Source organism: Oryctolagus cuniculus, chromosome 3, assembly GCF_051225735.1.
Source record: "Oryctolagus cuniculus isolate XC-2025 breed Fujian yellow rabbit chromosome 3, ASM5122573v1, whole genome shotgun sequence".
Classification (NCBI taxonomy): domain Eukaryota; kingdom Metazoa; phylum Chordata; class Mammalia; order Lagomorpha; family Leporidae; genus Oryctolagus; species Oryctolagus cuniculus.
Genome location: NC_142869.1, coordinates 77,257,522 through 77,401,700, shown reverse-complemented (window position 1 = coordinate 77,401,700; position 144,179 = coordinate 77,257,522).

The window sequence follows — 144,179 nt, the reverse complement described above, 5'->3', positions numbered from 1 at the left end:
TGATGTGTGACCTTCAATCTAGATATTATGTCCATGAATCAGTAATTTTGGAACTGGCAAAATTTTGTGTTAGCAAATACATAAACATTAAAATCAGAGGACTCAGGCTTATTTCTATTCTCTACACTTTACTAATTTTATGATGTGATATTATGCAAGCCAATGATTCTCTGTGAATTTGTTTCTGTTTATTATATGTGGGGGTAAATAGCATTCCCTAAGTACTTTGCTGAGCTGGTATAAGAATCAATCTGGAAAATGCATGTGAATATATTTTATAGATTACAGGATATTAAACAAATGTTAATTAAAATTTCATTATTTCAAAAAAAGACTCACAACTTCTTTATGCAGAGTTGTAACTATGTCTCATCCTTGGAATAGTAAGCAGCAAAGTCTTTCTGTAAGTATACTGCTAATTACTTAGTCTCCAAAAATCAAATCGATTATAAAGTAGCAAGCAAATTTACACAAAGGTTATATTTCACTGTATGGGAATATTATATTACTTTATTTACAAATCATACACCTTTCCTGTAAATTGTTTATATTCATCTTCTATAATGAAAAGTCACAAAAGATATGTCTGGAAATGTTTTATTTGTGATGTAACAAGATGCTAGATTCAGCGCAATTCATCCAACAGAGAATAAGTGCTGACATTTTAAAGCCAGGCTATGAATGATTATGAACCTCACATTACTTTTGTAATCAGTTAAAAATAATGATAGAAGTATCCTTGAATGTTTCTGGAATGTACCTGAAAAATACAATATTTGTGTAAAATTTCATAGGATCAGCTGTCTAAATAACAGCCTATTAAATATCAATACATATTTTGCAAGCACTGTAAATTTTTCAGTTTTAGTATCCCATAATATAATTTTCAATTTTTAGACAGATTTTTCTGAGAATAACCACGTTACAGTGTGCTGTGCCTTTCTCCCCAAAAGTAAGAGTGTTCTACCAACACATACCAGGGAAAATAGCAACTCTTTATGCTGCCTTGTCTGGTTCACCAAAGATCATAAAGGTCACCTGGATGATTTTAAAATAACTTCATTGAGATCATGCAAGATAATTTTGCTTTTCCTAGTCTTACTCTTTATAAAACCCAAATTCTGTGTAGCATGCACTATTGAAAACAACATATTAATGCAAGAAGATACAAACTCAGAAAGATCTTTATATAAAAAATTTTCTTGTTCATGTTGAAATAATTTCTTACTCTGAAATCCTGGATTTCTCAAATGGTTATAAATATCAAATCTATTTTTTTTCACTTTGACTATTAGAATTGTGGTTATTCACTGTTACTTAGAAAAGAATACATTATTAAATTGTAATCATTTTGATTTAGAACATCTTCTGGTGTACTTCTTTAATTAATTTTAATATTTATTTTAAAATATTATATTATACCTTTTTTATTTCCAAACATGCTTTATTTCTTTATTTTCATCTTCAAATGCAGAATGACAGAGTGGAAGGTAGGAATGGAGGAAGGAAATAGAGAGTAGAGAGTAGAGAGTAGAGAGTAGAGAGTAGAGAGTAGAGAGTAGAGAGTAGAGAGAGAGGAGTTTTCCATACTCTGGTTCACTTTTCAAACAACGGAAACAGCCAGGGCCTGACCAAGCTGAAGCCAGGAACCCTGAACTCCCATCCAGGTCACCCACATGAATGGCTTGGGCCAAACACTTGACCATCATCTATTGTCCTCCAGGAAGCATTAGTAGGAAGCTGGATCAAAAGTAGAATAGCAGGAGTCCAACTTGCACTCTGATATGGGATACTGGCATCCCAAATTGTGGCTTAACTCACTGCTCTATGATGCCTGCCCTTCAAAATTTATTATTATTATTGTTTTTTTTTTTTTTGACAGGCAGAGTGGACAGTGAGAGAGAGAGACAGAGAGAAAGGTCTTCCTTTGCCGTTGGTTCACCCTCCAATGGCCGCTGCGGCCAGCGCACCGCGCTGATCCGATGGCAGGAGCCAGGTACTTATCCTGGTCTCCCATCGGGTGCAGGGCCCAAGCACTTGGGCCATCCTACACTGCACTCCCTGGCCACAGCAGAGAGCTGGCCTGGAAGAGGGGCGACCGGAAAAGAACCCGGCGCCCCGACTGGGACTAGAACCCGGTGTGCTGGTGCCACAAGGCGGAGGATTAGCCTAGTGAGCCACAGCGCCGGCAAAATTTATTATTTTAATCTATAAATTTAAGAATTAAATAAATAGCAATTAGAACATTTTAAAAATGGTCAGCTCCTCAGCTGGCGCCGCAGCTCACTAGGTTAATCCTCCGCCTTGTGGCGCCGGCACACCGGGTTCTTGTCCTGGTCGGGGCACCGGATTCTGTCCCGCAGCGCACCGGCCGCGGCGGCCATTGGAGGGTGAACCAACGGCAAAGGAAGACCTTCCTCTCTTTCTCTCTCTCTCACTGTCCACTCTGCCTGTCAAAAAAAAAAAAAAAAAAAAAAGTCAGCTCCTTCAAGATAACAATTGCATCTATACCTCTTTCATAACTTCCCTGTAGCATGCAAATACCAGTCTGACAACTTGCAGTGAGTCAATAATTGTTTGTGTTGTTTATCAACATCACTCAAAAATCACTAGAGTGCATCTTAAATGAAAATGACTACTAAAGAGGTAAGAATTTGCAACTGAAATTTTTTTGTTAATTCTACTCTTTAATCTTCAGGGACCTCTGAGAGATATCTTTTTATAAATATCTGTTAGTAGTTTAATCTCTGAAATTCCATTCACTCAACACTGATTGATATCAATAGATAAGTAAATCAGTAAATAGGCTTTATGGGGCAACAATAAAGGTTGGACAATGAATTTTCTTCATTATTGACACTAAATTGAAAATCAATAGTATTTTTGTGCAGACAGAAACCAAATTAAATCAATTTCAAGCCTAAATTGTTGTTTATCTGTCTTCATCTCCAAAGAACTGATTTTATTTTTATTCATCAGAGAAATTTCTTTTATTATTAAATTGTCTTCCAATGTGCATCCCTCTCCCATCCTTCAGTCATCTTAACAATATTGGAAGATACAAATGTAAATCAAACATTTCTGTACTAGTTGGATTTTATATATATATATATAATATTAGAATTCTAGGAATTCTAACAATCTATGAACATTAAAACATATAAAGAAATATATCTTATAAAGTATATATTTTACATTTGATTTAGTGTTTATATATCATTCTGATGTGCTCTTTTATGTGTTCTTTTAAAAAGAACAAAAAAAAAAAAAACAAGAAAATGAGAAAAAGATAGTGGATTCATCCAACTGCCAAGAATCCTCCTTGTAGATACATGGAATGCTTCTAATTTCTAATGGTTTGCTTTTACAGATTTTGGAGTGTTGCCATTGAATTTTCCCTTAATTTATTGTCAGACAGTTTGTACTGGATTTATCTCAGTGGTTTGCTGAACTTCCCCTAGCAACCTGCTCTGAAGTCACCTGAGACCTAGCCAACAGGCTACTCATTTGACCCATGTCTGTGGGCTCTTGAGCTCAACTCAGGGAATTGCTCCATCCTGACTGCCAGAGCTCTTCCAGGTAAAGCCATTCTACTTACAAAGAGTTGCTGGACCTCTCCCAACACATTGGCAAACTCTGACTACTGGACTGGTCCCAATGAATTGGCGGAGATAATCAGTTGGCTGCTGCCAGTGGAAATGTGGCCCACAATACTCAAAAGATGATACCTTCTTTCATAAGGCAATTTGGTGTTGCAGAGAAAAAAACGTAGTCATGGTAATAACAAACTGGAGTGTAGTCTGGGGAAAACAACTATTCACCACAAACCCTAACGCAACCAACCAACAAATGTAGAAATTAAAATTGAGTTACAGATTTCACACCACATATTCCTTCTACCCAATTTTTTTTCCTCCAGGGCATCTATATCAAATTTTATTCTATCATTCTGTCCCCAAAGCATATTTTGCTCATTAAAAGATTTTTATTTGCAAACATAGAGTTCTAGTTGAAATGAATGCTTTTACTATTACCCTTCTATATTTCTTTGGACTCATTAATTATGATGCTAGAATGTCTACAATTTTATTTTAGTTTGATTAAAATAGCTTTAAATGAGCTTTTAATAGGCCTAAGAGGGACATTTTTTAAAAATCTTACACTGAAACAATCCATTATTCCCTGGAGTTACCTCATAAGTTCCCTGAACAATTTAATTAAAGAGAATATTTAATTGACAGGTCAAACACCTAAACCCTCTTTATGTCTATTTTCAGGAGCAAGAATGAAGATATTGCCCAACAACTCTATTTTCTCTGGGTTGCTCTGTGGTTTTATTTGAGAATTAGGGATGAATAAGATGATAACTTCTAAGGAAATCTAAGAAACTATTACTATCATCTATAATTTGATACCTTATCTTTGAAGTTTATAATATATTTTTTGTTTTCCACTCATAAATATCCTCAAAGAAATATATTATTAGCTTAAATTGTTATTTTATAAACTTTTTATTTTACAGAATTTTAGACTTGGAAAAGTTTTAAGAATAGTATAGGGACTTCCAATAGATTCTTAACTACATTTTCCAAATTTTAGCATCTCATTTTTTAAATAACGCTGTATCTAAAATATATGCATATTATTTCCTCTTAACATTTAGATGTTAAATTGCAGATGGGTTCTGTTACCATAAATACTCCAGTTTGTTTTCTTTAAAACAGGAACTGTCATCATTTGGCAGACATCATAGTAACAATTATTACAGATCAAGTTATAAATGGTTGCCAAATTAATGGGTAAAAATATGAGGACAAATATGTTACTTGCATTTGAGACTATTAGATCTCAAAATAACTCACTACAAGATAGTTCTTATTAAAAGTAGGAGATTAAGTAGTCACAATTTTGTGCAATCCAAAGAGAAATTTGGCCTTTTTCCTTGGTTCCCTGGAGATAATCTATTTGAGCAAGGAGTGCCTTGCTCAAGCTGAGCCCTTCACTCTACCCCACGTAATTGTTTACACCTACAGTGTGGCTCAGCGTGAGCTCCCAGATGGTTTTTGTTAAGGTGATGACTCAGGGTGCAGTCTGCCCACTAACCAGATGATTCAGGGTGGGGGCTGACCACTCAGAAAGACCAACCATGTGACTAGCAGGGAGAGCAAGGGACTTAAGATTGAGCTCAATCATGCGGGCAATGATTCAATCAATTGTACCTTTGTAATGAAACACCAGAAAAAATTCTGGACAGTGTGGAGCTACAGAGAGCTTCCTTGGTTGTCAGTACCCTATAACAATTGTTGAGTTTGATGTTGGGCTGGTAATGTATCCCTACAGATGAGATGTGACTTTGGAACCTTCTCAGATTTCACTCTATGCTTCTCTACTTTTGGCTGGTTCTGACACACGATTAGGCTATAATAAATTGTGAGTTCATTGATTTTCATTGTGCCAATGAATACTGTGAATATTTCTAGCAAGGTATTTAAACTCAAAGGGTTTTAGGAACCCTGAGTTTGTAGCCCATTGGTCTGAAGTGAGTGTAGTGTTATGACTCCATAAATTGTGGCTGGTGTCTGCAATGAAGTCAATCTTGTATGAACTATTTCCTTTATACTTTGGTAAACTCATTGCAGTGGATGTTAGAAGTCTTGGGAAGACTTAGCAATCTGGAAAGCAGTGCCTTTAACCTTGAATTTGACTGAAGTATAGGTAAAAATAAAGAAAGCTGATGGAGATCGCTTTGATCAAGGGATCAAAAAAATATCTCCTACAATGACTGATGTTGACATTGTGTATCTCTTCATCTGTTGCACCTGAAGAGGGTACAATGTCACCTCCATGTCATTCTAACTAAAAATTATTGAATTAATCATGAAAAAATGTCTGATAACCCAGAATTAAGTAATAATTGACAGATAGCCAGTTAGAGAACTTCAACCTCATGAGAAACTAGAGGGGATTAGAGATATGGAAACACCACTATTAAATGCATGTGGGATCTTCAGCTGTATCCTAGACCAGAAGAAAGATTTAAATGGGTAAGGTGTGCAGATTACTAAATAGTATTGTACTTATGTTAATTTTCTGGTTTAAAAAGTTTTGTTTTAAGATTTATTTATTTATTTACTTGAAGAAATTACAGCGAGAGGGAGAGAGAAAGAGAAGGACAGAAAGAGAGAGAGAGAGAGACCTTCCATCTGCTGATTTATTCTCTAGTCGTCAGCAAAGGCCAGCACTGGGTCAGGAAAAAGCCAGGAGCCAGGATCTTCTTCCAGGTCTCCCACATGGGTTGTAGGGGCCCAAACACTTAGACTATCTTCCACTGCTTTTCTCATTAGCAGAGAGCTGGATCAGAAGTGGAGCATCTGGGTCATAAACTTGCATCCATATGGGATGCTGGCATTGCAGGAGGGGGCTTTATCTGCTATGCCACAATGCTGGTCACTAGAAAGCTTTATAGTTTATAGTTAGGTAAAATATTATCAATAGTAAAAGTTGTTTAAAGTATTTATAGGACTTCTATAAGCTATTTTTTGAAGTTTCTCCCTAAATCGAGACTACTTCAAAATAAAAAGTAGAAAGAAATAATAATTTCTTGCCTAGCTATAGTAAATTATAAAAATCAGGAAATTAACACTTATATAATATTATTTATTTATAGACTATTCAATTATCATAAATTGTTCCCATAATATCCTTTAGACTTAAGTCCATTTTAGAAATAGGAAATGAAATAAAGGATGATTTTTCTACAATTATAAAACAAGAGACAGAGAGATTGAACCATGCAGTTTTTAAAAAAAATTCTTAATTTTTTAGGTACTTAAAAGGCATAGATAGAAAGAATAAGACAGACAGATGGAGCATGATATTCCATCCTCTCCTTCACTCCCCAAATGCTCATAACAGCCAGAACTGGGCCATGCTAAAGCCAGGAGCCTGACTTTCAATCCTGGTATCCCGTGTGAGTGGCAATGACTCAAGTACCTGAGCCATTACTTGCTGCCTCCCAGTGTATGCAATAGCAGAGGCTGGGTTCAAAGAAAAGTAGTTGGGACTTAAACCCATGTGCTCTGATAAGGGGTATTGGTGACCCAAGTGGTGTCTTACTTAACTGCTGGTCCAAATACTCATCCCTCACAACAGCGAACATTTTGAAGTTCAAGGAATCTCCATAACTAGGTACATCAAATAATATTTGATCCAGAAATATATATGATATGATTATTTTTGTTAGTAACATCAAAAAATTTTCTTTGGAATACACTTCTTCCTGTTGCTTTCTATTCTGGTTTACCTCCAATGTTGAAGAATTTTAGCTTTCTATTGTCTTTATAGTCATCTCTTATGATTCAAATTGTTGATTCTTATGACTTACTCATTTGTTTTCTGGTTTCTAATTCTCTTTTAAAATATTTTTATTTACTTAATTGAAAGGCAAAGTTACAGATGGGGAGTGGGGAGAGAAACAGAGAGTGAGCTTCCGTCCTTTGGTTCATTCCTCAAATGGCTGCAATAGCTAGAGTTGGCCCATGCTGAAGCCTGGAGTCTGGAACTCCATCTGAGTCGCCCATGTAGGTGACAGGAGCCCAAGCAGCTGCACCATCTTCCACTATGTTCCCAGGCACTTTAGCTGGATTGGACGTGGAGCAACCAGGACTCAAACCAGCCATTTAGGAAGTGAACCAGTGGATAAACGATATTTCTCTGTCTCTCTTTCTCTGTAGCTCTGCCTTTCAAATAAATAAATAAATCTTAAAAAAGAAAAAACCTCCCCACTTTAACACCAACCACCAGCAAAGTAGAGTAAAATCAGTACCTCATACTCTACCCAGGGTTTTAAAAGCACGATCCAAAATGCAAAAGCAAATATGGTTAGTTTAATTTTTTGTTCACCATTGGCGATTGGTTAGAAACCTGCTTTTCCATGCTGGATTAACCCAAGCCCCATCCTGGTGTGCCTGGGCTTTCACACTTCTCCGCAGGGCCCACATGGAGCCTCAGAGCCTTGGGAGCAGCAGGAAAGCTTTGCCACCTGAGCCGGGGCACAACATCCTGCACAGCAGACTTGATCTCACCTTCCTCCTCTGAGCAGCACTGTGGTAATTCAGAGGTGAAGAGGCAGATAACTGAACAGTGGAATTGGTTCCTGTGGATATAAAGTTAAAAAAAAAAAAAAAAGAAATTCCTTCGGTATGAACTGGGAACATAAAGAAAACCAAACAAACAAAACCTTGTACGTACAGCAACTGAAACCAAAGGGTGGTTTGAGAACAGCCTAGTTTTCCAGAGACCTGAGGAGAGCGTGAGGCAGGAAGCTCCGAGGCAGCTCCGGTGCAATGTTGCTGTAGAGGACCAAGTTAATGAAGCAAATACGATCTATTATTCCTTCCACCAGCTTACTCACTGTATTGTACACTTACATATGGAGTGACTTGAGCACAGTGTTTGGGTTTAGATTCTAGTAGTAGTATTTTTCTTTCTTAAATGATTACAGAAAATGTTCAGGAAAGACAAAATATTTCCTAAATTCTTTGAGATAATGATATAGGAGTCGCTAAATTACCAGACTCTTGACTTCCTATACCCGTTCATTTGTGCTACATTACAAGCAATACGTAAGGCACCTGAAGTCAGGCAAACACAAACAGAAGCCTTAAACACCGAATAATAATTTATTTTAAGTGGATAAATACTTTATGGGAAAAGGGACTTGATTTTTAAGCCATATTGACAGAGTTTACCATTCAAATCACACAATAATTAACATAATTACACAGTGAACAAAGTATTGGTGCTGGGCACCATGGAATATATGAGAAAGAAAAGATGCAACTTCACAGTCTCTCACTCAATTTTGCTAATGTAGTCACTAAATATCTTTTGTTATTTAAAAAATCTAAGTAGTGAAGTGCAAAAATAGGTTGCAAAGTCAATCAAACTATATCTTGGCCAATAATGAAAACTACCAATAGTCCAATATTAATTTCATTATTGGAGAAGTCATATCAGTAGGTTACTAAATTTGATACAAAATCTAATTTATTATATGAACTTTAATAATGAATTATTTTCTCCCTAGAATTTGGGGCTATAGTTTAGATAGACGTCTTTGATATGGGCTTCCTAAGTGGCAGGTAAACACCCTGATGGACTAATAAGCTGTGGTATGCCCAAACAACACTCAAAAAGATGTATTTGTTTCCTATCACTTGCCTTAACAAATGAACACAAATTTAGTGGCTTAAAACAACACACTTTTATTTTCTTATGGTTTTCCAGGTCAGAAGTCTGACCTGGGTCACATACAGCTAAAATGAAGGTGTTGTCAGGGCTACATTGCTTCTTGAAGGTTCTACAGGGATAGTCAGTTTCTGCCTTTTCGTACTTCTGTAGGGCTTGCATTCTTGGCTTCCTTCATCTTCAAAGCCAGCAATGTCACATCTGTCTAGTGAGTTACACATCCCTCTCATCACAGTTTGGAAGTATTTTTATTTTTGAGAATACTCATTTTCTTAGATTAGACCCAACTGGCTAACCCAGGATACTCTCCATATCTCAAGGTCCCCACCTTTAATTACATCAGCAACACCCCTTCAATTACATGCACATACATAGGCTCTAGAGATTAGGAAATGCAAGGGGCCTTATTCAGCTGACCACAGATCTTTTTATTTTTAAGATTATTTTGTTTGTTTGAAAGAATTACAAAGAGAGGTAGAGACAGAGAGGTCCTTCATCCGCTGGTTTACTCTCCAAATGGCTACAATGACCTGAGCTGAGCTGATCTGAAGCCAGGAGCCAGGAGCCCTCCCCACCCCGCCTGGATCTCCCATATGGGTGCAGGGGCCCAAGCAGTTGAGCCATTCCCCATCACCCTCCCAGGAGCATCAGCAGGTAGCTGGATCAGAAGTGGAGCAGCCAGGACTCGAACTGGCACCCACTTGGGATGCTGGCACTGTAGGCCAGGGCCCCAAGCCACTGTACTCCCAACCTGTTATGCCATAGCACTGGCCCTAGATCGTTTTGATATTTAGTATGGAATTTTATTTTTAATGATGGAATATGTCTATGATAAAATTGTAACTCATCCAAAAAACACTTTGCTATTTTAACTTATTTTTCACTTGTTCATTCATTCATTCGTTCATTTAGGAAACACTGACAAAACACTTATTATCATAATGCATAATGATACATACAGGCAAATTAATCTACTATCAATTGTCTTCTCTGACCTTTCGTTTTTCACCTGCAAGCCTATCTTGGAACTGTTTCTTCTGCCTGAGATATCACTTTAATTCAACATAAAATAAGTTTTGAACTTAATTTGTCAAGATTCATTTCAAACTTATCTCCTCTTAAAATATCTGGGACATTTCCAGCTGGAAGCAATCCCATCCCAAATTTTATTGCACCTTGCTTCTACAATTAAAACACATTTCAGCTTATTTGTAGCTATCTGTGTATATTCTTTTTTTCTTCTCCGAAGAGCCATAAATACCTAGCCCATTCACATCTGAATGCAGGAGGAACCAAGCAAGGCACTAGGCATACATTGGCATATTTTAAGTACCTGTGGAAATGTCTTCATAAATGTAAATTTGTTTATGTCATGAAACAATAGATAACACATCAAGAAATTTAGTTTTATTTTAATAGTTTACCATATTTCTACAGGAATAAGAATTGTAGGAAAAGTAGAATAAATTAATTGGAGTTTAAAGCCTTAATAGTTAAGAAAAACCATGTGATGTGCCAATTTATAAAGCCAAAATGGAGAATTATGGAGAAATTTCCCTGAAGATCTCTTGTTGCTGCCAAAGCAGACAGCCAAAATGAGGTTTATAGTCACTCATATTTTTCAACAATGTGTTGCATATTGCCAATATGAGATGCCTCTTCTGTGACCTTGGGCCATTATCTCTTTATCAGGTTCCCATATGATACAATTAGATTCTATACTTTTACAGTAAGTTGTCACTCAAATATGTAAAATACAATTTCCACTGGTTTAAAAAAACCTGTCTCCTTTTTTCTTTTTTGAAATCAGAAAAATGAAGCGATAAAGACCTAGAGTGTCTCTGAGATACATGCGTATATCTAAACTGTATTTGAAGGATCTCTGTGAACACTCACCCCTACTAATATTCATTCTAATGCTTGCTACTGCTTGGTTTGCCTGTTGAAGATCGTTCATGCTACATGTTCTGTTTTCTTGGCTATCATTTTTGAGTAAATTATGCACTTTTATTCGCTTAATACTATTTTTGTGGGTGTCTATTAAATTTTTTTGCAAGTTGTCTCTGGAGGGGCCAGTGTTGTGGTGCAGCAGGTTAAGCCTCCCCCTGCAGTGCCAGCAGCCTATATGGGTACCAGTTTCTGTCCCAGCTGCTCCACTTCCAATTCCGTCCCCTGGTCCCCTGCTAATGTTCCTGGGAAAGCAGCAGAAGGTAGCCCTAGTCCTTGGGCCCCTGCACCCGCGTGGGAGACCTGGAAGAAGCTCCTGGCTCCTGACTTCAGCCTGGCCTTGTTCCAGCCATTGCTGCCGTTTGAAGAGTGAACCAGAAGAAGGAAGATCTCTTTCTCTTTGTCTTTCCCTCTCTCTCTCTCCCACTCTGACTTTCAAATAAATAAAATGATTTTTAAAAAGTTGACCCTGAACAATCAAGCTACTTTTATTTTTATTTACTTATTTTTAAAGATTTATCTATTTATTTGGAAGTCAGAGTTACAGAGAGAGAGAGAGACAGAGACAGATAGACAGAGAGATAGGGAGATCTTCCATCCACTTGTTCACTCTGCAAATGGCCACAACGGCTAGGGCTGAGCCAACCTGAGACCAGGAGCTATGATCTTTTCCCACATCTCCCACATGGGTTCAGGGGCCTAAAGACTTGTGCCATCTTCCACTGCTTTCCCAGCTGTTTTAGCAGTGAACTGGATTAGACTTGAACTGGCACCCCTATAGGATGATGGCATCTCAGACAGTGGCTTTACCTGCTATGCCACAACACCTGCCCTATTTTTTAACATTTTTAAAATAAATTTGTTATTACTCTTATGTCAGGACAGAGTTGACATTCATTTAATTGTGTGTGTCTGTGTGTGTGTGTGTGAGAGAGAGAGAGAGAGAGAGAGTGTTTTCATCTACCAGTTCACTCCACACATGCCTGCAATGGCTAGGGCTAGGACAGACCAAAGCCAGCAGTCAAGAATTTAATCTAGCTCTCCTGCATGGGTGATAGGAACCCAGTCTCTTTAGCTATCATCACTGCTTCCTAGGGTCTACATTAACAGGAAGCTGGAGTCAATAGTTGGATATGGGTATGGAATTTAGGGACTCAGATGGGCATTTTAATCATGAGACTAACAATCAGGATTTTTGTTTGGTTTTTGTAGTGATAAATCAGTTCTTTTCTTTTAAGATTTATTTATTTATTTGAAAGGCAGAGTTACAGAGAGAGAGGGAGTTAGAGAGAGAGAGGGAGATCTTCCATCTGGTGTTTCACCCCTAAATGGCTGCAATGGCCAGGCCTGAGCCAGGCTGAAGCCAGGAACCAGGAGCTTCTTCCACTAATCAGGAATGCAAATTTGACCATTCATGGGGGCCGCCATCTTGGGGATAGAGTCTGTTGCCTATCTTCTGGTAAGGACCAAACTCTTCATGGTGTCTGCACCTTTGGCAACCAAGTCTTTCTAGCAGAAACTGCCATTTTGGGGTGGAAGTCAAAATCCTCACCACAGGAATTGGACCCTCCGTCATATTTGGATTCTCACTTCCTGTGTCTATGTGGTTAGTAGCCACAGAACTGTTTTTTTTTTTTTTTTTCTAGTTTGTAACACAAAAAACTGATCAATGAAAATTGCTTGAGCACTCCTGATTTTTTAAAACAAAAATCCTAAGCAATCCCATTTCACATCTCCCACATGGGTGCGGGGGCTCAAGTACTTGGGCCATCCTCCACTGCTTTCTCAAGCACTTTAGCAGGGAACTTGGCTGGCAGTTAAGCAGCCAGGACTTGAGTTGGTGCCTATAGGGGATGTTAACACTGCAGGCCTCAGCTAACCCACTGTACCACAGTGTCAGCCCCCAAAAATGTTTTTTTTTTTTTAATTTAAATTCTATTCTTAATTTGAAAAGAAATACAGCCAATTGTTTAATTTTAACTCATGTTATTCTTCTTGCTGAATTTAAAAACTCATTACAGTTTTGCCAAAGCATAACAATTTCACCTTCATAGCAAAGTAAATATTTAACAAAAGTGTTGGGATAAGGGGCAGTGATGGCTGTTTAGAATCATATTTGAAAATCATTTTTGGAAACTGACCAAACTGGAAATTAACCTGTGAACATTAGTGTTATCAAATCCTAGCTTTGACACTTATGTTACGTGTGTGTCCTTTAACTCTTTATTCTTCAGTTGCTGGATCTGGAAAATGGGAATAATAAGAGTTTTGTTTCATAAGGATGTGAAGAGTAAATGAATGAATAAGTAAAGTTTATTACCTGACCCAGAAGGACTAATTAACCATGAGTGCTACTTCCTGCTTATAAAACAATCCCTTTCTTTTTTTAAAAATTTCAACAGCAGTGTGTTAAATGAAAATGTGATCCATACCAAACTTGAACTATCTTGGCATTGATTAGAATTATACATAATTTATAATGGGATTTTCTTTGGATTACTTTTTTATTTTAGCTAGGAACTAATTTTGTTTACTACAAAGAGTAAAAGAATAAAAAATTATACAGAATCAGAAAAATTAACTAATAAGAAAAAATTATACAGAATCAGAAAAAATATACAAATATCTTGAATCTTCAATACAGACCAAAATACTCTCCATGAAACTCCCAGATCTGCACAGACATTTTAACATGATAATCTTGAATGGATCATATTTTACTAAAACACCCTCAATGACAATAAGTTCCAGAAAGAAACCGAATTTTCCTTTATCAATATGAAGTTGACAAAGTGTCTTTGAAATTTTGTATATCTGTACACTTACTACTTTAACAAGTTAATACAATGCATCTCCTTTTACGAAGTGAAAAAAAAAAAAAAAAAAACTGCCTCTTGATAAGAAAAAAGAAAACCCCACCACACCAGTTTTTATGTTGTGCCCTATCCAGCTGACACTGTCCTTTTGGAAAGCCAATGACTTGTTAGTACCCCTAGCAGCAGTGTGAACAGATGCGTCCCTGACAGGCGATGGATGGTCAGGGTCCATCTGGCCAGTGCAGCTCGGACAGAAATGATGTATACAGCTTCATCAGCGAATGACTGTCATCAATCGTGGGCCACGGATAGCGTAAATGACAGCTATGCTGCAGCTGAGACCCCAGGTGTGATACCGAGGAGGACTGATTTAAGAATGCTGGGTAATCAGGAATGGATAGGCTCCAGGACTTTAATTTGTATCTTTAACCTCCTATAAATATCCTGCTATACCATAGCAGGTATATGTATTTTAATGTCTCATCATGAAATTAGCTTCAAGATGACGGTTGTTCTTTGCTCTCTTTTAACTACTGATGACTTTGGTTCCCTGTCTCTATGTCCAAACACATGGAGTGTCCTGGTGGCTGTATGGTGGGCCTATAATTTAATTATAACCTCATTAATGTTTCATGCATTTCAATTTTCTTTTCTTTTCTTTAAGACACAGTGGCTGTCCTGTCAGTGAGATATTTGTCTTTCCAGGATTTCCTTATGGAATCATTTGGAATCAAAGATGGTGTTGCCTTCTGTCCCCCTCAGGAATGCCTCCAGCCCTCCTCAAGAAAGTCAAAGTGCAGTGTCTCAGGTAGGTCTGTCCATGCAGGCCATCACGAAGGGAATCATCCCAGTTGGAACGAGAGCTTAAGAAGGAAGCAATTTTCACTGCTTACTCACCAACAAAATGTACCTGGTTTTTAAATGGTCTCTCTTTAGTATGCATTAAAGATCATGCATAATTTGCATCTATTAGCATTTTATTATACTACTGGCACTGGGGAAAGGAAAATGAAAACAATTATTGTATCCTCAGAGGACATTTCTTTACTTATAACTATTTTACAATAAATCATTTTTTGTTTATCAGTTTACTGGATGCCACAAATGCAGAAACACTGGAGACTGAGTGGGTTCTAAAAGCCTCAGAATTTATAGAGTGGCTCCACGTGTTTTCACTGAATGCTCTTCAAATACTTCTAACTCATTAAAATGAATTATGTCAATTACCACCAATAGATCTGGGAAACATTTAAATCTGATGGGAGAGGACTTCTCCCCACCTCCCCCACCCAAAAAAAAAAAAAAAAGGAAATAAAACACACACCCACACACAGAAGAATTCAGCTCTCCCTAGTACAGGCAAAGTTTTTGAGAAAATATCTGGGTAAAAAATCAACTTAAGGGGTTGGTGATGTGGCACAGCAGGTAAAGCTACCACCTGCGGCACTGACATCCCAGATGGGCACTGGTTTGAGTCCTGATTGCTCTGCTTGTGATCCAGCTCCCTGCTAATGCATCCGGGAAAGCAGTGGAAGACGGCCTAATACTAGGGCCCCTGAACCCACGTGAGAGATCCAGAAGGAGCTCCTGGTTCCTGGTTTCTGACCAGGCCAGCTCTGGCCATTGTGGCCATTTGGGGAGTGACCCAGTGGATGGAGAATCTCCATCTCTCCCTCTCTTTCTTTGTAATTCTACCTTTTAAATAAAAGAATAAACAAATCTTTTTTTTTTTTAAATAAAAGATCAACATTCTATAAGAACTCTCTCCTCAGTGTGTGAATAATGTTGGGTCTGATAGTCTGTCATGAATTAACGAGTAAGAGATTTGGAGGAGAATTCGAGAGACAAAAAGTAGTTTATTCTACTGCCTTCAGAAAAGATCCAATGTGAGAAAGGCATCCCAGACTCAAGAGAAGTGATTTTGCTTTTAATACACTCTGAAGGAGAATAGGACAAGAAGTATTGCTGCAAAGTCTCAGGCATCTTTAGCACTCCCCACCCCCATCCCTCCACTCCAATAGTTCTAACTTTTCCCATTGGCCTTGGTGATGACAAAAGCAAGCACCTCAGTGCAAGAAAAAAGGCAATCTATCCATCATTTTTTAATTTCTTTTCTTTTTAAATGTTTATTTACTTGATAGGCAGAGTTGCAAACAGAGAGAGGGAAATATAAAGAGAGACCTTCCATTCGCTGGTTCACTTCCCCAAATGGCTTCAACAGCCAGAACTGAGGTGATCCAAAGCCAGGAGCAAGTAGCTTCTTCCATGTCTCCCACGTGTGTGCAAGGGCCCAAGCACTTGAGAAATCTTCCACTGCTTTCCCAGGCCATCAGCAGGGATCTGGATCAGAAGGGGAGCAGCCAGGACTCAAACTGGAACCCAAACGGCGTGCCGGTGCTGCAGGCAGATGCATAACCTATTAAGTCACTGTGCCCCACCATTTTAATTTCTTATGAAGATAACTTAAGCATTATTTTAGTGACAAGTTGCAGAACTCACTGCATCTTCATTAAGAAATATAAGCAAAAATGTGTAGTTATGTACAGTCAGGAGAAAAATGTCAGAATGAGGTTGCTAAGTTTTGGAGATATATTTCAGTTTATTTGAAAGGCAGAAAGAGATCTTCCCACTGTTGGCTAACTCCCCAACAGCCAGGACTGGGCCACGATGAAGCCAGGAGCCTAGAACTCCATGTGGGTTCCCCACATGGGTGGTGAGGACCCGAGTTCTGGAACCATCATTTGCTGCCTTAGCATTAGCAGGAAGCTGGGTTGTAAGTGGAGGAGCCAGGACGCATACTACACACTCTGACATGGGACGCAGGCATTAACTGCTGGGCCAAGCACCCAGCTCTGGAGATCAATTTGAAGAATGTGAAGCTCCAAGCAGTTTGTAAATTATAGAAGAGCATTAGAGCAGAATACTCACATAAAACAGCACTCAAAATACATAGTGGGAGAGAGAGAGGAGAAACCCCATTGAAGTTTAAAAATAATTCTCTAGACATTTTGTTTTTAGGCCTGAAAAATATCTTGAACATAGCTTCAAGAATGGAATAGTAGATATGTCAGTTCTAAAGACAATGTATCCAGTTTTGAAGCAAAACTGAGCAATTTAGTAGAATTTGTTTAATGAGCACAAGCCCAGAAATCTGTATGTTAGGATGTCAATATTAAAACTGAAATGATTGAAAGAATTGTTTAATATAATTGATATTACTCTTTTCAATAGTGATCTATGTGGTTAAGAACTATTTCAAAGACAATACGTTTTTAAATTTATTACAATAAGAAATGGTGGCTATTGATAATAAAAGTTCTACATTTCATGAATTTGCTATTTGTTTACTTTCTACTTTCTACTTAGATCGAGCTCACATAATTTCAGTAGGACAAATGTACATTTTTGGGAAAAATGATTACTAGATATCTATGTAAAATGTAATACTTATACAGCTATTTCAACCTAATATATTCATAATTTTATACTAAAAATTCTCAGTTTGCATCTATCAGTAAGGATTAATATTTTAACTAAGACCCTAGATGTCACTCACGAACCTTAGGCCAGTGTCATCGCTGTGTCTCATCAGTAAATCAGAGACTAGCTTTCCACTTGTGGGACTCTCACACCTTCGTGAACAAGAGAGGTGTGCTAACACTACCTTGCCTTTGCCTTACTTTTAACCTCTGTTTTCCAGAAAACCAGTTCCAATAAATATCCAGTATAAACAATAGAATCTGATAGAGCCATGGTAGAAACAATCAACTTTCTTATTAGATCTGAAATCTTTTCCTTTTGGATTACTTCTTTTGTAATTTCATGAAATTATAGTTGAATTTCAGATTTGGTGATTTTTTAATTTTAATTTTAATTTTTTTTTATTTGACAGGTAGAGTTATAGACAGTGAGAGAGAGAGAGAGAGAGAGAGAAGTCTTCCTTCCATTGGTTCACTCCCCAAGTAGCCGCTACGGCCAGCACTGTGCCGTTCCAAAGCCAGGAGCCAGGTGCTTCCTCCTGGTCTCCCATGCGGGTGCAGGGCCCAAGCACCTGGGCCATCCTCCACTGCCTTCCTGGGCCACAGCAGAGAGCTGGACTGGAATAAGAGCAACCGGGACTAGAACCCAGCACCCATATGGGATGCTGGTGCTGCAGGTGGAGGATTAACCAAGTGAGCCACGGCACCAGCCCCAGATTTGGTGTTTTTTTTTTTTTTTTTTTGAAGGGTTTTCCTAATGTATAATGAACTAGTAGGATTAAGTAGGACCAGAGAAAGGTCAGGAGGAAGGATACACTAAGGTCATATAAGGTTAATTCCAGTACAGAGAGGTGGAGTCTTAGCAAAACCCTGGTCTACTGTAGGACACAAGGAGGAGGGACAATGTATAGGTTTGAGGTTAGAAGTTCTGGTAATAGTATGGCTATTTGCCTGAAGTGCCTCACTTAGGAATAAGAAGTGTCAGTAGGTGGTTAATGAAGGATTTCAAGTTCCTAAGAGTGCTAATCTTACGTTTCTCTTTTTTTTTTTTTTTTTTTTTTTTGACAGGCAGAGTGGACAGTGAGAGAGAGAGAAAGAGAGAAAGGTCTTCCTTTTGCTGTTGGTTCACCCTCCAGTGGCCACCGCGGCCGGCGCACCGTGCTCATCTGATTGCAGGAGCCAGGTACTTCTCCTGGTCTCCCATGGGTGCAGGGCCCAAGCACCTGGGCCATCCTCCACTGCACTCCCTGGCCACAGCAGAGAGCTGGCCTGGAAGAGGGGCAACTGGGACAGAATCCGGCGCCCCGACCGGGACTAGAACCCGGTGTGCCGGTGCCACAAGGCGGAGGATTAGCCCAGTGAGCCGCGGCGCTGGCCAAGTTTCTCCTTTTGAAAACAAAGATGCTACATCCATTTTTCAGAAGGCGTGCAGTATTATGGAAATCAGGAAAAGAATCAGGCCCTCCATTTCAATGGTACCAGGTAATTTCTTGGTTTGAGATAAGGTATGCTAAGGTCTTTTCCACCTATACTTAGATTCATATCAGTAGTTGATGACTTGAAATTATGGAAGAGTATTGTTTCTCTTTTCTTAGAAAATAGTCAGAAAAAGTCTATATGTCCATTCAAGCAGTCACTGACTTCTATGTCAGATACTTGAGAGAAATTAGTGGACATTTAAAGGAAATACACCAAAATACAATGCTTGATCACTTTCCTTTCAGGAAAATGCTGGATATATTGTGAAGATAGACTTTTTAACTTAGGCAGAGACAAAGAAATCAGCAAAAGGCACACAAGTTGATTATTGGTAATGCAACTTGCATCAATTTCAAATGAAGATAGCCATACAGATTTTTGAAATTTGTTTAATTCAGTGTTTTAAGAAAATAATAGAATTAGATGGGTCATGTATAGATCATCTGTAGATCACAGGAAGATAGATTTTTTTCTTTACCCTTAAATTCAAGTTGCTTACCATAGAATCAATGACAATACAGAATCCTAATCAATATTAATTAACTAATCAGTTTTTTAAAAATTTAAGTCACTCAATTTGGTATTCAAAAAGCTACACAAATTTTGTGTCATCAATAAGAGATTTACATTGTGATTTTGTTTCACTCTGCAAGTAGGAAAGATAAAACTGAAATACGTGTTGATTGCAAAGGAAGTTGTCGTACGATTGGTTCAAAGTAATTACCTTTAGGTCTTATTCTAATAGTGACCAACCTAAGAAATGAACAGAGCTGGCAAGTAGATGACACTGAGAACATTTTCCCAGAAGATGGTATCTATTATGTTAGAAAAACAAGAAGTGAGATATTTAAATTTTTTGGAAATCATAATTTCAGAATAACCTCAGAAAAAGTCTTTATCCTATCCATTATCAGATGAGTTTTTAAAACGTTGGAATTGGTTTTTATCTATCGAACTATTGAATACATATCATCCTCCCATTTCTGAAACTTAAGCAAATGGACCAAGAGAATTGGACAGACTTAGCCATTCTTTTTTATCAACCTGACACACTTTAGCCAAGCACCAGTGGAGCCCAACATCATGGCACATTTCCCCACAATATACTCACACTCAACCACCACCTAGGAAGGAAAAGAGTATGAGGGCTATTGAGCACTGAGAATTTTTCCAATGAATCACAATTATGTGAACACCTGTGCTAACTAAGTTTGTGCTGATCCACTGTGAAAATTTGCAAAGTGCTCAACAGCCCTGAGAATTTCTCATTTATTATCTCAGGTGGGGTGGCCTGCAACTGCACATTAGGTTGCAGTATGAAGCATGTAAGGACACGCATTCAAGACCTCATCTAGGACCTTTTTATTCTACCTGCAGGGTACAGCTGTGCCTCTTAACAGTCAAGAGTTCTGCTTCTGAATTACTTCCCAGAAAGTAAAGAATGTACAGGAATTCTTCATCCGCAAGTGAAATGATTACAGAACATGAAATATGCTTGCTTGCATTTCAAGATGAATCTACCACCTAAGATGGATCTGAAGAATCTGACGATCAATGATATGTTTATGAGTCTTTAGGCTTATCATTTATTGTATTGAAAAGGTGTCAAAACTCTAAAGATGAGAAAACATTTTATGTATAAACATGAATTTTGAAATGTCATTATTGTTGTTCTTAGGAAGTAAGGATATAGTAGAAACTGGTCTAGATTCCAAAGAATCCATAGGCTACTTTATTTTTGGAGTCAATGATTGATGAAATTTGGAAAAATAATCTATGAATGAAGTCATCAAAATAGCTGGTTAAAGGCTACATGTAAGCACTGAAGTTGAGATCATTGAATAAGCTGGATACAGGGTCAATTGTTGATTCCACAATAAAGGTTCTACAGAAGCCTGGGACAGTGGCTTTCATTGAAAGTATTCTCTGTCTCAAGAACTATAAACCACTGTGTGGTCTCTGAATGTTAATGCTATGTCAGGAATAGCACTTTCTGTGTAGCTCTGTAGACATAATAGATATATTTACCAAAGAGTTTTTAGTGAAATACATACATGCTACTTTGAATTACTTTAATGGAAAATAAATTCAACGACGTGGATATAAATATTAGAAACTACCTTACCATATAAAGTTTTTTTTCCAGCCATACATTTGACTCTGGAACTGGATTATATCAAGCAGCATCATGTTCTTATTAATAAAGTAAATAGAGTATTCAGTGGCTAGTGTAGTTATTATTAAAGACAACACTGGAGTATGAGAAACAGAGGAAATCCTGAGAAGCAGTCCTAGGATAAGATTGTCAGCATGTTGTCAGGTACTGACTGCTGATTTTGGAAACTGGGAAATCAGGGTAAGGAATCTTAGAGGTTTCTCATTTGGTTCTGGGATCTGGTTGGGAGACATGAGAACCCCAAATGAACAGGCTTTGATTGCCTTTCCTTAAAGTTTTTACTCATCTGAATTTTTAGACTCTCCATCTAGCATTAGATGACAAGATGCCCCTTTCCCCTGCTGCCGCCACTGTAATTAGATGAAAGGAGAAACAAGACACTGGAGAGAAGCATTACTGATGGGTATCTTGGATTAAGGCCAAAAACTCTCCTAATGAAGATTAACTTTTTGTACATCTGGGCACATGACACTCATTTTAAAGAGAGAAGTTTGTAATTTTAGGTGAGTGTATGAGGAGAGAAAATGGCCGGAGGGTCATACAATTGCCCAGGAATTTTACTAGGTTTTGTAAGCATCAGCATATGCTAAGGATTTGACAAATATTTCATTTAATCTTCACAATGATGTAAAATAGTAATTTTTGCTTTGCAAAATAAGGAAAATGATAGTTAGAGAGCCTAACTAGTCCATAATCACGTTATAGTCAGACTTGAACCCTTGCCTACCTGATGCCAAACTCAGCTTTAATTATAACAAAAATATTGCCTCCCAGTGGTTGGAATTTGGCATGCATTCAGCCAACATGAAATGGCAGTGTTTTCCTTAGGGAGTAATAAGTCAATTCTTTACGTTTTGTTCAATATCTCAAAGGCATGTAGAAAGTGGCTTTGTTCATCAGAATTATTGAGAGGTTGACTGTTACTTATATAAAAGTGGTTGATTATAGCCAACCTCAATGTCATTGCAAGCAGATAGTCCCCTGCATTGTTTATGAAGCAATATTTTGAATTAATTCCTACTCAAATATCTAACTGTTTACCTGCAGCATAATTCATATAAGTACAATTCCATCAAGGAAAGAGATTCTGTAGGATCAGAATTTTAAACTTGTATGAATTTCCTTCATTTGCTACAAAGCACACACACATATAAACACAAATCAAACACACAGAAGGAGTGAAAATTTAGCTTTGTAATTAAGATTCTTTACTCCCATACCAAAGTATTTGGGTTCAACAGTCATCTCTGGCTCCTAAATCCTGTTTCCTGATACTGCAGCAATTGGGAAGGTAGTAGTGAGGGCTCAAATAATTGCTGCCACTCACACGGTAAACCTAGATTAAATTCCTGGTTCCTGGCTCCAGGAACATTAAAACATTTAGGTAGTGAACCAGCAGATGGGGGATCTCTGTTTGTTTCTCTCTATATATATATCTACCAAATAAGTTGATAAAATAATTTTAAAAACATAAAGTAAAAACTTAAGAAAAATAACAAATATTTGTACAAGGCTAGGAAAATGACATAGTATATTGTGTACTGAATTAAGAAAATTTTTCTTTAGTTGTTAGAGTATATAGAAAAGATAATATGTTTATAAAAAGAGATAATAATGAACTGTTCACAGAAGGCTTAGCCTTAAAGTAGGTATTTTTCATGCTGTAGTTATTTTTCAATGCCCCATCTTGACTCTCAATATCTTCTTTCCTTAACGTGGAAAGCATGCACTATTGGCTCTTCCCCCTAGTCTCCTATTCTCACTCTTTGCTTCAGTATCCCACCACATAACTGTTTACAATATATACATTTCTTCTCTTTTCCCATCATAACATAACAGTAAACCAACCCATTTTTTTCAAGATTTTTTTTTTTAGTTGTTGGTTAACAACACTTATAAACATCCATACTATGGTCTTAATGAGAGGTGAAATTTATTGTGTTATTTAACTGAGTCATATTTATCTAATATTTAGACTTGTATATAAAATACCTCAAGTCAAATAAATTAATTCTAAATAATGGAAATTTCAGATCCTGGGGCAGTATAGTAGAAAGGAGATTTCTTGTACACTGCTATCTTTGCTCCCTGTTCTTAGAAGTACATTTGAAAGGTGAATGTTTTCTTATGTATAGGACTGACTCTTGTAAACAAATGTACTAAAATATCATGATCCCTTAGAAGTTTCTGCTAATGGCATTAATACTATGGGTCTTTACTTCCTATTAAATGATGCCTCAATGTGCAACATTTCACACTTGATCTCCAGTAAACAGAGAGCAGTGTCCTTGAGTCAACAATCTTTCCCTGCTTCAGACAGTGGGTAGCAATGTTACATTTTAAATTTATAATTGTGTTTACTTTTTAAATGGAGTTTAAAAGTCTCTACACTGGATAGGCGGAAAGATTGAGGTGAAGACACGGTGAACTTGTAAATGCTTGGGCTGATCGTACATATCACTTCAGCTATAACTCAGCAGGCAATACACCTCAATGGCAGAACCATCAGGGTATCTTACTTAATGTGCCATTTGGGCTTTTTAAGGACTTCTCAATTATTTGATACAATACACTGACAGCTCCTTCACCACCCACCTCGTCAATGCATTCTCTTTACAATAATTAAAAGTTTCTGGACCAGAGACTCATTAATTATGAAGCAAATACAGTTTCTGGTGGCTTTGGACACTCCTTTATGGACACTGAAGTCTCTCTTCCTTTCCTCAACTTTTATTCCAACCATAGCCAGCATCATCATATTCTCTCCAGCATTATCACAACTATCACAATTGCCAAAGGACAAATTCTTCCATGGAGAGGTGTGAGTTACTAGAAAAGTAAATGGCACTGTCCCTCACATTTTAAACATCCTAAAGCATGGTATTAAGAGAACAAAGAAAGGGCACACATTTGGCATCATGGTTAAGATGCTGCGGGGGTACTTGCAACCCATTTCAGCATACCCCGCTGTACTTCTGATTCCTGCCTCCTGAGAATGAACACCCTGGGACAGAGGGTGATGACTCCAGTGATTGGATTGTCGCCACTCATGTGGGAGATTCAAATTGAATCCTTGGCTCCTGGGCTTGAGCCCAACTCTACCTAGGCATTGTGGACATTTGGATAGTGAACCAGCAAATGGGAGATATCGCTCTCTGTCTCTCTCTTTCTCTCAGTCTCTCTGCCTTTCAAATAAGCAAAAATAAATAATTAAAATGAAAGAAAAACAAAAAATCTAGACATCAAAATTAAAACATTCTGAAACAGAAAGGAATGAGTTTTTCTCCCTCATTTACTAAATTACATGACATAGGCAGCCTTGTTCTCTATCGGACAACAGTCAATGAATTGTGCCATATTCTTATCACAATGGAAGCATATCTAGAGAATAAAATAAACGAACCAATTCTACATGCATGTACATTAATAAATCTTGAAAAATACAATGATGAGTGAGTAAGTAGCAGAATGATGGCATTTATGTAAATATATAATCATAGATATATAATCATAGAACAATGCAACATATCACTTACGGAAACAAATATAGAGTGTAAACATATACAAACTGGGTGTAAAAGCTACAAACCAATTTTAAGACAGTGGCTATTTTATCCTTGGCAGGAAGGGAAGACGATGATGAAAGAGGTTCATGACATCACTTTTGGGTACAAATGGTCTCCAACTCCTGTAATGTATGAAGCAAATATGTAAGACTTTTTTTTAATGCATAAAGAGTTTTTTTAAATCTTAGTGAATAGATGGGTATTTGTCATTCTCCATAGCTTTATGTGTTTGAAATATTTAAAAAGTTAATAATCGAGTTGACAAAGGAAATACCGAATTGAAAATGAGAGTTGACTAGTAATTCCAATATAGTTTCTTAAAGCTTTCCCCTGAAACTCCCAAGGAGGCATGAGAAAATATGAGAAGCCACAATTCAAAGTAGGGCAAGTCATCAGGCTGACTCTAGAATTTGGGAGGAACTGATTCATCGTGAAAGTCTAATGGGGCTTGAATGAGACCAAGCTGACTACTTTTCAGGGAATAGCATATATCTGCTTTACTTCCTTAGGGGCCACAAGGTTGCATGTATGATATTTGGAGGTATAGGTGGACATCTCCCAAACAAAGCTTTTTAAGAATAAAGTAAACTGTTCATATTGGAATATTTAGGAAAACTGAGAAGGAGAAAGCAGGAAAGCAGAACTCAAGATTGTACCTTGGAAAATCAGCCAGCCCCATTTCTCATCTCAGAGCTACTGTGGCTTTTGACTGTGGGGAGAGAAAGGAGGCGTTCAACGATACTTCTTTGATTGTACAATGAGGAGGTGCTCAGCCACGGGGGGACCCTTATTTCATGTCCCCCTTCAACCTTACAGCTCAAAAGCCACTTGGAAAAAATGTGTATATATATATATATATATGAGACAGGACATTTTCTTTTTCCACATAAAATGTTTTTCCTGAATCTCTTTATTGCCTATTCCTTTCTTAACTTTAGTTCCCTATAGAAACGTTCAGTGTCTGGAGAATAAAAAGGAGAGATGGAGGAAAAAAAGAAGCTTTTTTAAATTAAAAGAAAAAAACCTAAAGCTTGTCACAGCATTGTTGGAAAGAACTAAAGTTATATTTTGGCGCTCTCACTTTAAAGCAAATGACTTGATTTGCATAAAGTGACATTTATAGGGATAAACACAATACAAAAATGAATATCTGGATTTAGAACTTCTCCTACTTTTATTCTGAATTTTTTTTCTTATGATCAGGTCATATATTTCTCAAAAAAATAAAAAATAAAAAAGGTTTTAAAGGAAACTCTGGCCCACCTTTATCTCTAATGGCCCGGTAGGGAGTTGCTATAATAATCCTTTGCTTTTATGTGGCCATCTGGAGGGCTATTAAAAGGAGTATCTAAAACAGACTCCCCAAGTGTGCTGAGTTTCTACGTCTTCACCAAGTCACCAAAACAGGAGAATTTTGCTATTTCAGGGAGAAGTGACCCATTACAGAGAGGGGTTGAGGGAGGAGAGGGGGAGAGAGAGAGAGAGAGAGAGAGGGAGAGGGAGAGGGAGAGGGAGAGGGAGAGGGAGAGGGAGAGGGACAAATTGACCTTTCATCTTTGCTACTGTGGACAAGCAGTGAGACTAGTAGTTGATTCTGATGCTTGTGTTTTTAAAGGTACACACATCTACTGCAAGGTTTCTTTACATTTGGAGAACTGTGATGAGATGGAAGAGGTTAGGGAATGTGGAAATAGGCAACATTGAGAATTTAATGAAGCATCATGTTTCAACTGGATAATATTCCATTTTGATTTGTGTGTAGAGCAAACATGAAATACTGAAATGACATTTCAAGTGCCTAGTTTTGTGGAGCAAATAAATACACAGACTATTCGTGGTTTTCTGAAAACTACACCTTTGATCAAAAGTATAATCCAACAGTTTTGGATTTAAGAATATGTTGTGGAATGGAATTAGATGAAAGTTGGCATTTGTCTTTAGTACATTAATAAAATTGCCATGGTAGGAAATCTGCTCATAAAAACAGAATAAGTTAGCAGGGGCTGGATATCATTTGTTCAAAATAGAGTTTTTTCTCTACACTCATTAACCATCTCCCCCAGTAATGTGGTTGTAATCCTATTAAACCTGATACATCAAAAATTAAAAAAAATTTAGTTGCTGTCGCAAACTGCACTACAACTCAGATCTAGGACCAAATAAGATGCATTAATTGCTTTACTGCTTCACCGCAAAGCCACTCTTAAAACATAATTCCTTAATGAAGTCCGTTAATTTGTTCATGGCAGTACACAAGCTGTTCAAAATGACACAGAATTGCACTCTGTTTTCTAACCCCTGCAGTTTCTTCTGTTAGTCACTCTGTCTTGTGTTGTTATCCCATGGATAGTAATTATTTTATAGTGGCTGTAATTAGGAGAGAATTAGGCTTGGTAAACAAAACCTGCCTTCTCCTGTTAATAGCTAAGGATAATAAATTTGGCTCTGACATTCACTATATTTGGACAAGGCTTGGCCTACTTCCAGTTTTCCCAATAAGAACTTTATTATATAATTATGCCTTGGAGGGGCTCATATTACAAGATAATTTTTTTTGTAAAGACACATATTGCATGGCTTCCAGCCAGTAAATGATATACTGTAATATATGCCTCCAATAAATGTTTTAAACAAAATCTCTCTAAGCAATATCCTGCTAGAGCCACACACTGCTCTTCAGCATATATTATTTACAGGATTTGCTGTTAGTTTTTCATAATGTAAATTATTCCCTTTTGTTCACATTCCCCAATATTATGACATGTCTCTAAAAATAAAGATCTAAATTATTTCTATCAGCAAATACCATAGTAGGATCTCTAAGTTCCCATACCCCTCTTCCTAAAGCTGGTATCCATCAGAGGGTACAAAAAAGGGGGAACACTTAAACAGCCTTATATTCTTCTGTAATGATTAGCCATTATTTTCATGAGTTATGTTATCTCTACTTAAACTGATTTATTTTCTGTTATGATTTTAGCATAGGTGAAATAAAACTATTTTTACCACCGTGAGCCAAATCTCCGATGATTCATGTGCCTTTTCTTGACCCTTTACTGGGAGTGTCACTCAAGCTTGTAAAGATTACAAAATGCTAAAGAGAGGGAACAACATTAAAAATAGGTTCAACACCAAAACCATAAAAATATAAACTTGACTTGGAAAAATCATGAGAAAATAGAGCAAGAAATACAAGTATTAGATTCGAAGGAAATAAAAAGGCATAAAATATTGTTAGCTTCTTAGCTTAATTTGGAAAGCAGAGAGAGAGAGAGAGAGAGGGAGAGAGAGATTATCTCTCATCTACAGATTCACTCTCCAAATATTTGCAACAACCAGAGCTGGGCCAGGCCAAAGCCAGAAACTCTATCGCCATCTTCCATATCTCCCATGTGGGTGGCAGGGACCTAAGTAGTCGAGCCATTATCTGCTACCTCCAACAGTCTGCATTAGAAGGAAACAGGGATCTAGAGCTGAGCTGATACTTGAGCCCATGTACTTTAGTGTGGGAAGCAGGCATCCCAAGAGGCATCATAATTGCTCTACCAAACGCCTGACCCTACAGCAATTATATGATATTAAGCATAGAAAGTTTACAAAGGAAGGCAATAATAGTGAAAAAAGTACTTTGGAATTTTACCCCAGACTCTCACTCAGGTTATATTTAATATCTGAAGTAAAGTGGAAATTGAGGACAACATACACATGTAAGCAACTTCACCACTCTCTCCCAAAATGTGTCTTAGTCACTTATGAACTAAAGCTAAGAATTTTTTACTGGGTCACGTGGATATTTGTCTCAGTTATCTCAGTTTACTTTGCATGTGTGTTGGGCTTACAAGTCATTTAAAACAGGGCCAACTGGTTTCCTGGGTGATTCTAAACATTGACTAGGGATGCTATGAAAGTTGCTCTGGAAGTTCATATTAAATGTGCATATGGAAAAATTCTCCCTTGAAGTGAGAATGGACTCTCTGCCTTCCCATCCCCCTTTCTGGAGAAGACATTAAGTAACAGCATTTATTCCTCTATTAAAGCATAACCCTGCCTTTCAGCACAGGATGACAAATTGCATTTCATATACTCTGGAATAAGAAGGATCCTACCCTCTGTCCTCTTTCTAGCCTGGGGCTGATCAGAGCCTGGAAACCAGAGATCTCCATAATTGTGTTCTTGTTAATTGACACAAGGCTGTGCACATGAGGAATTAACATTTATTATATTTGTTTGTTAAGTATCATAGAGTTGATATCCAGACTTAGTGCTTTCTTCAGGAGAAATTAGAGCTACTGTTTCATTTCAAGAATACCATTCTTGAAAAGATTGGGTAAGGTTAAATTACCACAAATTGTGCGGTCTGAGATGATTGCTAAGAATTATTGACAACTCAGTTCAATTTAATACTTATTAAGTGCCTACTGTATGCACTGAAGCATTATAAAAACCAGGGAATTTTTTGAATAGGCAAACTTCTTCCCCATTTAAGTAGTTGAATGCACTTAATGCAGCCATCTTGTGGATCCTCAAGGAATGCCTGAAGGTGAGCCCTGTCTGCTGTACTGGCTTTGGGTGCTGCTGCCTTTCTTTGCTCTATTAAAGAAACAGAAGCTCGGTAAGATTAAGTTTCATGCTTATAATGCTGCAGTGAACCAAGGGGGAAGATCGCGTAAGAGTAGTGATTCAGGAGCCGATCCTCGGTCTATGGCTCCAGCATAATACTGCTGTTTTTTTATATTATGCTTACATTTTTTTATTGGTTTCCCTCTTTAAAAAATTATTGTGGAATAGTTTTAAATTTAAAAAAGAAAAATCATGAGCTAATAATAGACTCCCCTTATACACCTCATCCCAGTTTCCCTATTATCACCTCATATTAGAATCTTTGTTACAATGGATGAAATATATCCAGCTTCCCCTATTTTTTATCCAGACTTCTTTTATCTCTCCCACTTCTCTCAGTCTCTAGCAATCATTAATCTGTGTTTATATTGAAGATTTTTGTTTTGTTTTGTTTTTAATTTTAGCTCCCACACAGAAGGAAGAAAAAGTATTTGTCTTACTGTGTCTGGCTTATTTAACTCAACATGACATCTTCCGGTTGCACTTATTTTACTGCAAATTATATTATTTCATTATTTTTTGTAGCTGAACAATATTCCATTGTGTATATACACCACATTTTATTTATTCATTCATCAAATAATGGATATCTTGGTTAATTCTTAATTTTGGCTATTGTGAACAGTGCTGCTACAAACATGGTGGAGCAGGTATCTTTGATCCAGTGAGTTCATGTCTTTTGGGTATATACCCAGTAGTAGGAGTGCTGGGTCACAGGACAAATCTATTTCTATTTTTTTAAGAAATCCAAATTCTATTTTCCTAAGTGGCTGCATAATTTACATTTCCACTAACATTTTATATGTGTTTCCCGTTCTCCACATCCTCATTTGTTTTTCTCTGTCTTTTAGATGACAGCCATTCTGACGGGGTAAGGTGATATCTCATTGTGGTTTTGATTTGCATTTCCTTTTTTTCAACTTTTATTTAATAAATATAAATTTCCAAAGTACAACTTTTGGATTATAATGACTTTTCCCCCCATAATGTCCCTCCCACCTGCCACCATCTCATCTCCCACTCCCTCTCCCATCCCATTCTTCATCAAGATTCATTTTCAATTATCTTTATATACAGAAGATCAACTTAGTATATACTAAGTAAAGATTTCAATAGTTTGTACCCACACAGATACATAAAATACAAAGTACTGTTTGAGTAGTAGGTTTACCTTTAATTCGCATAATACAACACATTAAGGGCAGAGATCCTATATGGAGAGTAGTTGCACAGTGACTCCTGTTGCTGATTTAACAATTGGTACTCTTATGTATGATGTCATTAACCACTTGAGGCTCTTGTAATGGGCTGCCAAGGCTATGGAAACCTCTTAAGTTCACAAACTCGGATCTTATTTAGACAAGGCCATAGTCAAAGTGGAAGTTCTCTCCCCCCTTCAGAGAAAGGTACCTCCTTCTTTGATGGCCCCATTCTTTCTACTGGGATCTCACTCACAGAGATCTTTCATTTAGGTCATTTTTTTTTTTTTTTTTTTTTTTTTTTTTTGCCATAGTGTCTTGGCTTTCCATGCCTGAAATACTCTCATGGGCTTTTTGGCCAGATCCAAATGCCTTAAGGGCTGATTCTGAGGCCAGAGTGCTGTTTAGGACATCTGCCATTCCATGAGTCTGCTGTGTATCCCGCTTCCCATGTTGGGTCATTCTCTCCTTTTTAATTCTATCAGTTATTATCATCAGACACTAGTCTTGTTTATGTGATCTCTTTGACACTTAATCCTATCATTATGATCAATTATGAACTGAAACTGCTCACTTTGACTAGTAGGATGGCATTGGTACATGCCACCTTGATGGGACTGAATTGGAATCCTCTGACACATTTGTAGTTCTACCATTAGGAGTAAGGCCGATTGAGCATGTGTTGAACTGTACATTTCCTCCCTCTCTTATTCCCACTCATATTTAACAGGGATCACTTTTCAGTTATTATCTAGTGATATTGAGCATTTTTCACCTTGGACAATGTATTTCTTCTTTTAAGAGTTTTCTGTTCAGTCCCTTTATCCGTTTCATAACTAGATTGGTTGTTTTTTAATTGTTGAGTTTTTTGAGTTGCAGATATATTCTGAATATTAATATTTTGTTGCATAGGTAGCTTGCAACTATTTTTTTCCCATTCTGATGGATGTCTCTTCATTATATTGTTTCCTTTGCTGTAAAGAAACTTCTGAGTTTTATATAATCTCATTTGTCAAGTTTTGCTTTAGTTGTCTGTGCTTTGGGGCACTTATCAAAGAAGTCATCACTTCCATCAATATCTTGAAGTATTTCCCCTATCCTTTCTTCTAGTTCATAGTTTCTGGCTTTACATTTGGATCTTTGATCCATTTTGAGTTCAGTTAGAAGTAGGAATCTAACATCATATTTCTTTCTTTCTTTCTTTTTTTTTTTTTTTTTTTTTGACAGGCAGAGTGGACAGTGAGAGAGAGAGACAGAGAGGAAGGTCTTCCTTTTTCCATTGGTTCACCTCCCAATGGCCGCTGTGGCCAGCGCGCTGCGGCCGGCACACCGTGCTGATCCAAAGCCCGGAGCCAGGTGCTTCTCCTGGGTTCCCATGCGGGTGCAGAGCCCAAGGACTTAGGCCATCCTCCACTGCACTCCCAGGCCAGAGAAGAGAGCTGGACAGGAAGAGGAGCAACTGGGACAGAATCCAGCGCCCCGACCGGGACTAGAACCCAGTGTATGGGCACCGCAGGTGGAGGATTAGCCTACTGAGCCACGGTGCCGGCCTAACTTCATATTTCTACATTTCTACATTCAGTTTTGTGAGCACCACTTTTTGAAGAGGCTATTCTTTCTTCAATGTATGTTCTTAATGCCTTTGTCAAGGATCAGTTGGCTACATAAATATGTGGATTAATTTCTGGTCACTCTATTATGTTCCATTTGATTTATGTGTGATTTTTGTGCATAGCCATGCTATTTTAATTACTATAGCCTTCTAGTACACTCTGACGGCAGGTATTGCAATGCCTTGAGTTTGATTATTTTGCTTATGATTTCTTTGGCTATTAACTGGTCTTTGTGATTCCATATTTATTTCTGGATTGCTTTATATAATTCCATAAAGAAATTCATTGGCATTTTGAGTGGGATTGCATTTACCTTGTTGATTGCTTAGATAGTGTACACATTTTAACAATAATAGTTCTTCTGATCAATAAGCAAATAATATCTCCATTTTTTATATCCTTGGTAATTTCTTTCATGAGTGTTTTATTATTATAATTGTGCAATTCTTCGGCTTCTTTGGTTGGATCTATTCTTTTTTTTAAGTTTTATTTATTTATTTGAAAGGCAGAGTTACAGAGAGCAGAGGCACTGAGAAAGAGAGAGGTCTTCCATCCACTGGTTCACTGCCCACATGGCCACTACAGCCAGAGCTGCACTGATCTTAAGTCAGGAGCCAGGAGCTTCTTTCTGGTCTCTCATGTGGTTACAGGGACCCAAGGACTTGGGCCATCTTATACTGCTTTCCCAGGACATAGAAGAGAGCTGGATCAGAAGTGGAGCAGCCAGGACTCTAACAGGTACCCATATGGATGTCAGCACTGCAGGTGGTGATTTTACCCACTATGCAACAATGCCGGCCCCTGGATCTATTCTTAAGCATTGTATTTTTTTGAACTTATTGAGAATGAGTTTTCTTTTCTGATTTCTCTTTCAATGAGATCATTGTTGATGCATAAAAAGGGTAGGGTGTTTTTTGTATTTTGATTTTGAATCCTGAAATGTTACTGAACTTATTTATCAATTCTAAACAGATTTGTGCTGGAGTTTTTAGAGTTTTCTATGTACAACATGATGTCATCTGTATCAAGGATATTTTGACTTCCTTCTTTCCAATTTTGATTCCTTTCCTTTCTCCTCCCTATTTTTCTAATTCTTCCAATACTCTGTTGAATTCTTTTTTTTTAAGACCTTGACTCTATCATTCCACTCTTTTCTGGTGTGTAGAGGTTCTGCGGAGGAGCTTGCTGCTATGCTAATGACAGTAATGACAGGCTCTAGTAGGTTTTCCTTTATATGTAACTTAATGTTTTTCTCTTGCTGTCCTTAGGATTCTTTCCTTGTCCTTAACTTTTGACAATTTTTCTATGATCTACCTTGGAGAAGATCTATTTTAGTTGACTCTGGTTGGGGTTCTTTTCAGGTTCCTATGTCCAGATATTCATAGCTCATTGAAGATTTGGGAAGTTTTCAACTGTTATTTTATTCCATATGTTCTGAATGCCTTTTTTCCTACACTTCTTTATTTATCTGTATAATATGAATGTTTACTTGATTGTATTCCATATGTCATGTTGGCTTTCTTCGTTCTTTAATATCCTTTTATCTTTATTTTACCTGGTTGAATGATTTAAAAGTTTTGCCTTCCAGATCAAAAATTCTTTCCTTTGTTTAGTCTATTCTACTATTGAAGCTCTCAATTCTACTTTTATTTCATTGATTGAAGCTCCCAGCTTCAAAATTTCTCTGACTTTATTTCTATTTCTTTGATGAATATCCATTTGTTTAATCTGTTGTCTTCTTCATGTTTTCAAACTGCCTATCTGTATTCTGTTGCTTCTCATTGAGTTTCCTCAGGGTCATTATTTTGGATTCTTTTTCAGGAATTTCACAGATTTCCTTTATATCAAGATCTATTTCTGGAGAACTATTTTGTTCTTTTGGATGTGTCATGCTCCCTTGCTTCTTCTTCTTTTTTTTTTTTTTTTTTTTTTGTCTCTATGTTGACATCTGTGCTATTGGTCAATAGTTCCTTTGTTATGAAGGAGGTTTCATTGGAAAAAGTATTACTGTTTAGATGGAATGTGAGGTATCACTTGGGTTATTAATTTGACTTTGGTTCCAGATGAGCCCAGAAATTTAACTGCTATGTGACTCTTCAGTGGTAATTATTGTTAGCAATGCTTACAACAGCCATGGTTGTGTATGCTGCAGCAGATTGTTGCAGCCAAGTAGTAAGATTTTTAAGTGGACATGAGCTTCCAAAGGAGTGTGCCTTTAGTCCATAGAGAGATGGTGTCATTCACATTAGGGTTTTTGGTGGTTGTAGAAACATTTCTGGTGATGTAGGAGACAAGGGGAGCTATTCCCTTGGCCTGGCCTGCCAACTTAAGTGATGATGAGGCTTATGGAACCAGTAGCTATGACTCTCAGGCTGTATGATATGGATAAGACCATCCTTAGGGCCTGCTGTGTGGGTCTGACCAATACTGATCTTATAGCATTGAAAACCTAAGTTCCAGCACTGGGAGATGTTAAGAAAACCTTACCCCAGTCCCACAGGTTGAAAACAGTTTGTGCTGAGGATTGTGCACTGGCAGGCATGGATCTATAACAGGTGGATTCTTCCTTGGGCCCTGCAAGGTATGTTCTGATGACTATTCCTGATAAAATGTCCCCACACTCCACCCCAGACACGAGCTAGAGAAGGAGTGGTAGTTGGTGGCAGCAGACAATGTACTTTGTTCTTCTCTCTTCTGGCCTGTAGAATATCCACACTTTGCAGAACTCATCATTCCTTTACTGAAGTTTTTCCCTCAGCCAGTTTCCTCTGTTCTAATGGTCTGTAGGTAGAACCACTTTCTCAGCAAGATGACATCCCCCAGCCAGGGTGCCAGCACAGAAATAGTGGGTGGTGACATGCTTTGTTTTTCTCTCTCTGCTGCTTTTCAAAATCTCTATGCTGTTCACAGTTTTCACCACTTTTTCCTTGAAGTGTTCCTTCTGTTAGTCTCCTAAATTTTGGTGTCTCCTGGCAAGGATTTTGGCTAGGAGTGGTGGCAGCAGCAGTGGTAACATGGGTCTGCTTTGCTTCTCCTGCTCTGTAGTTTTTGGAGTCTCCATGTTGCTTGTAGTTGTCATCATCTCTTTATTGAGCTTTTTTATCAGACAGTCTTCTGGAAACCTGATTCCTCCTTCATTTTCTGAAACTTTTCATGGCTGAGGTGGATGCAGATCCTCTTTGTTCAGTGATCTTCTCTGCTTATATCCCCATTCTATCCTTTCCTTATTATGTTAGAATTATGCTGATACAGATTTAGTAAAAAATATTAATTATACTATTTGGAATCAGTAGGTTCCAAATATATTCATTCCTCATAGTAATCACAAAAATAGGACCAGAGAATAGTGGGCAGATTTGCATGTATAAAAATACATTTTCTCAATGAGAAAATTACATGCATGGATGTAACATTTTTTTAACTTTTATTTAATGAATATAAATTTCCAAAGTACAGCTTATGGATTACAATGGCCCCCCCATAACTTCCCTCCCATCTGCAACCCTCCTCTTTCCCACTCCCTCTCCCCTTCCATTCACATCAAGATTCATTTTCAATTCTCTTTATATACAGAAGATCAGTTTAGCATACATTAAGTAAAGATTTCAACAGTTTGCACCCACATAGAAACACAAAGTGAAAAATACTGTTTGAGTACTAGTTATAGCACTAAATCTCAATGTACAGCACACTAAGGCCAAAGATCCTACATGAGGAGTAGGTGCACAATGTAACATTTTTAAAAGAGTTTCAGATTTTAGACAGAAAAGTTATGTTTCAGGGGATTTTTCTTTTCTTTTCTCACTCAAATGAGAATACTAGGAAGGAAAAATTCCATTAGTGTATTTCTTAAGTAGCTGAAATAATCATTTTAATAAGTCTGTAAATAGATTGTCAGAGAGATATGTTTTGAGTTTTGAAGACACTGTTGTCATGAAAATTAAAGACCTTTTGTCTCCATGATTAATTTGAAAAAATAAAAATAATGACTCTGAAACAAGAGTCATAGACACTAGGGATGGAAAAACTTACTAAGTCATCTCATTTTCCCCTGCTCATGCAGTTCTCTGGAGGACATTTGTTCTTTTAAGTTCAATATCATTCTAGAATTGTGTCCTTCACTTCCGAGGCACTACTTCCACTGAATCACTTTGGGAAGAGCAATCTTAAACCTTGACTTGCTTACCTGCCCTCATCACAGTCCTGTTCATAATACACCAGCTTGCTGAAGATCTTCTCCCCATCTCCCTTTCCTCAACTATGTCCTTGAAATTTTCTGCTCACAAAATTCCCCCTCGAACTCCAAATTGTGTGGCAGTCCTATGGAACTGGGTCATGATTTGGCCACTCTATTAAGTTGTTTTAAACCATCCTCATAAATCAGTCTCTGTAGCTCCTTTATCATGGTGGTGGCTGTTTTGTGAAATCCCCCCTTTTTCACATGGTTCTCATCCTGGAATCCCTGAGTCCCAAACAGAATTTGAGATGAAGACTGTGTCTTTTTTTTTTTTTTTTTTGACAGGCAGAGTGGACAGTGAGAGAGAGAGAGACAGAGAGAAAGGTCTTCCCTTGCAATTGGTTCACCCTCCAATGGCCGCCGCGGCTGGCGTGCTGCCAGGTACTTATCCTGGTCTCCCATGGGGTGCAGGGCCCAAGCACCTGGGCCATCCTCCACTGCACTCCCTGGCCACAGCAGAGAGCTGACCTGGAAGAGGAGCAACCAGGACAGAATCTGGCGCCCCGACCAAGACTAGAACCCGGTGTGCCAGTGCTGCAAGGTGGAGGATTAGCCTAGTGAGCCGCGACGCCGGCCCAAGACTGTGTCTTGAGCAACATAAAGTAATCACAATCTTCCATAAGATGCAGGCAATAGTACACCGAAGTGTAGAAGGAGTCAGCGTCTGTTTTGAAAGGAGGTAAAGAACCTTCATACATAGTATTCGCTTACCCTTTATCCTAGCCTAAACAGGACATTACCTACAGAAAACATCCCTATTCCACACCATGTACTCTAACATATAGTGTGGCTGCAAAAGTCAGAGAAAGTCAGTTTGAATCACAACGGTTAACTCAGCTTCCACAATTCCTCCCCTGCTGCTCCCCTCATTCCACTCTAACTGTATTTCACTCCATTAACTACAACAATGGGTATTTGCTCTCAATAAATGTGTGTGGGTGTGTGTGTGTGTTTGTATTTTAGAAGAGTTTATGTAGCTCCAAATAGCTCCACAAGTGATTGTACAATTAAAGAAATGATTTCCCTGCTGTTGATAGTTATTTCTTAAAACATCATCTGTCAGCCTAGCTACTGAGATTGATGTTCTGGATATTATTTTTTCCTTTTAAAGCTTAAGGAAATATCCTCTTCATATCTGTGCCCTAACTCCATCACTCTTTTCCTCAATCTTTATTGTAGTGTGATTGTGAAATTAATTCCCAAAAGGCTATCAACTTCCACTGTGGATGTTAAAGGAATCAGTTCAGGTTCAGGTCTTGTAAGGTTTTGAACTCTCTGCAGACTGTTCCAAGCACTTTGAATTGAAGTTTTGAATTTTTCTATTAGCTAGTAGGAATGGTAAAATAAGCTCAAACACAATGACTTCCCACTGTGGCAAGCTTAGCACAAATCTCTTCTGCGTACATGGGGCAAATGACAATTTTGGGTACACCTGAGGGGGTTCCTATAGTCACAGCATGTTTAAGTATTTGCTGGAAAAGAGTATTCTGGACTCAGTCTTAATGTTAATCATCTGACACATGAGTTGTACTGGTTCTGCTTCAGACCGGCCAATATATGACATATGAGGGGGTTCAAACCTTTGCTTGAGAGTATCAGTTGTCACTGCTTAATAACTGAAGAAATAGTGAAGGAGTGATATCTTTTTAAAAAAGATTTATTTATTTATTTGAAAGGCAGAGAGAGGGAGGGAGGGAGGAAAGAAGGGAGAGAGAGAGAGAGAGAGAGAGAGAGAGAGAGAGATTCCATCTACTCCCCAAATGGCTACAAGAGCCTGAGCTGGACCTCCATCTTGGTAGTTGGCCCATCATCCACTGCCTTCCCAGACACACTAACAGGAAGCTGGACTAAAAGCAGAGCAACTGGGACTTACTTGAAACAGCCTTGTGATATGGGATGGAAGTGTCACAACTCACAGGTTAATCTGCTATGTCAAAATGTCACTCAGAATAATATCTTTATCAATTGAGATTTACTGGTAAATATTGAAAAAACCAGCACAAATTCTTAAACTGACAAACACATACAGGGAGAGGCAGGCGATTTATAAAATATGCCTGAAATGTTATCCTAATGTGCTCCATAGGGAAAGATGTGAACTGTATTGATGCCCAAGCTAAAGAATTTGGTGGTAAATTTCCTTATTCTATAAATACTTTTCCTCTAGTTATAAGTTTAAGGGTGGGCCGGTGCCGTAGCTCACTTGGTTAATCCTCTGCCTGTGGCGCCGGCATCCCATAATGGGTGCTGGGTTCTAGTCCCAGTTGCTCCTCTTCCAGTCCAGCTCTCTGTTGTGGCCCAGGAGGGCAGTGGATGATGGCCCAAGTGCTTGGGCCCTGCACCCCATGGGAGACCAGGAAGAGGCACCTGGCTCCTGGCTTCAGATCGGTGCAGCACCAGCCATGGCAGCCACTTGGGGAGTGAACCAACGGAAGGAAGACGTTTCTCTCTGTCTCTCTCTCTCACTGTCTAACTCTATCAAATAAAAAAAAAAAAAAGTTTAAGGGTGAAAAAAATTATGCCTAGTGTCCTTTAAATATGGTATGTACTACAAATACATTCAGCAACATTTCAGGTTATATGAAGGTGCAAATTTCTGATCACTTTTCCTGTACAGGTTTTAATGAGGAACTGTAAAGATCCCATAGTAGAAAGAGGCGTCATTAAGGCAGAAAGGAGATGTCTAACATTTTGAGACAAAACCTGGCATTTTTCGATTTTTAAATTTTTTTTAAAATTTTCAATTAGTTTTTTTTTAAATATTTATTTATTTATTTGTAAGGCAGAGTTACAGACAGAGAGAGAGACAGAGAGAAAGGTCTTCCACCTGCTTCACTCCCCAAATGGCCACAACAGCTGAGGCGGGGCCAATCCGAAGCCAGGAGCCAGAAGATTCCCCTGAGTCTCCCACATGAATGCAGGGGCCAAGAACTTGGGTCATCTTCCACTGCTTTCCCAGACCACAAGCTGAGAGCTGGATTAGAAGAGGAGCAGCTGGGACATGAACTGGTGCCCATATGGGATGCCAATGCCCCTGGTGGGGGCTTAGATAACTATACCACAGCACCAGGCTGACATTTTCTTCAGTATCTTAAATCAAATTAGGTGACTTTGGGCAAAAAATCACTTCCAGGCATTGAACCTCAATATATTTATCCGTAAAAAGTGAGGTTTAGAAATGATCTGTGTAGTAGTTTTGAAATTTTTAGCGTGGGGATGATGTGGTGTAGTAAATTAAATTGTTAACTACATTGCAGGCATCCCTGGTTCATGTCTCAGCTACTCTGATTCTGATCCAGTTCCCTTCAAATATTCCCAGGAAAGCAGTAGATGATGGCTGGAGTACTTGGGTCTCTGCCACTCATGTGGGAGATCAGGATGGAGTTTTGGGTTCCTGGCTTTGGCCTGGCCCAGTCTCAGCCATTGTAGCCATTTGGGAGAGTGAATCAGCTGATGGAAGATCTCTGTCTCCCTCTCCCTCTATGTTGCTCCGCTTTTCAAATAAATAAAATAAGTCTTTCAGATAAATAAATAAATAAATAAATAAATAAAATTTTTATCTCAAAATGAAAACCATACTTCCTTCAGGTACTTCTCTCTACCCTTTGGATTACAAGAATGAAAACCTAATACAAGCTGGCCTGATCCAAGTCTCTTCTTGGAGAAGTTTAATTTAAACAGAAATGCACAGGAGTAAATGAGAGTCAGCTGGGTCACCTTAAGAGACAATCCAGAGAGATAGTGCACAGGTCCACTCTGATGTGTCTATTCCTGTCTCTATACTCCCGAAACTTGTGGCTCAGCAATTCCTTCAATTTTGTGAGCTCTTTCAGTAGCTTTCCAGTAATCTCCCTTCTTCCTCTTTTAACTTAAACCCAGTAAGAATCCATTTCTGTTGCCTCCAGCCAAAGAACATTAATTGATGAAATTATCTTGCTGGACTATCTCCTGTCTGATGCAATGAAGGAGGCTTTTCCTCTATCCCAGTAGTTCTCAATTTGGGCTGCATAATGGACTTACATGGCGAAAGATGGACCAGAAGCAGACAATATTAGGGTCAAATCCCAGCTGAGTACTGTTAGGTCACTTATTGTTTCTGGAGTTTATTTACTTTCTTCATCTGGTAGAGATCCCTTGCAGTGCCAATAAGATTATACACTGAGGATAGCAACTCTGCATTGGGCACTTTTATCTGCCTTCAAACTCAGGGGCTAATTTACAGTACCTTAGTCTGAGTGAGTGAATTGGAGGGGGTGGTTTCAGCTGCGGCCCACTTTTTCCTTCTCTGTGGTCTTCAACAAGGTTTTAAACTCATTAATCCAAGTTTCCACATTCTTTAAAGTAGTAATAACAGCTACTCTCTTTCAGTGTTGCTGTGAATATGAAATAATATATCTATCAAACACAGAAACTGATATCATTACTACTAATACATGAAGCCGTCGCTGAAATAATTGGAATGTTCTATCTCCACGAATATTTGTGAAGTACTATTACATGTCAGGAACTATTGTAAATGCAAATTTCCATTTTGTAGGAAAGATCATCCTCTACTAATTTTCCCTCTGTCCTATACAGTAGAAATATTAACAACTTCAAGAAGACAAGTGCACACTCCAGGCTCTCTCTCCAACTACCTGCCATTTCAGCCTTCTGTCTCTTAAGCAATCTGAAGTCAAGCCTTCCCCTGGGCTTCCCTGCTTGCTGATCTCTGTACCACAGCTGTCCCCCAGCTTATCAAATAACCAACCTCTTTCCTTCATTCAGACTCAGCTCAGATGGCATCCCCTGGATGACCAATCTTTCTCTCTCACACCATTACTTTATTTCTCCACTGCAATGACCTCTAACAAAGCCATCTTTAATTACATTTTCATGTGTGTGTTGCCTGTGTTCCTTCACCAAATTAGAATCTCTGAAAAGACAGGATTTTATTTTGTTTGTTTTAACCAGGTCACAGCATAAAATAAGTGCTCAATAAATGTTTTTAAATGAATGAATTGAACGATGACTGTATATTTTTTAGAGTGCTTAGTGTTTCTGACAATTTGCAGAGGGCTTGGGACTGTGAAATAAGGTGTTTACATCATAGTCATCAAATCTGTTTCAGAGAAGAAATAGCACGGATGACTTCCCTTACTTGAAGGCTACCTAGCAGAACCCAGCAGATGAAGCAAGGTACAGACAGACCCTTAAAGAAAACAAATGTATGAGTGTGCTAATTAGTTACATCTGCACAGCAGAAGATGAGTGTGCTGAGGGTTTGAGGAGAAAATGGGGATCCCTGGCTTTCTAAAAGGCAATCTTGTCTTTCCTACAAGTCCCGTGGGGTTCACTCGGAAGAGTAACATCAATTGAAACCACCAGACTCAGTGAGATGAGCACAACACACAAGTTGCAACCACATGTTTCTTCTTCGTGATGGACCTGGCTGGTGACCAATTCCAGAGAAGTGTTATGCAGGCTGCAAACGTGAAAGGCTTGAACAGCAGCTATCTTTTTTATGTTTTTCATAACGAATAATAGACCATTGTGAAGAAGCACAAGGGAGAAGGATGCCAAGCAGGGCCCTTGCAAATAAAACCAGGAGTCCCCAAAGATGCTGAGGTTAACAAAGGAAAAACGCAGTTGTTGTGAATGTGGTTTGTGTCCAGATCTTCTGCCTGATACATGAGGGGATGCCTTTACTAAGCTCTTGCTGTCCCTGAGCAGAGGTGAGAGGGATGCTGTTAATAACAAAGACAGTCCCCGATGAAGGCAAGTCTAATTACAGGAGGTAAAAAAGCACAGGGAAAGAAAGGGTTTGGTTTCCCCAAGACGTCATTTTATTACCAGCCTGACACGGCAACTTTAAGGGTCATTTCTTTACAGTCACTAAAATACCAAAACAGTCAGAAAAACAGCACAGAGGCCAGAGCCAAAGCCCCTGGTGCTTCATTTCTGAAAACATTTTCCCACAATGGCAGCTTTTAAAAATTGTTTTTTCCCTTTTAATTAAAGAAACAATTTTGTTTCTCTGGGTATCTGTAAATAGTCAACAGGATAAAAAGAAAGGTGAGCTGGGAGAAGAGAGATGAAGAAATAAACACAGAGGGAGAGAGGATGGGAGGGAGAGAGGGTTGGGGGTGGCAGAGAGACAATGAGAGGGAATAATGCCAAGGTTTAAAACATCGGGAAAAAGAAGAAAAAATTTGGAAAGGGGGAATTCTTTTAAATTATGAAAATATTCCTCCACTACCTTAAATTATTTTTTCTTGAATGACCAATAATCTTTTAAGATGCCTATTTCTAATTTTTTGTAAGATAAAAAGAAAAAGAAAATGAATGTTATAAATCTAGAAAGATCTTTTAAAATATTACTATTTTTCCCACAGAATATTCTGGTTATAATTACCATATGGTTATAAATGAATAAAATGGCATTTTTTGGAATATGTGCTATAGTTCTCACTTTTTTTTAAATTCAGTTAGGACTTAACTTCCATTAATTTGAGTTTCTAAGGATTTACAATGTAGATAGTGCAGTGTTCAAAGGAAGAGGTAAATTATAGGTTAAGTGTATGTATTTGGCACCAAGATATCCTCAAGATGGTAAGCAACAACCACAGAGCTCCTTGTAACCCAGATATTTATCAAACCCTGCAATTGCATTTCTTCCTTTATAAAGTCCAACATGCTTCTTCTGAGAAAACTTGGCATTCACAGAGCTTCAAAATTACATTTAGTGGTACCACAATCTTTGTTATTTGAACACAGAATAACAAAACATTTTTTTCTGATTAATAACAAGTATTAGTATTCAAATGGCATGAGATATATATTTAACAGAAAATTGCTAAAACTGCATTTTAATTTTTCTTTCATGATCAAATGGTACTACAAAATGTGAGCATGGAAGTGGAAATCGTTGAAACCTTCACTGGAGCAGTACCTTGGGCAGCTGTCAAATCAGAGAGGCGCCAAATACCCAGAGGAGCAGAGTCTCCTTCCTCTAAGTATCTCAGTGAATCAAGTTCTCAGGTTTGCTTTCTTTTCTCCCTGATGCTGACATTTCATTTTCGTCCTATAAAATCAGGTTTGGTCCTGCTATCAAGGACTTCTTTGGAGAAAACATATATTTTGCTTTGCAGATTCTAGAAAGTTTTTGCATAAAAAAGCTGATTCCTAATTGATTGCCTTTCTCTTCTAAGCCTGCTCTGCTTCCGTTATTCTGTGCAGTAGAGACAGAATAAACTTTTTGAAATCAGAAATGAGATCCTGTTACTAGAACACTTTTAAGACCTTCCAGTGAGCTCCCACTGTGCTTCAAAACGATTCCAAATTCATCGCCAACACCCAACCAGCCCCTAACTGATCTGCCATAGTATGTTCTCCCACCCCAGCCCCAACCAGCTTCGCCACTTATTTGTTGTCATTTTTCACAGTCCCTTCTTTCCTCCAGACTGGAACCTCTGCTGCTCTGCCTAGAGATGCATCGCCTCTCCTTATATTTTGATTCTCACTTTAAATGTCACCTCCTCAGTGGGACCTGTCTTGATTAAACTTTGAAAGTACCTCTCTTCATTACTGGTTCCTTCCCCAGTGATTTCCTTCAAATACACTCTTCCCAGTCTGTAATTTTCTCAATTAGTAATGCATTTGCTTTATGTCATCTGCCTCTCCCACACAACCTCTACAGCAAAGCACCACAAGAGGAAGAAACTTACCCATTCTGTTCTTTTTTTTTTTTTTAAAGATTTATTTATTTATTTGAAAGGCAGAGTTGTATATAGAGAGAGGTAGAGGCAGAGAAAGAGGTCTTCCATCCACTGGTTCACTCCCCAGAAGGCCAGAACGGCTGGAGTTGCACTGATCTGAAGCCAGGAGACAAGAGATTTTTCCGGGTCTCCCATGTGGGTGCATTGGACCATCTTCTACTGCTTTCCCAGGACATAGCAGAGAGCTGGATCAGAAGTGGAGCAGCCAGGACTTGAACCAGCACCCATATGGGATGTCAGCACTGCAGGCAGCAGTTTTACCCACTACACCACAAGTCTGGCCCCTCTGTTCTATATCCTCAGAACCTGGCATTGTGCATGATATTGAGCAGATGCTCAAGGAGTGAATGAATGAATGAATGAATGATGAGAGCTCTGGTGTTTCTTTATGAAATCATTGAACTGTCAGGAGGTGGACGTGCTTAGTATTCGATTACCTAAATTCTGATTAGGTCCTATGGAGAGAAAGAGAACCTGGTAGGGAATTTTATATTTTCACCAAAATGATTTAAAAATATTTAACCTAGTTTTTTGGGGACTGAGATGGTAGGAAGGTCCCAGCTGAGGGTGCCAGATTTCATTGTCTTAGCAGACCTTGTCCAAGGCCATACTGCATCTTCAAGTTCCCCCGCCCCCTCAAACTTCTCAATAAAGTACTTTAACCTAAAAAAAATTAACATGAATCCTTTGCCTAATTTATGGAAGCTTTTTCTGTGCTCAAAGTTTTATTTAATAGCATAAATGTATATGTCTATGGATTTAAAAATGGCCATATTCTTGACTCCATAAGCACAAAGGACCTGCAGAATTATAATAAAGCTACTCCTTAATGTTATTGCTTTATGAATGTCTTACTTAACAGATTCAGGACCAAGCCTCTACAGAAAATATCACCAGTTACCATATTAAATAAAAATTCCAATGTTATGCAGATATTTATGATACAACATTTTCATAGATTTCAGGATGAGAAGAGACCTAACATATAATGCATTAATTGCAAATTTTTAAATGGTTTTAAGTGTTTTGTTGAGATTTTGATGTATTTTTCAGTGTTTATATTTGTGGGCAGGTTTACATGATAGGAGTGTCATTATAATGCCTCTGATAGGAATCAGTTTAAGTCCCTAGGTAGCTTCAGGATAGGGGCTGGTTACCAGAAGCACCAACCACCTGGTTAGAGGGCTAGAGCTGGGGCCAGTATGACCTCCTGAGAGGAAAGTGGATGGTCTGGAGGTTGAGTTGATACCCCCAAACCTCTCGACACTATTTCTTCACAGATTTTGATTCCTGTTTCTCTGCATATGGGTGATCTTTCTGGTTTATATTCTTTCCAATCCAGTAATCCTGTAATCATGGGTATAACTTTTTTTTTTTCTGTGAGTCATTCTAACAGATTATTAAGCCTAAGGATCAAGGGAACTCTTCATAGCCACCCAGAAGCATAGGTGACTTGGGGAGGCCCAAAGTAACAAGTAAGGACAGTCATGTGGAGGACTGAGCTTGAACGTGTGATGTTGCTCACTAATTCCAGGTGGCTAGCATCTGAACTCTGCTGCTAGATGCTCAGTTCAGGCAAAATATTGTGAACCTCATTCAAACGTCCCAGTTCCTTCATTTTTTTTGGTATTTGCAAGAAACTCTGTGCTTTCTTCAGTATTTCTGGTGTGTGAAGTGGTGCTTAGGGTTGCTAGTTTTTTTTTTTTTAAATCAGTCTGAAATCATGTTCTCCCACCAATTTTTATTTATCTTTTCATTGAACAAATTTTATTGAGCACTTAGAAAGAATCAGGTGCCATGCAAGAACTTGGGTATTAGGATGCATCAGGATATTTACAGAAACAATCCCTGTTTGTATGGAGCTCACAGCCTCTTGGCATAGAACCAGATAAGCCACGGGAAAATATGTGTGCACTAATAAATGTTGTCCTTTTATCTTTCCTGTGTGTTGCTTTCCTCTACTCAACCATTCACACTATCTACAGTTGCAGCTCTTTCTCCTTTGTTTATAAGATGCCACTAAGAGTGTTTCCATCTTTTACAGACTTTACTGTTGGTTTAGGGATAATGCAGGCGAAATACCACACAGGGTTATAAACAATTTAACAACTTAACTCAATGATCACACATCACAATTTTCTTTTCCTGTTTTCTCCCAAGATTTATTTATTTACTTCAAAGAGTCAGGTAGAGAGAGAGAGAGAAAGAGAGAGAGATACACAGAGAGTAGTCTTCCATACTCTGGCTCACTCCCTAAATGGCCACAATGGCCAGGGCTGGGCCATGCTGAAGCCAGGAACCAGGAGCTTCTTTGAGGTCTCCCACATGGGTGGCAAGGGCAAAAACACTTGGATTGTCCACTGCTGTTTCCCCAGGTGCACTGGCAGGTAGCTGGATAGGAAGTAGAGAAGCCAGGACTCAAACTGGTGATCCCCGGCACCACGGCTCAATAGCCTAATCCTACCCCTTGTGGCGACGGCACGCCAGGTTCTAGTCCCGGTCAGGGCACCGGATTCTGTCCCGGTTGCCCCTCTTCCAGGCCAGCTCTCTGCTGTGGCCTGGGAGATGGCCCAAGTTCTTGGGCCCTGCACCCATGGGAGATCAGGATAAGCACCTGGCTCCTGCCTTTGGATCAGTGCAGTGCACTGGCTGCAGCACGCTGGCCGCGACGGCCATTGGAGGGTGAACCAACGGCAAAAGGAAGACCTTTCTCTCTGTCTCTCTCTCTCTCACTGTCCACTCTGCCTGTCAAGAAAAAAAAAAAAAAAAACTGGTGCTCATATGGGATACTGGCATCCCAGGTGGCAGCTTAAACTCTGTGCCACAGTGCTGGCCTGAGATATCGCACTTTCTATAAGAGTGGGAATAAGAGAGGAAGGAGATGTACAATATGGGATATGCTTAATCGGACTTGTCCCAAATGGTGGAGTTAGAAACGTGCCAGGGGATTCCAATACAATCCCATCAAGGTGGCATGTACCAATGCAATCTCACTAGTCCAAGTGATCAATTTCAGTTCACAATTGATCACACTGATAGGTCTAAGAGTCAAAGGGATCACACAAACAAGACTAGGGTCTGATAATAACTGATAGAATCAAAAAGGGAGAGAACGATCCAACATGGGAAGTGGGATACACAGCAGACTCATAGAATGGCAGTTTTCCTAAATAGCATTCTGGTCTCAGAATCAGCCCTTAAGGCATTCGGATCTGGCTGAAGAGCCCATGAGAGTATTCCAGGCATGGAAAGCCAAGACACTCTGCAAAAACAAAAACAGAAACAAAAACAAACAAACAAAAAAGAAGATCTAAATGAAAGATCTCTGTGAGTGAGATCCCAGTGGAAAGAACAGGGCCATCAAAGAAGGAGGTACCTTTCTCTGAAGGGAGGAGAGAACTTCCACTTTGACTATGACCCTATTGGAATAAGATCAAAGTCAGTGAACTCAAAAGGCTTCCATAGCCTTGGCAACTCATGACTAGAGCCTAGGGAGATTACTGATGCCATAAACAAGAGTGTCAAATTGTTAAGTCAACAACAGGAGTCACTGTGTACTTACTCCTCATGTGGGATCTGTCCTTAATGTGTTGTCCAATGTGAAGTAATGCTATAACTAGTACTGAAACAGTATTTTACACTTTGTGTTTCTGTGTGGGTGCAAACTGATGAAATCTTTACTTAATATATACTAAATTGATCTTCTGTATATAAAGATAATTGAAAATGAATCTTGATGTGAATGGAATGGGAGAGGGAGCGGGAGATGGGAGGGGTGCGAGTGAGAGGGAAATTATGTGGGGGGAAGCCATTGTAATCCATAAACTGTACTTTGGAAATTTATATTTACTAAAAAAAACCTAAAACAAAAAAAGAAAGAAAAAAAAGAGATATCACACTTTCTGGAATTCCTATTCTATTGTCTTTACAGGGAATTCATTTGGACCATGTTTCTTAAATCCCCACAATGATACCTCTTTCCTGTTGTTCTTATCCAATTTTAAAATGCCTACTAATTTATTCTGAAGAGTCCTTTTTTTGTCCCAATGTCTTTCTTTCAGACTATGCCCAAAGAATGTGACTACTTATGGGCAACCAACAGTTTCATTAAATCTATGCCGAGAAAAAATAGCAACCTTCATCCTGTTACATGTCATTCTCTGCTGCCAAAAAAAGGGGGTTCAGTGCCAAAAAATAACATCATAGTTCCAGAAATGTGTTTCAATTATTAATGTGAAAGACTTCATTTTCTTAATATTTTTCCTTTTAATTACATTAGTCATTTCTAGTTTGGTTTGTCCTACCAAAGATGACTCAGAGTATGTGTAGTTTAATACTTTGGTTATAGAAATGTAACTAACCATGTGGGTAAATTACAGCTTTTATTGATCTTGTTTTGTCTTTTACTTTGTAACATTTCTATCTATCTATCTATCTATCTATCTATCTATATTTATATGGGAAGAATATGTATATATGTTTATGTATCTATGTCTCTCTGTGTATGTATGTGTGTATTATACATATTATATTATGCTATGGTAAACATGATATTGAAAAAGTAATAGGAAAATGCAGCATGTCTTCATTCTGTTTTTCCCTGTTCAGGCATGGCTTATGTCTATATGCAACATCAGTTAAACATATTTTTTTTCTCAAAAGGCCAGTCAAATAAATAGTCAGAATATTTATGTTTCAGGAGTAAACTATTGTTTGCTTTAGTTGACTAATTAATTTTGTGTAATGTGGACATGTCTATTCCCTTAATATTCCTTCTCCCAATGCACTTCCTATTGAGATGACGTCAAAGGACTTTGCAGTGTGGACAGACCCATAAATCTACTTAGTTTCAAACTGAGATGAAGATCTCCAAACTCAAATTCGGTATAGGTCATGAACAGTGCAATGAATCACATTCTCCAAAGGCATTTGACCCGACTGCAAATTATTTCCATGTTTTGTAGATGCAACAGACTATATAAAAAATGTTGTCCCTTTTGCTTATAATCCCTGGGAGATGATGTATGGTTATCCTGAGCATGTGCAGTATGTAGAACACTGGAACCTGACTTGGTCCTTGTCTCCTGCACTACAGTGAGCCCATCTTGATCTCAAATGTATTAACAACTATATGCTCAGCATTCAAGGAATATTTTTAAAGTGCTTATTATGTGTCAGGCCCTTCCATAGGAGAGCCTGGAGTATAACATCATCCTTGGCTTCTTAGTAGCCAGTGAAAAACAACAAGGGGAGCCTTCAACTTATATTTAGGAATCCTCTTCTTTTTTGTTGGAAATGGCTGAGTAGTCAACAGTCTTGTTGTACTTCCTCTCTAGTGTGATACTCTGACAAAATTCATTGCCAGACACGGGTGAGCTATCATCACACAACACAAACAACATTTTTTTAGGCTATTGGTTTCCTGCTTTAAAAAAGAAAACAGAGAGCATAGAAAGCGAGAAGGGGCAAGTTTGGTATCAATTAAGGTTTTAAAGCTAATAAGTGAAATACTCTAAGCAGTCCAAAATACACTGCTACAAAAGCTGCCTGTCAGAATAGGAGTTATGCTTGTGCTTTGGAGATACAGGATTAACTTTTCGAATTTTTTTCTGCATAGGCCCCCACAAAAGCTGCTAACAGCTGTGGAGGCAGTACCAAATGAATTTGATGTTGGAGTCAGACTGTCAAATCTTTCCCAAAGAGTTCTGATTTATTACAGTTAATTTTAGCTATATCTGATTTTCTTGTTAATGTACAAATAGGGACAAGATGTCGCTTTCCCACCACTTTCTTTCCATTTATGTACTTTAAATGCACTTAGTGGAAGAGAATCTTTAAGTGAAAGAGCGAGCTTTGCTGACTTTGGGATGTAATTTTTTTTTTTTATAAATCAGTTAAAAGAAATCATGAAATGAATGCACAAAAAATTAGTCCATTATTCCAGTTTCAGAAAATAAATTAGTATTTATTTTCACACTAATTAATTAATAGGAGATACAAATCTTAGAAAATACTTGACTTGGAAAAGATTTCTGAAGGCATTGCAACCTTAAGGCAAAACCCCATCCTGCTTTGGTTCCTGCCTCTGAGGTGAGGGCCCTCCAACAGTTCTACAACTTAAACACAGTGTGCAAAACTAAGGATAATTGAGTTCTAATTATGTGTGAGCCATTAGTTGGTTGCTTCACCTCAAGTAAGAACTTGAGCACTTCGGGGTTGCAGATTTCTACTTGAGAGAAAAGGGTTCAGAACAGTTTTCAAGTATGCTCCGCAGAGGTCCAACAAGCATTTTGATAAAGATTAGAGGATGTGGGCTAGAAAGCAGGGTTCCTCAATCCTTTCTCAGTCCATGTAGAATTGTTTGAGAACCACTTATCTAAAATTGCAAATAAGAATTTGCTTGGCCAATATTAATTTTGACACTAAAAAAAAAGAAAGAAAGAAAAGAAAAACCCAGTAAGAATAGCACTGGATTGGAATGATATCGTTCTCCAATTCTCCTTTTATGGTCTCCCACTCATTTATCCACTTTGAGCTTCCAGGTCCCAAGTAATTCATTTTCTTCTCTTTTTGATAAAGGACCAGAGCTGTGTAAAATTAAACTGAGTAGGTGGGTTTCCCTTCAAACATGATCCAGATTTCACTCACGCAGGAAGTTGTGAAAAGCTGCCCAACTCTTGGAATTTTTAAATGCAGTAAGATAGCTTTAGCGATTTTATAGTGGCTTATTTTAGTCTACATTAGCACATTTATTTATTTATTTTTTCTTGGCATATCAGCCCCTATGAATGTCAAGTTGTGCTCTGGGACTTTAGTGAAATAGATCACACTTAAGCATATTTTCCAGCTCTCATAGTGATGCAGAACATTTGTGTAGACTTTTGCGCAGCCATAACCACACTAAAAAGATAAATTTTTGCCTTCAGTTCTATTGACTATTTCTCTCTGCCAGATACAGGGCCCATTTTTCAGCTCCATCTTCTCCCAGCTTTCTACGACCCATGCCGCTGATGGCTCTCTGTCACTGAGCTAGTATTTTATGTGTCTGAAGTTTCCTGATTTTTTTTTTTTTTTTGCGTCCAGTATAGACATTAACTGATGTTTTAAATTATTTCTTGTATTTCCTCTTGGTATTGTCCGATCACAGATTACCCTTAATCTCTGTTGCTAGGCTTTTTATTACTCCTTTGCACGACTTCAACTCCATGCACATGACAGGTCCACACTCCATACCTATCTTCTTACCCAGGTTCTGCAAACCTGTTTCTAACAGACTCAAGGATCTCTTCCCATAGTTGTTAAACCGACACATGAAATTCGTCTACCTCAGGTTAAATTTGCTGTTCTCCACTTCATGGTCTTATAGTAGTTCTTTCTCTTTCCTTCCATCTGTTAAACTCCACCAGTGAGTCCACGGGTTCCCAAATGTCTTTGGTTCTCGGGAAAGCAGATTTTAGACATTTTCCTCCAAAAGCTATTATACCTCTTCTTCAAATTTAGTCGAATGAAGTAGTGAAGATGCTGCAGCAGCAGTTTCGGTTGAAGCAGTGTTTGGAGACTTCCTGTGAACATTTCCCCTTTCTCATATTCCTCTACATCCCTGGTGTTGGAGGACAGTTTGGAACTTCCTGCCTTAAAATTTAAATTTGACTGATGGTTCTGTACATGTTTTTCTACTTAGTCACCATGTTTCACTTTTTCCCTCGTGCAGCCTCTAGAGGGCCGTTCACTCTGTTTTCTGTATTACATTTTCCAGCCATCCCCTGGTCTCACTGGTAGCTCTATTCTCCAGAGCTTTGTAGAGCTTTATTTATACCACCCAGTTTAACAACTATTTGCTTTCAAATTATATTTTGAATGGATTTGTGTGTCTCCAAAATAAGATATATTTTAATAGATAATTTTTTCCACACATTCATCATTTCCTCCATCTATCCTTTTATCTAGAGTATTCATTTATTTATTTTCAATAAGATGTCCAGCATGTCATTTGAATCCTCAGGCGTTTTTGTTTGTTTGTTTTTGTTTTTATTTTCAGTTTATGTGAAAGACAGAAAAAGAGAGACAGGGAAACAGCTGGGAAAAGATCATCCATCTGCTGGTTTATTCCTCCAATTCCACAATATCCAAGAGTGGGCCAATCTGAAGTGAGGAGTCCTAAACTCAGTCATGTCTGTCGTGTGGGTGACTTGAGTCATCACCTGCTGCCTCCCAGTGTGCATATTAGCAGGAAGCTGGATTGAAAGCCGAGGATCAGGGACCCAGACTTAGACACACTTAGTGGGATACAGCTGTCCTGAGTGGTAATTTAACCAGTGCACCGAATTCCCACCCCTAGAGTATTTATTTGTTAATTACTGGAAATATAACTGCAGCTCAAGCAAATAGGTTTCCTGCCTCCATGATTATATTCTAGGTTCTCCAACTGTAACAAATCTTGCATGTGGACCATAGAAAACGTGCATTTAACACTTAATGAATTGACAAGAAACCAATTAAATATTTCTGTTTTTCTAAAATGAAAGCTTATATTTTCTTTCTATATGACTTTATGTTAGGTTCACTGAAGTCTAAGGCTGTGTTTCTTCTTTGTTTAAGATTTTAATTTATTTATTTTAGTTTTATTCGAGAGAGAGAACACGAGCTTCAATCTAACGGTTCACTCTCTAAATGCCCGCAACAACAAGGGCCCAGTGAGGTTAATGCCAGGAACCTGGGACTGCATTCAGGTGTTTCATGTGAGGGCATTAGCTACCTCTTAGGGTGTGTATCACCAGGAAGCTGGAATCAGGAGGGAAGCCAGAATTCAAATCCAGTTACTTCCATGTGGGATGCCAACATCCCAAGTGGTGACTTAAATGCTGCACGAAACGTCTGCCCCAAAGCAGTGATTCTTAACCAGAGTTTGCTTTGTTGGCTCCTGCTCTACCTCCACTCCCACCCCCAGTGACATCTGGCAGCGTTGAAGACATTCTTGTTACAACTGAAACTGGCAGTGGAGGAAGTGCTACTGTCATCTAGCCAGGATGCTGCTTAGCTTCCTCAGGCCGCGGGACTGCCCGCTGTAATAAAGCAACCATCTGGCTGTGAATGTCAGTGGTGCTCATACTGAGAAACTCTTGTCTAAGATACTGAGTCTTCATGATTTCATATTCTGAAACAAAGTTATTTTTTCCATTTTGTTTTAGATAAAAATTTTGGTATAGTTTCTTTCTTAACATCACACTATGAGTTTCTTTGCTCTTACATCTTGGTATATTTATATGATCTAAAATGATAGATTATTTTGAGTACAGGGTACTCCTGCTTAGAGTAACAAAAAAATCCCAGCAAAACTGTGTTAAACAATCGCAGGATTTTTTTCCCCTTACTTTAAGTGGTACAAGTATGTTGGCTCCACTGAAGGTCAATTTGGTGGCTTAACATTGAAATAAAAACTTTAGGATATTTTTACCTGCTACTCTGTAATACTCATTGTGTTGGTTTTGTTCTCAGATGGCTTTCCTCTTAAATGAAAATGCCTGTCTTGGTCTTCAGTGGAAAACATATGCCTTGGTTCCATGAATCCCATGAAGATTAAAAAAAAAAAAAAAATTAGCAGTAGAAGTGAGACTGTTTCCTCCTGTGCATATCTTCTGAAAAGTAAGAAAACATTTCCCAAAAGATATTTTTTGTCATATTGTCTAGAAATGAATCACACTCCAATTCTGAACTAACCTTGGACAAAGGGAATGAAATTCTATGATTATCTTAGACTGATCAGAATTTACCTATAAGTTATTTGGGAAATGCTTGGACACTTGAACAAAGTCCAGGCTTTGCCAGCCAAGGAGAAGAGATAAAGCTGTCAGGAAGGAAGATACAAATGGGTGCCCACTTTGCAGGTGATGTGCATAATTGAGGCACTGGCCATTTGTTGCTGTCTTGACTTCTATTGCACTTAGCACAAAGGTACAAATTTGAGCTGTTCGACTTCATTTCAAACTGTGTAATGGCCTTCTGTCTCTCTATAGTTTCTACAGTTGAGTAGGGAAATTGTTCCTGCTTCTTTTAAAAATGTGTAAGAACACAATGTTGTTCCACCTGGGAAGTGACTATCAGGGCACAACGGTGAGGCAAATGAAGTGCTCTCAGTACAGACTTCAAAGAGGCACTTCTCACGTTTTAAGAGTGGCCCCTTGAATTCTGTGCTTTTTGCTTCTCAGTTGCTCCACCATAGTGAAGGCCCTGGTGACTTTATTATAACAGAGGCCTTAGTTTATACCATAGGATACAGTTTTTAGCTATTTGGAACTAGTCTCAAGACGATTGTTACTCAACCTACAATACAACTTTTTTTTCCTATGAGACAAATTTAAAATAATTTTCAGCTCTTGGAAAGACAACCTGGCCATTGGGTATATAACAAAACATGGCAATAGCTATTTCAGCCAGTAAAACTTGGTTATAAAATGATTTAAAAAATATTTTTCTCTTGAAGTCTTGACATGATCAGCACTGGACGTGACCCAAAGATGGAATGAAGCACATGAATGGATGACTGTTTCCTTAGCAACAGGAACCATATGTTTCCTCTGAAACAAGAAACCAAAAGAAACAGTTCCCCTCCATTTCACTTTCCATAAGTTTGGTGGTTTAAAGAGTACAGGTATGCAATTTTAATGCTTACTCGACCAATACGTATTGAAGACCTACTACATGCTAAGCAACAATTAAGTGTATATTTTCAATATTTAGATTAGGGCTTCTTTTGCCTGTTATTCATTCAGCTACATTGTTAAGTATACAAGTCCTTTTATAATGAAGGTATCTACTAAAAATGAATCTCATCTCTGGTTGTATTTAAACACCACCTAAGCAACTTTTACAAAACAAAGAAGCTTGAGCTTCAATAGAATATGATTCAATTGTTCTTACGTAGCATCAGTATTTTTTTAAAAGTGTCCCCCCAGGTGATTCTAATGTGCAGCAAGGATTGAGAACCAAAACCTCAAGAAAATTTATGGCATTGATAAGTCAGCTGAACAATTTGAATTACATCAGTTGGAGATTAGAGTTTATAGAAAATTTCAGAGGGTGTAGTTCAAATTTTCCCTGATTTACTGTTTTCTAAGACAAGGTCTCAACAAACTAATAAATCAGGACCCCCAATTAGTCAATCTCTGAGTCTACCTTGACTTCTGGGTACAAAAGTGCTGAAGAGATGATTGCAGCTATAAGCAAACCAGCCTCCAGGAACTAAGAGAAATACAAATCCAGAAGCTTTGCCTCAGCTGTGTCCCACTGGAATGTCGCCCCCAGGCCTCAGAGATTAGTGGCCTGTGTCTCCCATCTGGTCCCTTCTTACCAGGGCTGAGGCTCACAGGGGCTGCCTGATCTGCTAGGGTCATGTTCTAGGAAGTGTGAGAATTTGAGGAAGATTTACTTGATCTTCTAGTCCCAATTCAGAGTTTGACCCACTCTTTAAATGGAAACAGACATTTTAATTCTCAACATATTTTTAAAAAGATAGTCTGGTGACAAAAACAAAAACTATTAACTCCTTCAGTTCAGTTGTCCAAATGTTAGGAAGCTGATCTTTTTTAGGAAGCTTTGTTAGAAACTTCATTAATCACTGTCCCTTTCAACTGGGTTTAATAGAAGGCCTACTATGTGTTAGGTTGTGTTAAGTGATGAATTTACCAATATGAATATTACATTGTTTTTACGGATAAGCACCACAAAAATCTAGGTAGGGAGACAGGCACACAGTTTAATACATGTCTGGTGGTGGTAAATCAAGGGTCATGAAAACACCAAGAAATAACATCGACCAGAACTGCAAGGTGGAATTAGAAACCAAGAATTCAGCTAAAGTTTTTAAAAAAAATCAAGAAAGCTAAGGCGGTAAGTCCCTTTAAAAAATCAGTAGGTGAACAAAATGAGTATTACAGGCAGATGGAGAGCACTTCATTAGGCAGATATTTGTTAGCATACAGTACTAACAGCAATGTGGACAAGGGGGTGAAATAGTAGACATGAGGATTTAGCTTTTTTTGTTGTTGTTTAACTGAGCTTGCAGTTAGTGGGAACTGCAGATACTGCTAATAACAAAAGTAACTATGATAATAAAATGATATTGATAAAAGTAACTTTCAGGTGCTCTAGAAACTTCCTACCCAATTGTGATTCTTAGAATAGCAATATTACCCTCATCTAGGAACATGTTAGAAATGTAAGTCCGGGAGTTGGCATTGTGGCATACTCATAATTGAAGGCCATTGCCTTCCATGTCAGCATCCCATATGCATGCAGGTTTGAGTCTCAGCTGCTCCATTTCTGATCTAGCTCTCTGTCAATATGCCTGGGAAAACAGTGGAAGTGACTCAAGTCCTTTGTCAACGGCACCCACGTTGCAGATCTGGATGTAGCTCCTGGCTCCTATCTTCGGCCTGGCCCAGCCTCAGCTGTTGTAACCATTTTGGGAGTGAACCAGCAGACCGAAGATCTTTCTTTCTGTCTCTCCCTCTCTCTGTAACTCTACCTCTCAAATACATAAATAAATCTTTAAAAAAGAAAGAAATGTAAGTCCCTTCCAGAGCTATTAAATCACAACCTTCAATTTAGCAACATTCCAGAAGATGTGTGTGTACACTCAAGTTTTAGAGGCAAGGGCAGACCTCTGGCCTAATGGTTAAGACACTGCTTAGGCTGCTGCACCCCACAGCAGAGTGCCTGAGTTTCTTTCCAACTTCTTGCTCCTGATTCCAGCTTCCTTTTAGAAGTGATGACTCAGGTGTTTGGATTCCTGCCACCGTCCAGGGAAACCTGAATGATGTTCCTAGCTCCCAGTTCTGCCTCACCCAGCCCTAGCTGTTGCAGGAACTTGGGGATCAAACCAGCATATGGGAGTACTTGCTTTCTTTATCTCCCCAAGTTAAATAAATGCTTTTTTTTTAAAGTTTGAGAGGCAATGATCTAAAATATGCTCAATAGTTTTCATGGACTGCCTCTTTAAAATTCCCAAACCTTACAATGGAGGAAACAATTTGTATCCATATCAGATCCTTGAAGATCTTGAAGTTTAACAAAATAAGTGGTTTTCTTAAGATTATGCAGATAGCCAAATGGTAGAGCTGTTTGAATCACATTAGGTTGATTTTCAACTCAATGTTCCATTTATCTTCAAATAAAACAATCCTTAAAATGATAACAAGAAACAAGGCTTAGTAGCTCAATATTTTGAAGACTGATTTGGATTCTTTCTGTGACTCAAAAATTAGAGGTAAGCCATCTTTATATTCAACAACCACAGAAATATATCTCCATGGTCTCAGTAGGAGTTAGTTTGGACATAAAAAACTGTGTAGACATATCAAAGACACCTGAGCCTGTGAGAGTCAGTGTGCTCAGGTGCTTCTGCACTGGAGCCACACCAGTGGTCCTGAGAAGACAAGACATTGCTAAATCCTCCACAATGATCAACATCCTATGTTGAATTTCCCTGGCTGTACGAATCTCTGGGCTCTTCTGGGCTTGCCTTACTTAATGCATGAAATGAGTTTATCTTCCTTCTACAGTTTGTTGAGTTTGTCCCAGATAGAATACACCTTCTGAAATGATCATTCCAAAGTTTATCAGCTGCCAAGACAGAGGTAGAAACTGAAGAAACCATCATGTGGCAAAGGGAAAAAACATCAAACAATTCCGCAGCTAGTTTCAATCAGCTAAGGAATAAATGCTTCTAGCTCAAATCAAAGCAAAAATAGTTTTCAAAAATGTCTTTTCAATCAATAGTACAACCTTAAAATTTAGTTTTCCTAAGGTCTTTTCAAATTCAAGCAGTGACATGCAGGAAAAATATGTCAAATTCATTTGTTTGCTTTTAAAAAGACAAGCCAGCCCTCACCCTCTTTGGATGACTGTTTTCAAGTTGGTTTGTAACAGCAGCTTAAAAGAAAGATGACTATAATCAAGGAAGAGACATGACAAAATTCCATAATCAAAACACACTTTTTACCCCTCTCAGGCTTTGAGGACATTAGGCTGGATAATCTAAACAATCTTTGGAGAGTACCTTGGCTAGTTCTACACTGAAACTGTGTAGAGGGCCTTTTCCCATTATAATCACAATCTGCTATAATTTATGTTTCTCTTTTACATATTTGTTTGCTGGTACTACTCATAAAGCTGTAGTTAATATTTTCCTTCAGATAGGATGGATTTGGGATGCCAGATCATATTAAAGTGTTTGATTTCTTTAGGGATGGAAGAGGCCACTTGCTTTTTTGTATGGTTGTAGTGGGAGTATTTTTCATATAGGTATTTGATGAGGCAAGAAGATGGAACTTTTTTTCATTTTTAAGATGAAACTAATACAAGAATGGCAAGGGGGTTATCAAGTCTTCAGAAAATCATCCGCTGGGAAAATTTTGAATAAGGGTGGATCTTTAGAACTTATACTTTTTTCTGCAGTAACACAGAATGACACCCTTCAAAAGGGGAATATGGAGTGCACAGAGCGAGTATGGCAAACTTGTGCCAATTTAAGTATGTTGTAAAGGCTGTGGTGAGTTGTACTGATGACTTCCAACTATTCCAGGACCCTGTGGCTAAGAGCTCAGGGATCGATTAGCTTTGCCCTAGGTAATTGCAGGTGGAGGTGGATTGGGAGTGGTTACCCACATAACAGGTTATTTGCTATATGTGATCTACGCTCTTGCTCCTCAGAATACCACTTATTACTGTATATGATTTCTCCTTTCCAAAAGACTTTCACATTGTTTCCCACAGTGTGTTCTTCTCATTCTCCATGTAAATACATCAGAAAATCATCAGTGGCTTAGCAGGGATAAGTTGATAAAATCAGTTTAGTGGACAAAGATTTAATTCTTTCACTTGCCTATGCCTATGAGAGTTTGAAATGTTTTCATGTACCTATCATTATACAAAACCTTAAATCTCTGTCAATTTTTATGGGAGAGAAATATGGATTTTTAATAAATTCTAATAAGTCATTTGGATGATCCGACTGGAATGAAACCCATCTCCTTCCTCATCTGCAGCGTCCCAGGCAGTTGCTAGGATAAGAACATTCAATTAATGTGGGACAGGTACACAGATTGCAGTAGCAGGGGAGTTTTAGATACATCCAGAGTAAATGGTATGTAAATGTTTTGAAAAAGAGCAACCAGAGTAAGCTCTGAACACCAGATGATTGATACCAGTGATGAGGTGTGGTAATGGAGAGAGTGTTGGCTAGTGGGTTAGAATTCAGGAGCCAGGAGTGTTCACCTAAATCCTATGGCTCTTCCAAACTTTGATTTCCACCTGTCTGATCTTATTGTCACTTTTCCTGTCGTTTTTGGCTAACCACTACAATAAATATTCTAAAGATGTTGTGTTCTGGTTATAGTTGCATCCTACTTCACCTATCTCTAATATGTATACATGTCTCTGATAATTAGAGTGCTACCTATGTAACAAATAAATCACAACCTCTCAATGAATTCATTTATTTTTTCTCACTCACTTGAAATGTAATTGACGTAGAGAGAAGCTACTAATACCTTTGCCTACATTCTGTTGTTCTGAGTTCTAACCCATGGCCACATCTCATCACAGGGAGGCTGAGATATTAGTCTAGCTTTGAGTCCAGAAGAAAAGGGGAGAAGTTGAACATCAAGACAATTTGTGTCACAAAGGTATGGATATTTTGCTGTAACAAGGTAACCATATACATCACTGCTTATACATATGTGAAGGGGTCTTAAAAATTTCACAGAAAATACAAATGATGAAAAACCTATGCATGAATTTAAATTTTTTGTGCACCCAAATAAACTTATTTAATTCCATTTACCCACAAACTTCTTGAGTACCATGTATTGTATGAATGCATTGTGTCTTGTCAAGGTAATTGCGTAGATTTTATTTAATTTTGTTTGTCAGTTTTTTTGTAATTCACATTGCAATACTACACCTCCAGCTGCTTGACTTGTGAAAAACTTGGCAATTTCTTGTATTTTTCCTTACAAACCACTTAATATGGCTCCATGACAAGGGAGATAAAAAACAATGTATAGCACCTGTGCAATTCTGCAAATGTCTCATAGAATCCCATTTTTCACTTGCAGCATTCTTTTATTGAGACACTTGAAAACTCTCTTACTATCTCAATATTGTGCCAAAAAATTGACAAGTGATGCTTGATTTCCAAAAACAACCCCAACAATGGTTTGCTTGAGTGATGTCAGCTCTAATTAGCAACAATACAAAGGTAGTACAAATGTTGATTAAAATTTAAATGCATTTCTGATCAATTACTCCTTTCCTTTTTCATTTATTACCCCTTAGCCTTCTATTTATCCTTCTCCTAAGTATCCTCCATCATATCTTAGATATAGTTCCCTCAGAAAAGCCCTGTGTGTTGATACATGGCATAACATTGGAATATCCTGAGATTGAAATGCAGAAAGACTGACACCGTGACCAAGACACTTCTTATTTTGATTGACTCATGTACATGGATGTGACTTGGAATGGATCCAGTATCTACCAAGGCAGATAGATTCATAATTCTCCATTTGATTCAGATCAGTCCCTCCAGCACGTTACATCTGTGCCATGTCCTGATGGAAACAAATAGATGGCATGGGGCATCCCAGAACTAGATTTGTATCATGCATAGCATTTGGAAGAATATGAGATATCTAAATGGTATGGTAAGTAAAGAACTGATTAATTACCCTTCTGACTGTATCAGTGATACAAATCAGTTTTTAATTGGCATTGCACTGCCATATGACTGGGCTAATAAAGGTATATAAGTATATAATATAATACTTTTGTGAACATATTATTGCTTTGGAACTTTCATAACATTTTCTACCAATTGATTTTATCATTCTTTGGGACATTTATTCGTTGGAAGATGAAAACTGAATTCTTTTTTACTTGAAGACTTGGCCTACATTCATCCTCTAGAGTTACTTTAAAAATGACCCTGCACTTTCTAATCCCTGACTAAAATCTAAGTGAGTGTACACTAGAGATTTACAACATATATCAGAAACTTACTTCATTTAAAAATCATTTTTATGATTTGATTCTGGAAAGTAAAACTTAAAACATCTTGTCAAGCACTTCTATGACGGGTATTAAAAATACATTTGTATTTCAGGGTAGATTCAAACCATATGTTCTTATTTGCTTCCATTTAGAACATTCAACTACTATTTTGCAAGAAGAATCAATATCCAGAAAACCACAAGAGCACCCTCCTTAAAACTGTTTTACATGTTTCTCCTTTTAGCGCGAAGTGGCACTTCCCAACCCCCAACCCCACCTGGCAGCGCTGAGAACACCTGGAAAGGTTTATATTTAACCAAAATTTAGGCTCATAAAACAGGAATCATTTCTCGACTTGGCAAGATTTGTTTGAATGAGAACTGAGTTAGAAGTTACAATGCTGCTTCAATTTCTTTTGGCCATTTTTCTTCTGGGTGTTTCCAGCGATTTAAACAATTAGGAGATTGGATATTAAGCATCATTTATCTAAGTATTTTAAAACTGTGCCAAAATAAAAGCTAATCATTTTGTAATCATTTTGTAATCAGTATGCATAGAAGAGAAGAAGCAGCAGTAAAGCAGTTGCTGCATGTTTGCTGACAAAATATTTAATCCAAACATTTAATTTCAATCTGCCACTGTTCTCAGTCAGTATAATTACTTTAAGCAAATACCATGTTGGAAAAAATGGTCCAGCCACTGAAATGTAAATAATACAATATAATCAGCACCACACTCAAATTTATATACTATAATTTATTTGGATAAATTTCATAATCATGGGTGTAATAAATGTTTAAATTATTGTAAACATGCAGATCTGGACCACATTTATAGGAGTTGGTTTACTCTTTCTTGTTGGCTATTTATATCTGAACTAAAGGATTGCTGAATAAGAGAACTTATGGAGACCATCTTAAAATATTAATAGCATGAGCAAAATTAGTTTTACACTTTTGTCAGTAAGTCAAGTGTATAATCTATAAGTATTAGCAAGATTATCTTCCACTATATGTATTTGCAGAATATGGCAAACATATGTTTAAAATGATAAATATATTTATTCTCTAGAAATACATTTACATACACTTATGGTAAATAATTTTTAAAAAAATTAAAAATATTAAAGACAGAACTTTTTTAGTTTCTGTCTCAAAATAAGTCATCTTTGGGGCCAACACTGTAGCATAGTAGGTAAAACCAGTTCAAGTCCCAGCTGCTCCACTTCCAATCCAGATCTCTGCTATGGCCTAGGAAAGTAGAGGAAGATGCTGCACCCTCCTGGGAGACTTAATATTTGATTTAGCAGTTTGTTGGAAACTTTAATATTTAAGTTCTTTTTGAGTGATTTCTTTGTTTATTTACTTTTCTTTTTATTTTTTATTTATTTGAACTTTTAATTTTTAAAAATTTGGATGTTTTGCGATGCAATTTTAATCTTGAATTAATATAGTATTTTTTTATATTTAAATGCAGATATTAGGGGCCTGCACTCTGGCTCCGCAGGTTAAAGCTCCCAAGTCCCAGATGCTCCACTTCTGATCCAGCTCTCCGTTATGGCCTGGGAAAGCATAGAAGATGGTCCAGGTCCTTGGTCCCCTGCACCCAAGTGGGAGACCTGGAAGAAGTTCCTGGCTCCTGGCTTCAGAACGGTATAGCTCCAGAGGCTGCGGCCATCTAGGGAGTGAATCAGCGGATGGAAGACCTCTCTCTCTCTCTCTCTCTCTTTCTCTCTCTCTCTCTGCCTCTGCCTCTCTGTAACTCTGCCTTTCAAATAAATAAATAAATCTTTAAAAAGATTGATAAATGGGGCTTTTTGCATAGAACTCTGAACAAATCAGATAATTTCCTCTAAACAATTAATAAATAATTGTTTCATATAATGAATATGATATATATTTTAAAGTCCACTTAATAACTAAAACAAACTGTTCTTATTATGGCATCTTACATTTCACAAAATAATGTGGGAGCACAGAAACAAGTATTTTAAGTGAAACAAAATTGTTCATATATTGTCAGTTCTTAAGGTATGGATGATGTAAACTGTATTCATTTGTTTGCATTTTTTGAAAGTCACATAAATTTATAGAGACACAGAGAGAGACACAAACAGTGAGAGAGATTATCCTCTGCTTCACTCCACAGCATATGGGGCTGGGCCAGGAACAAATTCGGAGTCAGAAACTTGATCCAGGTTTCCCACATGCGTGAGAGGGAGTCAGTATTAGAGCCACCATCTGCTGCTTCCCAGTTGCATTGGCAGGGAGCTGAATTAGAAGTAGAGGCGGCCGGCGCCATGGCTCACTAGGCTAATCCTCCGCCTTGTGGCGCCAGCACACTGGGTTCTAGTCCCAGTCGGGGCTCTGGATTCTGTCCCGGTTGCCCCGCTTCCAGGCCAGCTCTCTGCTGTGGCCAGGGAGTGCAGTGGAGGATGGCCCAGGTGCTTGGGCCCTGCACCCCATGGGAGACCAGGAAAAGCACCTGGCTCCTGGCTCCTGCCATCGGATCAGCGCGGTGCGCCGGCCGCAGCGCGCCGGCGCGGCGGCCAATTGGAGGGTGAACCAATGGCAAAGGAAGATCTTTCTATCTGTCTCTCTTTCACTGTCCACTCTGCCTGTCAAAAAAAAAAAGAAAAAAAAAGCAGAGGCAGGACTGGATCCCAATTATTCTGATGTGGGCCTCCTAAGCAGTAACTTAACCCTCTGAGTGGCATCTGAACTGCTGCCCCAGAGATGTGTTTCTAAAAATTTATTACATTATTCTCTGTATGTATTTTTAATACTTTCTATATTGAAAAACATTAAATGCTCTATTCTTATGTTTAAAATCAGCTCCCAGCTCCTGCAATGTACAAGCTCTTCTTTCCCCCAGCCGATTGAGTATCTGCTGGTGTAGCATTCCAAGGTCTCCCAACAATACACAAGTTTTTGTGCTTCTCTTTATAAGTTTGAAAAGTAAAGAGAATGGGCTAGATCAGTGTGTTCTGCTGTGTGAAAAAAAGAGCATCTCACTATATGTGGTGTGGAAATGATAAGGACTTAATTCTTCTCAGTAGGAGACTTCTAGAGATACATAGTTCAGGGACAACTAGCATCAAAGCTATTTAAACCATCTTTGTGCTTTACCATATTCCGTATTACTAAGAAGTTAGATCTCATAAATTGGGCTTGATGTATCAATCTCTAAAGATGGCTTTAACATTTTGCTCCAGTCTGCAACGCTGGCATCCCATATGAGCACCAGTTAGAGACCTGCTTGCTCTACTTCTGATCCAGCTCCCTGCTAATATGCATGGGAGGGCAGCAGAGGATGGCCCAAGTCCTTGGGCCCCTACAACCATATAGAAGACCCAAAAGAAGCTCCTGGATCTTGGCTTCAGATTGGCTCTGCTCTGGCGATTGCAACCACTTGGGAAGTGAACCAGTGGTTGGAAGACTTTCTCTCTCTCTCTCTCTCTATCTATCTATCTGCCTTTCTGCTATTTTTTTTTTTTAAAAGAGAGGTCATCATCAAGAACAGTGTTAGCTGATTTTTAAAAATGTTTAAAAATGTTTATTTGTTCATTCTTATTTACTTGAAAGGCAGAGTGACAGAGGGAGAATGAGAGGGGGAAGAGAGAGAGAGAGATCTTCCATCCACTGGTTCATTCCCCAAATATCTGCAACAGCTGGGGCTAGACAAAGACCAGAGCTAAGAACTCTATTCAGGTCTCCCACATGAGTGACAGGAGCTCAGTACTTGAGACATAATCTTCTGCCTCTCAGGAGTGTTAGCAGGGATCTGGTTAGATCTCATAAATTGGGCTTGATGTATCAATCTCTAAAGATGACTTTAACATTTTTGTCATCATATTATACAATAACATATCAAAAGGGATTTTTTCCATGATTGTCTCTTTTCTAAATTCTTTCCCATAAACCACAGCAAAAATTTCATAATGTCTTATTGCCTAGTGACTAGACACAAAGGAGAATTGAAAATTAATATTTGGTATTCTCAGATTCTGTAATTAAAGTGGGATGCACACAGGATTACATGGTGGAGTGTGTTCCCACCAGATCTCAGTGAACGGCACTAACCTATTTTATGTATCAGTTAGTGCTGCCACAGTAATCCTGGGTAACAAACAGGCACAAGGCATCAACTGTATACAACAGACCTTTATAAGCATAGTTCTACCAGGCTGTTAATCTGAGCTGGGCTCGTCAGATGTCCTTTTCCCTCATTTACTCGTGAATTTGTTGTTAGCTGCTGGTTGCAGTTGGTTTGGCTGATCTTGGCTGAGTTGTTCACATGACTGGTTTACTTTGACAGCAGTGCTCACTTATCAGCTACCTGCTTAAGTGTCACTTTTTAACAAAGTCCTTTCTGTCTTCATTAGAACCAATCATTCTAATATGCATTCTCATCATAATGTAAACAGCTCTTTTGTAGTATTGTCCTAATTAGAGTTTTACATTAGAATGTGTAAACTTTTAAATAAAACACATTTTATATAACTTTAGAAATACAGAGGAATTCTAGATAATTACTTATTTTGCTCAGGCTTTGAATTTGTTTACATCAAGAGTTGAGAAATGTACTCTCTTGGTTTCTGTGGCTTTCTTAATTTGCACTTCTTATCTGTGCTTATTTTTTTTTATTCATTTGGCAGGTAGAGTTATAGACAGTAAGAGAGAGAGACAGGTCTTCCTTCCATTGGTTCACTCCCCAAATGGCTGCTATGGCTGGCACTGTGCCGATCCAAAGCCAGGAGCCAGGTGCCTCCTCCTGGTCTCCCATGCGGGTGCCAGACCCCAAGCGCTTGGACCATCCTCCACTGCCCTCCCAGGCTACAGCAAAGAGCTGTACTGGAAGAGGAGCAACCGGGACTAGAACCCGGCACCCAAATAGGATGCTGGCACTGCAGGTGGAGGACTAACCAAGTGAGCCATGGCGCCAGCCCCTATCTGTGCTTTTATGCTATGTCCTCTTTTGGTCAGGTTAACTGATATTGTATCATTTTAATTTTCTTAATAAAGATCTTGTCTTTGCAAATCATTACTTTAATCATTCATCTTTAATAATTCTGTATTCCTCTCATTAATTTTCTAATCTTTTAGATGCTAAAACTTTAAAATTTATTGAAAGTCGATGCTTTTTACAATCAATTTTCCTCTAAGTTTCCAGTAGTTGTATTAAGTAAAGTAAATTAAGATATATACTGTTATCACTATTATTTAGTGTTGTCAGATATCATTTTGCTTCATTCTTCATTTATTTTTGCTTAATTGATTGCCCTCTGAATTTAGAACCATGTTCTTTGCCTTTTTTTTTTTTTTTGTATTGGCTTGATAGGACTTTGTCCATTAGCTTATTTTCAGCCATTCTGAATCATCTCCTTGTTCTAGATTTGTCTTTGTACACAGATATGTTTTTGGGAACAAATCTGAAAAATCTACTAAAGGAGAATATGTTAGTCAGGGAGGTAAGCCCACTGACCAGATTACTCACCATGGAGAACATGCTACCAGGAAGACAGCTATTTACCTGCCTCTGGATGGCACACATTTAGGATTCACTGTAGCATACATGTAGACAGTTACTAAGTTTGATTTCCATTTAAGTTAATGTTTGAAGCCTATTTTGTCAGGTTACTTGAAAGGCAGAAGAACAGAGAGAGAAAGTAAGGGTGGTTGTTATCTTCCATATTCTGGTTCACCCTTCGAAAGCTTGCAACAGCCAGGGCTGGACCAGGCCAAAGCCAGGAGCCTGGAACTCAATCCAGGTCTCCCATGTGGGTTACAGGGGCCCATGCACTTGAGTCATCATCTCCTACATCCCAGGCACATTAGCAGGAAGCTGGATTGGAATCACTACAGCCAGGACTTGAATCAGACTACCGACATGGGATGCACCATCTCAATTTGGCAGCATAATCCCCTGCACCACCATGCTCATCCCTCATAAATGCTTATTTTTGACATCTTCTGTGGGAACCGACATTATACCTAAAACCCTTAGTGTAACTACTTATTTCTCACTGATTCACTAGGCTGAAGGAGGCAGTCTTTTACTTAAAGTGCTATATATGGACATGGAAAAATTCCCAGTTGATAAATATCAAGACTTGCTTATAAATGATGCAGTTAGAACACTGCACATGTAAAAAAAGAAACTGCAATATTCATTTGGAGTTAATCACAAAAAACTCATTGAAAGTTTTGTGGTAAGTTGAAAACATCCAGAAGGCTCATCAAGGAATAATAATTTCAAGATCAAAGGCAAATATCATTTGAATTAAAGATAAAATGAGTAGAAATAGTGTGTACAATAAAAAATATAGAAATAAAACTATGGGAACGGGTGCTGTGGCACAGAGGGTTAAAGCCTGGCCTGTAGTTCCGGCATCCCATATGGGTGCCAGTTTGAGTCCAGGATGCTCCACTTCTGATTCAGTTCCCTGCTAATGAACCTGGGAAAGCAGTGGAGGATGGACCAAGTCCTTGGGCCCCCACACCCATAGGTCCAGAAGAAGCTCCTGGCTTCTGGCTTTGCACTGGCCCAACTCCAATCATTGTGGCCATCTGGGGAGTGAACCAGCAGAAGGAAGCCTTCTCTTTCTCTGTCTCTACCTCTCTCTTTGTAGCTCTGTTTCCAAATAAATAAAATCAATCTTTAAAACAAATCACTTAAATAAATAAAGCTATAAAATATGTGAGATGAAAGTTGTGGTCAGTATACAGGGAACCACTGCAAAAGTAATGCAGAAGTTGTAGGCACCTTGAGTGGAAGTACTGTGCTTAGGTCACTTTGGATCTTTGATGATGAACAGTTCAGCTTGCCTTTAATAGACATGGGATAATTTTTTTTTTTTTGACAGGCAGAGTGGACAGTGAGAGAGAGACAGAGAGAAAGGTCTTCCTTTTGCCGTTGGTTCACCCTCCAATGGCCGCCGCGGCTGGCATGGGATAAATTTTGATAAGAATGAATTAAAAGGCAATTGGATTATTATGTATTTCTGGCACCATGTTTTCAAAGGAGGAATGCATACTGTTTAAAAATATTTTTTATTTATTTGTTTGAAAGTCATAGTTACAGAGAGGAGAGAGAGAGAGAGAATATCTTCCTTCAACTAGTTCACTCCTCAGATGGCCACAATGGCCAGGACTGGTCCATGAAAAAGCCAGGAGCCAAGAGCTTCTTCCAGGTCTCCACGTGGATAGCAGAGTCTCAAACATGTGGGCATATGTGCCATGCTCCGATATTTTTCTCGGGTCATTAGCATGGAACTGATTGGGGTGTAGAACAGCAAGGATGTGAACCAATGCCCTTATGGGACAACAGCAATGCAGTTGGCAGCTTTACCCCCTATGCCACAGCAGAAGAATTCAATCTAAAAGCAGTATAATTTATATATATACATATATAAATATAAAATTAGAGATTACAGAAATCAAATGTTACCTGTATGTTATTTAGCCAAAACCACTGTTAATATCCAGTAGCATACTTCTCTACTTATTTTTCTTATTACAATCTAGCTTTGTAAATGTTTCAAAAGAGAAGGAAGACTTAGAAAACACTTACTGTCATCCATGCACTAAAGATGGCTGTTAGATGCGGTGAAGAATTGCCTTCAAAGTGAAATCAGACATGACCCCTTAAAATCTGCACAAAAATGTGGCCCCTTAGAGTTTCCCAGAAGTGCTATCTGGGGTGCCACATATGCTACCGGAACTTGGGGTGCCATATGATTTCACCATATGCTTACTAATAAATCCCCAACATTAGTAAGCCTAAGAGGGTTCTTGCCTAATATTTAGAGTAGAATTCTAAATATCAGCACAGATAAACGAGGCAGCATGGTACATTTTAAGCTTTTATTTAGTGCAAAAGGTATCTAGGAAAGTGAGGGCTTAGTTCAGGTTGGAGAGGGGAAAGTCTGGGAACTAGGGTAGTGTCCATGCCAAGCAGAGAGCAGGCCAAAAGCCACATGCAGCAGGCGCTTTGAGCTGCTATCCGCCGCTTATCACTGGCAGCAAAGCAGAGGCAGAGAGCCTGTTGGGACACTCCTTGCCTTTTAATATATTTTCTACAGGGGAGTGGCTTGTGGGCAGGTGGGTGCTCAGGTTTGGTCAGGTAGAGCCTGATGTAACATGGGGGCATGGTGAAGGTATCAGGTAAGGCGTGAAGTCACACAGGGGCGTGGCAAAGGCATGGTCATCCAGCTCACAAACCTAATCAATTTTAGCCTGTATAACTGCCTACTTCAAAAGGAATGCGAAAGTTAAAGGAGAAACTACTCATTGGGCCTCCTATTTTGCTAGGCATCCTCACTGTTCAACAACATGATGATTTCCTACTTTGAGGAGGCTTCAATCTTTACCACCAATAGGAAGGTGGGCTGGGGGTGGGGAGAGAGGAGACACTGGCTTTTGGAAGGGGTAAGGGACACCTGGATGTGAATTTCTGGCTAAGCATAATGGTATTTGGTAAAGAAAACAACATCATTAATTTGCTCTATGTAAATCACATGGAAAATATCTCTTAAAACCTATTGACCTTGTTGGTAGTTGAAATTAAACACATTTTACCCAATTTCTTAGTTTTCTTCCTTCAGCAAGACTACAGCTGTATAATGACTTGGATTTGCATCTCACAGTGCCAGATACTGTGGAGTCAAAAATATGTGAATAAGAACAACTCGAAGAGATCGGGCATATGGTATGAAACACATTTTCATTCATTTTCCAGAGAGGAGAAAATACATTTTAACAGAATATAAAATATTGTGCTTTGGTTTACTTGCCAAATAGAGGAAAGTGTGAATTTTAGCAGGGAAATCAATGGCTACTTTGAATTGGGCGAATTTTGAGTGACTGCTTCTTCAAGCAAATAATTAGATAGGTTGGATATTTGGGTGTCAGAATTTAAGGAAGAGTTTGTCAGAGGAGACGCGATTTTCCTTTTGCTTGCCGCCTGGAAGATTTTTCTTGATGAATTTTACTCTGATACCAATCCCAATTTTGCAGACCAGAAAGCAACCATGACAAAGCTTGGTTCTTATTCTCTTACACTGCTCTATATCAGATTTCTAGGCTATTGTGTGTTTGTTGTTTTATGAAGCATCATAGATAGAGGAGATACGCATCTCTTTGTTTATTAGCATATTTTTTTAAATAGAATTGTGAGCGTCCCCAGTGCAATTGGACAAGATTTGTTGATAAGAAATGTTAAGTGACCCAACTTGCAAAAATTATCAAGAATAAGCTATTCTAATGAGTTAACTGGAAATCCATCACTTAAGAGTAAACAGACAACTGAACTAAACATTTCAAAGGGCTGCCCTGGAATGATATTACTCCCAGACAAAAATTACAGCTGCAATTCTCGGAACTGATGGAGGTGACTCTGTTTACTTTTTAACCAGACTTGCCTACATTATAGGTCAAATATGTGTGCCAAAAATGACTGTGCAAACAGCAATGGCTTCTCTTACTCTCTAGATTTGTTTACATGGGTAAACAGAGCTCATCTCTCCTGAAACCCAGCACAGAAGAAAAGACTGCAACTCTGGTAGAGAGCAGGATAGGAACAAACCAACAAGGGCAGGCATAGTTTTCTTTATTTATTGCTCCCAGCAGGTGTCAGATGCCATAGTTTCTTTGCAACCATCAACACCCTGGGGCTTTTTAGTTCCACATCCAAGACAAGGAAAAGGGGGGATGGCAACTCACCCCAAGGGATTAGGTACCTGAATCCTATCCCAACTACCAGCAGACTCCAGCTGTGTTTAAATGTTTTTTTGAAGAATTTCTGATGCTCAGTGGTTGCTGATTACTTCCAGATTTTAGTTCTACCCCAGTGGAGATTTGCTACAAAGAGTTTATCTGTTGTTGTTGAAATTGCAATTGCCACAAAAAAAAGTCCTCTTCTAAACCAGTTTCCCAAACAAGAACTGTTACAACAGTTAAACAAACAACAACAACTAAAACCTGTCTACTTTTTAAAAATACAACGCTCACACTGATGGAAGAATGAGTTGAAATATCTGGCTAAAATTGGTGACATATTTTGGTGGGATTCACATCACTCTCAAAACTGAGGTGTGATTATTGAAGTTATTGTATTAAAGCCTAAAGGAGCATGAGTATACAGTCTTGATTCAGTTATATCTAAACTGACAGGTAAGATTAACACTTGAAGCTAGAATAATAGCCCAACTTGGAAAGGGGCATAACTCTTTGGACATTTTTCTGCCTGGAGTTTGTTTATAATCTGTTCTCTCAATAGAAAAAAAAAAAAACACTACTCAAAACACTGGGCAGATTTTAATACTTCATTGGACATTAAATTATTTGAGTACCAAAATTTTTAACATGGTGTATATGTGTGTGTATGTGTGTGTGTGTACGAGAGAGAGAGAGAGAAAGAGAGAGAATGAAATTTAAGGTACACATAAATATGTACATTAAATTATCTTAGGTACTTCCTTGCCATTTTTGCTTGAGAATGATTTTTAAAAATACTCAAAGGAATTAAATAGACCTTCCCATGGTTCAAGCATGTGCTGAGTATCTCCTGGTTTGCAATTGCTGTCTCTATTGTTAATACAGCTGCTATATTTAGAATCCCAAGTTACGGGAGATACTGCATCCTGAAGTCCTGTTTTGCTTGAGTATTTTCCTCCAGTAAGATTTCACCATCCCAAATGTCCACCACGCCTATCAATTTTTCTGTTGCTGACCGTTTTCTTCTCAACTACACTGAGTACATACATAGCTAAAAAATGTTCTCTCTTTTGAGAAATTGATGAAAGTTTTTTCAAGTGAAGGTAGACCAATAATGCACCACATGAAAAATGTCAATATTTCCCCAATATACAGCCACCTTGACAATTTATATCCTTCTAATAAAAGTTCACAAATTTCATCTATGAATATTAAACTTTATATCAGTCTTTTTGTTGGCTTTCAAGATAAATATTTGACTAGGTTTGATATAATTAAGATTGCAACTTTATTTAGTCTGTTTACAAAAATAAATGGAGATTATGTCCACACAAAGTGAAGATGAAAATTAAGCTAGTTGAGCTAATTCTGATCATTCATGTTTCCACCATTCTTGAGGGGACCCAGATAACTGAGGGAAAAGTGTGGCCTCTTTCCTAATCATTGCCTCAAATCTTCACATTAGTTTCAGTGTATTGATAAGAATGATGCCGTCTAGTAATGTATCTTGCTACATCCTTCACTTTCTTGATGTCTCTTTAAAATACATCAGAGTGTCCACACTTAGTATAGGCATGAGGGATACTGTCTACTTCTTTGTGGCAATCTTGCCCCAGTCATAGAAACTGCAAAGGACAAGGTTCTTTAAGAGTTCACTGCTTCTATGTAATAAATTCTTACTAAGTGTTGATTATGGTTTTTGGTGTGGCAGTGCTCAGATTACCCAATAAAACGACTGTATTCCACAAAATCATATAATAAATGTTTGTATCAATAAGTTCAAATATAGCCTTCCCATTTCAATTTGCCACAGAATGGTTTATAGTGGTTGAAGTGAATTATTCTCAGAATATAAGCCCTGCAGCACAGCAAAACCTTTTTATATATAAAGGCCAAGAGCAAAAATGTGAATTCAATACCAATTATTCTTGTAGTATAATCATATTAATAACAAAATAATAATATTTGTTATTATGCTTTATTTATATCTCACCTACACTATCTGTTACTTTCGAAAAGGCAAGAAAATCCAATGAAAATTTAAATACACATTTATTTATGTCAACTAGGTTAAAATTGGGTATTAGAAGGTAGCATTAATGACTAGGACATACGTAGTGCCTTGTAGGACTCAGATTGATGAAGAAGGCAGACAGATGTGCAGCTAATGGTCATATGAGGCCAATAATAAATTGCCAAACTCAATCCAGGGCCACACTGCAGTGGGACATGGATGAGGGAGTCAGTGATCAACATGGGGAATTAGAGCTGGCTTCCCAGAAGAAGCATGGGAAGTGGGTCTCCTGGCATGAACATGAATCTGAGTTGGATGAGTCATCATCCATGGGAGCCAGTGGTGTAAATCTAAACCAAACTAATTTTAATAAGAAAACATAAATATGTTGCTTCATAAATTGAGGACTTTAAAGATGAAACAACTTTGATGCTGAAATATGAGCATAAAGCCAGTTTAGATATCTCTCCATTTCTTGTTTAACTTTTCACTGAATATCAGTTTCTATTACACCAAACAGTTTCTCCCTAGGTTTGAAACCATGGTATAAATTGCTTGAACCTACAGAGCTGCTATTTTACCAGAGAAGAAAGTGGCTTTGCTATTGTTGCTCAATTTTGTAGAATCCAAGTTCCTAATCTTAGCAACCAAGTTTGTATCAGGTGCCTAACTTTCAGACCAGTTATCATGGCAGGGCAGGAATGGATTTTAGGAATGGTAATGATGTTTTCTCCCACAATAAATTTGAAGAAAATAGAAACCATATCAAGAAATTTATTTGTTTAAAAAAATTCAAGTTATCTTGTGAGAACATGGATCTCATCACTTTGCATCACTTTTTATCATCTATTTTTTAAAGACTTTGAAAGGCAGAGTTACAGAGAAAGGGAAAAACAGAGAGATATCTTCCATGCACTGGCTCACTCTTCAAATGATCTCAACAGCCAGAGTTGGGGCAGCCTGAAACCAGGAGCTTGGAACTCCAACTCTATTCAAGTCTCCTGCACAGGTTCAGGGGCCCAAGTACATGGGTCATCTTCCACTGCCCTTCCAGGAGCATTGGCAAGGACTTAGATCAGAAGTAGAAGAGTTGGGACTTGAATCAGTGTCCTTGTGGGATGCTAGCCTCACAAGTGGCAGCTTAACCTGCTGTGTCACCATCCCAGCTCTCAAATGGAATCATTTAAAGTGTGCATGGTATAAGGTTAAGGAAGAAAAGAAAAATTAAGGGAAGTAGTAACAATGTGAGGATATTTGGTAGGAAGATTATGGGGAACACTGAGTGCATTTTTCAAAACTGTAATGAAATATCAAAAGCAAGCTAACTTCATAAAGAAAAGAGGTTCATTTAGCTTGTAGTTGTGGAGATTCAAGGGAATGCACACACTTTGTCTTGGCTGTGGTGAATTCCCCTTGGCTGATGGCATCACAGTGGTGGGAGTATCTGTAAAAGGAAGAGATCACGTGACAAAACAAGAAGCCAGGAAATGAGACATGAGACGGGGGTCCCAGGGTCCCTTCTGAGGGCTCAGCCGTAAGTGCTGTATGGATCTCTGTCTTGGCCCCATCTCTTTATCATCTACACCAACTTCTCACACCTCTAATCTAGGAACCAAGGCTCTAAAACGAGAACACTTGGAAAACAAGCCACATAGAGACCATAGCATTGAGTGTGAATTAAAGCGCGTGGATACTTTTCTATAGACCAGTGGCAAACATAAAATGTTTAAATGTGATTAGCTTTGCCAAAGGCTATGGATTCGAGAGGTTTCATGGAGTGGAGGAAAGTACAGACAAGGTAATCAGGGGGAATACTGGAGTCAAGAAAAACAGGTTCTAGTCCTGGTCTGCCATCATCTCTCTGACTTTTAGTGCTGCCACATTTATAAAAATAAAAATCAATGTATCTTTTCCATCTATCCTATATTATTACTGGATAAGAATAAATATGATTACCTTCACATAACAGAATTACTGATAAATTTGAGATGTTATTCTTTGTAATATTTTTTTATAGAGGATTTTACATTTGTTTCTCCAATATCAATAGTATTATTTGAAGGAAAATTCATTCCTGAAGCCAGGTCGATTATTGGATTCAGCATGAAAATATTTGAAAGATTTGAAAGTGTGTGCTCCACAGAAGGGAGTGAATGGCAGCCTATTATGGGGCTCTGGTTTACAATGAGCTTGTTTCTGAAAAAGTCATTGACTGAAAGACCATCTCCCAGTTTGATCACCTTTTGTATAAATCAACTTTGGCTCTAAATGACCAGCACAGAAGTTTCTAAAACTGCAATTCACCTCATCTTAAAAGATAATCCCCCCCCCAAAAAAAAAACAATTTCAAGGCATTTAAATAATAAAACAGCATTAGAATGAATGAATGGTTGCCTCTAGAAACCATTTTTGAAGGATATTCTGTAAATGGATTGCTTTGCTTTTTATCAAGCAGACACTGGAATACATGACCACTAGTATTTGTATTTCAAAACTTAGATTAGGGTCAGGAAACTGGCGTTCTTAGTCCAAATGCACCCCTCAGCCTGTTTTTATGAATTAAGTTTGGGACACAGCCCCACACATTTATCTACCTGTTGTCTGTAACTGCTTTTGCCTTTAGCAGCAAAGCTGAGTGGCCGAGACAGAGACCTTACAACCCTTCCATCAAGCTGAAATATGCAGTATCTGGTGCATTCAAAAAATACTTATGGGGCCGACACTGTGGCATAGTGGGTAAATTTTAAGAGAACATTAGGCTGAGACCAGAAACAAAGGAGAGATAAGACCCCTGAGGAGGGCAGATGTCCTAACCTCTGTTTACTGCAACCCCCTATTTCAGCTCCCCATAGGTATTGACATGTCTGGGCAGTCATACAATTCTGTTCTGCATAGGTGTTCACATACCTGCGTATGTTTCTTAATCTTAGTTTCCTATAACACCCCTCCCCAACTCAAGCTCCCCCTAAGTGTTGTCTCAAGGTCCTCATGGGTGGTCCAGAGTCCCACAGGTTGCAACTAAGCTTACTGATGTAACTCTTAATGCATGATGCCGATGAACCAATAAATATTGTACAAAACCTGGATCAGATGCCCAATCTTAAGAAATTCCACCTGGCATTCAGATCTGGTTAAAAAGTACATGAGAGTATTTTAGGCATGGAAAGCCAAGACACTATGGAAAAACAAAACAAAACAAAACAAAACAAAAAAACCACCTAAATGAAAGATCTCTGTGAGTGAGATCCTGGCAGAAAGAATGGGCCATCAAAGAAGTAAGTACCTTTCTCTGAAGAGGGGAGAGAACTTGCACTTTGACTATGACCTTTTCTAAATATGATCAGAGTTGGCAAACCCAAGAGGCTTCCATAGCCTTGGCAACTCATGACAAGAGCCTCGGGTGATTAATGACACCATAAACAAGAGTGTCAATTGTTAAATCAACAACAGGAGTCACTGTGCACTTACTTCCCATGTAGGATCTCTGTCCTTCATGTGTTGTACTATGTGAATTAATGGTATAACTAGTACTGAAACAGTACTTTACATGTTGTGTTTCTGTGTGGGTGCAAACTGTTGATATCTTTACTTAGTATATACTAAATTGATCTTCTGTATATAAAGATAATTGAAAATGAGTCTTGATGAAGAATGGAATGGGAGAGGGAGTGGGAGATAAGGTGGTTGGGAGTGGGAGGGTGGTTATGGGGGAAAAAAGCCACTATAATCCAAAAGTTGTACTTTGGAAATTTATATTTATTAAATAAAAGTTAAAAATAACAAAATATCCTAATAAATTTTCTGTCTTTCAATAAATGTTAGTCCTGTCATACTTGGTTCATCACATTGACCACAACTTACTTGTTATGCTCTGTTCACCATATTAGTTAAATATGGTGAATAAAATCTGTTTTATAAAGAAAAGTTCACTATCCATCAAATTGAGAACAATCCAAAAATCTCTTTACACCATTTGTATCAAAAAGTTTTCTTATACATCAGCTATATGAAAAGCAGCGGTCTTGTTGACTTGGATTTTCAATAGGATTTAAGCAAAGAATTAATAATAATTTTAGGGGATAAGGTAAATATAGTAAATCAAAGAAAAAATAGTGGGAAAAATCATTTTTTTCTTTAATTTCTCTAGAGAAAGCAAACAAAAATGTATTTAAAGAAAGTGTTGTATAATTTTAAAATTATGTATAAAATTGGGATTGGTTTAAACATGCATTTTTCTATCAAAATGAAAAGTGTTATTTTTCACATTTTAACATCAGTAAAATATGATAATTTTGTTTACAGGCATACATGGAATAAGACACTTTTATTGGGTGCTATTCAATTACAATGATTAGAAATGTAAAAATTTGAATATGAAAGTTTGGCTTTTTGCTTTCCACCTTTTAACTTTTTGATTCTGGTTTAACATTACACAAGTGATGATTTTAAAACATAATATTTTCCATTGCATAGGGCACACTGAAATGCTTGTATAGATAATTCTTATTGTAAACGTTGCTGAACTTTTGAACTATAGTTTTATAGTCTTAATTGTACCTTGCTAGTTCAATGATGTTGAACCCTGAATGATAATATATTTGACATCTTATTCTTTTTTTATAAAATATATGAATGTGGTTTTTATAAACCTTTAAGTCTGTCCATCCTTAAAATGGAATGCCATTGGAATAGCTGTATTGATTTCTTTTATGGTATGCCATACATTATAGATGTTTTTTATCCTGTGATGTTGCTATTTCTCTTTTAAAATTTCAAGTGTTTTATTATACTTTGTAAACACATTAAAATGTTTTCGATTCATTATGATTGTACATACTTATGGGACACCTTGTGACATTTCAGAACATGTATATATTGTGTACTGGTCAAATCAAGATAAATAGTATTTCCTGCTCTTTGTCATCACTTCATGATTGGAGTTTGGAGCTCCTCTCTTCTATTTGCTCAAAAAGTATGAAATAGGTTAGTGTGAACTATAGCCAACCCATGATGCTGTGCAACACTAGGAGTTTATTCCTTCCATGTGCTTTTTGATATCCATTATCTAACATCTATGGGCCCTCCCACTCTACCCAGCCTCTAATGATTACTACTATTCCATGTTCAGATAGACTTTTTCCAGTTTCCAAGTATGAAGGAGAAGATGTGGTGCTTGTGTATACGTGTTGGCTTACTTCATTTAACACTGTGTTCTCCAATTCCATGCAATTAATTGCAAATGGTAGGATTTCATTCTTTTAATGAATGCATATGATTCCATCATATATATACATCACATTCTTTTCATCCATTTGTTCCTTGATAGTAAATGTGGTTGAGTACTTATCTTGGTTTTAGGAACAGTACTGCAATACATATGGTGTGCTGATATCTTTGAAATGATGGCTTCATTCCTTCTGTATCGATAATCAATAGTGGGATTGCTGTATCATATGGTAAGTCTATTTCTGTTTTTTTTTTTTTTTAATTAAAATTGCTTATTTTAAACAATGAAAAGGACTGGGGGCCGGCACTGTGGCACAGCAGGTTAATGCCCTGGCCTGAAGTTCTGGCATCCCATATGGCCACTGGTTCGAGACCCAGCTGCTCCACTTCCAATCCAGCTCTCTGCTATGGGCTGGGAGAGCAGTGGAGGATGGCCCAAGTGCTTGGGCCCCTGTGCCCACGTGGGAGACCCGGGAGAAGCTCCTGGCTCCTGGCTTCAGATCAGTGCAGCTCTGGCCGTTGAAGCTGATTGGGGAGTGAACCATCGGGTAGAAGACCTCTCTCTCTCTCTCTCTCTGCCTCTTCTCTCTCTGTAACTCTGACTTTCAAATAAATAAATAAATCTTTTTTAAAAAGAAAAAAAAAAAACAGTTTAATAATGCCAACAAAATAGGGGCAGGCATTGTGCTGCGCCTGCTACTTGGGATGCCTACGGTCCATACTGGAGTGCCTGGCACTGAATCTCACTGTTGCTTCTGAGCCAGCTCACTCCCTACTAATGCGCATCCTGGACAACAGCAGATAATGGCTCAGGTACTTGGGTCTCTGCCATCCATATGGGAGACCTGGATTGAGGTCTGCATTGTTGGCTTTGATCTGACTCAGCACCATTTGTTGCAGGCATTTGAGGACTGAATCAGCAAATGGAAGATACCCCTTCTGTCTCTTGACTCTTTGTCACTCTCTCTGACTTGCAAATACATAAAAATTAATAAACCTTAAAAGTAATAAATAATTGAACTAAAAAGTGTACTGTTAGCTAAACTGAAAAGTTAATGTTAACGTATAAAAGTATATGCCTTAATTTTAAACAAGAAATTAACTAAAGTCACTGAACTATATTTATAAATATATATATTTCTATATTTACATATGTTTAAAGGCCTTTAAATGAATTTATATGAATTCAAACAGTTAGGTTTCTAGACTAAAATAATTTTCGAATCAATAGGCAGATGAGAAACCTCTGGATACATTATTTTTAAAACTCTGATGCTAATCACTTCTTGTCCTTGTGGCTAAGATCAAGTGTAGTAAAACTCTGATGATATTTTTTCTAAAGATTTATTTATTTTGTTTGAAAGGCAGAGTTGGAGAGAGATAGAGAGAGAAAGAGAGAGAGAGAGATCTTCCATCTGCTGATTCACTCCCCAAATGGCTACAATGGCTGGAGATGAGCTGATCCAAAGCCAGTAGCCTGGAGATTCTTGTGGGTCTCCTATGCTGGTGCAGGGGTCCAAGGACTTGGGTCATCTTCCAGTGTTTCCCCAGGCCATAACAGAGAGGTGAATCAGAAGTGGAGTAGCTGGGACTCAAACCAGTGCCCACATGCAATGCCAGCACTGGAAAGCAACATTTTTATCCTCTATGTCACAGCGCCGGCCCCTGGATACTTTTTCAACAGTCTATTTTAGAATTAACAAATTTAAATATTTATTAACAAAAAAGATTTTAAAAGGCTATTTTCCTTTAAAATTTAACAAACTCAATAGCTTTTGTAATTTTTTGCCATTATATAATTTTAAAAAGTTTAAAATGTTCTGCTTGACAAAATATAAAAATTTTTATAGGAAGAGGATACTCTTAGGAATAAAGCAAAAATGAAATGGCATTATCCAGATAAAACAGATTCTACAACATTCTAAGTTGTAGGTTGAGATAAATCATAGATTTCGTGGAAGAGGAGTACACAATCTTGGCTTTGGAGAGTGAATCCAATTTGGACCTTTGGGACAGTTATTAAAGACAGAAAACTAAGAAAGCAAGCACAGTCCATGAGGAGATAGACTTTTGTATGACAAGAGTTTATCTTTACATCAGAAGTATAATGATATTGGGATTAAAACTTAAATGTTACATTTTGTAATCTAGTACCTCCTTAATCCACCATGCTGAAGCAGTTCTCCAAAGCCATGTAACAAATCACAACAAAATTTGGTGGATTACAACAATAACCTTCTTTAACTCACTGTTCTGGAGATGAGTAATTTGGACTTAGCTCAGAGGAGTGGTTCTTCTAGTTTGGGCCAAAGGTGGTCTGGGATTACTCAGGAGTTTACTGTCAGCCAGTGGATCAATCAGAGGATGGCCTTACTTGGGATAATTCATCTCTGCTCCACCTATCATTTTCAAGCAAGCTATTCCAGGGTGGTTTCATGGCAGCTGTGTAGGGGTTCAAGAGACCCAGTAGAAGCCTTGACTGCAAAGTGGTAGTTTGTCTCTTCCAGTACATTCTGCTGGCCAAAGCAGCAAATCTGAAGACCAGCCCTGATTCTAGAGAAGGCAAAATGTAATTAGGCTGTTGATAGAAAGAACCGCAAACTCACAGCCCAAAGAGTGTGGACACAGAAAGGGATGGAAAAAATCAGCCATTTAAAATCAAAGCTAAAAAGTTGCTTTAAATCTTTAGAAACAGTAATGTTTCTCTGACAGGTGTTAGATTTTAATGCTCAGCAGGTATATGCATGCTAATGCATACAAATGCAAACACATACAATCATTGCAGACTCTTATTCTCAGAAAATTGGACACTGCTTCTGTCTGTTTTGCTTTACAGCTAAATTTTATCCAGTCACTGGCAGAAGCTTTACAGACTGGGCTGAGCATTTTGTTTTCCGTCTTCAATTCAGTGTCTTTTAACTTCTCAACTGCCATTACAATAAGGGAACATCAATTAATGCTAAATTACAAAGGGATTCTTGTGGGATTGCCTATTATAGCTGCCTTGATGCCAAAACCATTCAAAGTGATGAATGTTTTACACTGAATACCAAATACACTCATAATTATTTTGCCATTTATTGAAAGTGTTGCCAATCTACCTTTGATTCTAAAGAAACTGCACATCTTTATCCTCTTGAAAATAAAATCTTGTGCTCATGAGATCTACACAAAGGCCCTTTTATGTGGGTCAAAAGGATGCCTCCCCCATGCCCATTTAATATGTTTTCTCTGAAGTTCTCTATGCTGCCCTTAGGGCCATCCACATACTGGTGATAAGCATGTAACTTGCATAGCAAACTCCCTCCCTCCCAACCTCATGTCACAATATTCAGAGTTCAGTATGTCCCATAATGAAATGGTAGATTTTTGTATTCTCTACACATACTGCTAAGGTATTGCTTTGTGAATAGAGCCCTACAATATAGACACAGTTTACCAGGAACTTAGCATTTAAACGACTTTCATCTTGACAATGACTGACATGTCTCGCTGAGAATATTATATATTTAGGAGATTTTTTTGAAGGCTCTGTACTTAAGAATCACGTCTCATCATATTCGGTGAACTTCTGAACTAAGTCTTAAATGTTTAAAGAAGGGTCATGAAGCCACCCTGCTACAAAAGTCTGCAACTCACACCCAACTCATATCACAGAAGAAATTCCTGCATAGAATAATTTTTCTGAAGTTTTCTTTCTATTAAAAACAGCTTTCTACTTTTAGCTTTGAATATTTATCACTGAGTTGAGAACTTGGGCTAGAATCAAACAAAGTAGAAGACAAACCGTAGAGGGGGAAAGTATATCGCATTCTTCATAAACTTTGTAAGAATTTCTTCAACACATGCTTCTCCATTTATACAAGAGATCAAGGAAGGCTAGAATCCAATTTCAAATCAAATAACCCCCATATCGATGTGCAGGATAGTCGACAGTGCACTCTCATCAACTCTGTGCTTTCTGCTGGGTAATGTGCACAGTGTAACTTAGAGGAGCCATTTGGCAGAAAACCGCTCTAGTCAAATTGAAATAGCCTTTCGAGCGTTGGTTAGAATGGAGAGCCATAATGTATGCTTGTCATTTGATGAAAAATAGTGCGTTTAAATTAAGGGAAAAAAATCCTGACATCCAGATCGGAGCCTGCACAATGACACAGGTGTCAAGATCTTATTTAAAAGTGTTAAGGTACAGTACTGCTCAGCAGCACAATTTGTAAGGAAACATGGGATCATGTGCCAAGGACTGAAGATTTGCTGCCTGATACCAGCCATAGGTACTGATAAAATATGTTTCTTCCAGATAATTACTTGCTGCTCAAGGAAAGTGGCATTTCTAAATTGATATTTCAATGCAGCATAAACAGATTATGTAGCACAAGTAGATATGGGCTAGTTTTTGTCACATGATTGGACTTGGAATCACTCAATGCCACCTAAAACTAATTTTGTTTTATGCTTGCAAAGCAAAACAACTTCTCCAGAGTTAAGAAAATGTCCACTTAGTGGATATAATGAAAGATTTATACTGCAGATAGCCAAAGAAAGAGGATTTGTTTTTTTTTTACTATTTTAAAGGATTACAAGAATCTTCATGTTAGAGAAGGATCTATGCACATCTAGAAATAAAATAATTCCAAGATATTTAAAATTCATTCGGATCTGGCTGAAAAGCCCATGAGAGTATTTCAGGCATGGAAAGCCAAGACACTCTGGCAAAAGATCTCTGTGAGTGAGATCCCAGTGGAAAGAACAGGTCATCAAAGAAGGAGGTACCTTTCTCTGAAGGGAGGAGAGAACCTCCACTTTGACTATGACCTTGTCTAAACAAGATAAGAGTCGGAGAACTCAAGGGGCTTCCATAGCCTTGGAAACTCATGACTGGAGCATAGGGAGATTACTGATGCCATAGACAGGAGTGTCAATTGGTAAAGTCAACAACAGGAGTCACTGTGCACTTACTCCTCATGTAGGATCTCTATCCTTAATGTGCTGTACATTGAGATTTAATGCTATAACGAGTACTCAAACAATATATTTCACTTTGTGTTTCTATGGGGGTGCAAACTGTTGAAATCTTTACTTAATGTATACTAAACTGATCCTCTGTAAAAAAAAAAAAAAAGAAAGAAAAAGAAATTATCAACTCCCAACTTGACTCTCACTGGGATTAAACATGACAATAGGTCTGATCTGATTTCATCATCATTTAAAAAAAATCATCTATTATTTTTCACTTTATGTTTCTGTGTGGGAGCAAACTGTTGAAATCCATACTTAATGTATACTAAGCTGATCTTCTGTATATTAAGATAATCGAAAATGAATCTTGATGTGAATGGAAGGGGAGAGGGAGTGGGAAAGGGGAGGGTTGTGGGTGGGAGGGACGGTATGGGGGGGAAGCCATTGTAATCCATAAGTCGTACTTTGGAAATTTATATTCATTAAATAAAAGTTAAAAAAAAATAAAGGAATGATAATTTGTCAGATCCCCTACTAAATGATTCATATGCATTTTATTTAACACTAAATTATATGCATTTTTCTTATTATGCAAGGGATAAAACATAGGCTTGAGAGGTTAAATGACTTATTTATGGCCCCATAGCCAATGAATTCTGAGGCTCCAAACTCATGTGTTCTGTCTTGAAAGCTTGTTATGTAATATACTCTTTAAACATACATAATTAGAACTATTAAGAAATAGGTTACAAGCTTATTATCTATGAATCTAAGTAAAAAGGCTATAAGCAAAATTCTTGGAAAGATAGATATTTTTCCTACTCTGGCCCTAATACCTTTGTTACATACAAACTCAGTATGGAACTGTGCAACATATGACAAAATCTTAGCTGAAAAGACAGTCTTGAGCTTCAGATGCATGGGAAACTGCCCCTTTTTTTTTTAATGTAGAAGTATGAACTTGAAAGGTAGAGTAAAACATGAAGGTCCAGTGTCACCAGCAGAGAGTACAAAAAATGATACCATTTCACTGAATAGTCTGAGGAACGCAGTTCTGAGTCTTTCACCATTTCTTTTCAGCATGAGCTGAAACAATAGATCTTTTATGTTAGGTTGCGAGTTTTCTGATGTCTGACATTGAGTGAGGTGAGTGGAGGGTTGGAGGCTGCTCAAAATTGGCAACATTCTTAAAGACAGGTAGAGTAAGGGGTTAGTGTTCTCAATAAGGAGACTGTCCTGTTAGTGCCTATGTTATGGCAAACCTTTTGGATTTCAGATGTGCTTAATTGTACAACTTTGTGATGATCTGGGAGAAATGTTCTATAGCTGAATGAAGATACTTGGGAATTTTCTTATTATTCAAACAGACTTCAAAAAATACCCCCATTTCACTTTAATTGCTGTCTTCTGAGGTATTTGAATTTTTAGTTTCTAATCATATCTAGGATTCTGCTTTGAAAATTTTCTTGATTTGTGATTGTGAAAGTAGTTTTTTTCACCCAAACTGCCAAGCTAATTATGGTTTGTTCACTCCTGTTTCAGTTTCCAAATTTTGATAACTTCTTTAATAGACACAATAAAATTTAGACTTCTCTATAATTCCTTTATTCTAATAGATTTTGCCCACATTTAAAAAAAAAGTTGACCAGCAGAATATACCTTCCTGACACTCAAGCTAATAGAGGTAAACATAAATCCAATAAGTGTGAATGCCTTTGTTTTCCAAGGATTTCCTAGAAACTGTATCAAAGATAATTCCTCATAGACAAAGATATCAATAAAGTATGCTTTAACTTGTATCTATCCCTTTGGAAAAAGGTTTCTCATAAACCAAGGCAATTGTTGATAATGCAGATTTTTTAGTCACCATTTTATATACTTAGAAATATTTCTCCTTTTTGTTATCTCTTATACCATTTCTTCAAATGCCAGTTGCAACTCGGTGCCTAACTATTTTCAGTCCTTAAATCCTTATATCGATTTCTTAAGATTTTTCTATCACCTACCGTTTTAAAGTGCTCAAACCATGGGCTTGTTCTCAGCCATTATTTTATGTATCCTCTGAACCTTTAGTTTGTTCTCCCATGTTGCTTTGAAAATCTCTTCTTCCTTGTTTTCTGTGACTTTCTGGTCCTGTTCTCTTCTCTGCTTTTCAATGCTCAAAATTTGCTGTTTACTTTTTTGTCACTTCCTAAATGAAATGAAAATCTTTGTTAAGGTTCTACTTCAGCCTTCCAATATCAATTTCAAACTCTTATAGGCTAGACTACAATCTTTAAGCACGTTTCTTCCAGACTCTTTTCTTCAAGCTTTGGTTCACTGCTCACTTACGCTGTAGTTCACATTTTACTCTGTCTGTTGTAGAGCTCTAATCATGCTAAGTCCAACTTTGCAAATTTAGTCTACATGTCATTATGTATTGCAGAGCTGGTTGGTACGGCATGAATTCATTATCTCGTCTGGTGGATGTGGTAAGATGCGAGTGAGCCACATACTACCAACAAAGTTGCCCAGAATTGTTCACAGAGTCATGAGCTTGGGATTCCCAGGAGCAGCAAGAGAGATTATTCCCCAGTGCTCAATCACTTTTGAATTTTTTTTTTATCACAATTTGCTATTTTCCTACTAGTCACAGCAAGTCAGATGCATCAGAGAAGACTATTAAAAGCGCAGTGTAGGAAGGCACCAGCAAATTGGGGATCATTACAGCAACATTTTGCACCACTAAACTGTATCTTTGTGTGCTTAATATTTTTGCTGTCCTCCTAATCATTCAAATGTGAAGTTTCCATATTTTGCCTTCTCCTAAATGCACTATTAAAATTTCTTGTCCTCGTGACCCCAGACTCCCAGGGGTTCATTCTGATGATGTACTTTCCTGTGCCTCACTAGGCTCTTTCAATCCATAATCTCTGAGGTAGATATCAACAATATGAAATTTTGAGTATGTCCATAGAAAATTCTTCTGCACAACAAAGTTTGAGACAAAAACATCTCTTTAAATATAACCCAAGCTTGGGATTTGTGGCCCAGCTGAGATTCATGGGCCTATAAGGGGTCTACTGATGTTCTTTGGGGAATATATAAATCCCTTACAATTGGAAATAGTGTATATGTGGGCTGAAGTGATTTTGTCAGTTGTCTGTGCTTTGCATCTGGCCTACCCTGTTCCAGCTGTGCTGCTAGTCCTCGTTCAGCTTCTAATGCTCAATCATCCACCCAATCTCACCTCTTGGATTTAGAACAAGTTTTCTTTCTTCTGTCCTTTCTACTCTGGTGCTCAGTAACACACTGTCTTACATTTATAAAGGACTTGTATTTATAGGTCCTTCCATTTAATCCTCACAAACCTCTGTGCATTGAATTAAAGTCACCATAAGTAATGCATTTTATTGAGCAAAAATTAAATTTATAAAGCTTTAAAACTAATTGGTAACAAATTCAAAAAGAACTGAAATCTCTTGAATTTGTAACTGCAGGCTTGTTGAAGCTTTGAGTTTCACTGAGTCTTTACAAATTTGGAACTATTATAAAAGTCTTTGTTTTTCAGATATGGGAAAATACCAGGGGGAAAGTAGAATTATAATATTAACACTTAGATTTTTGATCCAAATTTGAAACAGGCCACCTTGAGAAGTGTGCACTGCAATTTATCACTTACTATGGAGAGTAGTTGGTAACAGGAGTTTCAAAGCAAAGCAGTCACTATGGCTCTCTAATATCAAAATACACTAAAATTTTTTATATTAGTTCCTAAAATATGGAATACTTTGGATGTTTCTGAAGTTTGAAATTATTTCTGTTCTTGTACTACTGATGTTGTGTTTGCAATAGAAAGAGCAAAACAATTTCCTACAGGTGGAATTTGCTGCAGTGTATCCAAAAATGAAACATGCTATGAATTTAAATTAACCATACAAACAATTCAAAAGGATGGCTGTATACCCAGTGGACTGCATATTGGTCTAAAAGTAAAGGTTAGTTAAATAGACAATAAGTAAGTTTGTTGGTCCCCATGCTTTTTTTCTGTCCTGGGAAACCTAGATGTAAAATAACTTTGGAAACAATGTATCTCCATTTTTTTTCTATCTAGACAGATTGGTATTTCTTGAACTCTTGAAAGCTGGACATGACATATGTAATAACCCAAAGACAACAAAAAGTCATGTTGAAGTATCTTATCTGCTGGCCCTATTCCAGTAGCACCTAAAAAGGAAACACATGTATCAGAGTTTGCCAATGTATCTACTGTACTGTGGGTTACAACTGTGATCTGAGAAGCACAAGTTGGTTATTAACAGCAGCAAATATTGCATCAGTTGTTGATATATAAAAAGGTGAGGTAAAAACAGTATAAGTTTCTTACAGTAATTAGATACAGGGAGTGATGATGTTTTGTATGCTAATCATTGGCATGCCACTGGTGGCAAGTTTTATGGGAAAAAGACTCAGGCGCATAGTCCGTATCTGATCCACAGAGGCATTTGCAGAGCTCAGGAGGTTTCCTTTGAAAAGCAAGATCTGGCACTGTAGGGCCTATGTTTCCTCTGGGTAGAGCATAAGTGTTGCCTTTGCTGGAATTCTCACCCTGCCTGCTTCTCTCCCTCAAGTTTGTCAGGGCCCTAGGGCCTGTTCAAGTGTCTTTTATCCTCGATTTAAAATAATTAGAGATCCAACATTTCTGGAAATTTCTTTCCCTCATCCATCTTTCCTATGTAAAGGCTGTTAAAATTAACTTTTGGAAAATAAGAATACGTATAGGCATGAAGGCTGCTCATTGTCTTAGACAGCTTTCTGTCACTGCATAACACATGGATGAGAGGAGTTTTCTTAGGCAGGAAGACGGTTTATTTTGGCTTCCAGTTTTGGGGATTCATTGTCTAAGATTGGGCAGTCTCATTAGTGTGATGAGGGTTATAAAGTGTGTGTGATGGGAGGGTCATGTGTGGAGCCAGGCAGCAGAGAGAGAGCACAGCTAGGCCAAACTTGGCTTAAATAGTCAACCCTCTCATGAGCACTAACTAGAAAGAGCAAGCCCACAGTGATTTAACGAGCTCTCAGTGGGCCCATCTCCTGGATGCCGTATTAGATCAAGTCTCCATCCTTAATCCATCAACCATTAATATTAAACCATTAACCACTAACAGATTTTGGGGGTTCAAGCTCTGCATGAGTTGGGGGGCCAAACCAGTTCAAGCCTTAGCAGTAATAACAGCAGAGGCTTAGAGAGAAAAGGTTAAATACAATATGATGTGTCCATAAAATTGAATACAATACAGCCTTAAAATGATTTTTCAGAGGATCATTTATCGTTAGATGTTCTTGACAGGCTCCCAGCAGTGTGGGATTCAGTGGTGGCTGGAGCCAAATCACATCCTATGTAAGAGACAGCTGTGCGTGTCTCTTCCTGTCTCCTCCTTCAGAGACTTTGCCCTGATAAGATGAAATCAGCTCTCAGGGTGAAAGTTTTTATACAATAGAAATTGGAAAATGCTACACAACAGGGCTTTATCCTGTTTTTTCGGCAGAACCGGTTGTTAAGCATTTACGAGCACATCAGTGGGTACAGTCATACATGTGTTTTAAAGGCGGGAAGATCAGTATGAGCACAAGCAAGGGGCAGAGAGAGGAAGTTCTTCATTCAGATAATAACAACAGCCATTTGTTGGAGGTGGGATTGATTACTTGGCTCGTTTTCCTTCAACTTGCTTATTTTTTCTAGGTTTTCTTCAACAGATGGATGGGTTTGTAATTTCTTAAAGTAATGTGATTATGTTTAAATAAAAATTAATCCTCTGTAACACAATTATTAAAAGACTACTCTTCACTCAGCTGTTATTTCTACAAGCATGAATGTCCCAAATCCCAGAATATCTTTGAAAATATCTAATATTTATCTAGGAATGAAAAATAAGAAATGAATCCACTTTCACCCATGGCTGTCTAAATTCTTCAATAATTCCCAAAGTATAATAGGTAGGCTAGCATGAGGAAGAGACCATGAAGGATAAGGAGGAAAGATTCATCTCTCAACAGTGCTCAGGGCTCTAAGAAAGTCTGTGATTTTTTTTTATTTGAAAGAGAAAATTAAAGAGAGAAGTAGAAAGAGAGAGAAAGAGAGGGGGAGAGAGAGAGATTGAGAGAGAGAGAGATTGAGAGAGAGAGAGAGAGAGATTGAGAGAGAGAGAGAAAGTGTTCCATCCGCCAGATCACTCCCCTAAATGGCCACAATGGCTGGAGCTTATCCGAAGCCAGGAGCCAGGAGCCTCCTCCAGGACTTCCATATGGGTCAGGGACCCAAGGACCCAGGCCATCCTCTGCTTTCCCAGACACACCAGCAGGGAGCTGGTTAGGAGATGGAGCAACTGGGCCTCGAACTTGCCTCCATATGGCATGCTGGCACTGCAGGCTGAGGCTTTTTAACCTACTGCACTGCAGCACTGGCCCAGAGAGTTTATTTTTAAGAGAGGCCTGATCCAAATAACCAGGATCATTTCAGATGATCTAGAAGTGCTAGGATTGGCCTTGTTGAAAGTTTTTGGAAAGGAGTCACACCAGCAACACTGGCATTATCAGGTGGAAAAACAAAGTCAAGAGGAGGCATGCATGGTCATGAGGATTGTGGGGAGCAACTCGTACTAGACTGTTACTGGAATTAAGACTTATTTTATGCATCTGCTCTCCCACAATATGGCGCTGAGAAGGGAGTAACAACTTCTACGCAGCTGCTTCTCGCCAACTTGAGTGATGACCTGCAGGAGCTGATCCTGCTCCTGATTGGAGGAGAGCAGCATACTCGGCGTGTGGGTAGCAGAGTTGGGATCGGTGGAAGAGGACTATAAAGGAGGAGAGAGACAACATGCACCAGGAACATCTATCTGAAGGAACACCTGTGCAGCCCCTGAGAGAGCCGGCCGGCGGTGTGCCACTCCCCCGCGGAAGTGGGGAAAGTGGCAGGGGGAACCGCCCTTCCACGGAGGTGGAAGGGACGGTAGCCAACCCGGGAAGGACCAGCAGCAAACCCGGGAAGGGCCGAGCAGACAAAAGAACAGCGCAGGGTCCTGTGTCGTTCCTCCACAAAGAGGGGGAGCGACATAATGGTGCCGTGACTCGGATAGGAAGCCTAGGCAGGGTTTAGTGTCGTTCCTCCACGAAGAGGGGGAGCGACAGAGGATGGTTTTGGTACTGGCCATACTGGCTTCTTGCTGGATGATTCTGACAGCAGTACAGAGCTGAAGTCTAGTTTATCCTCCTCCTGACATGCTTTGCCTCAAATGATTCCGCATAGGCTAGGTGGCTCCCAAGTACCCATATCTAAGTCTATATTTGTTGGAGTTTTCCTTATACAGCTCCTAAATACACGTTTATCAGGTCAAGGAAAAGTGATCACTGATGCCCTGGCAGTTTTCTTTTTTTAATTAGACAGGTAGAGCTACAGACAGTGAGAGGGAGAGACCTAAAGGTCTTCCATAGGCTGGTTCACTCCCCAAATGGTGGCAGCCACTGAAGCTGGACCAATCTGAAGCCAGGAGCCAGGAGATTCCTCAGGGACTTGGGCCAACTTCAATAGCTTTCCCAGGCAATCAACAGAGAGCTGGATCGGAAGTGGAGCACCTGGGACTCGAACCGGTGCTCATATGGGATGCCAGTGCTGCAGGCAGAGGATTAACCTCCTGTGCTATAGCACCGGCCCTGCCCTAGCAGTTTTTTCCAAATGTCTGTAAAGTAATGGATCCTATAATAATTTTCAAAAACATTGGATGCTAAAGTGTGTGTGGGTATGCGTAAACTGTTTATTGCTAGAAATGTGCAAAGTTAGAGGGAAACTGACCATGTGTTAAGAAGGGAGTAAGGCATGACATCTTTATTAGGCATCCTCATACAGTGAGCTTTTATTTTCCAGGTTGTGTAAGAACTTTTTTTTTATTTTTGGAATTTTCACTTTCATGTATCTAAATTCAACCTTCTGAGAATTTGTCTTAAATCTGTTTCCCTGACATGCTCTCTAGTGGCTGGCACTGGAGTTCACAGTCCTGTTTGCTAGTGGTTATAAGTAACACCAGAGTTTTTATTTGTGTGGTTCTTACATTTTGGCTGAAATTTCTTTTAGGAATTATTTTATATATCTGTACTCCCTACTTGGTTTTCATGGACTGTATTGCTTTTCGCCTCCTGTCATAATTATCTGTAATGTTGAGTCAATTTTAAAAGTAAGCTCAGATTTGCCCTAGAGGTGGCAGAATTTCTGTGGTGGGTAAGTGAAATGATTGCTCCATATAACTTTATAAAGTGTAAAGACCTCCGAGATGAAAGGAGCTATATAAATGTAAGGCTGTCATTTTAAATTGCCATTACCGTTTGAAATTCTCAAGAGAAGCATTACTGAAATCTGGCGTATGCACCATATTAGATTGCTTAATATCATTAAAGCTTGTGCAGCAAATGAAAATACCAATTTCCTCTTACATGTAGCTGATGTTTAAGGCTGCGTATCCAAAGCTAGCGTGTCTCACAGCTCCTCTGGCATATTAATACTGACTGAAGGAAGGAAAAGCTAACAAAGTATGAAGACAATGTTTCTTGAGCCTGGTGATTGCTTGTTTGTGTATGTGTGCTTGCGAAGACAGAAATAGACTGGAGACACTAAATGAAAGGAGGCATACAGCAGAGACGTTTGATAGGGCCAGCAGAAAACCCTGGAAAGAAACATGTACAGAGTATCACCATGTGATTTATGTTTAGCTTTGGCAGTGAGGAAACCAAGAAATAACATGTATTTAAAACAGCATAAAAGAATTGTAAGAACTGAAAAATTACCATAAGAGTGAAAACGGCTTGCCCTCTAACATGAGACCAGCTGTTCTTGTCGACTCTGTTTGCAAGTTTGTTTTAGGAAAGGAGAACACTCCATATTATTATTGGAGCTCTGAGAAACCTAGCAAGACTGAAATGCCAAGAAATAAGCAAGTGAGAGCAAGGCATCAGTGGCAAATTGGAATCTAAGGCCTTTTGTGCTTGTTAAATGGTGGAATGATTATAATTGGAAAAAGTGATGTGCATTAGTTCTGAGTGAATGTACAAGAAATGACAAGCGTGTAACTTAATGATTACTTCACAACACTCAGGACTGCCTTCTAGTCTCGCAGTGAAAGTTCAGCTCTACAGCAGAGCAAGCCACATGCTTTCTCCTCCTGTCCGCGAGTATTCTCTGCAGGTCACATGGAAATAACCCTGAAGTGATAAGTCTCGGTTTAGGAAGTGTGCTACTTAAACTGGTTTAAGTCATTGTGACAAAGAATGGGGGATATATATTCTTTTTTCCTTGCAAAGCAATGCGTTCATCAGCAAGCACACTGACAGGAACTTGTGTTAAAGGAAATAGCAAATGTTTACTGTCCTTGGGGAAAGGAGGGTGTGGGAAGTTTCCTGAAAGCCAAATTTAATGTTCTGAAGAGTGAGGCTGTGTCCCTTCTCTCTTCCATTGCCTTATACAATGTAGATGCAGTATGTTGATTTTAGCGAGACATCAAAAATACATCCTTAGTTTTCCTGAATAAGAAAATCTGGAAGTGACTGGGGAACATTCCTTTGATGAAGCAATTCATCAAATGTCGGGCTTCTTCAACTCTTACTATTTTAAATTGTTTCAAAAGTAATTTTGCAAGGGATGTGCATGGGAAAGCAATTTGACTAAAAAGAAACAGTAAAAGATAATTTGGGGGACTAAGGGGGTGGTTTTATTGGTGGATACACAATTCCTTGTTTATGCATTTGTCAAAACAATAAAACCAGATATCACAAAGTGAAGTTCACTCTTTGTATGTTAAAAACCAAAAAAATGTAAACAGCAGTAACTTTCAAAATGTTTATTTATCAAGAGAAAAGTTTTCTTGAAGTTTTTATAAGCTCTAGCACAAATAATCACAGCAATAGCATTAATAATAGTAATTATTAACTAGAGTCACCAAACACATGGAAGTGTTCATTTTGCATTGAAGATTGGCTCTGAAATTCCTGTGTAACACACACTGTGGTTTTCATTTTAGCAAACTTGCCCACATGACATTTTCATAAAACTCAGGTAGTGTTCACTGAGATACAAACACAGCTGGAATACTGGGGTGGGTGTGAGGGAAACATGATTTAAGACAAGAAAACATCATATATAATGAGAGACTTGCATAAAATTCTTTCACATAGTGTAATCTAAACCTTAATGTTAAGCAAGCGTTGTATTTAGAGCTTGGGTGACTGATGGTACCTCAATATACTGAAATTGAACTTCCATCAGTTGTCACTAGATGGTGTATGCTGTGACCGCAAAATCAGCAATGCTTCGCTGAGGGTTCAGACATCCAGGGAGCAACAAACACTAAACAAGGCCAGAAAAAACCATAGTAGCATCTACCCTGCATAATTTAAGTTCTATCTTAAAAAATACATCGATGGGGTTGGTGCTGTGGAGTAGCGGGTAAAGCCTCCACCTGCAGTGCCTGCATCCTATATAGGTGCCGGTTCATGTGCCGGTTCAAGTCCCGGCTGCTCCACTTCTGATCCAGCTCTTTGCTATGGCCTGGGAAAGCAGTAGAATGTATCCCAAGTCCTTGGGCCCCTGCACCCACTCCTGACTCCTGGCTCCTGGCTTCGGATTACACAGCTCTGGCCATTGCCACCAACTGGGTGAATGGCTGATGGAGGACCTCTCTGTCTCTGCCTCTCCTCTCTGTGTAACTCTGACTTTCAAATAAATAAATATATCTTTAAAAAATACATTGTATGATCCCTGAATACTTTGCCAACATTTAAAAAAGTAACCTTTTTTTAAGATTTATTTTATTTATTCAAAAGACAGAGTTACAGAGAGAGGCAGAGACAGATAGAGAGGTCTTCTATCTGCTGGTTCACTCTCCAGATGGCCACAACAGTGGAGCTGTTCCGATCCGAAGTCAGGAACCAGGAGCTTTCTGGGGGTCTCCCACGTGGGTGCAGGGACCTAAGGCCTCAGGCCACTTTCCACTGCTTTCCTAGGCCATAGCAGAGAGCTGGATCTGAAGAGGAGCAGCCGGGACTAGAACCGGTGGGATGCCAGCGCCTCAGGTCAGAGCGTTAACCCGTTGCATCACAGCGCCGGGTCCTAAAAAGTAACCTTCTATTACTGTAAACAGCTTGATACTATTCAGCAATAGCAAAGTTTTACTTAAAATTTTTCTTCGCATACAGGAAAGTTCATCATCATTTTTTGAAAAGTAATCTTCAGATAAATGATTTAGCATGGAAGAGTTTCACAGTTATTTTTTTAGCCATCTATTAGTAAGACGAAGTGAAGATAGTTACAATGGCGAATATATTATCAAGACCACCATGCAAGTAATATCCTGCATATTGAGTCTAATCATCCAGTTAAGTTAAAGTAAGAGTTGTTAAGAATAAAGAGAATTACACTGTAATGATTAGTGATGAGAATCACCTAGATAATGAAATTAGTATTGAGAAACATATTTTTAGGCAGAATGATTATCCCAGGAGATTGATTAAAAGGATAATTGAAGAACAATGTAACCTTTTTCATAGTTATCAGGTTGAACTTGTTTAAGGTAATTTATCATAATAGTGTAGCTATGCCAGATCATAAAGGACTGACCAGTGTTTAAAAGGATGTTTATCTTATATTAACACAGACATGTTGTCATACCAGTGTGTAAGATAATAAGAATAGTTGAAGAGTATCTCAAGTTATGTCAACAACTTTATAGAAGAAACGAAAACTCAAAAGGAGTTTGCAGCATGTAAAATGAGGCTTACTAAAAAGGAATCATAGTCTAATATTCAATCTGTTAGTAACCATGGGAGAAATCTACTGCATTGGTCTATTGGGACATGAGGATTGCATGATCAGAATTTCTCTATTTTTATATAAAACAAAATTAAATTCTTGCTTCCACTAGTTATAAACATGGGTTGAGAGAAGAATTAATTAACTGACACTGGAACATAAGAAATCATAAGATGTTGCTTGTAAGAAATGTTCATTTGCCTGTGAATTTTCTCACCAGAGTTTCTTACCACTTACAATTTTGTTTTTTAACTTTTATTTAATAAATATAAATTTCCAAAATCCAACTTATGGATTATAGTGGTTTGTTCCCCCAGAGCCTCCCTCCTGCCTGCAACCATCCCATGTCCCACTCTCCCTCCCATTCCATTCACATCAAGACTCATTTTCAATTATCTTTATATACAGAAGATCAATTTAGTATATACTAAGTAAAGATATCAACAGTTTGCACCCACACAGAAACACAACATGTAAAGTACCGTTTGAGTACTAGTTATAACGTTAATTCACATAGTACAGCACATGAAGGACAGAGATCCAACATGGGGAGTAAGTGCACAGTGACTCCTGTTGTTGATTTAACAATTGACACTCTTGTCTATGGTGTCAGTAATAACCCGAGGCTCTTGTCATGAGTTGCCAAGGCTATGGAAGCCTCTTGGGTTTGCCAACTCCGATCTTATTTAGACAAGGTCATAGTCAAAGTGCAAGTTCTCTCTTCCCTTCAGAGAAAGGTACCTCCTTCCTGGTTGGCCCATTCTTTTTGCTGGGATCTCACTCACAGAGATCTTTCATTTAGGTCCTCTTTTTTTTGCCAGAGTGTCTTGGCTTTCCATGCCTTAGATACTCTCATGGGCTTTTTAGCCAGATTCAAATGTCTTAAGGGCTGATTCTGAGGCCAGAGTGCTGTTTAGGTCATCTGCCCTTCTATGAGTCTGCTGAGTATCCCACTTCCCATGTTGGATCGTTCTCTCCCTTTTTTAATTCTATCAGTTAGTATTAGCAGACACTAGTCTTGTTTGTGTGATCCCTTTGACTCTCAGACCTATCATTATGATCAATTGTGAACTGAAATTGATCACTTCAACTAGTGATATGGCATTGGTACATGCCACCTTGGTGGGATTGGATTGGAATCCCCTGGCACGTTTCTAACTCTACCATTAGGGGTAAGTCTAATTGAGCATGTGCTGAACTGTACATCTCCTGCTTCTCTTATTCCCAGTCTCATATTTAACAGAGATCACTTTTCAATCAAATTTAAACACCTAAGAATAATTGTGTGTTAATTAAAGAGTTCAACCAATGGTATTAAGTAGAACAAAAAATTACTATAAGGAACAAAGAAGTTGTTCCTTGACAGTCAGAACAAGGGCTGATCAAGTTATTGTTTCTCATAGTGTCCATTTCACTTCAACAGGCTTCCTTTTAGGTGCTCAGTTAGTTGACACCAATCAGGGAGAAGATATTATATTTGTCCCTTTGGGACTGGCTTATTTCACTCAGCATGATGTTTTCCAGATTCCTCCATTTTGTAGCAAATGACATGATTTCACTTTTTTTTTTTTTACTGCTATATAGTATTCTATAGAGTACATGTCCCATAACTTCTTTATCCAGTCTAAAGTTGATGGGCATTTAGGTTGATTCCAGGTCTTAGCTATTGTGAATTGAGCTGCAATAAACATTGAGGTACAGACAGCTCATTTATTTGCCAATTTAATTTTCTTTGTATAAATTCCAAGGAGTGGGATGGCTAGGTTGTATGGTGGGTTATATCCAGGTTTCTGAACAATCTCCAAACTCACTTCCATAGTGGCTTTACCATTTTGAATTCCCATCAACAGTGGGTTAGTGTCGCTTTTCCCCCACATTCTCATCTGAGAAGAATGTGTTGTTGGTAGATTTCTGTATGTAAGCCATTCTAATCAGGGCGAGGTAAAACCTCATTGTGGTTTTGATTTGTATTTCCCTGATTGCTAGTGATCTTGAACATTTTTTCATGTGCATGTTGGCCATTTGGATTTCCTCTTCTGAAAAATGTCTATTGATGTCCTTGGCCCATCACTTAAGTTGGTTGGTTGTTTTGTTGTGGAGTTTCTTGATCTCTTTGTAGATTCTGGTTTTTAATCCTTTATAGGTTGCATAATTTGCAAATATTTTTTCACATTCTGTTGGTTGCCTCTTCACTTTCCTCACTGTTTCATTTGTAGTACAGAGACTTCTCAATTTGATGTAATCCCAATAGTTAATTTTGGCTTTGACTGCCTGTGCCTCCTAGGTCTTTTCCAAGAAGTCTTTGCCTGGGGCTATATCTTGCAGGGTTTCTCCAATGTTCTCTAACAATTTGATGGTGTTGGGTTATAGATTTAGATCTTTAATCCACTTTGAGAGAGTTTTTGTGTAAGGTGTACGGTAGGAAAATTGCTTCATGCTTTTGCACAAGGAAATCCAGTTTTACCAGCACCATTTGTTAAACAGACTGTCCTTGCTCTAGGATTTTGATACTTATTCCTTGGTTTTATATCCTTGATCGAATATAAGTTGGCTATAGATGTTTGGATTGATTTCTGGTGTTTCTATTCTGTTCCATTGGTCTATCCATCTGTTTCTGTACCAGTACCATGCTGTTTTGATTACAACTGCCCTGTAGTATGTCCTGAAATCTGTTATTGTGATGCCTCCAGCTTTGATTTTGTGGTACAAGATTGCTTTAGCTATTCAAGGTCTCCCGTGCCTCCATATGAACTTCAGCATAATTTCTGATAAGATTGTCTTTGATAGTTTGATTGGTATCACATTGAATCTTTAAATTGCTTTTGGGAGAATGGACATTTTGATGATACTGATTCTTCCAATCCATGAGCATGGGAGATTTTTTTTCCTTTTTTTGGTGAATTTCTTTCTTTAAGATTTTGTAATTCTCATAGTAGTGTGTTTTGACTTCCTGGCTCATAGAAAGAATTTGTGAGAATTCTCTCTTTTTCGATTGTTCTGAATGCTTTGAGAAGCATTGGAGTTAGTTCTTTAAATGTCTGGGAGAATTCAGCAGTGAATCCATCTGGTCCTGGGCTTTTCTTTGTTCGGCGGAGGGGGTGTGCTTTATTACTGATTCCATTTCTGTCTCAGTTATGGGTCTTTTTTGGTTTTCTATGTCTTCCTGGTTCAGTTTAGGTAGGTTGTATGCATCCAGGAATCTATCCATTTCTGATAGATTTCCCTGTTTGCTGGCATACAACTCTTTGTAGTAATTTCTGATGATTCTTTTTATTTCTGTGGTGTCTGTAGTTACGTTTCCTTTTTCATCTCTGATTTTATTGATTTGGGTCTCTTCTCTTTTTAGTTAGTTGGGCCAATGGGGTGTCAATTTTGTTTATTTTTTCAAAAAACCAGCTCTTCGTTTTGCTGATCTTTTGTAATTTTTTTAAATTCAATTCTGTTGATTTCTTATCTAATTTTAATTATTTCTCTTCTGCTTCTAGTTTTGGGTCTGGTTTGTTGTAGGTTTTCTAGATCCTTCAGATACATAGATAGCTCATTTATTTGGTGCCTTTCCAATTTATTGATGTAGGCACCTATTGCTATAAACTTTCCTCTTAACACTGCTTTTACTGTATCTCAAAAGTTTTGATATGTTGTGTTGTTATCCTCATTTACTTCCAGAAAGTTTTTGATTTCTCTTTTGGTTTCTTCTATGACCCATTGTTCATTCAGAAGCATGTTGTTCAGTCTCCATGTGTTTGCATATGCTCAAGGGTTTTCTGAGTTGCTAATTTCCGGCTTTATTCCATGGTGGTCTGAGAAGATGCATTGTATGATTTCGATTCTTTTAATTTGCTGAGACTTGCTTTATGGCCTAGTATGTATTCAATCCTAGAGTAGGTTCCATGTACTGCCGAGAAGAATGTAAATACTTTAAGTGCAGGATGAAAAATTCTGTAGATATCTGTGAGATCCATTTGGTCTATAGTGTCAATGAAATGTGCTGTTTCCTTGTTGTTCTTCTCTCTGGTTCATCTGTCCATTGTTGAAAGTGGAGTATTACAGAGTTCAACCAATGGCACTAGAACAAAAAAATACTAAAATGGATAAAGTATTACATTGTACATCAACCGTCAGGACAAGAGCTGATCAAGTCACTGTTTCTCATAGTGTCCATTTCATTTCAACAAGTTTCCCCTTTGGTGCTCAGTTAGTTGTCACCAATCAGGGAGAACATATGATATTTGTCCCTTTGGGACTGGCTTAATTCACTCAGCATGATGTTTTCCAAATTCCTTCATCTTGTTGCAAATGACCGGGTTTTGTTGTTTTTGACTGCTGTATAGCATTCGATAGAATACATGTCCCATAATTTCTTTATCCAGTCTTCTGTTGATGGGCATTTGGGTTGGTTCCAGGTCTTAGCTATTGTGAATTGAGCTGCAATAAACATTAATGTGAAGACTGCTTTTTTGTTTGCCAATTTCATTTCCTTTGGGTAAATTCCAAGGAGTGGGATGGCTGGGTTGAATGGTAGGGTTATATTCAGGTTTCTGAGGAATCTCCAGACTGACTTCCATAGTGGCCTAACCAGTTTGCATTCCCACCAACAGTGGGTTAGTGTCCCTTTTTCCCCACATCCTCGTCAGCATCTGTTGTTGGTAGATTTCTGCATGTGAGCCATTCTAACTGGGGTGAGGTGGAACCTCATTGTGGTTTTGATTTGCATTTCCCTGATTGCTAGTGATCTTGAACATTTTTTCATGTTTGTTGGCCATTTGGATTTCCTCTTTTGTAAAATGTCTATTGAGGTCCTTGGCCCATCTCCTAAGTGGGTTGTTTGTTTTGATCTTGTGGAGTTTCTTGATTTCTTTGTAGATTCTGGTTATCAACCCTTTATCAGTTGCATAGTTTGCAAATATATTTTCCCATTCTGTCGGTTGTCTCTTCACTTTCCTGACTGTTTCTTTTGCAGTACAGAAACTTCTCAATTTGATGCAATCCCAAATGTTAATTTTGGCTTTGACTGCCTGTGCTTCTGGGGTCTTTTCCAAGAAGTCATTGCCGGTAACTATATCTTGCAGGGTTTTTCCAATGCGCTCTAATAATTTGATGGTGTCAGGTCATAGATTTAAGTCTTTAATCCATGTTGAGTGGATTTTTGTGTAAGGTGAAAGGTAGGGGTCTTGCTTCATGATTCTGCACGTGGAAATCCAGTTTTCCCAGCACCATTTTGAATAGACTGTCCTTACTCCAGGGATTGGTTTTGGATCCTTGATCAAATATGAATTGGCTGTAGATGTTTGGATTGATTTCTGGTGTTTCAATTCTGTTCCATTGTTCTATCCATCTGTTTCTGTACCAGTACCATGCTGTTTTGATTACAACTGCCCTGTAGTATGTCCTGAAATCTGGTATTGTGATGCCTCTAGCTTTGATTTTGTGGTACAAGATTGCTTTTGCTATTCGATGTCTCCTGTGTCTCCATATAAATTTCAGTATCATTTTTTTCCAGATGTGAGAAGAAGGTCTTCGGTATCTTGATTGGTATTGCATTGAATCTATAAATTGCTTTTGGGAGAATGGACATTTTGATGATATTGATTCTTCCAATCCATGAGCATGGAAGATTTTTCCATTTCGTGGTATCCTCTTCTATTTCTTTCTTTTAGGTTTTGTAATTTTCATCATATAGATCTTTAACGTCCTTGGTTAAGTTTATTCCAAGGTATTTGATTGTGTTTGTAGCTATTGTGAATGGGATTGATCTTAGAATTTCTTCCTCAGCCATGGCTTTGTCTCTGTATACAAAGGCTATTGATTTTTGTGCATTGATTTTATACCCTGCTACTTTGCCAAAATCTTCTATGAGTTCCAATAGTCTCTTAGTAGAGTTCTTTGGGTCCCCTAAATAAAGAATCATATCATCTGCAAAGAGGGATAATTTGAGTTCTTCCTTCCCAATTTGTATCCCTTTAATTTCTTTTTCTTGCCTAATATCTCTGGCTAGAACTTCCAGAACTATATTGAATAGCAGTGGTGAGAGTGGGCATCCCTGTCTGGTACCAGATCTCAGTGGAAATGCTTCCAACTTTTCACCATTCAATAGGATGTTGGCTGTGGGTTTTTCATAGATTGCTTTGATTGTATTGAGGAATGTTCCTTCCAAACCCAGTTTGCTTAGAGTTTTCATCATGAAAGGGTGTTGAATTTTATCAAATGCTTTCTCGGCATCTATTGAGATAATCATATGGTTTTTCTTCTGCAGTCTGTTAATGTGGTGTATCACATTGATTGTTTTGCGCACATTAAACCATCCCTGCATACCAGGGATAAATCCCACTTGGTCTGGGTGGATGATCTTTCTGATGTGTTGTTGCATTCTATTAGCGAGAATTTTATTGAGGATTTTTTTTAACCTTTTTTTTTAACTTTTATTTAATGAATATAAATTTCCAAAGTACGGCTTATGGATTACAATGGCTTCCCCCCATAACGTCCCTCCCACCCGCAACCCTCCCCTTTCCCACTCCCTCTCCCCTTCCATTCACATCAAGATTCATTTTCGATTCTCTTTACATATAGAAGATCAGTTTAGCATACATTAAGTAAAGAGTTCAACAGTTTGCTCCCACACAGAAACATAAAGTGAAAAATAATAGATGATTTTTTAATGATGATGAAATCAGATCAGACCTATTGTCATGTTTAATCCCAGTGAGAGTCAAGTTGGGAATTGATAATTTCTTCTTTTTTTTTTTTTAACAGAAGATCAGTTTAGTATACATTAAGTAAAGATTTCAACAGTTTGCACCCCCATAGAAACACAAAGTGAAATATACTGTTTGAATACTCGTTATAGCATTAAATCTCAATGTACAGCACATTAAGGACAGAGATCCTACATGAGAAATAAGTGCACAGTGACTCCTGTTGTTGAGTTTACAAATTGACACTCCTGTATATGGCATCAGTAATCTCCCTATGCACCAGTCATGAGTGTCCAAGGCTATGGAACCCCTTGAGTTCTCCGACTCTTATCTTGTTTAGACAAGGTCATAGTCAAAGTGGAGGTTCTCTCCTCCCTTCAGAGAAAGGTACCTCCTTCTTTGAAGACATGTTCTTTACACTGGGATCTCACTCACAGAGATCTTTCATTTAGGTGGTTGTTTTTTTTTTTTTTTTTTTTTTTTTTTTTTTTTTTTTTTTTTTTTTTTTTTTTTTTTTGCCAGAGTGTCTTGGCTTTCCATGCCTGAAATACTCTCATGGGCTTTTCACCAGATCGGAATGCCTTTAGGGCTGATTCTGAGGCCAGAGTGCTGTTTAGGACATCCGCCATTCTATGTGTCTGCTGAGTATCTCGCTTCCCATGTTGGATCACTCTCCCCTTTATTTATTCTATCGGTTAGTATTAGCAGGTACTAGACTTGTTTATGTGCTCCCTTTCACTCTTAGTCCTTTCATTATGATCAATTGTGAACTGAAATTGATCACTGGGACTAGTGAGATGGCATTGGTACATGCCACCTCGATGGGATTAAATTGGAGTCCCCTGGTATGTTTCTAACTCTACCATTTGGGGCAAGTCAGCTTGAGCATGTCCCAAATTGTACATCTCTTCCCTCTCTTATTCCCACTCTTATGTTTAACAGAGATCACATTTCAGTTAAATTTCAACACTTAAGAATAACTGTGTATTAATTACAGAATTAATTTTTGCATCTATGTTCATCAGGGATATTGGTCTGTAATTCTCTTTCAATGCTGCATCTTTTTCCGGCTTAGGAATTAAGGTGATGCTGGCTTCAAAGAAAGAATTTGGGAGGATTCCCTCTTTTTCGATTGTTCTGAATAGTTTGAGAAGTATTAGAGTCAGTTCTTCTTTAAATGTCTGGTAGCATTCAGCAGTGAATCCATCTGGTCCTGGGCTTTTCTTTGTTGGGAGGGCCTTTATTACTGTTTCAATTTCTGTCTCAGTTATGGGTCTGTTTAGGTTTTTTAAGTCTTCCTGGTTCAGTTTAGGTAGGTTACATGTGTCCAGGAATCTATCTATTTCTGATAGGTTTCCCTGTTTGCTGGCCTACAAGTCCTTGTAGTAATTTCTGATGATTCTTTTTATTTCTGTGGTGTCTGTTATTACGTTTCCTTTTTCATCTCTGGTTTTATTGATTTGAGTCTTTTCTCTTCTTTTTTTAGTTAGTTGGGCCAATGGGGTGTCAATTTTGTTTATTTTTTCAAAAAACCAGCTCCTCGTTTGGCTGATTTTTTGTAATTTTTTTTTATTCAATCCTGTTGATTTCTTCTCTGATTTTAATTATTTCTCTTCTCCTACTAGTTTTGGGTCTGGTTTGCTGTAGGTTTTCTAGATCCTTGAGGTGAATTGAAAGCTCATCTATTTGGTGCCTTTCCAATTTCTTGATGTAGGCACCTATTGATATAAACTTTCCACTTAACACTGCTTTTGCTGCAACCCATAAGTTTTGGTATGTTGTGCTGTTATCCTCATTTACTTCCAGAAATTTTTTGATTTCTCTTTTAATTTCTTCTATGACCCATTGTTCATTCAGGAGCATGTTGTTCAATCTCCATGTGTTTGCATATGCTCTAGGGATTCCTGAGTTGCTAATTTCCAACTTCATTCCTTTTTGGTCTGAGAAGCTGCAAGGTATGATTCTGATTCTTTTGAATTTGCTGAGACTTGCTTTATGGCCTAGTATGTGGTCAATCCTAGAGAAGGTTCCATGTACTGCTGAGAAGAATGTAAAATCTTTAGCTGTAGGATTGAAAGTTCTGTATATATCTGTTAGATCCATTTGGACTATAGTGTCATTAAATCTACTGTATCCTTGTTGATCTTCCGTCCTGTTGATCTGTCTATTACTGAGAGTGGAGTATTGAAGTCCCCCAGTACTATTGTATTGGGGTCTAAGTCTCCCTTTAAGTACCTTAACAAATCTTTTAGATAAACTGGTGCCCTGTAGTTAGGTGCACATACAGTACCACTGGTTGAACTCTGTAATTAACACACAATTATTCTTAGGTGTTTAAATTTTAACTGAAAAGTGATCCCTGTTAGGAATTTGGAAAACATTATGCTGAGTGAAATAAGCCAATCCCAAAGGGACAAATACCACTTGTTCTCCCTGATAGGTGACAACTAACTGAGCACCAAAAAGGAAACCTGTTAAAGTGAAATGAACACTAGGAGAAATGGTGACTTGATCAGCCCTCACCCTGACTGTTGATGAGCAACTTGATATGTTATCCCTCTTAGTATTTTTTTTTTGTTTGTTCTACTTAATACTTTTGGTTGAATACTGTAATCAATATACAATTATTCTTAAGTGCTGAAACTTAACTGAAAAGTGATCGCTGATAAATATAAGAGTGGGAATAAGAGAGCAAAGAGATGTGCAATTCGGGACATGCTCAAGCTGACTTACCTCAAACGGTGGAGTTAGAAACATACCAGGGGATTCCAATTCAATCCCATCAAGGTGGCATGTACCAATGCCATCTCACTAGTCCCAGTGATCAATTTCTGTTCACAATTGATCATAATGATAGGACTAAGAACCAAAGGGATCACATAAACAAGACTAGTGTCTGCAAATACTAGCTGACAGAATAAAAAAAGGGAGAGAACGATCCAACATGGGAAGTGAGATACACAGCAGACCCATAGAATGGCAGATGTCCTAAACAGCACTCTGGCCTCAGAATCAGCCCTTAAGGCATGCAGATCCAGCTGAAAAGCCCATGAGAGTATTTCAGGCATGGAAAGCCAAGACACTCTGGGGAAAAATAAAACCTAAATGAAAGATCTCCGGGAGTGAGATCCCAGTGGAAAGAACAGGTCATCCAAGAAGGAGGTACCTTTCTCTGAAGGGAGGAGAGAACTTCCACTCTGACCATGGCCTCGTCTAAATATGATCAGAGTCAGTGAACTCAGGGGGCTTCCATAGCCTTGGAAGCTCATGACAAGAGCCTAGCATGATTACTGAGGCCATAAACAAGAGTGTCAGTTTGTTAAGTCAACAACAGGAGTCACTGTGCACTTATTTCTCATGTAGGATCTTTGTCCTTAGTGTGCTGTACATTGAGATTTAATGCTATAACTAGTACTCAAACAGTATTTTTCACTTTATGTTTCTGTGTGGGAGCAAACTGTTGAAATCTTTACTTAATGTATGCTAAACTGTTCTTCTGTGTATAAAGAGAATCGAAAGTGAATCTTGATGTGAATGGAAGGGGAGAGGGAGTGGGAAAGGGGAGGGTTGCGGGTTGGAGGGACGTTATGGGGGGAAGCCATTGTAATCCATAAGCTGTACTTTGGAAATTTATATTCATTAAATAAAAGTTAAAAAATAAAAAAGAACAAAGATAAAAAAGTTAAAAAAAAGAAAGCTAATGACCAAAATAGTCATCAATAAAAAAAATGAAAAAAAAATAAAAAGAATAAGCAATCACTTAGTGCTACAGACTTTACCCTAAGCTACTTTTGTTGTGTTCCACAGGTTTTGATATGTTTTCATTTTTATTTCAAGAAAGTTTTTGATATCCTTTTTAATTTCTTCAATGACCCATTGTTTATTCAGTAGCATGTTGTTGAATATTAAAATATTTATGAGTGTTAAAACAAACAAACAAAAAAAAAGAAAGTGGAGTATTGAAGCCCCTCAATACTATTGGATTGGAGTGTAAGTCTCCCTTTAAGTTCAACATATCTTTTAAATAAACGGGTGCCCTGTAATTAGGTGCATATACATTTATGATAGTTACATCTTCCTGTTGAATTGACCCTTTAATCATTATATAGTGCCCCTCTTTGTCTCTCTTCATAGTTTTTGTGTTAAAGTTTATTTTGTCTAATATCAAGATGGCTGTGCCAGCTCTTTTTTGGTTTTTGGGTGGCATGAGATATCTTTTTCTAACCTTTCACTTTCAGTCTGCATGCATCTTTGTTGGAAAGATGTATTTCTTGTAAGCAGCAAATAGATGGGTTTTGTTTTTTAATCCATTCAGCCAGTCTGTGTCTTTTAATTGGAGAGTTGAGGCCATTTACATTCAATGTGACTGATAAGTAGTGACTTTGCCCTGTCACTTTTCCAAAGATATTCATTTTCATGAGAGAGATTTTCTTCTTGTACTGTATGGATTTCTGTAGCTCATGCATTTGTTTTTGATAACTTCTAAATGTTCTTATCATAAGTTTTTTGACATCCGTATCTTGCATATCTTCTATCTCATCATCTTCATAATCTTGTATTGGAGTGTCATGTTCATTTGGGAGCATCATAATATCTTCCTTGTTCTTGTTCCCTCCATTTCTGCCTTTGTTGTTTGGCATTGTGGGGATATTCTTTGGTTTCTCCTCTTTTTTTTTTTTTTCCCCCGTTGTGGTGGCTTTTCTCATTGTACTGATTCTAGATTAAGTGGACTGTCTGCTTTTGGTGAATCTCTAGAGGCTTGTGGTGGGTGTGGCCAGAGAGCTCTGTTCAGTTTTTCAGGGTTAAGGGTGTGCCAAAGGTGACACACCCAGGTTTGGTGTAGTAAATCTTTTATCTCTCTCTCTCTCTCTCTCTTTTTTTAGTCAGAAGGGAATTCTACTTAGCTGAGCTTTTCTCCTTAATGGCAATCAATGCTTGAGTACTAGCCCCAGAGTGTATAATATTTGTCTGCTCTGTTCCAAGGACCACACATAGGATCCGGCAAGTCCTCAGTATAAGCTCAGATTCCCCTGCAATGTCTCTCACTGGGTAATCAAGGCTGCCCGATTTTGTGGCATCTCCCACCGAGACTACTCACATCTCAACTACACCATGAGTTCTCAGTTTTTTTTTTTTTTTTTTTCCTCACAGTTCATAAGCTCCACACATTCACTAGGTCTTAGTCTCTAGGCTCATGTACTTTCCCCTGCAGGGCTTCAAGCCTCGATCCCTTTAGGCTCTTCCTGCTGCTTTTCTGCCAGTGTCTTGGGCTACTACAGTTTCTTTTGCCTCACCTCCCTTTGCAGTGCTGGAGCGGAGTCACTTTCGGCAGCTGGGCTCCCAAGCCGTGGGTGCCTGTGCCCTCCATGTAGGTCCTCCATGTCCTTCTAATTCCCGAAGTATTTTCTCTGCCATTTTTCCCCTAACTCTTCCTTGAGACTACACTATCTCCACTTTTATTAAACTATCTTTTCCTGGACTATCAGTGAGCTCCCTCCCTATTCTGCCATCTCAGAGCCCTACCCCACTTCTAATTTTGGACGATTGAATTGTTAACATTTCTACATACCCTTTTAAATCTTAATTTTTGAAATTAATTTGTAGTAAATGCATTTTTATTTTTAATTTAAATACTTTATTTGTTAATTTTTATTAATATAGAGAACAGATTTAATTAATATGTAGTAAATGCATTATTTTTAAATACTTTATTTTTTTAATTTTTATTAATATAGAGAGAACAGATTTAATAAATATGTAGTAAACACATTTTTATTTTTAATTTAAATACGTGATTTGTTAATTTTTATTGATATAGAGAGAAGAGATTTCATGTGTTTCATAGGTACAATTCCAAAAATATAACCGTAATGTCCTTTCTCCCTCCCTCAATCCCTCCTTCCTTTTTTTTCTTTTAATTTTTTTGCAAAAACATAATTTCAGTCCATTCTATAATCACAGGCTTAATGCAGTGTTATGCTTACAGAAAAACTGAGTGAGGAGTATAAAGAATTCCACTACAACCTTCTCCCACAACTCTCTCCCTCTAGGGACAACACAATGTTTCCCTTATTATTAATATCTTTTATTAAATTTGATGATCCAGTATTGATGGCACCTTGTTAACTGAAGTTTATAGTTTACAGTAGTATTTGCTCTTATTTATTTAGTTTACTGTTTTGAAAGGCAGAGAGAGAGAGAGAGAGAGAGAGAGAGAGAACAAGCTTCCATCTGTTGATTCTCTCCTCAAATGCCAGCAACCACTGAGGCTTGGCCAAGACAAAGCTAGGAATTGAGATCTTAATGTAGGCACCCATGTGGGTAGCAAAGACTCAAATACTTGAGGTACTTATTGCCTCCCAGGGTGCAAATTAGCAGAAACTGGAATTGGGAGTGAACCAGGGGCTTCAACTCAGGCACTCCAATATGGAATGGGTGCACCCCAAGCAGCACCTTAACCACTTTACAAATGCACACCCCAGGTTCATTATTTGTGTTGTTCTACAGGTATTGCCAAATGTAAAATGTCATGTAGCCACCGTTACAGCATCATGTATGACTGTTTCACAGCCCTCAGTATTCACACAGTGTGCCACCTGTTTACCCTCCACTCTACTCCCAACCCCCAGCAGCCTCTGATTTTTTTACTGTCTCTGTTGTTTTGCCTTTTCCAGAAAGTCATGTAGCTGCATCATATAATATGTAACCTTTTCAGACTGGTTTCTTTCACTAGCAATGTGAATTAAGGTTCCTTTATGTTTTTTGATGAATTCTTACCCCTTTTCTCTTATTACTGAATGTGATTCCATTGTATGAATGTATCACAGTTTATCCATTCACCTAATGAAAGACATTATGATTGCTTCCAATTTTGGAGAATTAGGAATGAAGCTCTACAAACATTGTTGTGCAGAATTTTGTATGCGTGTATTTCCAGACCGTTTGTGCATCTAGGAGCGTGATTGCAGGATTGTATGGAAAGATTGTGTTTAGCCTTGTAAGAAATGGCCAAACTGTCTTGCAGAGCAGCTGTTACAGTTTGCATTCCTATCAGCAATGAATAAAAGTTTCTGTTGCTCCAAATGCTCATGAGCATTTGGTATTTTTGGTGTTTTGCATTTTACCCATTCTTATAGGTGAGTAGAGGTATGAAACTGACTTTTTGGTGTACAGTACTGAATTTTGACACATATTTGCATAATATCAACAATAAACAATTCCACCAACCAAAAAAACTCCTTTAAAAAGTCCTCTTGGACTCTCCTTTTAACCTTTGGCAACCACTCAACCATTCTCCATAACTTTTCTTTTATGCATTTCAACAATGTCGTGAAATAAAATCAAACAGGATGTAATTATTTGAGGATGAGTTATTTCACTAAAAATTATGCCTTTGAAATTAATACAAGTTGAAAGTATAATTTCTTCCTTCTTATTTATAAATAATATTCCATTATATAAATGTATCATATTTTGGTTATTCACTCACTGATTGAAGGGCGTTTATATTGTTTCCAGTTTTTGCTACTGCAGATAAAGCTGATAAAATATCTATAAGCAAGTTTTTGTATGAATATTTTTTCAGGTTTTCTAGGATAAGTAAGTGGGAGCAGGATTACAGAGTCATATGTTTAATTTTAAAAGAGACTGCTAAAACATTTTCCAGAGGGCCTTTACCATGAGTAATGAACGGTAGTCCTGGTTCCTCTGCATTCTCTCCAGCACTTGGTAGTGTCAGTACTTTTTTTTTATTTTAGAGGCAAAGATAGGGAGTGTACTCCAGGACTGTGTGAGCCCAATGCCTGGAATTGAGAACTCAATCCAGGTGTCCCATGTGGACAGCAAGTTCTCAGCTATCACCTGCTGCCTCTATGGTGCACTTCAAAAGGAAGCTGGAATCAGAAAAAAGCTAAGACTCAAACCCAGGTGCTCATACAGATGCATGATTCCAACTGGAATCTTAGCCACTAGAACAAACATCCACTTGGTATTTTGAATTTTAGTAATTCTAGTAAGTATAGAGGGTTAACTTATCATTAATCTGCATTTTCTCATTCGTAGTTATGATATAGAACTTACTCTGTTTATTTTTCTGCTATATATCTTCTTTGGCAAAGTGAATGTTCAAGTGTTTTGCTCATTTTTAATTATTTTTGCAGCTAAATATATATTTATTATTGTTCTTTATAATTCTAGATACAAGCTTTGAAAGATATTTGATTTATAAATATTTTCTCCCTGACAATATTTGTCTTTTCCTTCTCAGTAATATTCCTCATAGAGCAAAAATTTTTAATTTTATTGAAGGCCAATGTATCAGTATTTCAATTACAGATCATTCATCTTGAGCCAAGTCTACCTCCAAGTTATGAACATTTTCTCCTAATAGTTTTATCATTTTACTTTTAGTTCAATAATCTATTTTAAATCAATTTTGTGTGAAGTTCACACAATGAGATCAAAGTTCTTTTTTTGAATATGGATATGGAATTCTTCTGATACTATTTATTGAAAGATTATATGCTCTCAATTGAATTGTATTTGCAACATTCTAAAAAATCTTTTGAACTGTATTTACTTGGGTGTTTTTCCAGATTCTATGTTCTGTTCCATTAAGTATATTTCTATCCTTTTGTTAATACTTCTCTGTCTCAATTCCTGTGTCTTTAGACTAAGTCTTAAAATTAGCTATAATTCCTCCAATTTTATTATTTTTTCAAAAAAGAACTATCTATTCTAGTTCCTTTGCCTTTCCATATGAATTTTTGAATAAGATTAAATATATCTGCAATGTGTCTTACTGGAATTATAATAGAAATTGTAATAAATGTATAGATCATTTTCAGAGATGATTGACATCATTACTACCATGAGTCTTCAAATCCATGAACTCTGAATACCTCTCCCTTATTTAAAATTTTAAACAGCATTTTGCATTTTTCAGCATAGATTTATATTCCAGTTTTATCAAACTATTGCAAGTGGATACTTTAAAGATTTTGGTTCCAAATTCTTTATTACTAGCACAAATAGATATCAATATCACTCATTTTTGTTGACTCTTTTGTGACTTTTAAAATTAACTGATTATTTCTTTTATTTATTTTTTATTTGGGTTGAGAGAGAGAAAGAGACACTCCTATCTGCTGGTTCACTACCCAAATATCAGCAATAGCTGGGGCCAAAGGTAGGATCTAGAAGCACAATACAGGCTTAGAAGTGGGTGACAAGAATTCCATTACATGAGCTTTAGCTGCTGCCTCTCAGAATTAGCAAGACTAGAATAGGGGCCAGACGTGGGATTTGAGACCAGGCCCTACAATGTGGGATGAAGTTGTCTTAACTGCTAGGCTAAATTTCTGCTCCCAAACTCATTTTTATTTCTAAGAGATTTTGAAGAGATTATCTGGGGGAAGTTTTTATAGACGATCATGTTAACTGTGAACATGGAAAATATTTTCTTCATATTGTTCAGCTTTTGGTATTTATTATTATTATCATTTTTTTTAAATTATTTTTGTGGGCCGGCGCCGTGGCTCACTTGGTTAATTCTCCGCTTGCGGCACTGGCATCCCATATGGGTGCCAGGTTCTAGTCCCAGGTGTCTCTTCTTGCAGTCCAGCTCTCTGCTGTGGCCCAGGAAGGCAGTGGAGGATGGCCCAAGTGCTTGGGCCCTGCACCCACATGGGAGACCAGGAGGAAGCACCTGGCTCCTGGCTTTGCATCGGAGTAGCTCCAGCCACAGCGGCCATTAGGTGGGTGAACCCAACGGAAGGAAGGAACATTACATGGATCGGCTTTTGAATACCGAACGAGTTTGTAGTCCTGGGATAAACCCCATGTGCTTGTAGTGTATTATTTCTTTTGTACATTTCTGGATCCGATTTGCCAGTATTTTGCTAAGGATTTTTACATTTATTGTCTAAGTACTATTGATCTTGCATTACCTTTGACTAGTTTTAGTAATAGGATAACACTGACTTTACAAAACTACTTGTGAAGTGTTCTCTGTTTTTGTACGTTCTGAGAAAAATTGCACAAAATTGATACTATTTGTATTCAAATATTTACCAGGGAAATTAACTGGCCATGGAGATTTCATTTTTAGAAGGCATTAAAATATGAATAGAATTTATTTAACAGAGATATGATTTTCAGGTTATCCATTAAAACCTGAGTGAGTTTTGATTGTGCTATTGGAGGACTGGGTGCATGTCATATTGTTGAATTTACAGACAGAGTCATTCATAGTATTTCAGTATTAATGTTCAAGCATATGCAGTGGCAACCTCTGTTTCTTTCCTGGTATTTATAATTTGCATGTTTTCTCTCTTTTTTTGTATTGAATTTTTTGTACTGAATTTTTCCTTAAAAGACCAGGTTTGGTTGCATATGTTTTCACCATTGTTTTTCTTTTTAAATTTCATTGACTTCTGTCTTTATCTTCATTTTGAACTTCCTTCTACTGATCTTGGGGAACTATTTTTGTTCTCCTTTTTCCAAATTTCTTACAACAGACACTTAGCTCATTGATTTGAAAATTTTAAAAACTTTATAAGCATTTGTGGTTGAAACTTTCTTTTTAATTATTGCTCTAGCTGCATCCCAGACATTTAAATAGGCCATGATTTCCTTTTCTTTTAGTTAAAAAAGTCTTGTAATTTTCCTTGGAACTTAGTATTTATCAAACAGATTAACAAGTTAGGTTCACTTTACAATTTTTGGACATTTTCCAGCTAAAATTTTACTACTAACTTCTTTCTTTATTCCAGTACGATTGGCCGGCACCATGGCTCACTTGGCAAATCCTCCACCTGCAGCGCCAGCACCCCAGGTCTAGTCCCGTTTAGGGTGCCAGATTCTGTCCCAGTTGCTCCTCTTCCAGGCCAGCTCTCTGCTGTGGCCTGGGAAGACAGTGGAGGATGGCCCAGGTGCTTGGGCCCTGCACCCACATGGGAGACCAGGAGAGGGCACCTGGCTCCTGGCTTCAGATCAGCACAGCATGCCAGCCATAGTGGCCATTTGGAGGGTGAACCAACAGAAAGGAAGACCTTTCTCTCTGTCTCTCTCTCACTAACTCTGCCTGTTAAAAATAAATAAATAAAAATATTCCAGTATGATAAAAAAAAACTTTCAATTAAAACAATGTTTTGTATACTTTTAATATAAAATCATTAAAATTTATTATTAATTTGGGATATCTTATATCTTGGCAAATTTTTTCATGCATACGTGGAAAAAATATACATTTGTACTATTCTTGGGTGAAGTATTTTATGTCAGTTACATCTAATCAGTTGTTACTGATGTCTAATTATTCTATATTCTTAATAGTTTTCTGTATCATTCAGTTACTCAAAGAGATAGTCTTAAATCTCCAAATACAGTTTTGATATTTCTTATTTCTAATTTCAGTTCTGTCCTTTTTTGTTCCATGTACTTTGAAGCTCTGCTGTTAGGTAAATGTATCTTTAGAATCATTTTATCTTCCTAACAAATTGATCTTTTTATTATTATGTCATGACCCGATATATCCGTAGTCAGCTTTTCCTCTGAAGCTACATTAGTTTAATTTTGATTAATGTTTTCATGTTGTATCTTTTTCCAACCTTCTTACTTTTAACTTACCTATACTGTTATATTTGAAATGAATTTCTTACACACAGCATATGCTTTGGTCGTTTTTTATTTTTTAATTATTTGGGAGGCAAAGAGAGAGAGGCAGATGGACAGAGAGAGCTCCCACCGGCTAGTTCACTCCCTAAATGGCCAGGTGCCAGGAACTCAATCCAGGTCTTGCGTGTGGGAAGCAGGAACTCAATTTGAACAATAATTGCTGCCTCTCAGGAACCACATTAACAGAAATTTTGAGTTAGGATCAAACCACACTAAGGACAAAGATCCTACATGAGGAGTAAGTGCACAGTGACTCCTGTTGTTGACTTAACAAATTGACACTCTTGTTTATGGCATCAATAATCACCCTAGGCTCTTGTCATGAGCTGCCAAGGCTATGGAAGCCCCCTGAGTTCACTGACTCTGATCATATTTAGACAAGGCCATGGTCAAAGTGGAAGTTCTTTCCTCCCTTCAGAGAAAGGTACCTCCTTCTTTGATGACCCATTCTTTCCACCAGGATCTCACTTGTGGAGATCTTTCATTTAGGTTTTTTTTTTTTTTCCCAGAGTGTCTTGGCTTTCCATGCCTGAAATACTCTTCTGGGCTTTTCAGCTGGATCCGCATGCCTTAAGGGCTGATTATGAGGCCAAAGTGCTGTTAGGACATTTCCCATTCTATGGGTCTGCTGTGTATCTCACTTCCCATGTTGGATCATTCTCTCCCTTTTTGATTCTATCAGCTAGTATTTGCAGACACTATTCTTGTTTATGTGATCCCTTTGTAAACCTAGGAATTTTTAAAAAGATATATTCATTTGAAAAGTAGAGTGAAAAAGATACACACACACTCTCTCTCTCTCTCACACACACACACACCCAGAGACAGAGAGAGAGAGAGAGAAAGAATGAGAGAGAGAGGAGGGAGAGATTCATATATTCATCCCCTTTTTTACTCCACCAAAGGGACACAAGAGCAAGGGATCAGCCAGGTCAATCCAGGAGCCTGGAGCTCCATCTGGGTATCCTATATGTGTTTCAGATACCCAAATACTTGGGCCATATTCTGCTGCTTTCCCAGGCGCATTGGCAGGGATCTGGATCAGAAGTAGAGCAGCCAGGACTTGAAGCAATGCTCTAGTATCGAATGACAGCTTCCCATGTGGTGGCTTAACTGGCTATGCCACAAAACTGGTCCCAAACCCAGGCATTCTGATATAGAATGTGGGCATTTAGGCCAAATGTCTGCCTCAGCTCATTTTTTCCAATCCACTCTGATAATCTCTTTTTCCTCTTTGTTTAGATGGTTATTTAATGTAATTCCTCTTGTATTTGGATTCACATTTATAATTCAGTTCTTTGTTTTCTATGTATTCCTTCTGATTTTTTTCTTCCTATCTTTTCTTTGTCTCTTCAAGTCATTTGAACATTTCTTCACTACGCTGCTTTACTTAGTTCAAATTTCACTACACAACATTGTATATATACTAAAGGTTACTGTAACTATCACATGTGTTTATTTACCTTTAGTAATCTGTTAGACTCAATTTATCATAGGAATAATGACATCAAAATATAATACCATTTAGGAAACAAATTAAAGTTTTGGGGCTCTGGTTGTGTCAAAGTTTTCTTACACATAATACCAAATGTGCAATCCATAAAAAGAAAACTAATAAATTAGACTTCATCAAAAGTTAGCATTTTTGGCTTATTTTCGAAGTCTTAAATGGGTTTTAAAATACCACTCAATGTGTACAACCATAGGTCACTCTTTTGTCTATATGAATTTGGCTCTCAATCACTTGCAACTGAAATATGTACCAATAATACTTCAAATCTCCTTTTCTATTGATTCTGAGGTAGCAAGATACTCTATAATAAGCCTCTGAAAACGTAATAAACTACAAATAGCACAACTAAAGACATTGTAAATATTTATATTTTATGCTTCAACTTTATTATATTGAAATATATTACAGTATTACTGTATCCCATGGTGGCGTTTATATTGTGTCTATTTGTATAAATGCTGAAGTCTAGATTATCTATGATGTTTATCAACTACATGAGCTCAACTAAGAAAAAACAAAAAATGTTAAAATTACTCTGTGTGATGACTGTTTCATATTCTTGAGGATATATATATTTTCAAAACATTGTAGAAAAGCATCAAGTTCAAGTATCAGCCTAACATATGTTTATTGAACACTTATTCTTGGCCAGACAAATGTTAAAAAGAACAGAGAAGGCCATTGCATTAAGGAAATTGAAAGCAAATTCTATGAGACAAAAACAAATAAATAAACAGTAAATCACAAGTAAAATTATCTCAGGTATTAGGAAGTGCTATGTTATATTAGGTAATACAACAGAGGCTTAATGTGAAAGAAGGTTACCAGAGTGAAAAAGTTGCTTTTAACTGTGGGATTCGAAAAGATATCTCTGAGGGGAAAGGTGATCGACATCTGAATAGTAAGCAGGAGGTAGACTTCAGAACAGGCTAGGTTTTGAAGCTGGAAGGAACTTGGAACGGCTGAATTAGAGTAAAGAAGGGAGAGTATGATACCACTCAATGTTACTATAAATTTCCCTGACACAGAGGAGAAAACTGAGAAGCAGCTTCAGAAACAAGACTGCCCCTAAGTGAACCAAGAAAATTTTTCTGATTCTTAGTCAAAAACATTAGAGAATAGCAGAACAATCTTCCTTGCTACAATCTCACTTTCTTTTAGTTGGGATTGTCTTCCAATTACAAAAATAGCTGTTCCCTGTCAGAAACTGTTATCTGCTTTAAATGCTTTCTCAGCACCTCTCAGGGTTCTTTGCATCAGTGCATTGCCCCTGAATGTCTTCAATACTTTCCTCTCATGATGTTCTTCTCTACTTCTCTGCCACAACTTGCCAGAGTCTCCAAACAGTGTCAGAACCATAGGTTCAAAGAATGTCAAAGTAGAAAGGAAACTTGAGCAGGTAGCCTCGTATTTGTCAGGAAGGGGACCACATCAGAATCTTATGTGTAGTCTCTTGAAAAAAAATTTAAAAAGATTTATTTATTTGAAAGGCAGAGCAACAGAGAGAGACAAAGACAGAGGCAGAGAAGTTGCATCTGCAAGCTCACTCTCCAAATGGCTGCAATAGCTAGGGTTGGGCCAGGGCAAAGACAGGATCCAGAAACCCCCATCCTTGCCTCCTCCCTGAGTGGAAGGGACTCAAGTACTTAGGATATCATCCCCTGCCTTTTCAGATGCAGTAGTATGAAACTTCAGAAGTGGCTTAGATGGGACTCAGACTGGTGCTGCAATATAGAATGCTGGTGTTGCAAGTAGCAGCCTAAATCACGCTGCTGCCATGCTAGTCCCTGAATTTCATTTTTATTTACTATTTCCATTTCATTTGAGAGAGAGAGAGAGAGAGAGAGAGAGAGAGAGAGATTACATCCTTACATCTGCTGGTTCACTCCTCAAATGCCTACAATAGCCAGGGCTGAGCAAAGCTGAATGAACCACGAGGCTGAGTCTCTATTCAGGCCTCCCGTGTGAGAGACAGGGCCCAACTACTGGAGCCATCCCCTGCTGCCTCCACTGGTGGACATTAGTGGGAAGCTGGATCACAATGGAAGTGCACAAGACTTGAACCAGACATTCTATACAGGATGAGGTTATTGCAAGCACCAACTAAACTACTGCACAAAATGCCCAATTAACACCTTTTAAGCATGCACAACTGAGCTCCCCCTTCCAGGATTCTGTGTCAGACAACGTAAGGATGGACTAGGGATAGCATATGGCTATTCAAAGTAGGAAACCTAGTGTATTTTGACAAACATTTCCAATCAAAAGACTCCGCTTTCAGTAATAGGGGGGGAACCAGTAGAGGCAAGAAACTTAAACATCTAACTTGGAAGTTTTACTACCTTCCAATCATACACCCTATTCTCACTAAGAGGATCTGTGTTAAAATATTCATAGCGTTGATTTATGACCCAAAGCCTCCTTTTTAAAATTTCTTTAATAATTTTGGATCATGTAATTTTAGAGTTACAAATCTGCAAGATCCAAGCAAGCATCAAAGAAAAGAAGAAAAAGAATGTGAGTAGCCCAAACAGATGAAATTTATCCTCCCACACTGCAGACTTTCCTTAGACCCCCTTTAGTCTTTTGGTCACTGTTGTGACTTTATTGTCCAAATAAAGAACAAGAAAGGACAAGGCATGCTCTTGACGATTTGAGAGATATTTCTGGACTGAGGGAGTGGAAGATATATATAAGATGAAACTTTTTAATAAAATGCAGAAACAAGGTACATTTAATTGGTGACAGTTGGATCTGAATATGTTGAACACACAACCATGGTTTAATTCCTACAATGAGTATGGGTAGCTCCAACCTGCAAATTCCTCCATGCATTAAACTGATTATGTTGATATGGTTAACTAAGTATTCAGGAAAATCACTTAGCTAAGCCCTGTTTATTAATTTAATGTTCTGTTTATTAATTTAATGTTAATTCTGTTTATTAATTTAATGTTCACAGTGTTATTTTTGTTTTGAAAAGGGAAAGATTAATCATTGATTCTTCCTGAGTGGATAATTTTCACCCTGTGCCTGAGTACGCCAAGTGACTTAAAATCAAGAGGACTTTCCATACTGGACCACATTTCCCCGTCTCTTTTTAACTTTCAGTTGTTCCTGTCTCAGAGAAGTGGAGTACAAAAGCTGCTAAAAGTCTGCTCATTCCTCTGAAGCCAGAGGTAGAAGGAGTTTGGAAGACATTTTGTTTCATCTCTTTTTAAACTTCTTTAAAAATATTTCTGGAGATGGTAGCTAATAATAAGATAGGTAGGTGGACAGCAGGGAGTTAACTAAAATGTTCAGAATAGCTCTGAGTACAATCGCATTTAAAAATAGAGAGCATAGGCCAGGAACAAAACCCCACTAACTCTGTATATCTAGTTCAGATGTAGCTAATGTCCCTATTTAGCATCTTCAAGTAGCTCACAGTTTTCTCCCCAACCTAAGAATGTGCCTCTAGCACCATAGAGCCTGCCAAGTCCAAGGACATGGGAATGTGAATTATCAAACAAGCTGGGGATGAAAGGTGCTGAAATCATCTTTTTAGAATATTGCCAAAAAGCAGCTTGAGTTCCTAAGGTGCTAATCGATGAAATATGTTTTAGCTTCTGAATTCATTCTGAGCTTGTGACCCACTAACCAAAAAGGTAAGGAAGATGTAAAAAAATGAACAAACAAATAAATAAATAAAAAGTAAAAGAATGGCAGTAAGAGGGAACAGGGTAAGGAATTGTTTTACCCAAGCTCTCCTGAAAAAGCATTTCATTTTTAAAAGGTATATTTTATATATGCCTAACAGCTTGTATATTAGATTTGACCACCAAAACATTTCAGATCATTATTGATTTTTGTAGCCTATGTCTTTTCTGAACAGGGGTGAGTTAGCCATGATTTGAAAGTGAGACAATGTGGATAACGAACTTGAATTCATTGTCCTTCTGTCACTATATTTTCTTACTTAACTTTTCTAAAATGTTATTTATGCCGATAGCCTCATTTCGGCCTCATAATGATTTGTTAGGACAATAAAAGTCTGTGTTTTCTGTAGATGAAACTAAGGCATGTAGAATCAGAATAAGTTGCCCTAAAATCATATCTCTTGTTAGGGTCAGAATTAGTTCTGAGCTGCAATCTTTTGCCCTTGCTATGAGATTATTCTACTCCACACTATTGTCACTAGCCTTAAAAGTCCCAAGACCATTTTACAAAAAGAAGTTAAGAAGCCTATTTTGATATTTACACAGAAGGGCTTAGCTAAGTGATTTTCCTGAATACTTAGTTAACCATATCAACATAATCAGTTTAATGCATGGAGGAATTTGCAGGTTGGAGCTATCCATACTCATTGTAGGAATTAAACCATGGTTGTGTGTTCAACATATTCAGATCCAACTGTCACCAATTAAATGTACCTTGTTTCTGATTTTTATTAAAAAGTTTCATCTTATATTTGATATCGCCTCATAATAAATTAAAAATGTTTATTTCTTGGGGCTGGTGCTATGGCACTGTTTCTTAATCCTCTGCCTGTGGCACTCCCATCCCATTGTGGGCGCCAGTTCTAGTCCCAGCTGTTCTTCTTCCGATTCAGCTCTCTGCTATGGTCTGGGAAAACAGTAATGGATGGCCCAGGTACTTGGGCCTCTGCACCCATGCAGGAAACCTAGAGGAATCTCCTGGCTCCTGGCTTTGGATTCGAACAGCTATAGCAGTTGCGATCATTTGGGGAGTGAACAGAAGGGAGACATTTCTCTCTGTCTCTCCCTCTCATTGTCTGTAACTCTACCTCTCAAATAATAAATAAAATCTTTTAAAAAAGTTTATTCTTTATTTCATCTATGTGAAAGGCAGAGAGAAAGAGAGATCTTCCATCTTATGGTTCATTCCCATTATCAACAAAACAGCTAGGACTGGGCCAGGTTGAAGTCAAGAGCCAGGAAGTCCATCTGGGTTTCCCATATGAGTGGCAGGAACCCAAGCACTTGATCTGTCATCCACGGCCTCCCATGGACATTAGCCAGTAGCTGGATCAGGAATGCCGGGTAGCAAAGAGTCAAAGCAGCAATCAGACAGGGAATGTAGGTGTTCCAAGAGGCAGTTTAACTGTCTGGACCACAATGATGCTTCTCATAACACTTTCTAACTGACTTCTGAAAAATTTCCACACACAAAATACGTAGTGTTATTTTGTTTTGAGAAACTCTAGTTTAAAAGTTTTTAAAAATTAATTTTACTGACACATAAAAATTGTATGTATTTATGCCATGCCATATGATGTTGCTCTACCAGTGTACATTTTTTCCTTTTTTTTAAACTTTTATTTAATGAATATAAATTTCCAAAGTACAGAATATTGATTACAATGGCTTCCCCCCCATAACGTCCCTCCAACCCGCAACCCTCCCCTTTCCCACTCCCTCTCCCCTTCCATTCACATCAAGATTCATTTTCGATTCTCTTTATATACAGAAGATCAGTTTAGCATACATTAAGTAAAGATTTCAACAGTTTGCTCCCACTCAGAAACATAAAGTGAAAAATACTGTTTGAGTACTAGTTATAGCATTAGATCTCAATGTACAGCACACTAAGGACAAAGATCCTACATGAGGAGTAAGTGCACAGTGACTCTTGTTGTTGACTTAACAAATTGACACTCTTGTTTATGGCCTCAGTAATCACCCTAGGCTCTTGTCATGAGCTGCCAAGGCTATGGAAGCCCCCTGAGTTCACTGACTCTGATCATATTTAGACAAGGTCCTAGTCAGAGTGGAAGTTCTCTCCTCCCTTAAGAGAAAGGTACCTCCTTTTTTGATGACACATTCTTTCCACTGGGATCTCACTCGTGGAGATCTTTCATTTAGGTTTTTTTCCCCCCAGAGTGTCTTGGCTTTCCATGCCTGAAATACTCTCATGGGCATTTCAGCCAGATCCGCATTCCTTAAGGGCTGATTATGAGGCCAGAGTGCTGTTAGGACATTTGCCATTCTATGGGTCTGCTGTGTATCTCACTTCCCATGTTGGATCATTCTCTCCCTTTCTGATTCTACCAGTGTACATTGTATAATGTCCAATCAGGGTAAACACATCTGTCTTTTTTTTTTTAACTTTAATTTAATGAATATAAATTTCCAAAGTACAGCTTGTGAATTACAATGGCTTCCCCCCCATAACGTCCCTCCCACCCACAACCCTCCCCTTTCCCACTCCCTCTCCCCTTCCATTCACATCAAGATTCATTTTCAATTCTCTTTATATACAGAAGATCAGTTTAGCATACATTAAGTAAAGATTTCAACAGTTTGCTCCCACACAGAAACATAAGTGAAAAATACTGTTTGAGTACTAGTTAAAGCATTAGATCTCAATGTACAGCACACTAAGGACAAAGATCCTACATGAGGAGTAAGTGCACAGTGACTCTTGTTGTTGACTTAACAAATTGACACTCTTGTTTATGGCCTCAGTAATCACCCTAGGCTCTTGTCATGAGCTGCCAAGGCTATGGAAGCCCCCTGAGTTCACTGACTCTGATCATATTTAGACAAGGCCATGGTCAAAGTGGAAGTTCTCTCCTCCCTTAAGAGAAAGGTACCTCCTTCTTGGATGACCTGTTCTTTCCACTGGGATCTCACTCGCGGAGTTATTTCATTTAGGTTTTTTTTTTTTTTTTTCCCTGAGTGTCTTGGCTTTCCATGCCTTGAATACTCTCATGGGCTTTTCAGCAGGATCCGCATGCCTTAAGGACTGATTCTGAGGCCAGAGTGCTGTTTAGAACATCTGCCATTCTATGGGTCTGCTGTGTATCTCACTTTCCATGTTGGATCGTTCTCTCCCTTTTTTATTCTATCAGCTCGTATTTGCGGATACTATTCTTGTTTATGTGCTCCCTTTGACTCTTAGTCCTATCATTATGATCAATTGTGAACAGAAATTAATCACTGGGACTAGTGAGATGGCATTGGTACATGCCACCTTGATGGGATTGAATTGGAATCCCCTGGTATGTTTCTAACTCTACTGTTTGAGGTAAGTCAGCTTGAGCATGTCCCGAATTGCACATCTCTTCCCTCTCTTATTCCACTCTTATATTTAACAGTGATCACTTTTCAGTTAAGTTTCAGCACTTAAGAATAATTGTGTATTGATTACATGCATTGAGATGGAATCATTGAAAATATTATAGAAGCTAGATTTTCCAACAAGAGAAAATGCCCAGGATAAATTGGACTATGACTAAAAGTATTAAGTAGAACAGACAAAAAAAAAATACTAAGAGGGATAACATATTAAATTGCTCATGAACAGTCAGGGTGAGGGCTGATCAAGTCACCGTTTCTCATAGTGTTCATTTCACTTTAACAGGTTTCCTTTTTGGTGCTCAGTTAGTTGTCACCTATCAAGGAGAACAAGTGGTATTTGTCCCTTTGGGATTGGCTTATTTTACTCAGCATAATGTTTTCCAAATTCCTAACAGGGATCACTTTTCAGTTAAAATTTAAACACCTAAGAATAAGTGTGTGTTAATTACAGAGTTTAACCAATGGTAGTAGAACAAAAAAATACCATAATGGATAAAGTATTACTTTGTACATCCACCGTCAGGACAAGAGCTGATCAAGTCACTGTTTCTCATAGTGTCCATTTCACTTCAACAAGTTTCCCCTTTGGTGCTCAGTTAGTTGTCGCCGATAAGGGAGAACATATGATATTTGTTCCTTTGGGACTGGCACATCTGTCTTTTCATTTATCATTTCTTTACAACGAAAAACATTCAAAATCTGTTCTACTTTGGAAAATTCCCTTTAATAAGACAAAACATTAGAATTAATTAAATGATATATAAAAGGATAGAAACAAGTTATTGATATTATATATATAACTATTTTTATTAAAATTTTATTTATGTATTTATTTAATTGAAAGGTAGAATGACACACAGAGAGAGACACACATGCACATGCACATGCACATGCACACAGACAAACACACACAGATCTCCCATCTGCTGGTTCACTTCCAAAATGCCTACAACAGCTGGGGCTTGGCCAGGATGAAGCCAGGAGACAGGAACTTCTTCTGGGCTTTCCAACTGGGTGGCAGGGACTCAACTACTTGAGCCATCATTTGCTACCTGGTATGCAATAATAGAAGCTATATTGAAAGCAGAAACTTCGAATCTGAAGAACTTTATCCCAGACTCTCCAATATGGGATGTGGGCACAATGCCCATCACAGAAATAACTATTAACTTCATGTTTTAGTAAAATGCATACTTAACTTTTATTCCAAAGATAGAGGCTCTGTACTTCAGCTAAAAATATGTAGGCAAAGATATCTGAGCATTTACATTATGTTCTACCTCTTCTGCTCTAGATGCCTAACAATACCAGGTAGAATTTGAAAGAGAAGACCAAATAAACGTATCGGAAAATAAGACAAATATTTCATTGAAGTCAATGGAACAAAAATGCAAATTGATGCTTGGAATTGAAGCCAGAGGCCTACTGACCTGGAATCATTGCCTCAGTCCTGGATTTTGTGCAGGACCTGCATTGCTCCATTCAATTAAATGACGTTAGGGACTGGTGTTGTGGCATAGTGGCTACAGCCACCATCTGCGATGCTGGCATCACATATGAGTGCTGGTTCACATCCCAGCTACTGCACTTCTGATCCAGCTCCCTGTGAATGGCCTGGAAAAACAGCAGACAATGGTCCAAGTGTTTGGGCCCCTGCCAACCACAATAGAGATTTGGATGAAGCTCCTGGATGCTGCCTCTGGCCTGGCCCAGCACTGGCTATTGAAGCCTTCTGGGAAGTAAACCAGTGGATGGAGGCTCTCTCTCACTCTCTGTCTCCTTTCTCTGTATTCTGACTTTCAAAATCAATAAAAAAAATATTTTTTAAAAAATTAAATAGGGCCGGCGCTGCGGCTCACTAGGCTAATCCTCTGCCTTGCAGCACCGGCACACCAGCTTCTAGTCCCGATCGGGGTGCCGGATTCTGTCCCGGTTGCCCCTCTTCCAGGCCAGCTCTCTGCTGTGGCCAGGGAGTGCAGTGGAGGATGGCCCAGGTCCTTGGGCCCTGCACCCGCATGGGAGACCAGGAGAAGCACCTGGCTCCTGCCATCGGATCAGCGCGGTGCGCCGGCCACAGTGTGCCAGCCGTGGCGGCCATTGGAGGGTGAACCAACGGCAAAGGAAGACCTTTCTCTCTGTCTCTCTCTCTCACTGTCCACTCTGCCTGTCAAAAAAAAAAATTAAGTAGGATTATAAAAAAAAACAAAGGATCTCTTGTTACGTAGTTACTAGGGAGGTAAGAGGACACAGACATAGTCTTAAGATCAAGAATGAGGAAAGCTATACACCTCCTCCTTGAAAGTTTCTGACATGTCAATATCTCTGCCCACCAGGTGTATGGAGGGGTCAATAAAAGACTTGCCTTTGGACCAGAAAACCAGGGAGTTGTGTGGAGTCAACCTTAAAATCAGTATAAAGAGAGCTTGGGTGGGGGGTGGGGGAGGAACTTGACAAAGAAAACAAAGTTAGTAATACAGTTCACACTAAAATAGATCTGAAGCCAACATTTCAAAGACGTGATAGAATCTAAGTTTAGAAAAAGATTAAAATGAGTCAAAATATTTAACAACAAATTATGGGGATTTACTACTGAATGAATTTTCCTTACATCACCACACCAGAGAGTTTATTGGAAAAACTAATTTCAGGTCTCATATCTTTTAAACCAACATCCTCATTTTAACATAACCACCATGTGACTAATATGTACATTAGTGTTGGAAAATGTTTCTGGAGAAGATAACACAAATACCTTGACATAAATATGATTAAGATAAATGAATGCAGGAAGTTTCACATAAAAGGAAAAAGAAACTGAAAAAGAAATAGTGATCTAAAATATAGTAGCTGGTGTATATGAAAAAGAACCAACTCAAAGTCTTGAAAATGAGAATTAGTCATTCCTTATGTGGGTGGGTGGAAATCAATTGCTGGTATATACTATAACTTGACACAGTTGAAGAGAAAATTAGTTAAATATTATATTTACACAAACTATAACTTGAGAATGAGAGAAACAGAAAGAGAAAAATCAAAATATGAAAAAGTGATTGAAAAGTTCCAAATTGTATCCAATTGAGCACAAAATGAGACTGAAAGGAATAGTAGAATATCATTTTTAAAGTCATGTTTATAGATAACTTTTCAGAACTGAAAAAAATACATCACATTGAGAATACACCCCGAATGCCAAGTAAATAAAATGAATTTACATTTAGAAACAGAGCAATTAATCATCAAAGCATCAATGATAGAAGTAAAATATTTAAATAACCAAGAAGAAAAGAGAGATGATTGATGATCTGCATGTGTGTCATCAGCAGTAGATGATAGAAGACAAAAGCATAGTTGCTAAGGAAACATAACGGAAACCAGTTAGTGAGGATTTCATTATTGTTCTCCATTCTTCATCTCTCCTTGTAATCATGCCCTATGCCATGTAACATTGTAGTTTGTCTCAGTAAATAGGTAGAGTATATAAGGTGTCTTCAAAATGTTTATATTATGAGAAAACTGTATGAATTTCAAAAACATTGTTTGTATCAAAATATATTTATCTTTTAATTTAACATTTCTATAAACTTTTTGAAGTGCCTCATATTTTCTTGGTCATTGACTATGGGTACAATCAAGTAACTTGCTGTGAACAATGGGCTGAGTAGGACTGAGACAATACGAATTCTAATCTTGGAATTTAAGAAGACTTGTTTGATATTAGTGTTTCTGTCATCTTCATGGGAAAAAAAAAATATGGAAGTCCAGACTCTTCATCTTGTCACACAATGGTTGGGAGACATTGGGAACACAAGAAGCAGAGCAGCTCAAACCAAGTCTCCTGATTACCAGATGCATAAGTTTAATAGTTGCTTATTGTTGTCTCCCACTCAGAATGTGTGTGTGGGTATGTGATACACTACAGTAGCATATCAATATCACCATTTAATTATACAATGTAAAACAAAGACATGTCACACATGAAAAAAGCTTATCACTGATAAATCCTCACTAAAAAAAAATTAAATTTGAAGAATGGAAAAGTAAGGCAGAATTGCAATAAAAATACTGATAATAAGCAAAAATACTTAAGTGAAAAGATATGTATTCATAATATTTTGGAGAAATTGAGACCTCTTATACACTGCTTGTGATATGTTGAGTCATTCAGTTTTAAGACAAATTGGAAGTTTCCACTAACATCCAGAAATGAGCAAGGATTCTCACTTTCACCATTGCTATTCAATACAGTACTGAAAGTTTTAGCCAGAACCATTGGGCAAGAAAAAGAAATCAAAGGAATGTAAATTGTAAAGGAAGAAGTCAAACTATTCCTATTTGCAGGTGACATGATTCTATATGTAGGGGAACCAAAAGACTCCACTAACAGATAATTGGAGGGCCCAACACTATGGCATAGTAGGGTAAACCTTCACCTGTGGCACCGGCATTGCATAGAGGCTTGGGTTGATATCCTGGCTGCTCCTCTTCCAATTCAGCTCTCTTCTCATGGCCCAGGAAAGCAGTGGAAGATGGCGCAAGAGCTTCAGCCCCTGTACTCATGAGGGAGATCCGGAAGAACCTCCTGCCTCCTAACTCCTGATTGGCCAAGATCTGGCATTGTGGCCATTTGGAAAGTGAACCAGATGCTGGAAGACATTTCTCTTTGTCTCTCCCTCTCAATGTCCGTAATTCTGCCTCTTAAATGAGTAAATGAATTTTTTTTTAACTTTTATTTAATGAATATAAATTTCCAAAGTACAGCTTATGGATTACAATGGCTTCCCCCCCATACCGGTAGTCCCTCCCACCCACAACCCTCCCCTTTCCCACTCCCTCTCCCCTTCCATTCACATCAAGATTCATTTTCAATTATCTTAATATACAGAAGATCAGCTTAGTATACATTAAGTAAGGATTTCAACAGTTTGCTCCCTAACAGAAACATAAAGTGAAAAATAATAGATGATTTTTTTAAAATGATGATGAAATCAGATCAGACCTATTGTCATGTTTAATCCCAGCGAAAGTCAAGTTGGGAGTTGATAATTTCTTTTTTTTTTTTTTTTTTTTTTTTTTTTTACAGAGGATCAGTTTAGTATGCATTAAGTAAAGATTTCAACAGTTTGAACCCCCATAGAAACACAAAGTGAAATATATTGTTTGAGTACTCGTTATGGCATTAAATCTCAATGCACAGCACATTAAGGACAGAGATCCTACATGAGGAGTAAGTGCACAGTGACTCCTGTTGTTGACTTTACCAATTGACACTCCTGTCTGTGGCATCAGTAATCTCCCTATGCTCCAGTCATGAGTTTGCAAGGCTATGGAAGCCCTCTGAGTTCTCCGATTCTTATCTTGTTTAGACAAGGTCATAGTCAAAGTGGAGGTTCTCTCCTCCCTTCAGAGAAAGGTACCTCCTTCTTTGAAGACCTGTTCTTTCCACTGGGATCTCACTCACAGAGATCTTTTGCCAGAGTGTCTTGGCTTTCCATGCCTGAAATACTCTCATGGGCTTTTCACCAGATCGGAATGCCTTTAGGGCTGATTCTGAGGCCAGAGTGCTGTTTAGGACATCCGCCATTCTATGTGTCTGCTGAGTATCTCGCTTCCCATGTTGGATCACTCTCCCCTTTATTTATTCTATCGGTTAGTATTAGCAGGTACTAGACTTGTTTATGTGCTCCCTTTCACTCTTAGTCCTTTCATTATGATCAATTGTGAACTGAAATTGATCACTGGGACTAGTGAGATGGCATTGGTACATGCCACCTTGATGGGATTGAATTGGAATCCCCTGGTATGTTTCTAACTCTACCATTTGGGGCAAGTCAGCTTGAGCATGTCCCAAATTGTACATCTCTTCCCTCTCTTATTCCCACTCTTATGTTTAACAGGGATCACATTTCAGTTAATTTTCAACACTTAAGAATAACTGTGTATTAATTACAGAATTAAACCAGTCATATTAAGTAGAACAGACAAAAAAAACTACTAAGAGGGATAATGTATTAAGGTGTTCATTAACAGTCAGGGCTATGCTGATCAAGCCACTGTTTCTCATAGTGTCCATTCCACTTCAACAGGTTTCCTTTTTGGTGTTCAGTCAGTTGTCTTTTTTTTTTAAAAAGAGACTATTATAACTCATAAGAGTTTGGTAAAGTGGGCTGAATGCAAAAATCAATAGCTGTGGGGCCAGCACTATGGCATAGCAGGTAAAGCCATTACCTGCAGTGCCAGCATCCCAAATGGGTGCTGGTTCCAGTCCCAGATGATCCACTTCTAATCCAGCTCTCTGCTATGCCCTGGAAAAGCAGTAGAAGATGGCCCAAGTCCTTGGGCTCCTGCACCCATCTGGGAGAACCAGAAGAAGCTTCTGGCTTTGGGTCAGCACAACTCCAACCATTGCAGCCATCTGGAGAGTGAACCAGCAGATGGAAAATCTCTCTCTCTCTCTCACTCTGCCTCTACCTCTCTGTAATTCTGGCTTTCAAGCAAATAAATAAATCTTTAAAAATAAATAACCTTACTTAAAATGTTAATAGACATAAAGGGAAACATAGACTCCAATACAATAGTAATGGAGGACTTCAATATGCCAATTTTAGCAATGGACAGATCAACCAGACAGAAAATCAGCAAGGAAACATCAGAGCTAATTGACAATGTAGACCAAATGGACCTAAGAGTTATCTACAGAACTTTTCAGCACACAGTGGCAGAATACACATTCTTCTCATCATTGCATGGAACATTCTCTAGAATAGACAGTATGCTAGGCCACAAAGCAAGTCTCAGCAATTTCAAAAAAAATCAAAATCATTCCATGCATCTTCTCAGACCACATGGAATGAAGCTAGAAATCACAATTCAAGAATCTATAGAACATATATAAACACATGGAGAGTGAATGACATGCACCCAAATGAACAGTGGGTCATAGAAGAAACCAAAAGAGAAATTAAAAAATTTCTGGAAACAAATTAAAATGACAATACATCATATCATAACGTATGGGATTCAGCAAAAGCAGTGTTAAGGATTTTCATAGCAATTGATACCTACATGAAGAAACTGGAAAGGTACCAAATAAATGAACTATCAGTACATCTCAAGGACAAAGAAAATCTAAAACAAACTAAACTCAAAACTAGTAGAAAGAAAGAAATAATTAAAATTAGAGAAAAATAAACAAAATTTTAAAAAATGCAAAAATTCAGTGAAATGAAAAACTGGCTTTTTGAAAAAGTAAACAAAATTGATACACTATTGGCCAACTAACCAAAAAAGAGAATTAAAAGACTCAAATCAATAAAATCAGAGGTGAAAAAGGAAATTTAACAATAGACACCGCAGAAATAAAAAGAATCATCAGAAACTATTACAACAAGCCATATGCTAACAAACTAGGAAAGCTAGAAGAAATATATAGATTCCTAGAAAGGTACAATCTACCAAAATTAAGTCATGAAGATACAGAAAGCTTAAACATAACAATAACCAAGACAGAGATTGAATCCGTAATAAGTACCCTCCCAAAAAAGAAAACCCCAGTACTGGATGGCTTTACTGATGAATTCCTCCAGGCATTTAAAGAAGAACTAATTGCAATTCTTTTCAAGATATTTAAACAACTGAACAGGAGTGAATCTTCCCAAACCCCTTTACAAAGCCTGCATCACCTTAACACCAAAACCAGGAAAATATGCAGCAGAGAAGGAGAACTTAGCATCATATCACTGATTGAACATAGATGCAAAAATTCTCAACTAAATATTTTCCAATTGAGCCCAACAACACTTCAGAAAAATTATCCAACCTGACCAAGGGATTTATCCCCAAAATGTAGGGGTGGGTCAACATTCACAAATTAATCAATGTGATGCATCACATTAACAAATTGAAGAACAAAAACCATATGATTATCTCAATAGATGCAAAGAAAGCTTCTGATAAAATACAATGCCCCTTGATGATGAAGACTCTAAGCAAATTGATAACAGAAGAAACTTTTCTCAACACAATCAAGGAAATTTATGACAAACCCATGGCCAGTGTCCTGTTGAATGGGGAAAAATTGGGAGCATTCCCACTGAGACTCAAGACCAAACAAAGATGCCCACTCTCACCATTGCTATTTGATACAGTGATGGCAGTTTTACCCAAAGCCATTAGGCAAGAAAAGGAAAACAAAGCAAATCAAATTGGGAAAGATGAAGTCAAACTACCCCAAATTGTAGATGACATATATCTATACAAAGGGGATCCAAAAGACTCCACTAATTGACTATGGGAAGTCATAGAATAGTTTGATAGAGTAGCAGAATATAAAATCAATACACAAAAATCAACAGCCATTATATGCATAAACAATCCCATGGCTAAAAAAAAAAAAAAAAAAAAAAAAAAAAAAAACACTTCTAAGATCAATCCCATTCATAATATCTACCAAAAACAATCAAATAACTTGTTTTTTTTTTTAGCTTTTATTTAATGAATATAAATTTCCAAAGTACAGCTTATGGATCACAATGGCTTCCCCCCCCATAACGTCCCTCCCACCTGCAACCCTCCCCTTTCCCACTCCCTCTCCCCTTCCATTCACATCAAGATTCATTTTCGATTCTCTTTATATACAGAAGATCAGTTTAGCATACATTAAGTAAAGATTTCAACAGTTTGCTCCCACAGAAAAACATAAAGTGAAAAATAATAGATGATTTTTTAAAGGATGATGAAATCAGATCAGACCTATTGTCATGTTTAATCCCAGCGAAAGTCAAGTTGGGAGTTGATAATTTCTTCTTTTTTTTTTTTTTTTTTTACAGAAGATCAGTTTAGTATACATTAAGTAAAGATTTCAACAGTTTGCACCCCCATAGAAAAACAAAGTGAAATATACTGTTTGAATACTCGTTATAGCATTAAATCTCAATGTACAGCACATTAAGGACAGAGATCCTACATGAGGAGTAAGTGCACAGTGACTCCTGTTGTTGACTTTACCAATTGACACTCCTGTTTATGGCATCAGTAATCTCCCTATGCGCCAGTCATGAGTTTCCAAGGCTATGGAAGCCTTTTGAGTTCTCTGACTCTTATCTTGTTTAGACAAGGTCATAGTCAAAGTGGAAGTTCTCTCCTCCCTTCAGAGAAAGGTACCTCCTTCTTTGAAGACCTGTTCTTTCCACTGGGATCTCACTCACAGAGATCTTTCATTTAGGTCTTTTTTTTTTTTCCCCAGAGTGTCTTGGCTTTCCATGCCTGAAATACTCTCATGGGCTTTTCAGCCAGATCTGAATGCCTTTAAGGCTGATTCTGAGGCCAGAGTGCTGTTTAGGACATCTGCCATTCTATGAGTCTGCTGAGTATCTAGCTTCCCATGTTGGATCACTCTCCCCTTTATTTACTCCATCGGTTAGTATTAGCAAGTACTAGACTTGTTTATGTGCTCCCTTTGACTCTTAGTCCTTTCATTATGATCAATTGTGAACTTAAATTGATCACTTGGACTAGTGAGATGGCATTGGTACATGCCACCTTGATGGGATTGAATTGGAGTCCCCTGCTATGTTTCTAACTCTACCATTTGGGGCAAGTCAGCTTGAGCATGTCCCAAATTGTACATCTCTTCCCTCTCTTATTCCCACTCTTATGTTTAACAGGGATCACATTTCAGTTAATTTTCAACACTTAAGAATAACTGTGTATTAATTACAGAATTAAACCAGTCATATTAAGTAGAACAGACAAAAAAAACTACTAAGAGGGATAATGTATTAAGGTGTTCATTAACAGTCAGGGCTATGCTGATCAAGCCACTGTTTCTCATAGTGTCCATTTCACTTCAACAGGTTTCCTTTTTGGTGTTCAGTCAGTTGTCACCAATGAGGGAGAACATATGGTATTTGTCCCTTTGGGACTGGCTTATTTCACTCAGCATGATGTGTTCCAGATTCCTCCATTTTGTTGCAAATGACTGGATTTCATTGTTTCTTACTGTGGTATAGTATTCTAAAGAGTACATATCCCATAATTTCTTTATCCATTCTACCGTTGATGGGCATTTAGGTTGGTTCTAGGTCTTGGCTATTGTGAATTGTGCTGCAATAAACATTAGGGTGCAGACTGCTTTTTTGTTTGCCAATTTAAATTCCTTTGGGTAAATTCTAAGGAGTGGGATGGCTGGGTCGAACGGTAGGGTTATATTCAGGTTTCTGAGGAATCTCCAGACTGACTTCCATAGTGGCTTGACCAGTTTGCATTCCCACCAACAGTGGGTTAGTGTCCCTTTTTCCCCACATCCTCGCCAGCATCTGTTGTTGGTAGATTTCTGTATGTGAGCCATTCTAACCGGGCTGAGGTGAAACCTCACTGTCGTTTTGACAATCAAATAACTTGTAATAAATTTAACAAAGAATGTCAAAATTTTCTACAATGAAAATTACAAAAAATTAAAAAAAGAAACAGCAGAAAATTCCACAAAGTGGAAAAATCTTCCTTGTTCATGGATTCACAGAATTAATATCATCAAAATGTCCATACTACTGAAAGCCATTTATGGATTCAATGTGATACAAATCAAAGTACCAAGGACATTCTCAAATATAGAAAAAAATGATGCTGAAATTCATATGAAAACATAGGAGACCCCAAATAGTTAAACAAAAACAAAGCTGGAGGCATCAAAATACTAGATTTCAAAACAAACTGCAAGCCAGTTATAATCAAAACAACCTGGTATTGCCACAAAAACAGATGGACAGACCAGTGGAACAGAATAGAAAAAAAAAAAAAAAACAGAAATCAATTAAAGCATCTACAACCAACTTATCTTTGATGAAGGAGCTAAAATTAATCCCTGGAGCAAGGACAGTCTTCAACAAATGATGTTGGGAAAATTGGATTACCACATGCATAAGCATGGAGCAAGACCCCTACCTGACACCTTACACAAAAATTCACTTAAAATGCATTTAAAGAGCTAAATCTATGACTCAATACCATCAAATTACTAGATAACATTGGGAAAACCCTGCAAGACATAGGTACAAGGCAAAGATTTCTTGGAAAAGACCCCAGAAGCACAGGAAATCAAAGCCAAAGTTGACAAATGAGATTACATCAAATTGAGAAGCCACTGCACTGCAACAGAAGCAATCAGTAAAGTGAAGAGGCTACTGACAGAATGGGAGAAATTATTTGCAAACTATACAACTGATAAAGGTTTAATAACCAGGATATATAAAGAAATCAAGAAATAACATCAACAAAACAAACAACCCTGTTAAGAAATGGGCAAAGGACTTAAAAAGACAATTTTCAAAAGAGAAAATCCAAATGGTCAACATACATGTGAAAAATTGCTCAGGATCACTAGCCATCAGGTAAATGCAAATTAAAACCACAATGAGTTTTCACCTCACACCCATTAGAATGGTTTTGATACAGAAATCAACAAGCAATAAATGCTGGTGAGAATATGGTGAAAAAAGTACCCTAATCCACTGTTGGTAGGAATGTAAACTGGTTTAACCACTGTTCCAGATAGTAAAGAGATAGTTAGAAATCTGAATATAGACCTACCATATGGCCCAGACATCCTATTCCTGGGAATTAATCAAGGGAAATGATATCAACATATGGAAGAATTATCTATACCTCCATGTTTATTGCAGTTCCTTTCCCAATAGTTAAGACATGGAATAAACCCAATTGCCCAATAACTAGAGACTGGATAAAGAAATTATGGGATATGTTCACCATGGATTACTACACAGCATTAAAAAATGAAATGCGGTCACTTGCAACAAAATGGATGAAACTGGAGAACATCATACTTAGTGAAATAAGCCAGTCCCAAAGGGACAAATACCATATATTCTCCCTGATCTGTGATAATTAATAGAGTACTTAAAGATCAATCTGTAGAAGTGAAATTGACAATTTGGGAAGCAATAATTTTGAACACCCCTTTTATTGACAGTTGAGGAACAGTTTTTTCTTTTTTCATAATATTTCTTGAACTCTTTACTTAACATAGAGTTAATCATATGTGTATAATTAATTGAAAATAGATCTTAGTAAATAACAAGTGTGAGAATAAGAGAGGGAGGAGAAAGAGGAGTGGAGTGTGGGTGTTGGTGGGAGGGCAGGCACAGTGGGAGAATCACCATGCTCCTAAAGTTCTAATTATGAAGTGTATGAAGTGTATGAAGTTTGTAACTGTAAAGCTGCATAGTTCTGTTTACATTCCTATGGAATTACTTCTAAGGGTACATTTAAAAAACTTGCCGTGGAACTCCAAATCCCCTGAAGCTGGGTAGTAATAATAGCATTTTAAGTGTTAAATTGATCATACGGTTAGGATTAAGTGTTTTTTTTTTAATTTTATTTAATAAATAGAAATTTCCAAAGTACAGCTTGTGGATTACAATGGCTTCCCCCCACCCATAACTTGCCTCCCACCCGCAACTCTCCCATCTCCCGATCCCTCTCCCGTTCCATTCACATCAAGATTCATTTTCAATTCGATTTATATACAGAAGATCAATTTTGTATATACTAAGTAAAGATTTCAACAGTTTGCACCCACACAGATACATAAAGTGTAAAATACTGTTTGAGTACTAGTTATAGCATTACTTCACATTGTACAACACATTAAGGACAGAGATCCTACATGAGGAGTAAGTACACAGTGACTCCTGTTGTTGACTTAACAAATTGACATTCTTGTTGATGGCGTCAGTAATCTCCCTAGGCTCTTGTCATGAGTTGCCAAGACTATGGAAGCCTTTTGAGTTTGCCAATTCCAATCTTATTTAGACAAGGTCATAGTCAAAGTGGAAGTTCTTTCCTCCCTTCAGAGAAAAGTACCTCCTTCTTTGTTGGCCCGTTCTTTCCACTGGGATCTCACACACAGAAATCTTTCATTTAGGACATTTTTTTTTTGCCAGAGTGTCTTGGCTTTCCATGCCTGAAATACTCCCATGGGCTTTTTAGCTGGATCCGAATGCCTTAAGGGCTGATTCTGAGGCCAGCGTGCTGTTTAGGACATCTGCCATTCTATGAGTCTGCTGTGTATCCTGCTTCCCATGTTGGATCATTCTCTCCTTTTTAATTCTATCAGTTAGTATTAGCAGACACTAGTCTTGTTTATGTGATCCCTTTGACTATCAGACCCATCATTATGATCAGTTGTGAACTGAAATTGACACTTGGACTAGTGAGATGGCATTGGTACATGTCACCTTGATGGGATTGAATTGGAATCCCCTGGCACATTTCTAATTCTACCATTTGGGGCAAGACAGCTTGAACTTGTCCCAAATTGTACATCTCTTCCCTCTCTTATCCCCACTCTTATATTTAACAGAGATCACTTTTCACTTAAATTTAAACACCTAAGAATAATTGTATGTTATTTACAGAGTTCAACCAATAGTATTAAGTAGAACAAAGAAAATATTAAAAGGGATAAAGTATTAAGTTGTACATCAACAGTCAGGACAAGGGCTTATCAAGTCACTGTTTCTCATAGTGTGCATTTCACTTCAACAGGTTTCCTTTTTGGTGCTCGGTTAGTTGTCATTGATCAGGGACAACATATGATATTTATCCCTCTGGGACTGGCTTGTTTCACTCAGCATGATGTGTTCCAGATTCCTCCATTTCGTTGCAAATGACCAGATTTCATTGTTTTTTACTGCTGTATAGTATTCTATAGAGTACATGTCCCATAACTTCTTTATCCAGTCTACTGTTGATGGACATTTGGGTTGATTCCAGGTCTTAGCTATTGTGAATTGTGCTGCAATAAATATTAAGGTGCAGACAGCTTTTTTGATAAACTGATCATATAAAGAGGATTAGGTGATTGGTAATGATAATATAATTAAAAATGAATGAATGCTCCAACATGGGGAGCAGTCCATAGAGTAGACTCATAGAATGACAGTCTCCTTAAGTAACACTCAGAATGAATCCTTATGGCATTCTGGTATGGCTGAAAAGCCTAGGAGAACATTTTAGGCATGGAAAGCCAAGACACTGTGGCAAAAAATGTCTTACATGAAGTACCTCTGTGGATGAGACCCCAGTGGAAAGAAATGGTCATCAAAGAAGAATGTACTTTTCTCTGAAGGAAGGAGAGAACTTCCATTTTGTTTATGGCCTTGTCTAATTACTGAAAGATTTTGTGGATTCAAAGGTTTCTGTAGCCTGGACGCTCATGTCAAGAGCCTTCGGTGATCACTGACATCCTACATAAAACTGTGAATTGTTAAACGAACAACAGGATTCACTGTGCACTAACTTCCCATGCAGGACTTCTGTCTTCAAAAAGTTGTATTATGAGAGTTAACAGTAAAATTTTTTCTCAAAGATTTATTTCATTTTAGTGTATTAGGTGGAGGATATTCTTATGTCTCATAAGTTTCAATTATGCCAAAATGTCCAACTCCATTGCCTGTTTTCTTTGGTTTTTCTTTAATTTATGATAAAGCTTTTTAAAAATAAGAAATAAAGAAAAATCAATAGCCTTTGCATTCACACATAATTTCATAGCTGAGAAAGACCTTCTATGACCAATCCTATTCACAATACCTACAGAAAAATTAGATACCTTAGAAGTCGTTTATCAAAGGAGGTGAAAGAGTTCTACAATAAAAATCACAAAACATTAAAGGGAGAAATAGAAGAAAAATGGAAAAATCTTCATTGTCCACGGATTGGAAAAATTAGCATCAAAATGTCCATACTACTTAAATCAATTTATAGATTCAGTGCAATTCCAATCCAATTACCACTGACATTCTTCTCAATCTAGAAAAAAAGATGCTAAAATTCATTTGGAAAAACAAGATACCCAGGATAGCTAAAGCAATCTTAAACAACAAAAACAAAGCTGGAGGAATCACAATACCAGATTTTAAACATACTACAGAGTAGTTACTATCAAAACAGCCTGGCACTGGCATAAATATGTATGTGTAGACCAATCAAGCAGAACAGAAACTCCAGAAATCAATTCATGCACTGCAGTGAACTAATCTTTGACAAAGGAGCAAAAACCAATCCCTGAAGAAAGGACAGTCTCTTCAACTAATGGTGCTGGGAAAATTGGAAATTCACATGCGGAAGTATGAAGCAAGACCTGTACCCTGATACCTTACACAAAAATTCACTCAAAATGGTTAAACTCCTAAATCTACCACTGAATACCATCAAATTAATAGAGAACATTGGGAAAACCCTGGAAGTCATTGGCACAGGCAAAGAGTTCCTGGAAAAGACACCATAGGCACAGGCAATCAAAGCCAAAATGGACAAATGGGAATACATCAAGCTGAGAAGCTTCTGCACTGCAAAGGAAACATTCAGCAAAGTGAAGATGCAACAAAGAGAATGGAGCAAATATTTGCAAACCACGCAACTGATAAAGGATTAATATCCAGAATCAATAATTAGCTCAAGAAACTCAATAACAACAAAACAAAAATCCAGAATCAACCCTTGGGACATTCGGATCTGGCTAAAAGGTCCCTGAGAGTCTCACAGGCATGCAAAACCATGACACAGTGGCAAAAAACAATCTAAATGAAAGATCCTGGTGAACAAGACCCCAGCAGAAGGAACAGGCAATCAAGGAGAGAGGCGCCTTTCTCTGAAGGGAGGAAGGAACCTCCACTGTGAAACAGCCTTGACTAAACAAGTTCAGAGTCGGTGAACTCAAGGGGCTTCCATAGCCAAGAAAGCTCATGGCAAGAGTCTCGGGTGATTGCTGACGTCATAAATAAGCGTGCCAATTGTTAAATCAACAACAGGAGTCACTGGGCACATGCTCCCCATGTAGGATCTCTGTCCTTAATGTGTTTTACTACGAAACTTAAAAAACAAGACTACTAGTCGAACAATACCCTATACCTTGTGCGGTTGTGTGAGTGCAGCCTGTTGAAATCCTTGCTTAGTATATACTAAGTCGATCTTCAGTATATGAAGGTAATTGAAAAATGAAACTTGATGAAGGGCGGGATGGGAGAGGGAGTGTGAGAGGGGAGGGCCATGGGAGGGAGAGAGGTTGGGGGTGGGAAGCCACAACAATACAAAAGTTGCACTTTGTAAATTCACATTTATTAAATAAATAAAAAATAACTATATAACAAACAAACAAAAAAAGAAACAGAAAAAAAAGAACTTAATACTTTACCCTTTTAGTATTCTTTTTCATGTTCTACTTAAAACTAATGGTTGAACTCTGTAATTAATACACAGTTACTCTTAGGTGTTTAATTAATGCTAGTACTCAAATAGTATTTTACACTTTGTGTTTCTGTGTGTGCGCAAACTATGGAAATCTTTACTTAATATATACTAAATTTATCTTCTGTATATAAAGATAATTGAAAATTAATCTTGATATGAATGGAAGGGGAGAGGGAGTGGGAGAGGGGAGCATTGTGGGTGGGAGGGAAGTTATGGGGGGGAGCTATTGTAATCCATAAACTGTACTTTGGAAATTTATGTTCATTAAATAAAATAAAATAAAATAAAATAAAATAAAATAAAAAGAAAGAATGGGCAAAGGACTTGAACAGGCATTTTGCAAAATTGAAAATCTAATGACCAACATTAGAAATGCTCAGGATCACTAGTCATCAGGGAATTGAAAATGAAAAGCACAATGACGTTTCACATCACCCCAGTTAGAATGACTCTCATACAGAGATCAATAAACAATAAATTCTGTAGAAAAATGTGGGAAAAATGTACCCAAATCCTCTGTTCATGATAATGCAAACTAGTACAAGCCATTGTGGAAGATAGTATGGAGATCATTCAAAAGCTGAAAATTGATCTACCTTATGTCCCAGCAATCCCATTCCTGGGAGTGTACCAAAGGGAAATGAAATCAACATATGAAAGAACTATCTGTACTCCCATGTTGATTGTAGCTCAATTCACAGATTTCCATCAAATAATAACTGGATAAAAAAATTATGGTATATATAACCTATGGAATATTACTCAGCTATAAAAAAGAATGAAATTCTGTCTTTTGCAACAAACATATTATGCTTAGTAATAAGCCTGTCCCCAAAAGAAAAATACCGTATGTTTTACCCGAACTGTGGTAAGTTATAGAGTTCCAAATATGTAATGCCTAGGAGTAAAATTGACATTTTGAGATTCAATGACTGTTTAAATTCTTTGCCTTACTTGAAGAACAGTGTTCTTTTTTTTCTTGCTACTATTGTTGAAATCTTTACTTAGTATAGGATTAATTTTATGAGTATAAAGTAGACTGAAATTAATTCATTGTAAAGAGTAAGAGAGAATAAGACAGGAAGGAGAAGGAAGTGTTGGAGCATGGACAGAAGGGAGTATAGGGTGGGAAGTATCACTGTGTTCCTAAATCTGCATATATGAATTACATGAAATTTGTTTACCCTAACTAAAATGAAAATAAACAAATAAATAAAAAAGAAAGACTAATTGTAGCTATCTATAACAATGCTAATTTAACAATTCCTCTTGAAAGTCTATACCAAAGAGAATATCTAGCATATATGTACAAGAAAATATTTCATGCATTCTTGTGTGGTATTGTTAACAGAATAAAATTTCTAAATAACTTGTCTGCATTGATAGAAAAAAAGGGCTACCATTTTTGTATTCATACAATGGGTTCTATAAGGCAGTTGAAGTGAATATGCTAGATTCTACATGTGTCATTTTGACTAAAACTTAAAATGCTAAGTTGAAAAAAGAAAAGAAACTGCAGTTTAATAAATGTGTTTAATGAATACAATTCATAATATTTGAAGAAATGAAAGATCTCTGTATTTTCACTAATTTAATAACTAATGTTTACATATATGTATAAATAGTACATATATATTGGTATATAAAATGAGCAACAAAATCATTACTGATTTTCTCCAGGAAGGGAGAACAATGTGTTTTAGATGATCATAAGAAACTTCTCTAGGCTGGCGCCATGGCTCATTTGGCTAATCCTCCTCCTGCGGCGCCAGCACCCTGGGTTCTAGCCTCGGTTGGGGAGCTGAGTACTAGTCACAGTTGCTCCTCTTCCAGTCCAGCTCTCTGCTGTGGCCCGGGAGGGCAGGGAAGGATGGCCCAAATGCTTGGGTCTCTGCACCCGCATGGAAAACCAGGAGGAAGTACCTGGCTCCTGGCTTCAGAAAGAAGACCTTTCTCTCTGTCTCTCTCTCTCTCACTGTCTAACTGTGCCTGGCAAAAAAAGAGAAACTTTTCTTGTGTATATAATATTTTACTTCATTTCAATATTTTATATTTTTGCACATTACACAACATTTATAATAGTAGCAAGAACTGAGAGAGTAAAGAGTAACCATGATTCTCAAATGCCAAAATGCCAAAACTGATTTTAAATAAGAAATGCATAAGATTTCTACTAATAAAATATTTACACTTTGAACATTCAATGCATAGAAGAGTTATTCAGGCATGGTAATATCACAGTGAGCAAGACACAATTTTCACCTACATATAGCATAGTCTGGAAGTATTTGAGTGAAAAATACATCCTTAAAAAAGTTGTTTTGGACATTTTGGGTATCATTACTCCTTCTTCCAAAGTCACTTATTCATTTAATAACTATTATACCTTCTCATATATTTGTATTGTTCTAGGTTCTCTGGGTACAAAAGTGAAGAGCAGTATTAGTTGTAGTCATTTTACTGACCATAACAGTATGAAAGCCTACTATTTAACAAGTGTCCATTTCTTTTAAGGCACTGTTTAAGCCATTGTTGTGTCTACTTTACCCTAATGACAACCATGCTTACAGGAAAATATTATGATTTTTCCCAATGTGTAGATATCTCTTCTCATCTTAATTTCTGTCTTTCAGCTTTGTGTGTCTAATTTCTCTGTAATAATCAACCTTTTCAAATGTGAGGATAAAAACTTCTGAACCTCTGTATCTATTCTTCTTTATGATGAAATTTACTTTTTTTCACTCTAGCAGTTCTTTGCTCTTTTCCTAAGCAGCAATAAGAAGGCAACTGAGAGAATATTTATATTTTGCAAACTTTTTTCCCTGTGTAGATACCATAGGCCCATGTAGACAACATGATATTTTAGTTTATTTCAATTACACTCTGCATCTAAGGGTGTAGCATGATGTGCTATTGTATCTTTAGGTTAAAATGCAGAATCACGATGGTATGTCAGCTGGACAAAGTTCTCTTACTCAAAAAAATATGGTTATAGACCCTCTTGTTTCTTAATATAGCAAGATGAAAAAGTAGAACAGCATTTGTCTTGATTTTGGCTGGTGCCCAGAAATATGAAATGTCCTTACCTATTTTACAAACTTAAATGATCTGCATCTAAGCAAGATCTCAAAGGGGTGAATCTGAGCAAATATTGCCACTGTGGATAGCTCTCCCATTTTAGTGTTTAAATAGTATTCTACAATTGGATGAATGAGGTTTGAGATTGGAGGGAAGTTTCTTTGAACAGAATTGCTGTGCATTTCTGTTAATCTTCCACCATAGTGGAGAAAAAGGTGTCTCCCCTTCACATTAAACTAATTAAGAGAGGTTTCAAGATCACTCTTCAAGGAACTCAATTAGTACTTTAGGATTTGTTCCCTGAAAAACTCTCCTAAAGATGAAAGACAGTGACTGGATATTTTCTGTCATGATAGAGCAAGGAACTGTAGCACTCTTGGGGATATCTGAAATACATGCCTGGGTTAGTATGTCTTGTGGGTGAAAGCAAGTATCAACAGGCAGAGAGACAGCGTGGACTCAATTTAAATGGCCTCATCCCAGATGTGGCACTTGGCAAAACCCTTAGAGAGAGAAAAAGAGACAGAAAGTTCGTATAGAATGGTCCATAGGAAATAAGGGACTGGCAGGGGAATAGTTACTTGGACAAATCCTTTGCCTGAATTAAAGAAATGAAATAAGGCAGAAGTCTCCAGAACTGAAGGCTCCTACAGAGATTGATCTTGTGAATATAACACAAAGGAAAATAAATGACTCAAGTGTAAAACATTTCCTAGATGAAATTAACAATAGATTACCTTGAGTCCAATCACTGCTAATCTTTGTTGCCCTTTTCCTCTACTATCTCTCCTCTACTTTTTTCATTTGTGTGTAGCTCATAAATACAACATTAAGAACACAGTAATTATTCACACTATACCCGCCCTTCCACCTCTCTCCCCCCACTTTCTCCTCTGTCTCCTGTTTAGTCCGAGAGAGAAAAAGAAAAAGAAAGCAAAAAAGAGAAATAATGGAATAAACAAACTAAGAGAACTGTTCCTCAACAGTCTAGACCAGGTCTATTCTATGTTATTGCTCATCAAGGGTGATTTTACTTTTTTCCCCCTTCCTCTTTTCCCTTTCTTCCTATTCCGTCTTTCCTTTTACTTTATTTTTTTAAATATTATTTACTTATTTGAAGGTCAGAGTTACACAGAGAGAGAAGGAGAGGCAGAGAGAGAGAGAGAGAGAGGTCTTCTATCTGCAGGTTCACTCCCCAATTGGCCAGAGCTGCACTGATCCGAAGCCAGGAGCCAGGAGCCAGGAGCCAGGAGCTTCTTCCAGGTCTCCCACACTGGTGCAGAGGCCCAAGTCCTTGGGCCATCTTCTACTGCTTTCCCAGGCCATAGCAGAGAGCTAGATTGGAAATGGAGCAGTCAGAACTCGAACCAGCGCCCATATGGAATGCCAGCACTGTAGATGGCAGCCTTACCCACTACGTCACAGTGCTGGCTCCAATTTCTTTTTTTTTTTTATCACTTAATTGTCTTTATCAAGAGCCCAAGGATGATACATCTTAGTCATAACTATGAAACATAATAATATCCTCCATTTAATACACCAAAAGGAAGTGATTCTTGAGAACAAGTTTATTATTAAGTTTTATGATACAACACTTCGGGGGCCAGAGTTCCTACATGAGAATTTAGTGCACAGTGACATTTGTTGTTTATTTAACAGATAGACTCTTTCTTATTTATATATCAATGATCACCTAAGGCTCTTGTTGTGAGCTGCCTCAGCTATGGAGGCCTTTTGGATCCTCTAGCTTGAGAAGGCCTTAAGTAAAGTGGAAATTCTCTCCTCCCTTCAGAGTAAAGTACATTCTTCTTCGGTGGCCATTTCTTTCCACTGAGGTCTCACCCACAAGGGGACGTATGTAGGATGTTTTTTCTCAGAGTGTCTTGGCTTACCATACCTAAAATGCTCCCCCTGGGTTTTCAGACAGAACTGGAATACCTTAAGGGCTGATTCTGAAGTTGGAGTGCTACTTAATGTTATTGTCATTCTATGAGTCTGTTGATGGACTGCTTCCCACATTGGAGCCTTAACTGCTTTTTAATTCTGTCTATTATTGTTTCCAAACCCTTAGTCCTTTTATATGACCACTTTAGCACTTGATACTATCCATTTTATCTTTATAACACTTAAACCGCTATTTTTACCAGCCATCTTAATGTAATTTGGGGTCCTATGTCAAGTTGTTAAGCTGTACCATTAGCAGTAATTCCATAGGAATGTATGCAGGACTATACTGCTTTGCATTTGGGAACTTCATACATTTAACAATGACAACATAAGGATCTTGGTAATTCTTCCCACCATGCCCACCCTGCCACCCACACTACCACCCCCCCATCCTCTTCCCTTTCTTATTCTCACAATTATTCTATACTAAGGTCTACTTTCAATTCACTTTATACATGTACTGTTAACTCTATGTTAAGTGAAGAGTTCAATGATTTATGTGAAAGAAGAAAGATAAAGAAAATATTATAAAGAAAATAAACAAAAATATAATATAAAAGCTGTTCCTCAAGAGTTAAGAGAAGGGCTATTCAAAATCATTGTTTCTCAAAGTGTCAATTTAATTTCTACATGTTGCCTCTTAGGCACCTCTATTTGTTATCACAGGTCAGGGAGAACATATAGAATTTGTCTTTTGGGGCTGGCTTATTTCACTAAGTATGATGATTTCTAGTTTCAACAATTTTCGTGTAAATGACTGGACTTCCTTTTTTAATGCTGTGTAGTATTCCACAGTGTACATATCCTATAACTTTTTTATCCAGTCTTCAATTGATGAGCATTTGGGTTGATCCCTTGTCTTTGCTATTGTGAAATCACCTGACATAAATATGGAGGTACAGATAGCTCTTTCATATGCTGATATCATGTCTCTTGAGTAGATTCCAGGAGTGGGATGCCTGGGTCATATGGTAGGTCTATATTTAGACC